Genomic DNA, 121,896 nt, shown 5'->3' on the forward strand with positions numbered 1-121,896 from the left:
AACGTGGAGAGGGGGTGTAACAGCGGACAGTCATGTTTCAACGAGGTTACCATGGTGATTTCAAACAAACTTTCGAAATTTTGCTCGGCAGTTTTTCCTGCTAATTTTTCTTTCACAGAACTTGCCGAATTCTTTGATTGCTTGCAAACTACATTGATGGTTTCAAAATGTAAAAACCGGTTATCTAGTTTCTATACGCATTACTTTCCGCTGGCTAATGCAGTTGGTGACTTTTGTTTCGGAGAGTGTACGCATTCATTTCTATTGATCACAATTGTAACTGTTTCAGTATTTTTTAAATGTCAATTTAATTTCATTCGGTTAATAATTTCTTTTTCCTCTTGTTAAATTAGCCCGTCACTTAATGTACTTCAATTTAATGTCCAACCATTTTTTTAAATGTAAACCTTGAAAATTCCAGTACAATTGTATGATTTACTAATATTTCACTTTGAGAGTTTCTTTACTTTGTTCGCTTCGGCGAAAAAAATTTAAAACTACTCATTTATACCATGTAAGTCTTACAGAAGCATTGCATGCATATTTTTGTGTTTGATTTTACATCATATTATCTTCAATTAAACCTAATAAAACAGCCATAATTTATTGTAGTAATCATCCACTTAAATCATGGGTTTAATTGAGAAATAAATAATTAAAAATTGTCTACTTTTAACTGATTATGCTCGCCGACAAAAACCAATGTACTTGATATTATTCAATAGTCAGTGTTTTCCTTGTTTTTATCAATATAATTCAATGATGCGCCAACATCTAATTTAAAAATTTGTATTTATGCATGTATAACAAGGGAGAAAAAAATAATTTTTTAAAATCCATTTTCTAAATCTGCTCGGCGGAAAAATTGTATTTTTTTTATTTTTCTGTTAATGTTTTAGGTCTTGTTATTTCCAATAAAGTATATGTATAATGTGTGCATCTATGTATAACTTTCAAAATCTGCCTATTTTATTTGTTTGAGTGAGAAATAAGAATTCTAAAGTACACATTATATTTTATAATTTACGGAAACGTTTTCTAATTGTTTAATTTGTAGAAATGGTAAATTTCATTGTATTTTACTTTTTCTGATGAATAAATTTTTTTATGGATCTCTTTGAAATAAATTTCAAAAGTTCGTATTTTTATTTTGCACATTATAGCCTCAACCAATGTAGATTTTTCTTAAGGGTTTTCTATGAATGTAATTAATGTAGTGTGAATGTACGAAAGTTTGGAACATGACATTGTATATGTTAGTACGAATCAGAGTATGTAATTTATAGTGATGATAGTGTGGCTATGTATGAATTAGAATGTATGGTTAATTGTGAATCACTGCATTTAAATGATTGATATGATATTTCATATTTTTGTGTATGTAATCTAGGGCGATGTGTTCTATTAATTAGTGTGAATGAGATTACATTAAATGTGAAAGAGTGTACGTAGGTTAGTGTGATCAGAGTATATATATTTTTAGTGTGAATACGAGCACGAAATTTAGTGCGATGATACTGTATTTATTATGAATTATAGTGTATATTAATTAGTGTATATTAAAGTGTGAATGCAATTTGGAAGATGATGTTATGTATTTATTGGTTTGAATGAGTGTACTTAATTTAGTGTGATGTGAACAAGTTGTATAGGTTGGTTGAGGGCATATTGTATTTAAGTTATAGGAGTTATATTTTTGTGTGTCTGAGAGTATATAATTAAGTCTGAACGAGAGTATTTAATTTAGTGCCATGAGTGCTTGTTAGTACGAAAGAAACGCCATAATTAAGTGTGAATGAGTTTGCATGAGATAGTGACTGTTTTTGTGTGAATTATGGCATTTGTGATTTAGTGTTAACGAGGAAGTTGTATATATATGTATATATATGTCATGAGGGCTTTTCCACTCAGGCGGATGACATAAATGTATGTCTTCGGGAGTACGTTTTTCCGCTGGTCACTAGGGTGCTCCGAGCGCGCCTAGCGTTACTTTTTCACCCTCCCGCAGTTCAGGATTGACCTTACACCATTGCGGAAGTGTCCGTTTCTAGTTCTACGTGTTCCTTCATTTTTAGTGTTTTTTTGTTTACTTTACTGCTGTTTTTGGAACAATTTGGCAGGTTGAGATTTTTCTTTTCATTTCCTTCGTCTCTTTTTCATCATTCTTATCGTAAATATCATAATCATGTCTTACATATGGATTATTCTTTTAAATTTGTTTTTTTACCTTTATTTTTAATTTATTCATATTTTATGTGCTATCACAAAAATTATGATTAGATTGAACTTTTTTATTGAAGATATTTATCCCCGTTTCATACTCACTACATTATAAAAAAATGATCTTAGTGCGGTGCTTCAGTTTATGATGTTATATTTGAATTTCTTTTGCTAGGAACATTTTTTTATTAATGCAAATTACGTTTATCCTGGGTGATTTTTTTTGGGTCTTTTTCCTACTTTTACTGCATATTTTCTCATTCGTTTCCATAGGTCAATTACCAATCCTCTATTCATTTCTATTTTATTTCATTTTCTGAGTTATTCATACGTGTTGGGTTAGTTGCAGATTTTCTTCCTTTTCATAAAAAAATAACATATTTATGGCATATGCAACACTGCATTACATTATCTACAGTATTGGTCTGTATTTTTTTACTTGTTTATTTGTCTCCTTAGCTTTGTAAACGAAATTGCGGAAAAACATAGACTCAGAGGTGTTTTAAGCATTACGGCATTTAACCATTATTTATTCCCATGAAATAGTATTTTTATCTTATTTTTTAATTTATTCATATCTTATGTACAACCACAAAAATTATTATCAGACTTAGTTTTTGTTAATAACGTGTATTCCCGTCTCAAAACTTACTATTTTATTCAAAAATGTTTCCATGCGGTCCAAAAGGTCGTATTTTATACTTTATTAATAATTTTAAAATAATTATTGCAAATTACGTTTTTTTTACATAATTTGGGTTTTTTTCCTAATTTTACGGCATATTTTCTCAGTCATTGCTCCGCATCAATTACTTGTCCTCTGATCATTATGGTGTTTTCATTTTGTAGGTCATTAATACATTCTAGTGTTACGTACAGATACAGTCTTAATTTTCATAAAAACTAAGGTATTAATCACATATGCAACACTCCATTACACAAATTGTACTATTTTGCTTGATCATTTTTAAGGCTCAAGGTTGGAGTCCCTCCCTACCACCGGCACTCCCAGAGATTATTTCAACTTGCAAATGATATTTTCTTTGAAATAATCCTCTCATAGACGGAGAAAAATGCTGTAAGCATTTTCCTCCAAAATCCTTCACCAATGGCCTTCACTAAGGGCATAATGGATTGGAAGCTGTTAGACAGGGAGAACTGGAAACTTGGCTGGGCCTTCTTCTCCACATGGGCGCAATTAGGGTTAACACGATTTTTAACGATTGGAGGTCAGAATTAGTGTGAGTACCGATATTCGGGAGAAAATGTGCCGTGATAGGTTTTTAGGAATGATGCAGGCTCTTCATTTCTCCGCTAACCGTGAAGGCATCCGAAGGACAGTGACTGCAATTTGCCCAGAATGTGAAAGTCAACCAGGGCTATAAGGCCTTGCTTTCAAATATATCATTAACATTTGTGAGAATTTTTATTGAAATTTTTCAATTTTGCAATAACTCTGGGGTAACATAGATTTAAAAAAATGTTTACCCCATAAATTTATATTTTTCTTGCCGTTCATTGTGTGTTCTACTTTTGTGACTTGAAAAAATTAAATCTACGGCCGTTGAAACAAAAAAAATACACGTAAAGACTAATTCCAAGATATTTCCGCCATTAACCTAAGGAATCAATGGTAGAAGAAGTATTATAAACGGAAATATGAAAAGTTCACTCCTTCATACAAGGAAAATTGCATGTGTGTAATGCGGGTTGCGTGAATTGTCAATTACTGGTGACGGGTGGCATACATGTATGTCATTAGGGTTTTTTTTACTAATTGCTTGAAATAGAAACGAAAAAAATTGCAAATTCTGTTGTATTACTTCCAAGACCACCGTTATGAAGCAAAATCACCCATCCGTCACTGGAGGTTTCGGTGAAAATATCATCCGCATTGAATGTGTTAATGAGGTAAGGGAAAGAAACTAAGGTTATTACTCAAAATCTTGGAAATCGTCCTATGATGCAGGTGATCTGAAATTAGTCTACCATCGCAAAACTTGCAAAAAATTAATAATTTTGACTTGACTTATGGTTTATTTTACCTGACCCAGATGAGATCACAATCCGGACCCCTGCTACACGGATATTTTCAATAGAATTAGTCACTTAAATCAGTTATTAGCACATATCAGCTTCAGTATTTAGCACGCAGGCCAATTTCAGTTCACTGTGTAGCTGATGGATTCGAGCCATAAGGACGTCCAATTGAATTACTCAATCCTCCGTCCAACAATAGGGTAGTTTCCTTCATCAAAGAAAACGAAATAAAGGCATTGATTGCGATTCGTTACCCACCATTAGTGCATTCATTATATATAAATCATTTGGTTTTAGAAATCCCAGTTTAAACGAATGGCAATGGTAAATTTTAACCTCATTTGAAAAAGGCCAGATTGGCGCCCTTGCGATGCCACTCCACGTAACGTCACAGGGACCTAGTTTCTATACGAGTAGATAGGAGTTTTACATGGTCTGAGATTACAAATGCATGCATGAGGCACAGAGCTCAGGGAAACGTCTTACTAATCACCTATTAAAACTGCCTAAGGTCGGAAAGTTTCCTTCGTTTGATAAGATATTAATAAACCTTATTTAAGCCAAGCGCTACATGGTAGCTGGGTACTCTGCTACCTGCTAGCATCCTGCTTCGTATCAGCGCTCGAAGTCTCGCCCCAAGGTCACCTCACTTGCGGCAGCGGGAACCAGAATGACGTCTCACGGGCTTTTCCCAGCATTCATACTTTGCCGTCGCGTTTTCGCGCGCTTGAAATTTTACACTTTTCATTTAATCGCGAAAAATAGATATCGTCGTTTCAAAATCTAAAAGCGTGAAATGCGTGCTCCAGGAGTAATAATCTTTCGATTTGGGCAATAAAAAAATAATGGGAAATAATTGCATCAGTATCATTAGGCAACCACGATTGTGGTATGTGTAATAGATTTTTTACATTCAAAATATTATTATTATTAATTAAGTAAATAAATAAATAGGCGTAAAATATGCCTCTGGTTAAAAATGGTTAATAGCAGCCGTATACAATGGAATTAAAACCAAAAGGTAATAAAAATATACTTGGGAACATGTGCTCAGCGATGGTGGGTTTTTGAGGGGATAAAAACTCCCTTATAGAGATCACAGAAATTTTTAAATTTAATCGATTTCACTTAATTTCATAAATATTATTTATTCAACTTTTAATGAAAGTTACAAAGAGGAATAATTATTTACCGAATTTAAAAAAACGATAAAATTTGTAAACATAATCGAATTTTTCTTGACTATAGTTTTCGCGGCTCATGGGGACTAAAGAGAGACAAACGCCGCCTGTGAATGTCACGTTATGTCACGGAAATAGGGTGGTTCCCTATTATTTTTTTATTGCCCAAATCGAAAGATTATTACTCCTAGAGTACGCACTTAGATTTTTAATTTACGATATCTTTTTTTCAATCAAATGAATCAATCAATCGCAATCAAATGAAAAGTGAAAATTTTCAGGCGCACGAAAACGCGACGGCAAAGTATGAATGCTGGGAAAATCCCGTGTGACGTATTTCTGGTTCCGGCTTCCGCCGCATGAGGTCACTTGAGTGCGAGGTTGTGATCACCGCTACGATGTACGTTGCTAGCAGGTAGCATAGTACCCCGATAGCATGGGTATCGCTTGGCTTAAATAAGAATTGTTAATACCCTATTAAACGAAGGAAACTTTCCGAACTTAGGTAATTTTAATGGGTGATTATTATACAGATGCTTTCCTGAGATCTGTACCTCGTGCATGCATTGGTAATCTCAGGCGATGTAAAACTCCTATCTACTCGCATATAAACTAGGTCCCTGTGACGTCACATGGACTGGCATCGCATGGGCGCCAATATAGCCGTTTTCAAATGAGGCTAAAATTGACCAATGCCATTCGTCTAAACCGGGATTTCTAAAACCAAATAATTTGTATATTATGAACACGCTAATGATGGATAACGAATCGCAACCAATACCTTTCGTTTTCCTTGATGAAGGAAACTGCCCTACTCAAAACCCTAAAGGGATTCATTGTACCAAATTAAGCATTAACAAATATCACGAGAAAAATATCCATATTTTACTGAGCCAAGGCAGAAAGAAACAAGAAATGCCAATGATAAGAAATCTCCCAAAACAATGTTTTAACCCTTTTTTCCATCGTTGAGCACGTAAATATTAAAATATTCAAGGCCCATAAAATGGTGAGATCCATATACTAAACACCCTTTTTACCTGGCCGGTACTCTAGCACTATTATCGATTATTTTCTATTGATAGCCACTCTTTGAAACAGCATTAAAATATAATAAGACAAAATTCGCCGTGTACACAGTTCCCTGTCTAGCTTCCTCCATCATTTTAATTGCCTACCTCATCACTTCGAAGTCGTCTTTTTTCATTTTCCTAAGGAAAATACTTACTTTTAAAACAAATTAATCCACTTTCGTATAGCTTCTTTGCCTTAAACGAAAATTCTCATGTTATATTCACGAATCTCGATAAAAACTTTTCAAATATACTCCACGAAACACGGGTCTTACGAGAGACAACGTGTTTCCACGGAAAGATATGGTAAAAACAGGGATTGTGCGATGGTGTAGAATATTCTCATTTCATCAATTAACGTTACATTAAGTATGAGTTAGAAATTACCAAAATCGAGGAAAAGGAACGTTAAATAATCAAATTTTGCCATTCGAATGACAGCCCAGACAAGACGACCGTTGGCGCCGGTTGGGAATAAACAATTGACTAAAAAATTAGCAAAGCAGAATTTTTTCAACTTGGATATTTCGAAGTTCGGATTTTTACCTCGTTTTATTGGCGTTTATGCTAGTCGCCCGGTTAAACATTATCGATTATTACGCCGCCAATATGGCACCAAAGTTTATACATTTAGTATTTTTGGGTATGTTAAAATAATTTTAACGCCGAAACTAAATTTATATTTATTTATACTAAAATTGTTTGAATTTCCCCTCTTAAATTACTGTTACAGCTTTTTGCTTTTATTAAAAAAAAAACTTGCGGAACAGTGAGGACATCTTCATTTCGTGAACTGGTGGAGGGCAATTTGGAAGCTGCTTCCTAGCAAAATCGGTTATGTATTCCTTCCTCAATTGGTAAAGCAACGTGGTTTCATGTTGACAAGTCGCATTAAAAGATTTTACGTTCAGTCTCGCCCTTTATTCAGATGAATGATCTCGTCCTCGTGCTAATTTGCGTGTGGAAAATTTCACGCCATGGAGTGAGTGTTTACTCCATCCGCTAATGCGTATTTTAACAAGCATCCCTCCGTGGAATCCGTGATACGTTGATAATCATGGAAACCTCTGGCTCTGGATATTTACCATTTAACGTTGGAGAGACTGATGTCTGCAGGCTCTGCATGAACACTTGTAAATATTACCTAAACCTTTTCGTCTCGAATGAAGATTTCAGCATGACCATCGGCGAGGCTGTGGAGGATTTGTTCGATATAAGAGTAAGCGGTGTACAGCAGTGAATTTGTGAATCAATGGTTTCAACGCGGATTAAAAATGAGTTGAATTGAAAAAAGTACTTAGAGAGTTAAAATACCAGAGTCATCTTTACGTCCTGGATTAAAGTCTTTTTGTATTGTAGTTGATGAATAGAATTAAAGAACCCCTGATAATAATAAACTCCACCATGGTGGGTAAAGGAAGGGTAGTGGCCTTCATGGTGGGTAGTTACCCTTGCACAACCCACACCCTACCCACCGTTAAGGGTAAGCAAATGGTAGAAAAATCCTTCGTGTACCCTTCCTTGGAACTCCTTCCCTTACCATCCGTGTGCCCTTCCTCTACCCACCATTAAGGGTAAGGAAAGGGTAGAAAAATCCTTCGTGTACCCTTCCTTGGAACTCCTTCCCTTACCATCCGTCTACCCTTCCTCTACCCACCATTAAGGGTAGGGGAAGGAGAGAAAAATCCTTCGTGTACCCTTCCTTGGAACTCCTTCCCTTACCATCCATCTACCCTTCCTCTACCCACCATTAAGGGTAAAGGAAGGGTAGAAAAATCCTTCGTCTACCCTTCCTTGGGACTTAGCATTTATAACTGAGGAAAACATATCCTGGAAGTGTCTCCTCAGCTACTTTCACCTGCTAAAGAGTATTGAGTTCTGTACAAGAACGTAAGCAGTATTTGAATGCAAAGATAGACGGGCTACACAACTAATCTTTAAAATTTCCTTAAGGAAAACAATAATATACATATTCAGTGGCGTAGCCAGGGGTGGGTTCCGGGGGGTTCGGACCCTCCGCCCCCCCGAAATATAAAAACACAATCATTTTCCTTCATAAAAGAAATCAAAATATTGAAAAATAATGAATTTAAAAAATATTTCTTTGACTATTGAAGTTTTTTCGATTATGAAAAGTGTTTGAATAATTTGAATCCCAATACTTACTATCCTGTTTTTCAAAACTTTCCCCACCTGGTTTTGGACCCCCCCCCCCAAACGAAATTCCTGTCTACGCCACTGTACACAATAGTTTCTATAATTGTGTGAAAAAAGCTCATTTAGAAGTTCTTTCATTCACGTTTTAGGATGTAATCTACTTGTGTGGCTGACAATGAGACATTGCGAGAGTGATGTTTGGTATTTGAATGCCGATCTTATTTTCTGAAACGAAGTAGGTGTGGTAGAAGAAAGTCACAGCTTTCTTCCACATAGGCCCAGGTGCAAATCTCATCTTAAGATTTTGTAGTATAAGTTCTGTTGAGAAGCTATTCCTCTAAAGTACCCCGATAGCTGAGGTTGTTAAATCACTAGTTCATGGTCTTCCAATATGTAGGTCCTGGGTTGAAGACCATATGAAGGCTAGTTTTTTCTCTCCCCTATAACTTTAGAAATCACTGTTGCAACTCATCCCCATTCGTTTAATTTAGTTTATTAGCGATTTTTAAAAATTTTATGTTTATTTATGGATATTTAGTTTTTATATTAGTCCTACCCTTCCTGTACCCTTCCCGTACACTCCAGGAAGGAGAGGGCGTACCCACCAATGCTCTAAAATACCCTTCGTGTACCCTTGCTGAAGGGTATAGGAAGGGTACACCTATCCTTCCCTTACCATCAATGGAGGGTAGACCTCTCCTCAATGGAGGAGTTTATTTTTATCAGGGGAACGTTAAGTTCCATATAATAAGCGAGAAATTCATGGAATATTCACTCTTAACCAGTGCAGGCGGGTCCAAGATTGTGACAAGTAAGGGGGCTAGGTGGGGGGAATTGGGAGTAAACCTTCCCCGACAACTGAATAAAATTACCATTTTCTTTAACTCTAAATATAATGGTGTATTAAAAAAACTCTAGATATAATGGTAATAAATGTAATATGGTTATAAATAGAGGCTCTCTGGATCCGCCACTGCTCTTAATTGACTAGAAAACCTACTGTCATCCGCGGCCCGTGAAGTAATTCAAGACCTTACTCCTACTACTCCGACGATTGTTGAAATGACTCTTCGATTCTTACATGATTCTTCAATTCTTAAATGATTCTTCGGTTCTTAAATGATTCTTCGATTCTCAAACGAATCTGCGATTCTTAAATGATTCTTCGATTCTAAATGATTCTTCGATTCTAAATGATTCTTCGATTCTAAATGATTCTTCTATTCTTCATGAACCACACGAACGGAATGAACCACACGGATCGACTTGACTCATAATGAACCGTTTGAACGAGGAGCGTATTTCGATTTATTCGGTTCATGCCAACGAACCGTTCAAAATGAACGGTTCATTCATGAACGACACAGCTCTAGCCTACAGCCATCGCCACTAAAGTTTTGTATACATTCGTTTAGGTACTGTATTTTTGACTTTGTGAATTTAGCTTTGATGTAAAATCTTATTTTACAAGCAAATTTACGTTGACGTACGCCATGGAAGAGGAAAATTATCCCTTTTTCGCAGTGGAGACTGGCAAAAAGGGATTTGAGGAAGATTCCTTTGTCAGCATTGACCCATCTACTGTTTACTGACCATTTAAATGTAAGTAAACGGAAATATTTTCTCTATTTGATGGTAAACCACCAAACTTTTGTGTATCTAGCCTTTCAGGTCTAATTTATTTCTCAGTGTAATTAACATTTTGTATGATCTTTGCGTGATAAAAATACAATCCATTCAGACCGATTAAGTTTAAATATCAGTTCTCGCCGTAGAATCCATTTTTTAGCTGTTCTTAATGGCATTAAAGTATTATTCTCTATCTCAATGAACTCGTATATGAAGGGTTTTTCTTACAAATGAATAACTATTGAGAATATGTCGAAGAATTATAGTTATTAATGAGCAGTTCAGGACATAGCCATCAATTAACTCTCTCCAATCATTATCATTTAGGTATTGATTTGTGTCTTTAGTAAAATATTCACTAATGCCTTACAGTTGGAAAAGGATGCAGAAAAATACATGTACTGGAAAATGACGTGAGGCCCTTCGAAGATAAAAACAACAGTATGAATGCCAGGATCAGAACATTCCAGTCTCTCCAGACCAGAAGATAATTCGAATCTATTGATAGACATTCTTCCTGAAGGCATTTTTACACTGTACATTAACTCGTAGGAGTCATTGTCTAAATGTATAAATGCATCAATTTACACGAAAATGCACCATGTTATAGGCACCCAACTTGTGTGAATGCATGAGCAGAAATATGATCTCTTCTAATTTGGTTCTTGCATTCGTACACGTTCTCTTCTGGTCCATTCACGCAAACAGACATTCACTTGTAAGGGTTAATGTACTTTGTAAATAGGCCTTAATACAAGTGAGGTTCCCACTTCTGTAGAAAAGGAGGTACAAACTTGAATTAAGTATGGGAGCAAACATGAGCAAAAAAGTGGCTTTTCTTGAACAATTGCAACTTCTCCAATCAAAGTGGAAAATAAGTCTTTTGCTTCGCTCACCCCTGGTAATAATATTGAATGTGACGTTTGTGACGGTACCTCAAGTGAAAACTTGCATGTATCATTTTGAGAGAGTGCCTGCAGTTATTCCTCAGATTATTCAGAGCATTAGGAAAGAGAAATGTCTGAAATCATTTTCAAACGCGTAATATTGTGCATTGATAGAAATTCTACTCTGTGTTGGAGTATTCCATGTTTACGTTACGTTATTATTTTCTTATTATCCGATCATATTATTCTATCTACTCGACATGTAATGATATGCATAAAATTAAATGATTCCCTGCCGGTTCTGGCCCACTAATTTTGACAGTCATTATGCCCCTATTAGTCTTATTTTAAGGTCTGTGTTGCCTCTCATGTAAAAAAGCTTGAGAGATTGAATGTTAAGGGAAATAAACTGCCAAGGAAGTACCCAGATAACACGGATTTGTATTACATCTGTATTACATCATTGTTACACAAAAAATACGTGACCAAATACATATAAATAAGATGGAATACGATCGTATTACATCAGTATATTTCACGTAAAAGTGGTTCAAAAGTCCCTATGGATGTATGTATACATGCGTATTACAAATTGGAAATCTGAATACCCATACATGAAATATACATATGTATAAGATGGAATACAATCGTATTACGTCTGTATATTTCACGTAAAAGTGGCTCAAAAGTCCTTCAGGATGTATGTATACGTGCGTATTACAAATTGGAAATCTGAATACCCTTACATGTAATATACATATGTAAAAGCAGGCCCTCGTATATGAATTATACATATTGATTTTCTGACCCACATCCACTTAATATCAATATGGATCAAATGGATGAATAAATATAAGGAAACCAGAACATACAGATAATAAAACATTTATTCAAAGAGAAAAATAAAATAATTCACACAAAGAACAAGTGTGACCATGAATATTGCTAACAAGCATTAAGGGCCAGCAAACAGGAGGTGAAACTTAATTTTAAAAAATGGCACAAAGATAAATCAAGTACAAACAATGGTTTGAGTGGGAAAATAGAAAAAAATGTTAACACGGAACAAACGTTGTAACCCATTGCACAAGATGAAACCTGAATTCAGGAAACCAGCTCTGCACCATCAGCCACTTCCTGAAAGGAGAAAAGAAGAAGTCAAGTTTAAAAGTCATGCAAAAATATATATCTTTTTGTAAGATCTGAATAGGAGCTCAAGGCGTTTCAATTTTATTTTTTTCAATTCATATAGGCAGTCACTATTCTGTGAAGTCTGTAATTTTAGTACTAATTCTGTATTCTGAATGCAAATGAAAGTTTGGCTTCTCTGCTAGATTCCAGACATAAGTTTTAAACATTTTCATTTACCAATTATGTCGAGGTCCCAGCTAGCACAGATTTGACCTTGTCATTTGAGAAATCAGATATTTTGGGGATATGCTTTCATTTTACAAAATTAATAGCCTTTCTCTTAAGAAGAATGAGAAATATGAGAAAATATCATATGACTACTTTTAAATAATTTAACTAGGAAAAAGTGTATCCATTGGTATGCTTATTTAGTACATGATACTAATATATTAGTACCATGATTTAGTAGCGGATGATTCACACAGAAAAAAGATAAACTAGTGATATCAAATTTTCAAACAATAAATTTCATATAACCGATAATTTCAGGCTTAACTTTAAGAAACCTCTCCATTATGGATGAAAATAATTTTTCCCTAAAACCTTACCTCGGTATTAACAATTCCACCTGGTCTTCTGGCTTTGCTTCGTCGTTTTTTTCCGCAATCCATTCTCCTCTTGTCCAGGCCAAGCTATTTACATCGTCGCCTGCTGGATATGCGCGAAAGAGCATGAAAAGAAAATTATAATTAATTAATTTGGCCCGTACGCACCTTTTTCTTACATATAATGACAAACGTTCGCATGAAAGTTACGTATTTATCTTGTGTTAATAATAATGACGACATGCACCTTGATTGACTGCATTTCAAGATGAAAGAAATATTACATTTTGCTTTCAGAGGACCGATATTACACGACCAATACTTCTTGTTCGTTAAATAATTAGAAGTAGTGGGCAAAACGGTTCGGAACTTCGGGGAATCTATTAGTGACAAGGCTACGCTGATAAGTCTACGGTAAAAGATGTTATGACTAAAGCATAGCATAACTAGGAATGCAAGAACTACAATACCGTAGGCTGTGGTAATAAACAGCGATAAAACAACTCACACGTGAACGAAAAAATTGTAACCCATTGCGCCCATATCCAACACATTGCGCCTATAGTTGTATCCAAATATACTCAAATAACATAATTAATGTAGTGTATGTAGGCATACAATATAATTGCGACGTAATTTTGCCAAATTACTAATAAATAGAGGGCTTTAATCGTGTAGTAGCACATCTTTAGTCAAAATATTGAAGAATACGCGTACGAAAATACTCTTGTGAAAAACTGGAGAACTACTTGCATGGTTTACAGTGATATCAATCATTTCACCCACAATAAAAGATAAATCATGCCTTACCTTAATTATCCAGTGACAGGAAACTGTTGGAGTTGGCTCGCACGAATCGCAATAACGTGCGGGATTGAAGCAGATTTCCAGCTTTTTTGTGCAATGTACACATTATTTATGCAATTTGTACTCAATTGTGTGCGGGAAATCCTGTGTACATTGTGTACAAATCATATGCAAAATTTTAATTGGGGCCATCACATCCGCATGATAGTTAAAATTTAAATTAGCTGTAAAGATAACTCCCTAGTCTAGAATTTTGGTGGTTCTCTCAAGGTATCCATTGTTTATGTTGCAATTAAATGTAATTGGACTTTAAAATGATGATATGTGACTGGTACACATTTCTTTAAATTAATTCTCATAGAAGTAGGTACTTGAACACCGGCAAAATAGATTATTTCAACTGCTCTGTAAACATAAACAGTCATCTAAATATTTAATCCTGCAATATAATTTTTAATCATCAGCATTTAATAGACCCGTATTTGGTTTTTTCTTCTGCTTAACATCATTAATAAATAAATGTAATAACAATCCAGGCGGGACACTTGAGGAACACCAGATGTCACATTCATTACACTAGAGAGGAAGGATTTAATCTTGACCACCTGGGTTCTACTATTAAGACAGTTAATAATAATTTTAAAAGATTACCATCAATGCCATAGCATGTGCCATGTGGTGTTGTTGTAAATAAGTGTGTAATATTTAGTTAAATATAATTGTTTTATCATTACAGCAAACTGTATCTGGTTTTCATTTCCTTTGTAGACCCTGTAAGACCTGAATCTCACTGATTTATTCTTTATTAAATTTATTCACTGCAAGAGTTCATAAACACACCGGCAAGTGTTCCCATAGCGTTCAAGAACTATGCAAAACACATTAGCATGTTACATTATGTTCATGAACACTCTCGATAGCCTAGACAGGGTGTTCTCAAATGTACGTAAATGCTCCAAAATGATGAAGATGGTAACTCACAGGGCGTTCATGAACGTTTGGAAACATTGACAAACAGTCGCAAACATAGCTAAATGCTCGGTGAAACGCTCTGTAGAGTGTTTGAGAACACTCCAAGGCATTCACATTTCCGCTCGATAACGCACTGGGATAGTGTTCTTTGAGTGTTCTTCGCTGTTCATGATCACCTCCATGGTGCATTCTTAAACAATCCGAAAACGCTCTCATTATTGCCCTGGTCGATAAACGACATCAATGGTTACTAAGCAGACACCCATGAAACTTTTGAATGAAGAATCCTTCCACCTTGTTAAAGTTGTCTAACATGTGAAGGAATCTATTTGGTGTAAATTCTTGCAACAATATGCAACAAATGGTATTAATATCCGGAAGGGGACGTCCTATGGATATCGGATTTTGGGACTTATTGATATCCGACGGATGTCCGAGGGATATCGCCGGATTTTCATCGGATATCCATGGCCCATCCGCAACGTCCACATTGGATATCCGTCGTACATCCGTTGGATGTCCATGTGTTGTTAGGGATAGTTTCGTGGTGCTAAATTCGTTTATGTAACCTGTTCACTGTTTTCTATTTGTACCCTGTACCGTGAAACGGACTATGAACCGGCCCTTACCTGTTGAGTGCCTGTTCACTGTTGTCTGTTCGTTCCCAGTCCGCTGAAACCACAGAGTATATACTCTTTGGTCGAAACATACAACCAACCGTCCCCTGCCTGTAATTGGCAAAGAATTCGATAATCTTTCCTTTCTGATGCAGCTTCATTGATATTTGCCAGAAATGGATCGCCAAGGTGAAGAACCCCCGAGGCAGGTTGCTGAGGAGCCAAGGGAGGTGGAGGAGGCCCCCCAGGTGGAAATGGCGGAGGGAGAAGAGGACCAACCAGGGGCTGGGCCACAACCAGTCCAGCTGCCTCAACTTTTGGTTAGCAAGCTGGTGTCGTAATCAAGGTTTATAAAAATTGTGTAAAGAAAATAATTTTTGGTGAACTTTATTTGAATCAGACTGTAGTGATTTACATATTGTGACGGTACGACTAGCACCGTCGTTTTTTTCAATGATTTCATCGCGATAGGTTCCAGGTGTGAGCCATCGCTCATTTAAATTTAGCGGGCACAGCACTGTTAGAGCGGCGTCCCCATCAAGTACAAGGGTTTTTCGAATGTCATTTTTTTTGTTATGTCACGTGAACGCCGCTATATAACGGGTGTTCACGAGGAGACGGGAGGACATTTGTGTTTGGAAGTGCGCGGAAGCAGAGAGACCTTCCGAGCCGAGATAAGGCCAGCGCACAAGAGAACGAGAGTCAACGGGAGATAAGGAGTCAGTCGGAGTTCACGACTCAACGTGGGAACCACCCGCTGTGCTTCGAAGCCGCAGGCGGAGAGTAGCCTGTTGGGCTCAACCAGCCGAGACGGTGATTCGACAGAGAACCACACCATTGACGCGGTAAAATACTCAGACCCATCTCCCCGGATAGTGCATTATCCACTCTCCCTGCTCGATCCAACATAATTCCTCAAGAAGAGACCCCGAGTGCTGTTCACTCGAAATTAGTGATTTGTGGAACGATATCACGCAACCCTTTGCCAAGCTTTTTCAACATTCAAAGAGAAAAGTTGTATCACTAATCTCCCGTCCACGAGGTTTGCATATTCAAAGCGATAGTGCTGGACATTTCGCAGAACTGGACGAGGAGCCTGTACATTCTTTGGCATTTGTAAATTCATCATTCATCCATTCATCCTATTATTTTTTGTATTAGAATTAAGTAATTTTGGTGGGGTAGTGTTCTTCGTCTTTTGATTCATTTATTTTTCATTTATGTTTCATCACAAAAGCAAATCATTCATCCCTCATTAGAACTAGGAAAGGGTATTTCTCTGATTTTTGTTTTTTTTGTACGGTCAATTTTTGCAAATAAATGTGTAAACCCGATCATTTTGTAAGAGGTCGTTTCTATCTTGTGCTGTGCTCTGCACTGAGGTCAATCCATCCCCAGTATTTAGATACCTTTATCGCGAACGCGCGCCGCAGAACTTCCACGATATTATTGTGTAGACCCGTGATCTATCACAATTGGCGCACCAACGTGCGGGGCCGCTCGAATAGTTCGTACTGGCATGGAAAATTCCTTTCAGTTGAAAGTGACCTTCAGTCAGCACCACTTTTTTGAGATTGAATTTAATGACCAATGGTCGCAATTGACGTCCATGAACGCGCGGTCATATTTCGTATGAATACGCGATTCATTTTGTCAAAAGGGTTACGTCGAATCAAAATTTTCAGATTCCGTATCATTGGGTTTTGCAAGTTTAATTTAAATAATGGCAGACAAGGAGGATCAGATGGCAGCGTTTAGACAATATCGGGAGAAAAAGGATGACGAGGTCGATACGGACGACCAGAGCGTTCATTCAGATACCGATGGGTCGGCGCTCGGACTAGCGGGTATGGTGTTAGAGACCCCCGAAAGGAAGGAGGTTGGATCTTTATCCGTGCAACCCGGCGAACCCGGTAGTCTCAATGTCAGTCAAACTGAGTCCCGTGAAGACCCGCTTAATACCCTCCTTTCCTTAATGCATTCAATGCGACAGGAGATAAAAGAGAGTAAGGAACTCATGAGTCAGGAAATAAAAGGTAGTAATGATACCATGCGACAGGAGATAAAAGAGATAAAAGGTAGTAATGATACAATGCGTCAGGAAATAAAAAGTAGTAATGATACTATGCGACAGGAAATACGTGAGAGTAAGGAAAGTAATCAAGCCATGTTTCTTGAAATCAAAGCTGAGATGAATAGGTGGAACGAAGGTTTTTCGCAGGAGATTTCCCAAGTAAAAAGGAAAATTAATGAGGTAGAAACACGGTGTGCAGACGGTGTAAAAACGATAGGAAGGGCCGTTCGCGAAGAATGTAGAGGAATGGTAAGTGCGGAGATTGGCGATGTAAAGGTTCGTACCAGTGCGTTGGAACAGGCTTACGATGCAGTGATCGCGACGCAGAAGGAAGTGAAAGTACACTGCGACGTTAGAATCAACTCCCTTGAGTCTGAAGTGACCGCTTTAAAAGATAGGGGCACGACCACGCAATCAGCGGCCGTATCAACCCACTCTCTCACAAAACCCACCTTTTCTGCCCTTAGCAACGAGCACCCTATTGCCTTCCTAAAGGAAGTTAATAATTATTTTTCCATAGTCTCTGTGCCAGAGGCGTTGCAACCACAAGTGTTTTTTCAAATGTTGAGCGGTGATGCCAAGATATGGAGTAACTCGCTATGGCCAGTTCCGTCAACACTTGCGGAATTTAAGGAAAAATTTTTGGCTAACTTTTGGGATACTGACACCCAGTATAATTTCCGCATGCAAATCATTACAGACAGGTATGTGAGGGGAAAGTCGAACACGATGAAACAGTTTGCGATTGAAAAAGTAGCGCAAGCGCGATTGTGTTCCCCACCGATGAGTGAAGAAGAAATTATTCAAGTCCTAATTAGACAGTTTTCCATTCAGATTCAGAATATGTTAAAGTCAATTGATCATTTAACGGTTGAACGACTGATTGTATTACTAGGATTGTATGACCAGTCTTATCAGACAGGCACGCTGGCTACTCAAAATTCGTTCCATCCAGGTGCATTGCAAGGTTCCGAAAATACGAGGCCGCGAGCAGCTGATAAGGGTTATCGTATAAATTCCGTCACGTTTGAGCGAGGACGCAAGGTTGGGAAGGAGCGACACAAGGAGAAATCCCCCAGTCCGCCTCCTCCCAGCGCACCTCGAGTAGAAGGTCAAGACTTCGCGTTAAACTCGCGTCGGCTGTGTGACTCACCTCCAGTCCCCAGCCGAGACAGATGGAAAGAAGGTTGGTCCTAATGCTTACTTGTTGTCAAGGGAGGATGGATCCGAATTAGGCATTTATAATGCATTTTCCTTGGTTCCTTATAGGGGATAAGGAATCACTAAAGTAATTTGTTTCTTGATTTTTTTTTTCGTGCATAAGCTCGAACTCATTTTTCATTTTTCTTGCATTCATCTTTCACCCAGCAAGAAAAAGGAAAAATTCGTTCGTGCTGGGGGGCGATGTGACGGTACGACTAGCACCGTCGTTTTTTTCAATGATTTCATCGCGATAGGTTCCAGGTGTGAGCCATCGCTCATTTAAATTTAGCGGGCACAGCACTGTTAGAGCGGCGTCCCCATCAAGTACAAGGGTTTTTCGAATGTCATTTTTTTTGTTATGTCACGTGAACGCCGCTATATAACGGGTGTTCACGAGGAGACGGGAGGACATTTGTGTTTGGAAGTGCGCGGAAGCAGAGAGACCTTCCGAGCCGAGATAAGGCCAGCGCACAAGAGAACGAGAGTCAACGGGAGATAAGGAGTCAGTCGGAGTTCACGACTCAACGTGGGAACCACCCGCTGTGCTTCGAAGCCGCAGGCGGAGAGTAGCCTGTTGGGCTCAACCAGCCGAGACGGTGATTCGACAGAGAACCACACCATTGACGCGGTAAAATACTCAGACCCATCTCCCCGGATAGTGCATTATCCACTCTCCCTGCTCGATCCAACATAATTCCTCAAGAAGAGACCCCGAGTGCTGTTCACTCGAAATTAGTGATTTGTGGAACGATATCACGCAACCCTTTGCCAAGCTTTTTCAACATTCAAAGAGAAAAGTTGTATCACTAATCTCCCGTCCACGAGGTTTGCATATTCAAAGCGATAGTGCTGGACATTTCGCAGAACTGGACGAGGAGCCTGTACATTCTTTGGCATTTGTAAATTCATCATTCATCCATTCATCCTATTATTTTTTGTATTAGAATTAAGTAATTTTGGTGGGGTAGTGTTCTTCGTCTTTTGATTCATTTATTTTTCATTTATGTTTCATCACAAAAGCAAATCATTCATCCCTCATTAGAACTAGGAAAGGGTATTTCTCTGATTTTTGTTTTTTTTGTACGGTCAATTTTTGCAAATAAATGTGTAAACCCGATCATTTTGTAAGAGGTCGTTTCTATCTTGTGCTGTGCTCTGCACTGAGGTCAATCCATCCCCAGTATTTAGATACCTTTATCGCGAACGCGCGCCGCAGAACTTCCACGATATTATTGTGTAGACCCGTGATCTATCACAATATCTTACCATTACCCTATTGTAAGTATGAAAAAATTGAAGTATTGAAAAATATTCAACTGTAGGGTTCTATTGAAATTTTGCCCTTTTGTATTGGCAATTTTGCATTGCAATTGAATGCTTCAGTTGAATAATCTTCAATTGCCATAATTGAAATAGTTTTCAATTGAAATTTATATTTAAACTGAATCTTTTTTGCAACTTTATCGATTGAAATTATATATTCATTTAACTTGGTAAATTTTTAAAGCAGGATATACTTATAATCTCAATTTCATGAATTCCATCTTCTTAAGAAATAATTTATGTAAACGTATAATTCACAGTTAAAATCTCATTTGATGGTTACTAGAAAAACTTGACTTGTGCTTTTCCATATCTTTCATTAAGTGTATTTAATGTTGAATCGTTTTCAATTCAATGTTGAATAGCAAATGTTTTGCCATGATTAACAGAAACCACTTTGCCAGAACCACTTGCACTAGTTCTAACAATCTTGACTAGTCATTGAAAAGGAAAAGTTTTGCCATAATTAGCAGACAACTACTATACCAACAAATATTTCACTTCTCTTTATCAAAGAAAAACAGCTTTTACACTTTTAGCCCAAAGGTAAAAATTTTGACTTTGCCATGGTCCGAGAAAATTTTTTCTTCATTTTGGCTTAGAAGTGTAACATTTGATCAAAAATGATCGAAACAGGTCTATATGCAAAAAAATATTTTTTATTTAAGATTTTGTTTGGTGTCATCTATAGATGACGCTCGGATCTGGTGGAGGGAAAAGGCTGCGGTGCTTGCAGTATTTTTACGTAAATAGCTCGCGGCAATTTTTTTAAGTCCTTTCTTCTAACTGGTTTACATTGTTTAACTCGAGGGATGATTTACTAGGTTAGATGTCATAAATTTTCGGTTTTAGTATTGCACTTTTTTATTTTTAATACTTATCTATTATGCCTTTTTTATGCGTATTATGATTCATTTCAATGTTCTCTGCTGAGATAAAGCAGCTATAGTTTCACATTACTCCCTATCCAAAAACATGCATTGTGTCGTAGTGTTTTTTTGATAAATAATAGATATTCGTTCCACCCCCAGGGAACTCTCTGTGTGCGTATCAAGTTAGGGTGGACTCGGATGAGCGGTTGCTGACTTGTGGTGCCTCTGATAGTACCTTTTACGTGCAAATGTTCATTTGGAAATGAAAAAGAATTTGGTTAGTTATGAACAAGTGTCCCATTTTTACAGTGTCCATTCATTCTGAAGAGATGACCCAATCAAAATGCCTCCCGATACGCGCTTGAGAGCTTGGCTATGTAAGTAAGCCATCGAAAATGACTCTCTTTCTTGTGGAAAAAGGTTGGTGAAATAACCTCAAAAGACTCGGACCCTAGGACGAACGAAATCACAGGCACCATCGGGAGAGGGTGGGAGCATATTGTTTGCAAAGGGAAAGCAAGGCCATCAAACCCCAACTCCTATTCTTCCCAGGAAGGGGCGGGCACTTCCTCTTCCATTTAGGGATGAATGCCTGATGAAGTGTACCGCGGTAAACTAAAATAGACGAATAATATTGAAATTCCCCCTTTCTAAAAGAGGACAGAAATGCTTCCATTGCTTCATGATATAGTTACTCAACGTTATTGCGTATATCGAAAAAGTCTATTGCTCTGTGCGAGTGTAGCAAGGGAAAAAAATTAGCCAAACATTTTACAGAATATTCAATCTCTATTTGCTTATGTTATAACACAACTATGTACCTATATAGAATAATTACTTACAATAGGTATGTTACATAATTCATTACATTATGATTTATTAATTCAATCACATGGAATAATGATTTAGAATATGAATATATCAAATTATTAAATACTCGAAATTCTAATATGACATGATGTGCAATATTCATCAACAGTGGATTCTTAATTATTTTCCATGTTAAAATAATTTACAGTGAAACCCCGATCTATTGTTCCCGCATTGATTGTTTTCCCGCATTCATTGTTCGCTGCTCCTGGTCCCAAATTAAGTTCCATAAAGACAATGTAATTTTTTCCCGCATCTATCGTTCCACTAAAAAGGAGACATCGCCAAAGTGATGTTCGGGATCTGGATGTGGATGTTATTTTCTAAAACGATATAGGTAAGATAGAAAAAGTGTCACAGCTTTCTTCCACATAGGCCCGGGTTCAAGAGATATTCGCATGTAAAGATTTTGCGCAGCAAGACGTCCCTTGAGTAAGCGCTCCCTCGTAACTGCGGCCGTGGCGGTGCGGTCTAGGGCGTTAATCCCCAAACTTGTAGTTGGTATCCTGGGTTCGGCAATGTCGAAGTGTCGGCCATATTTTTTCTCTCTTGTAATTTTTGAAATCACTGTTACATTTTATACCCATTCGTTTTATTTAGTTACTTCGCGATTTTTTAAAATTTAATATCAATTTATGGATTTTAAGCGAAACTCTGAATTGTGCCTTACCATGCGAATTAGAGGACGTATATAATTACTTAAACGTGAATTTCCGTGTAATGTGCTCATCGTGTGCACCGATGCACACCTCTGCCTCGCATCACTTAACCGATTGCACATCTATTCATGAATCGTTCCCCGGTTATTGATGCGTGTGCCTCCACTTTCAATGTCTTTTTTCCATTTCTGAAGCACTGGTATTTTTTGGCTTCAACGTTTTTTATTCAAAATATCATTTCCACTAGGCATTCCCTCCATTATATTTTCTTCGCAGCCCACCCACTGTCTTCCCAACAAATCTCGATCTTTACAACAGAATGTCCTTCCACTCACCATGCCTCCCTTATGACCTGCCTTCTAGCGTCCTTCAAAGACTTCCGTCCCAACAACTGACCCTCTGACCCCAAAAGCTGACCCTCGATAATCCCTGAATAAGGCGCCGAGGCCCAATTGTGTGAAAACGGGCGCGAAAGGTAAACAAAGAAGACCTCGAAAACGACTTAAGTAGGCTGCTGGAAAGCAGGATCATTGTACTGGATGGTACACTTACTCAAGGGACGTCTTGCTGCGCAAAATCCACACCCAGATCCCGAACATCACTTTGGCGATGTCTCCTTGTTAGTGGAACGATAGATGCGGGAAAAAATTACATTGTCTTTATGGAACTTAATTTGGGACCAGGAGCAGCGAACAATGAATGCGGGAAAACAATCAATGCGGGAACAATAGATCCAGATCCAGAAGCGCATCCAGATCCCAAACATCACTTTGGCGATGTCTCCTTGTAAGTATCGTTTTCCCGCATTGATCGTTTGAAGATCGCAGTCCTGTCGTATAATTTTCGCACACCCATTGTTTGACGAAAATGAGACGAAGTGTTTTCAACATGTAATTTGTGGCTAATAACGACAGACAAACAGTTTGAATCTTCCCAAGGAGATCATTTGAAATTGAAATTCAATCAATGTTGAAATGCATTTCCCAAGGTCCGCTATCTCCCTCCATTCAGTACTCGCCTCCCCACTCTTAAGCTTCCCTCTTCTCCGAAATAAAAAAAGGTCCCAGCTCGCGAAGGAATCGATTTACCAAGACCTTAGCTTCGAAAGAAATATCAAGTTACACGCAAACAATAGAATCGTGTTTCTCGCCTCTCCGATTCTCGCCCCCTGAATTTTTTCAGCCTACCTGCTTCAAAGTTCCCAGTTTCTGGAGGTCAACTGCTGCATGAATCACCTATTAGCCCAAAAGGTGTCTAACAATGAATTTCGGAAATTGGTATTATACTTTTATTAGAATTAATTATTAGTAATGTACACGTAATTCGAAAAAGAATGATACCAAACACGACGTATTTCTAACGTTATTTTAGCATTTTAAGCAAGGAAATAGTTGGAATAATACGATGGTGACTTCTGGCAAATCTCGATATCCTCGCAGCTGATTGTGAGCTTCTTGGCAGTTGATGCGGCATTTTTTTCGAAATCAGGGCATCAGATTACAATTTACGAGTTATGCTACAAGTTTCACTTGTCAGAGTTGCTAACGAAGCGATGTCTTCTCAGGATATTTTGTTTCTCCCTACTAGCAATCCGAATTCATCTGATCATCTGGCGCCACGCTGAATTAGAAAAGAATGGGTAATTTGCCTTATCTTTAGGACAAATAATTTCATGGCGAAGTCATATGGTCATGCCTCACCCTCTGCTGTAAGCTCTTCTTATGCAGTACGCGATAGCATTATTGCCGAACTTCACCTCGTACGAGTGGTTCCGTACTTTCCAGGGTGAGTTGACTTAAAACCAGCGAGTGTTTTACGTGTGGGTACAATAAAGTCCGGTTTCATTTATATTAGTTTTATTTTATTCGTCTTTGGACCATGGCTCTTCCGAGGAAACAAGTGAGAACTTAAAAACGTGGACTGAAAATAATTGAAGACGAAGAAAAGAATCCGGGCTAGAAGCGCGTGAATATTGCAGAGTGCCTCGGGTTGTCCGCTAGCACATGACGGCAGGGGTGGGGGTAGAGCAAGATACCTGGTGAAAATAAAAGTGGGATGAGGCTGAGGAAGTGGGATTAAGGGCGTGCCGCTGACGATTAACGCAACATTGCTTCAATCATATTAAAAATTTAACCGCTACAAAGGAACATTTCAAATAATAAACTATTTTTGACCTTTTTGATCCATCTCATAACCAATCACTGCATCGGCAAAAGCGGTTGTTTGAGGCATAACACGCACATTTCTCACGTAAATACGTGTACTTGAAATGGTATTTGATGGATAAGAATTTTTTCATCAGACAAATGTATAATAGCAGTGAAAATGCCGAGTGGAGTGCAAACATTTTTCAGCAAGGCGGCGTGTCCTTTAGGATATTTGAAAGAGTTACAAGTCGATTCACCAATATGAACTAAGTGTTTCGATTAAGTAATAATATTCCTGTAAGAAGCTAAAATCTTGTTTGAATCCATTAATGAATATCATAATTCGCAAAAATCCATCGTTTCCTGGGACATAGGCAACCCATCCAAACATTCCCGCATCGATCGTTTTCCCGCATTCATCGTTTTTTTTCATCCATCCCCCTGAAAAACGATAGATCGAGGTTCCAATGTTAATGTTGTAGAATTTAAATTACAAAATATTCAAAATATATGTACAATGTTTTTACAACATTGTTCAATTTTACGATGACAGTGGAGAGGGATCACCAGTGATGATCTTGGAAGCAAGCATCCAAGTAGGGTCCAGTTTCTTCAGGGCAATCAGGGCAGAATGTGATGACAAGGGTCTTCTTCCCAATCTTTGAGCATGGTCTGCACCGTTTTTGACCCTTCTCTTGTTTCTCTTTTCGTAATTCTTCCAAAAATGCGAATTTATTGATAATTGGGATGAGCCGCGTGATACATGCAAATTTCTTCATTTCTTTGTCCTTTGGTGAGGGCATCTATTATAGGCTACCTAAATGCATTCAAGCTCAGTTTTTGTGAGCCAGACTTCTGGTACAGGAGACAGAAATTCAAATATCACATGAATCTCTTATCTCATGAACCATTCTATAGTATTATCATAATGGGGATAATATGTCATTAGTTGATCGACATGGCCCCCATGCATCTATTTTGTTATGAGATAGATTTCTCTCCATTTTGCAAAATAAGAAATTTGTGGCAAATGTAAATCCTAGTGTTCCTATTTGGATTGAATATACTCGGCATTATTAATTATATAAAGTACATTGTATACTTCAGTCAAAAAATATCACGTATACATACTGGAGATGCATCATAATTCTTCATCTTCAGCAGAGAGATTGGTGTGACAGTTGGAGTGCTTGATTCTAAAATTAAAATGGCTTGAATTTTTATTGCACAATTTAAGAGTAAATTTTTGTTTAGTTTTCAATTAATATAAAATCATAGAGTTTACATTACTAAGGAGGCCCCACTAGGTGGCGGCAGCAGTCATAATTTGAACACGGGTCCCGCGCATTAATTCAAACTCCAACTTTTGCCACTTGTGGCGCGACCGACACTACCATCCCCTTCATTTGGCTTGTTGTCAGTGGCGGCTTATGAGTGATCGGCTGTTATCATCCTCTGTGAGCCGAGAATTTCACCGATTTTGGTGTTTTTTTAGTATTTCTCCACCAGTAAGATATTTACGAAATATCATGGGTAAATCTCGGTGTTTTGTGCCCGGATGCAGCTCCGGCTACGATTGGGAGCTGAGGGAAAATAAGCGGTTGGGGATACAGGACCATAGCAAGAATTTTTATCATACAGACTGTCCCAAGGGTCGTGCGTCATTTTTGACCTGTAATTTTAGTAGCTTTGCATGGAGCAATATTCATGAAAATTGTCACACTTATGGGGAAAGGTCCTAAGTTTTGTTGAGTGTAAGCAAAATTTTACAATTTTGACCTTTTGACCTCACAAAGTAGGTCCAAACCAAAAATTTGAATTTGCCTTATGGGGTTTCAATGTTAAAAAAAAATCGAGATAGACAAAAGTGTGAATTTCATTGACCAATATGTCAATTCTTAGGTTTTCGGACACGAGAAAACCGAAAATAACACTTTTATTTACGAATATGGAACCGTTGACCCAGTAAGGTCACCGTCAAGGTCATAAGGGTGGCAAAAGGAATAGCATTCCAACAAAGGTGTCGATCCATGGGTTTTGTAGGTTGCCCAAGTCATTGGTATTGTCCAAATACCCGTATTATTCACTAATTGACCTCCGAGGGTCACCACGGGGGTCAAAGGTCATAGAGTTAAAAGTCGGGCAATCATAAAAACCAAGGGGTCAAACCATAGGTTTTGAAGGGTGCCAAAGTCGGTTAGGCTGTTCGTAGAAGTAATAAAAAATTTTAGTAGAATGGAATCCAAAATAAGGCACTGTCTCCGCATCAGTAGATAGCTTATGTGAGAAAACACCTAACCACAAATCTTTGGTTGAGTTGGTCAAAGAATGAATGTACTGCATAAACTCTGGATCGAAAAGCCCCTGGTGATCATTTTTGTTGCCTTCAAAATGAAGGTGCAGCAATGTGATGTACGTAGTTTGCATTGCCTGAAGGTTCCAGTCTATCTCGTCTTGTTTGAGTGTGCTCATGATATGCTTGTTTCTTCTGAAATTGTCAAGTGTCGCGTTAGGTCAGTTTCTTTTTGAAACCTCCTGGGTGTCATACAATTACTGAAAGCTATCGAGATATCGTGGGGCTCAGAAGGTCACTCACTTAGCAATTGGCCTCTAGAAACTAGGAGAATTGAAGGTGCTGGAATGAAAAAGGTCAGTCGGTGAGATGGGATAAGGATGAACCACATTTCCATAGTTCCCATGTTACTTGATATTTTCCTTCGAAGATAATGATTCATGGTTTGTGTGGTCTATGAAAGGAAAAAAAACCTTGTAGGTATGAGCTGATGGAGGCCGAGGGTGATTATGTGAAATTGTCGCCATGGTTATTACCTAGCGGCGCTGAGATTCCCCTGATTGTTGTTCAATCTCTTGAAAAGATTCACTCTATGTGCCTGTCATATTTTGCCTTAAAACTTTCTATGGATGAAATTCCATTGCAATATTCGAATGAGAGCTTTTAAAGGAACTTGTTCATGAGTAGGACAAGCATTGCAGCACAACAGTGCATGCAAAGAGAGGATTGGAACTCTTTCTACTTCCCAGTAAGCATCATAAGGTTAAGACTACAACTGAATACCTACTTATCTCAGAGTGCCACGCATATCGCGTTAATTTAGCTAAAAAATGCTGCTTAAATTTTTTGCATTGAAAGTAGAAATTTTGATGATATCTGGTGATTTTTCCGGGTATTCTTCCGCGTTTATCCATTTTGTAGGACAATATTTCGCCAACGTTCCAGTTGGCTTCCTCAGGTCCACTGAAGTGTCGATGCAGAAAGTTGTTCATCTTATATACACCCTGTGTGCCGCCTTTTTTTGTGGAGGTGTGCCCTGATTGGTCTGGATCTTTGAAGACCCTTTTCCACGCGCTGGCGAGATTGTAGCCGTCTTCATGGTTGAAGTTCTTTGTTGTTTTGGCGATTTCAATTGCCTCCCTGATTATTCTCGGGTAGTAGCGGCCTTCTTTGTTCAAAAGAGAGGCGTTGTCAAAGTCAATATTGTGTGTCGGTCAACTCCATTGGTCTTCCGCCACCGCTGACTGGGTGAAATGTCTATTTTTTACTGCCCTTCTGTGCTCTTGGACTCGGCATTTCAGTGCTCGTGATGTTTGGCCAATGTAGGACTCACCGCAGCTGCATTTAATTTGATATACTCCTCCACAGATGTCTTTAGGGTGGTGGTCTTTCGTGTTGACGTGGATATTCGACATCTTGGTGACGCATTTGAATCTGGTCATGATGTTGTGTTTCTGGAGGGCTCTCGCGATCTTTTTCGTGGTACCGGCGACGTAAGGTAGGATAGCGTGTGCTCTCGCCTTTTCTGTAGTAGGGCTCTCTTCATTGGTTCTTTTCGGGGCCATCCGCGACTGCTTACGTTCCATTTTGTGGAAAATCTTCAAGATGTTTTCTCGCCGGAAGCGGTCCATCTGGAAAGTTTCAATTTTTTTGTATATATATACCTGTATTGTTTGCCCTATAATTATGTATATGTTGGGCGAACATTAAACATAATAAATAAATAAATGTCGTTTTTATTTTTCGATGGAGGCAGCGTCTGAGAGGGAGCATGCTCGGTGGAATAATGTTTTAATTACTCCGAATTTCTGTTGTGGATGGTGATGGGAGTCTGCATGGAGATATCGGTCTGTGTGGGTCTTTTTTACGAAAAACGGAGTATCCCAAAGTCCCATCTCCTTTCCTCTCGACCAGTACGTCTAGAAAAGGTAAGCGGTTGTCCGTTTCCATCTCCATGGTAAATGTTATGGCAGCATTTTGTACGTTCAGGTGGTGCAAGAACTTCTGGAGTTCATCTTTTCCGTGGGGCCATATCACAAATGTGTCGACCACATACCTCACAAACAGTTTTGGCTTTTTGTTGAAGGACTGCAAGGCTTTGCGTTCAAAATCTTCCATGAAAAGATTGGCGATTACCGGGGAGAGTAAGGACCCCATTGCAGCACCATTTGTTTGCCTGTAAAATTCTCCGTTCCACGTGAAGTAGGAGTTTCTCAGGCAAGATTCCACCATCTTTGGGATGTCTTCTGGGAGGCCGTCACTTGTGAATATCTTGATAATCTCTACGGCTTTACCAATTGGGATGTTTGTGAAGAGAGATACTACATCGAAACTCACTAAAATATCGTCCTTGCTTATTTTGGCCTTTTTTATAATCTCAATGAAGTGAGCGGAGTTCTTCACATGCGTAGACGTCTGACCGGAGAACGGTAAGAGTTGCTGGGCCAAGTATTTTGCGAGTTTATGAGAAGGAGAGTCTATTGCACTCACAATGAACAACTTTCTGCATCGACACTTCAGTGGACCTGAGGAAGCCAACTGGAATGTTGGCGAAATATTGTCCTACAAAATGGATAAACGCGGAAGAATACCCGGAAAAATCACCATATATCATCATAATCTCCACAGAAGCCTACTTGGAAACTTAAGAAATTTTGATAACTGTCGAAAGTCCAGGTATACGTCTGCAACACCATGCGATAGAATTAAAAAAAAAAGCAGCAAAAATTTTTTTTCTTTAGCTCCAACGCTCTAAATGAGGGTGGATACAGTATATACAGCATAGTACAGTATAAACAAATGCTAAGTCCATCCATTTTCTCTACTTACTAGGTGAGAGATAACCTCTTTTGTTGTTCAGAAATATTTAATGAAAATATCATCATGACATGCAAAAGTATTATACGCAGTTTCCCTTATCCTCCTCCTTTCCAGATGAAATTGATGTCTTTCTTTTAATAACTAGCCAATGCGCGTTGAATCCATATGTGCTCCTGTGCAATATTCATATGTTTCTCGAAACAATCACTATATAATCGATGACACCTCGTAAATTTTTAGAAATCCTTAGGCATGCAGTGTTATTTTGTATGGCCTGTATTATGACAGCCTCCTAGCCAGGTCATAATATTATGGCCCTTAGGCCTTAGCTACCACATGATTAATGGTATAACCCTGCTGGAACTGTTGAAGTTCATCCTTTTCTAACTACTAATTGACTGATATCAATTTAGGTGCATTCAAACCAACAAATAAAACATGGCATTGCCACGTGTGATTTTCATGTCTACTTCAGTCGCATCCAATTTAAATATGGAATTGGGGATGTTGAAAAATGTTTTTTTATCTTCTCAAAGATATTGATTTGAATTATAAAGTACATAAAATGTGAAGAAGTTATTAAGAAGTTAAGTAAAGGTGACACATCTATGTGTATAAAAGTTGCGACCTTGAGAGTGGTGTTTTGAAGGCTACTCTGGTTTCCCACCTGGTAATTGTTGACATTACTGCCAATGTTTCAGGAACCCAGTCAGCTCCCATCTTCAGGGCTGAGTCCAGGTCTGTGCCGTTGTCTGGTATTTATATCCAGTCTTGGTCCTCCTGGAGACTACTGATCAAGATGAGAGGAAATTCTGATAGAGATCAACAAAGGCATACATCAAGATCTGGCTTGAAGATAACAACTTCTATTGCGACCCAGGTTATGCACTAAGCAGTGCCTGAAAGTCGATGCTAAACGGGATCCAATTGGCCGGTGAAGGAAACACTGGCCAATCAGTAGAGACTGAGGGAGGAGGAAAAATACTAGGTATAAATCTCGGACAACTGCGCTGAGTTGACATCAACCCTGAGGATGGGAGCCATCTCATTTCCCAAAATGTCGGCAGCAACATCGGCAATTACCCAGTGGCATACATACGTAGCCTTCCAAGAAGCTGTGCCCGGGTAAAATGTGAGAGAATACTTAGGAGTGGTAACTTCCCATCAAAATGATTGGAATCCAATCCTTGGTCCATCTATTTTGAAATGCATGGATAATAAATGCATGCTTGGTAAGACTAACATTTATTATCCTTTATTCCTATGATGGGTTAGCCTGAGGAATATATCCATGTTAGCCATGGGAGATATGGGCGGCTGGGGTGATTTTAGATTCATTCCAATTCCGGGTGCTCAGCCAGTTGTTCAACCACAATATCAGGAGGAAATTGGAGCAGGCGACGTTCCTGTAGTGGACGTGGGACATGTAAGTAGTCACATTCTTACCAATAATACAACTCCTGTTTATCATATATCCTCAGTTCGGGCTTGAAGTGAGAACATTTCTTGAGCTGTTCTCAGTATTTTTTGGTTACCAATGTGAAGTTTCTCTGGTGGTTCTATTTTAAGGTATACATTTCTATCAGTGAGGGGTAAGAGACAAATGGGACTCAGGAGTGGAGGACTTCCCACAATAGCAGCGCCAGCTAGGGAAGGAGCTGCTGCAATATTCACGCTTGAAATTGATAAAATGTCATGCCCCAGGCTGAATGCCCTGGTGAGGTTATTATACAACTTACAACTTGATGTTTGTTTTATTGCTAAGGAGAGGGGTGTACTATCATTTTCAATAATATGTAGACACTAGCTCCTCCAATTTTACTGGTGGTTCATGGTCAGTGAATGGACACATGAGGCAAGCTGCATCCTTTGACTGAGACAATGAGCCATTATTATCCTCTTGATCAATCTTAAATGACTAAAGATTCGTGGCCTTTCCTAGATCTCAAATTTTCAAATGAATAGCTACATGGCATTTGAACTCAGTAGCCTTATACTTAACATCAACAACCAATAAGTCATCAAGATATAACCCCACTAAAATTTCTGAATTTGTGTAGACACATGGATCACTCTTGCAGTATCTGAAACCTAGCTTGCACAGAATTTATCCATAGGGTAAAGGAGGGTAAGAGTACGCGCCTAGTGGATTTCGGGTTATATCGTAGCATTTATAAAAGATACAAACCTCAAATTTTAAATCAATGTTATTTATTAAGTGCAAAACTAATTATACAAGGTTTGGTTGTACTTCATAAACATCCAAGCAAATGAGAATTTTTTTAGAAAAAAATGTCATTTGCGTACTCTTGGCCTACTTGGAGGTAAAGAGTACGCACATGGGTGGCTAAGAAGAAACACTAGCAGAGGTCGCAAGCAAAAGACCCACTGCCTTCATAAACAGTGCAGTTCCCGTGCCACCACTCCTTACACATGCCGAACTGTATCCAGTCCACATCTGCACATGTTTCTCCACATCCTGGGCAGGTAAAACTTTCATCATCTTCAATGGGAAGTGTTTGAGCTGCACTTGTGCTCAGTTGGGTGAGATTTTGGTTTTATAAACTCGCCTGTGTATTTTAAGTTTTTTTTATTTTGCTGCTTGTTTCTACCGTTTTCTTTAGTTTTCCTTTTAAGATCTCTCTCCGCCATCCTCTTTGCTTTTGCCATCTCCATTTCCTTTTTCTCCTTTTCTCTCTCTTGCAACATATTTTTGAATGGGGAAGAGGTTATTACTTCGGACTTCTGTGATGGTTTTTTGCCCTTTTACTGGCCTGTTACAATTTAGGGTAAAGGTAGAATCGATGTTACAACTACTTTGGGTTTTACGATTGGCCTATCTGAGTTTTTTGTTTTTATAGCTGTCAAGTTTATCCGTGGCGACTCAACATTTTTGTTAACATCCGTCATTAAGCTTACAGATCTTTGAAGATCTTCTTTTGATTTCTGTGCTGCTGCTAAATCAGTCAATTGGTCCGGGTGTGGAGTTGGAACTTCATTTTAATGCTCCTTCGATTGAAGTGGAAAAAAATCCGGCTGGTCTACTCATAAATTATTACTGTGAGGCTAAGAGTACGCAGGACGGCTAAGAGTACGCACTCCTCCTTGTGATGATTTACGGAATTGCCACTTGGTGCCAGCACAATGTAGAAACTTAGCTCGGACTTTTATCATGTGTAGCTAATATTGTGTACTTTTCTTAAATACTAAGCAAAACTATTAGAAAATATGTTATGCTTATCAAAACTCTTACGTTTGAAGTTATAAATTTTACATAGAAAAGTACTAAAAGTATGTTTTACCTCATAAAATCCAGGCAAATTGAGGAAAGTCGATGACATTGTGGCTTGATCTCCATGTGTGGTAGACGAACTAAAACGCCAAAACTGTCATGACAAGCATGCAAGCTTGCGGCAAGCTTGAATCAAACCTCCTAGTTACGCTTTTTCAAACTTGCAGCAAACTTGTCGCAACAAACCTGCGGCAAACTTGTCGCAACAAACCTGCGGCAAACTTGTCGCATCAAACCTGCAGCAAACTTGTCATGACAAGCCTGCAAGCTTGCGGCAAGCTTGAATCAAACCTCCTAGTTACGCTTTTTCAAACTTGCAGCAAACTTGTCGCAACAAACCTGCGGCAAACTTGTCGCATCAAATCTGCTGCAAACTTGTCACATCACACCTGCTGAAAACGTGTAGTGTCACACCTGCTACATACTAGGAAAACTAGTTCCACACCTACCATTTCTGTAGTGACACTTTCTGAGGAAAAACTGGCTTAAAATTTCTGCTAAATAAAATGCTCTCCTAAATAATGATCAATTTACAACAACAAAATTGAAAATTTTCCACTCTATCAATTGTTAGTCATTTCACATGCACATAATTTGGCTGCTAAATTTATTTAATAAAATGGGCAACAAATAAATGCTGAAGAGTTTATTTTTCTCATTAATTATGTACATGTTGAGGCAGCGGTGGATATACCGAAGATAGATATCTAGTCATCGATAGTTAATCATTATTAATGAAGTGAGTGAAATACAAACAAACTGAATAGGAAACATCAAAGACAGAAACACTTTAAAAAATTTATGACCCCCTAGGCCACACATGGTAATAACTAAAATACAGAAATCTTCAAAAGGTAAAAACATATTGCTCGAATTTTATCAAAACATTCACAAGTATGCTGATTGGCTTTGAGGATGTAAAATTAAAACTTCATTCTTTTGAATTCTTGTTCGTGACGCTAAAAGCCACTGTTTCCGGGAATTCAAAAACTTATTCAGCGGTTGATTTGTTGCATGAAACAGCATACTTCCAATCCCTTTTTGCCAGTATTCACTACGAAGCACGGATTATTTTCTTCTTCCATAGCATACTTCAACGTAAATTTGCTTGTAAGCACAGCTATGCACAATCACAAAATAACAGTAACCGTTAGGTCACGTGGTACAAAAGACGGCCGCCGGGCGTTTTGGCGCGAGTTCAAAATACGATTTTTAATCCAAAATATTAAAATAAGTTCGTAATATAATGGGAAATTTTTTTTACTTGAGTTTTTTATGAATATGAAGATCAAATAACATTATATTGTTATATTACTATAATTCTCATTAAGTAAATATTATTAAAACCTTACAACCAAGCTTCCAGTTTTATCGTTATAATGGAAGTAATTGTTTTTAGCATAGATTTCAAATGGACCCTTTCGCATACATTTTTGTATGTACACTGTATTCACTTGTGTACATTTTATACCGTGTACACACTGTATAAAGTACTATATAGGCTCTAAAAATATATATATATAATGTGTACATTGTTCACATCCCGTATACAAATTGTGTAAAAAAAATATTTCGCCATATCACCTGAAAGGCACCCTCAAGGCGCCTTTTGGAGGCAGTTTCTTAAGTGGGATATTAATCCAAGAAAATGTTTTTGTAAATCTAAGCAATTCTCATCCCTGCTTGAGATGATCTCATGATGAGTTTTCTGACCAGAAAATATTTCCACCTTGACATGGCAATGGAAAATCAATATGGGTAGCTTGACATAGGCGAGGAAAAGTCAAGCTTGACGTAAGCTTACATGCTATGTGGGTAGTAGCAGGTTTGATATGGCAAGTTTGCTGCAGGTGTGATATGGCAAGTTTGCTGCAAGTTTGATATGGCAAGTTTGCTGCAGGTGTGATATGGCAAGTTTGATATGGCAAGTTTGCAGCAAGTTTGATATGGCAAGTCTGCAGCAGGAATGATATGACAAATCTGCTATGGGTGCAATATGGCATGTATTCTGCAGGTGTAATGTACTATTCCACGGCTTGTATGTGTTCACATAACTTGTAAGCTTTATTCAAGCTTGTACATAACTTTTTGAAAGCTATATGTACATAGCTTTCAAGCCAGAATAGGTTTGTCACAGCAAGTTTGCTGCAAACTTGCCACGACAAGGTTTGTCGTGACAAGCCAATGACAAGCCTATGACAAGTTTGCTGCAAGCTTGCATGCTATCTGGGCTTACTTATGCAAACATTTATTGTGCAAATATCTTTTTAGAGTGTAGGCATGATTTAAAAGACGTTTTTTCTCTGAAAAATAAATTTCTACATGCTTTTAAATTCCCACCTTTTGTGCGGGTTGTGCTAACATTTAGGAAAAATGCGGGTTGGAAATGTGTTGCCGGCAGTTGACGAATTTTCACACCTGTCTAAAAACAATTCTTGTGTCTTGTGTCACCAAGGCCCTTTGGTTGCTCAACCAAATGACAGGCAAATGCCACTTTGAATACCAATTCATTACTCAAAGAGTTTGTGAATGATAAATCATAACTGGCTTTAATGTGAAGTCTCTTGAGGCCTTAGCATCAAGCAGCAACACGAAATGGTTTTTAAATGCCTTGAAAATTAACCCAGGTTCTCCTTCCCTGAAAAAGAATCAACAAGGTTGCATTCTCTTCCAAAATAATTCCGCCTCATCAATATTAAAAACTAGTTGAGGGGCCACTCTCAATCACAGATTGGAGTTCATCAGAAAATGTTGCGGTGACTATGCTATCAGTACTTGCAGATTCACCTGATATTGTAGCACTAAAACGCCGGCTCAAAGTTTAAAATTCTGGAACCAACCGTAGCTTCCTCTAAATGTCTTCGAGCAATCACCACTCTCATCTTCTTTTATAGATTCAGATAAAGCCACAGCTTTTGCAAAAGTAACTGCCTGTGGTATAGAAACATCATTCAACCGTTTATTATAAATCCAGGTAATTAGAAGTCTCGGTTTTTTCCAGCAATGAACTTTCCGTACATGTTGACTGCTTGGCTGAAGTTAGTGCGGCTGATGTCACTCAATGTCTTTATTCAGAATAATATTGCCTTGCCGTGAACTTATAATTACGTGCAATATCGCTTTGACACTCCTATTTTCAAAGCAAGGGATCAACTTTTATTCTGCGTTTGTACTATTTCTTGGTGGCTCCTTTGGAAGTGGTCGACCCCCGAACGAGGGGAGTCGTATTGCCCTGTGGGTTCTTGCCTTTGGGTGCCAGAAGCAGTGACTCGTATGCAAACGTTTATCTCACGGTGGAAGCCTGGTTTAGCGATTATGGCATTTTACAAGAATCGAGATTTTGTGAGTGATAGTCTTTGTACCGCCAAATAGCCTGTTTTACATGTAAAATAAATTGGATTTAGCGAGGTGAAAAAGTTCCATCCACAGTGTACGCAGAGTATTACGACAGATATTTCTCGAAGACCAATGCACCTCTGAGTAAGTATGAACTATTGCGTTTTGAATTATGTTTATGAAACTAAAAATACAATATGTGTGTCAGATCTACAACACCTAAAGCCAGTTGCGTCCAAGCATTTATGTGATATAGGGCCTTAACCCGTCAGCGCCCAAAGTTTTTTTTAATCGTACATCGCTCATTTTTATAAAATGTGATACATATGACTAATGAAGAATGCTCCTAAATTTTTATCCTGAAATATTATGTAGAACAAGAGTAACACGCCGGTGCCATATGGCACCGCTGGGCGTTAGTGGGGTCTCTTCGCTGCTGAAGGCATTTCGGAAAGAATCATATGCCTTCAAATATGGCTAAACCTCTTTTTAATTTACTTGTTGTACATTAGATTATGAATCGTAAGTAGCAAAACATTCAACATAAAGACCAACGTTACATTTCTTACATTCGTTTTTGTTTGAGTCACGCAATAATCCCCAGCACATTTCCTCCTACTCCCCTTTTGAGTGGAAATACCAAGATGGTTTATGCCATCGTATCATATAATATTTGTTGATGATGTGAGCGAGTTTCGTACTTTACTAAGTAAACTTGAACAATAAGCCTCCATACCTCTAGTAACGATATGTCCACTCCTCCAAATCCAAGGGTTGTGCTCACAGACTCTCAAAAGCCACGTAAAAATTGGCCACTATCATTTCTCACAGCGTACGTCCACTCTGAAGCGATTTATTCCTCGACCTCTGAGGCCAGTACCACTCATTTTCTCATTGTACTCCTCAAATTGTATTGGTCTCGTCACAGAAATGAAATTTTTAGCCCCACTCGAGTACTTTACTACGCTAGTCACAGGATGCACACCATAGCGTGGTGATGCATCCATTACAACCCCATTGTTTATTATTACAACCCCATTGTTTATTATTATATACCTTCTTCGTCTGCTCCATCAGGAGAATCAGTCCTTGAAAAAAAAACAATGAAAGCGTCTTTCCTTCTCCTTGTGATATTCAGATAGTGACATAATTTTACATGAACTAGAAATATGCTACCAACCTGTGAAAAGGCTGTCGAAAAAATATTGTACAGCAGGTGCCGTGCATTTTCTAGAGATTGCCCAACATTGATAACATCGGCGCTGTTGATTTTTAGCACTGCTTCTCGTATTTCCATTATACTTTTTTCCCCCGGTAGGCCTCTGAGTCAATTAGATATCCAGCTGCACCGTTCAAGAACCACACCTTGTAGCTCCACCGGATAGGCTTGCCTCATATAAATTCCTTACATCCATGGGATCTGTACTATCTCACCATACTCCCATACTTCCCAAGAAAACTTTTTTTATCTCTTAAAAGAATTATTAGGTGAACAGCAATTACAGAACATCGCGTAATTATTGCCACGACTAAGTACCGTATAAGCGCGTGTAAGAGGTGCACCTTTTTTCCCAGGCATTGCAGCCGAAAATAGGGGTGCGCCTCTTACACAAACTTCTTATCTTCCCCCTGCCCTTCCTCGGTCGCAAGTCCAAGGGGAACTGAGTGGCCTTGGTTTTCAGCGTGAGTCGGTCATCTGAAACCCTGGGTCAAAATCAAGCGGCAGGCAGGAGAGTTTCTCCCTTAGTGACGTATTTTTGAAATGCTCCTGCTTGAATTTCTTGCGAGCATCGCGCCGTCACGTCGGTACCCCTGAGGTGAACATTGAAAAGGTCGCGCGGGGTGATTCGCTCCGGAGCGCGCGCTAAATTTACTGCCACGATTGGGCATCCCGCGGCAGTTATACTGCATATAGTAATCGCTTATCAAACGTATAGAAACGCGTAGTTTTGAAGGACATACCTGGTTAATAGTCAACATCTGTCTTGCCGAGCAATTTCCATTACGCTGAGCACCTGATTTTTTGCAACTGAAAATTATAACGGTAACAAAACCTGCGGTTTAAAAAATTCGAACGAGTGTGTACATTGTTGGACTAAATGGTGGATAGAAGAAATCGGAAATGCTTATAAGTGAAGAGCGCTGAAGGAGAGGTCGAGGGGAAGGAGCGCGCTCCCTCCCCTCCGTATTTCAAGCTACGAGGCTATGAGCGAAGGAGCAAGGGAAAAACACGTCCGATCTTGCATGTGACGTCGTTGCCTTTAAAGCGAAGGGGCGAAGGCACAGCAATATGATATACGCAGTTTGCGTTGCCTGAAGTTTCCAGTCCGTCTCGTCTTGTTTGAATGCGCTTATGCTACGCTTGTTTCTTCCGAAATGGTGCTGTTTGGACTATGTTGAATATTAGTAGCCTTGTTTTAGCTATAAATCTTTGTGTCAATCGATTAGAGCTCAAAAAACTTAAATGCTGTCAGATATACGTCGCGTTAGGTCTAATTCTCTTTAGAACCTCGTGCGTGTCATACAATTGCTGAAAGATATCGAGATATCTTCGAGCTCAGAAGGTGACTCACTTAGCATTTGACCTCCAGAATCTCGAAGAATTGAACCTGGTAGGCCGAAAAAGGTCAGTTGGTGAGATGGGGTAGGGATGAAACACGTTTCCATCGTTCCCCTGTAACTTGATGTTTTCCTATTTTCCTGTGGAGTCTCGGAAAGGAAAAAAACGGCCGAGGCATTGGCTGATGGAGGGCCGCGTGTAGTTCCGTTAAGCCCCTTGCACACACACCGATTTTGGACGGCCGGTAAAATATCGGCCGATATTTTACCGGCGAAGCGATGCTTGCACAAACGCCTATTTTTACCGGTCAAACGATAAGTTACTATGTTTTTGAGCCGGCGCCGGCGATCCACAGTGATAATGGCCGGCAGCTATCCGGCATTTTGCCGGTGCCGCCGCGTGGTCGGTACGTGTGCAAGCTCCAATGCTCTCCCAGTGTTCACTATTGGAATGTGGACGGCCGATATTTTACCGGCCGTCCAAAATCGGTGTGTGCGCGAGGGGCCTTAAATGTACGACGAGGTTATTATCCTACGGCGCTGAGATTGCCCCGATTGTTGTCCAATCTCTTGGGAAGGTTCATGCTATGTGGCTGTCGCGTTTTGCCTTAAAATTTTCCACGGCTGCAATTCTATTGCAATACTCCTTAGAGAGCTTTTAAACAAAATTGTTCGTGAGTAGGACAAGCAACGTAGAGCGATGGCGTATGCGAAGAGAGGATCGGAACTCTTTCTACTCCCTCTTATGCCGCTATTACCGCCGCAGTTAATAAAATTTTCTCTTTCAAATAGAACTGAAAGAGGAAATTTCGATAACTGTCGAAATTCCAGGCATACGTCTGCAACACCGCACGATAGGATAAAAAAATGCCGCAAAATTTTTTTTCTTTATAGCTTCGATCCTCAAAATAGGGGTACGCCTCTTACACGTGTGCGCCTCTTACACACGCTTATACGGTAGTTTACCACCTGTTGATCAAAAAATAGTTGAAAATTATTCACAGAATTTTATCCGGGAGTCCTGAATAGTCAGCGCTAGAGAATAATGACTCTGTGCCATCGATACATTGTTTTTTTTTCTGACATTTGAGTACAGAAATTTCATTCAATTTTCTTAAAAATGCAGTTAGATACATTCCATTTATTTTCTCTAACTGTTTTTTTTTCATTTTCACATTACGTGACATTCTGGCGACAGGTTCACTCTAATTATCCGTGATTGGTGAGAAATAACGGCCACTTGCTCATCAAATTCTTCATCTTCATTTTCTCTTGCTTTTAAAAACAGTATTTCTGCTTTTGCTCTGAGCTGACGACCGATTTGTCAGCCAAGCCACCGTCTTCATAACCTGATTCCTCGCCTCCGGCGGCTTGGCAAATATTTGGTGGACATTATCAAGACATAATTAACTTCTTCTTCCTCCATGAAGCCAAAAACCCCAGTAGTTGAAGCATTTTTTAATTAAGCATTTTAAACTTCATCCGCATCCTTCTCACACAAACTGAATGTATCGTTCTATGCATGAAGAAAACAATTCAGCGATACAGTGAGGCACAAAAAAGGGCGTAAGTGTAAGGAATAAATGATACTAACAAGGGGAGACCACGAAAGTTGCTCCGCCTTTTTCAATGCCGTATTTTTTATGGCCTTCGGAATGGTGAACACATCCCTGAACTAGTAGTGGTTCCGTTGAATGGGCCTTAGTTTGGCTGTAATTAATTAATTTTCATGCGGTACTTTTCACAAGCCGCGTATAGTTTCATGATATCGCACCCTTCCTCAGTAGGGTCAGGTGGGGTAGTGGTTAGCGTTCACAGCTACCACCCTGGGGACCAGAGTTCAAGGCTTCGTGATGGCTTTATATTTTCTTGTCTCTAATGTGATCACACGGCGTCATCTTTTTCATTAATTTTAATTGCGACAAGCATAGACAAGACTATTTTTTTATCACCATAATGACGTTTAGGTATTTAAGCAGTGTCACTTTCAACGCGGGGAAGTGAAGGCTCCACTTTCTACTCAAAAACATAACGAAAGATTAATGGGGGGCTAAAGCAGTGGCTTTTTTTGGAAGAAATGACATTTGTTGGTGCATATCTTGTTATTATATTGGAAGGGCTACGGAGGATTTTGGGAAGCGGCGAGCACAAGACACATTTGGTGTAATTGTTGCTTTTAACCCTCTAGCGGGCGCGACTGTTATTTCTTCACAACCGGGCGAATGGCGTACTTTTACAATGTTATGTGCATATATGATAATACACGATTTTTGTTAAAATTAATCTTTATTTGTAGAAACTAGTAAAATCTTGTACATTTATAGGTGATACAGATATAAAGGTACAGAGGTGGTATACGGCCGGTCGCCCGGCGTAATTTATACGCCACGTGTGACGGGTTCCTCTTGCTGATCTAAAAAAAATTAGCTACAATACCTCGAACTTTGAAAACTCGCAATATAGACAGTCAAAGTACATTGTAGGAATACACGAGACCATTCTAGCCCAGAATGTACGTATGATGTTGAAATCCTTGGCTTTCAAAGATTGACGTATTTTATACGCCACCACGTCCGGTCCAGGGTCATAAACTTTAATTTCATCCTATTTATTAATGGAAATTATATTTCGGAATGGTTCTTTTAGCACATAGGTACTTTGTAAGTAAACTCCCTTTGGAGTAAAGTGAATTACAAGTGTTCGAGAGATATGGCATTTTATATTCGTTTTGTGTTCTTATTAATTATGTCTGTACGCATGTTGTTGGTCGCCGCGAGCCTATAATGCCATGTGCTCTTGCAAGAGTGGTTTCCATTTTTAATGTGGAAGTTGATCAGTATAAGCAATGAAGAAATTAACAATTTGGCGCACACCAACCCTTGCTAGTGTAGTCGTCGTATCTCCGTGTTTGAAATGACACTGCTTAAATACCTAAACGTCATTATGGTGATAAAAAATAGTCTTGTCTATGCTTGTCGCAATTAAAATTAATGAAAAAGTTGACGCCGTGTGATCACAATGGAGACAAGAAAATATAAAGCCATCACGAAGCCTTGAACTCTGGTCCCCCGGGTGGTAGCTGTAAACGCTAACCACAACCCCACCTGACCCTTCTGAGGAAGGGTGCGATATCATAAAACTATACGAGGCTTGTGAAAAGTACCGCATGAAAATTAATTAATTACAGCCAAACTAAGGCCCATTCAACGGAACCACTACTAGTTCAGGGATGTGTTCACCATTCCGAAGGCCATAAAAAATACGGCATTGAAAAAGGCGGAGCAACTTTCGTGGTCTCCCCTTGTAAGTTAATATTCGAATTATTTCGAAAGGTTCCCAGACGGCACAGGAAGTTTTCGTACCTGAATACGAGGGTGGACCATCAAGATACAAAACTCGCGCTTAGGAAGTTACTAAAAAGTTTTTGTCTCTTTATTTCCTTTAATGACGAAAAAAGATGCGAGAGGACTGGCAAATTCATATGCATCGATAAAATTGCATCTCATCGATAAAACTGTATTCGGTCTGGGACTATTTTCTTTCGCGGGTGGTGCCATCGTGCCATATCCTCCTAGAAAGATCACATGCCTTCACAAGCTGGCACCAGCCGTTGGAGATCGCTTCGTTTACGTCACGTCTCACCACATTTCAGGGATTTTTGTGGTTAAGTTTGTGAAAAATAGAGTGTCTGGTAATGGTGAAGTTTCCCTTATTCTTTAATTTCATTCACTGGGCTTCGGAAACGTGTTTGTGAGATATTTTTGTTAAAAATGCCTTTCGTGTGTGTATTGTCGGGATGTAATGGAAACTCCGGGACATGGTTCAAGTTTTTAGCTTTCCAAAAGATCCTGAGTTGAAGAAGAAGTGCATTTGGGCGATAAGAAGAAAACATTTCACCCCTACGAAAAACTGTGAGGTATGTACTCTTTCTCGCTGTAATTATTTGGATGTAATTTTAAGTTAGAAGTGGCTTCGGGATGTTGATGCATCAACATCCCGAACTATTCAGTACTGAAGTACTATAGTACTATTCAGTACTAAAAATGGTGATTCAAAATATTGTAGCAGCAATTCTTTTGAAAATTCTTGCATTTTAGTTGTCTTTTTTGTATTAATTCATTCGGTAAACGTGTGGTTAAAGGAGAAACTAGGAATAAGCTGCCAAGTTAATAGGATCGAATATTGCTTCTTAGCTTGCCCTATGGTGTATTACACGTCGGCTTTCATCATTTCAAATTATCTTATGCTATAGTTTAACACAATAAAAATATCAGGCATACAAATATTTACGAGCCTAGTAATTTGATTTCTCATGCAGAAATACCAAAAATTGGAAATGATTTGACCTAATAAGTTACATGGTATTTTATTATTTAATAATTTTAGGTGTGTGAGCTTCACATCGCACCTTGTGATATCAGAAAATAATCTGTGGCCTTGGACGAGAAGACGAGGAGAAAATTCTTGCTGAATTGAAGGTGCCCAGATTGGAGGAAGGTACCATTGCTTCACTGTTACCTGTCGCCAAGAAGACAGACATTGTGGCAGAAGTGACATATTTGTGGATGTGGATTTGATGCACAAAGGTTAAGAAAACACTTAGCTGTTTCACAAAATAATGTGGATTTGTGGATAATGTGGATGTGGATTTGATTTGTGCAAGTTGATGCTGTGATAGTGGACGTTCATCGGAGAAAGTATTGAAGATAGTTTTTATGTATCGATTAGTCCTCTTTTAAATAATTTTCTATTCGAAAGAGAATAAGAGTAATTGTTTCGCTAAATTAGATGTGGGATAGAAGAGAAAAATGGAAATATTATTGTGGTTGACAATAGAAATTACTTAATATATGTATTGTATTTCTGTGGGTTTTTTCTTTCCTGCCTCTTTAAAATTTCTTGTGGTGGTGACTTCATGCAAAGTAAGTATAAAATCGGAGGTGTGATCTAAGAGTGTGTGATTTGGCAGGACTTTCATATTTTTAATAGGTTGATACATTTACTGCAGTGACCTAGAGACTTTTACTCATCCCAAATAATTTTTCAAATACTTTAGCGCCTGATATGGGTAAGTTTTAGTAGCTGAGACTGAACTATACGTTAATTTTTGCTTGCATTTTGATGAATTCGATCATACTAATAGCAGATGTGTCAGCAATCCTGTTTCATCGGCAATTTTTATTTAAAAATTTTATTTCGTCAGGCTTTAGGGTAAGCTTTTTAATGCTCGTGGGCTATGTGATGTCTTATTTAGTGTCAAAATTAATAAGAATTTACTCTTATTAACATCTCAAGGTTTCCAAGTAAGTACGAGCCACTTAAGAATGCTGGATGCTGGGGATGCGTGAATTAGCCTTGAGAATCTCATTTTTCGCAGTTATTTAAGTGGCCGAAAAAGTTTTGTAAGTTCTCAATAGGTAAATAATACTGTATCATGAATTCTAAATACCATGATATATTATTATTTACCTGTTGAGAACTTACAATTCATAATGATTCGTACTAAGGTTCTCGCTACGGTCGGTAGCTATCGATTGTGTTGCGTTCGATACATTTTTCGATCGTGCGAGTTACGATATATCTAATTTTCGACCTAATCGATTGAGATTAGCCTGAGTGCTGTGTTCCTGCGCGCTTCGTATCCTATCGTACGTGCTTCGTAGCGGACATTCACATGCTGCGTACGCGCTTCGTCAACAGGCCGCGAATGGAAATTATCCATTGACGAAAAGCGACGAAGCGGCACAGTATCCCCGTAGTCAATGGGTACTATGTACATACGAATTAGATACGGAGGGTTCTGTGCCGTCTGGGTTAGGACAGGAATAGAAGTTGGTTGAAGTTAAAATAGTGCACTCTGCATGACTATAATTACGTTATATCAATCTGAGGAGATCTGCAGTTTTATGAAAAAATTGGGGCTCATAGATGATGTTTACTGTATATTTATGAATATACCCTGAGAGCACACGAAATATTGTAGACGTATAAATTTGGGATATTTCTAGTCTACAGGTAACTTAACCGATGGAAGTTACCAGTGGACCATAAATATACGCGATGTACTACTACCACAATTGGGATATTTCAAGTCTACAGGTAACTTAACCGATGTAAGGCTGTAGACCAAAAATATACGCGTGATGAAAAGTAAAAAAAACATTAGTTATTTCACATAAATATCATGTCATGTATATTCATCATGACAGGTAGATTCCATAAAGTTACGCCTGAAAAAGCTAATAAAAAAAATACGCGATGTAAAATACACGAAAAATTGAAGGCGTATACATTTGGGATATTTCTGGTCTACAAGTAACTTAACCGATGGAAGGCTGTAGACCAAAAATATACGCGAAGTACTACGACGGCAATTGGGATATTTCAAGTCCTCAGGTAACTTAACCGATGTAAGGCTGTAGACCAAAAATATACGCATGATGACTTTACAACGCATTTATATAACGTGCATTTTTTTCGGTTGGAATCAGAAAAATATACGGATAATGGGTAAATGAGGCGATAATTATTCGCTCAGATGCATATTTAACATACGCTACCCACGCCAACCTTTTCTGTCGAACGAAAATTATCAATCACATTATAATATAGAAATATTTACTATACATCAGATTAGTGATGGGTCGATCGTGAACGATTCGATCAAAAAGATTGAATCACTAGGTGAATCAAATGACTCATGATTCATTTCGTTAAACAAGTCGATCATCAATCATCAATCACTCCGACTTCCGGTTTCATATCAATCATCTCGGTTTCCGGTTTGTTTCAAAATTTGGAACGATCGATGCTTGATCTCTTTTCCTCAGGGCAGAAATAGTTGTGAGAAAATTAAATACTATGTTATGAAGAACTGAATACTTGTGTATATAATCTTTTTCTTAAATGTTTTCCAGCAGTTATCAGTATTAATAACACCAATACACGTAAAAGGAAAATATTAAGATGAATCCTGTAGGAGAACGTTAAGAAGTAGAAGTTAAAGCTGGTTACATTTTATTGTGCCGTTCATAAAATTATCCTGCAGATCAGATTCATGCATAGTGTGTGGTGTATTTTGTGTTATATTTTGATCAACTATAGTTAGAAATTATTTTATAAGTGTTAAGAAACTGTGGCAGTTTTGCCTTCCCAAATATTTTCATGACACTACTTCCTTCATTTTTGCAATCTAATTTATTTATCTAGGAATTCACAATCAAAATAGTATATGAAATGATAATATGGATAGCAATCAGCGTTACCAATGCTCTTCGCAGATGAGGCAATATTTATTCGATTATTCAAAGTGATTTATTACATCCATTGATTGAGTCTTTTCGATCTTGATACATTTTGAGTCTTTTCGATCATGACTCCTTTGAGTCTTTTCGATCTTGATTCCTTTGAGTCTTTTCGATCTTGATTCATTTGAGTCTTTTCGATCATAGTGATTGAATCAATTGATTGAATCACTTATGTGACTCGAGTCAAAATGATTGAATCACTAAAATGATCGACTTTGCCCATCACTACATCAGATGCGCTTGCGTCCTATTCGCCATTCATTTTTTTTCGTCGCGCATAATTTGAACAGCACGTTATCGCAAGCAATAACGACGTTAAATGATGAACGGTTTCAATTTTTGGACAACGTTATCGTGAAACAACGTTAAACGAGGACACACAGTAACCTTGTTAGTTTGTTAAGGATAGCTAATTATTAATGAATTCATTCTGTTCTTATAATAGCAATTTAATTGAAAAAGTCCTGTGCTTCTGAGAGGAAAGGCATTGACATCATTTGGTAAGTCTTAATAAAATGACCTTCCTAAAATCACGTTGCCTTAGAAATTTACGTGTAATGTTACATTTTTCATCTTTAATTTAGATATATATATTTTTTTCAGATTGCGGAAAGGAAGTGGAGGATTGATGCAGAAGATGTCTGGTAACAAAAAAAATAAATTTGATAAACTTTAATTACTTTGAATCGTATTACCACGTGGAAAGTTAAGTGTATATTTTAAGATTTTTTTTGATGAAGTGATAATTTTTGTGATATCAAGAATTTTTATGTTATGCAATTGTAAATATTTCTGTTGTGTAACATTTCAGCTCAAGTGTGAGGAACGTTAGAGCTTTGAATTTTATTTTCTCTAGATACCTTATATAGACGAAATTATAGAAGATTTTCTGAAATATGCCTAATAAAAGTTATAAACCAGTCGCAGGGTGTACAATAGGACGGATCGGAAAAATCGATTTTTATCAAATCCATCTGGCCCAATGAAAAAAAGTTGTGGGACCGATCAAAAAAGGGCTGAAAATTTTGAGACATCTAGGTGAACCCCTGACCCTCGCTCAAATGCGATTTAGGGGGGGAGGGTCAAAATTCTAAAAATATAATATTTATGGTCATTCCCTATAGATTTTGCCGAGTTACTGCACTTTCAGGACGAAAATTTCGTGCATTTTGACGTATCTGCCACCATTTAGCCACAAATTGCCTAATTTTAGTCCGCGTCCGCGAAGAAAATATTCCAACGCCCACGCAGCATCGCGGATACAAGAACGGCAGGCGGATTCCGTCCCCTCCCTGCTCGCTTCTTCCCCTCCCACGCCTCCAATACAGCAAAATTCATCCCGCGTGTGCTGCTAGGAGGGCGTTCATCTTTGATAATATAAATCGGAAGATGGTGGAAGGTAAAAAAGGATGCGTAGTGAGACGACTTGTCTCTTCTTTGGCGCCTCGTCGGCGTTAAACAAATCGATGTTATCAGCTTTTAGAGAAGTGATGAAATATTTTTAGATCCGAGAATGCAGGAAAGTAGCCTACGGTCTATGAAGAAGCCACTGGAGTGGCTATAAAGGTGTGCGAACTTTGGATATGTGCTTCTATTCCGGTATTGTCCGACAGCTGCGACTAAATGGATTTTGGTTGAAGGCCGCTCGCGTCCTCCCCGCTCGCCTCTTCCAAGCCCAAAATGCACCAAAATTCACAGCAAGTGCGTCTTTCTTCTTTAGTCTAACTAATATTTGATGTTTCAGCATCGTCTGTGGAGGAACAATCACGAAAGAATTACTCAATTATCTGCTTTCCAGTCTGTATTTCTTATGTCATTGTATTCCTAGTCTTTCGCTGCTGTAAACAAAGTTTTGGAGAATTCTTTCACGAATCTCTCGTCCATATGTATAATAAAAGGAATATTTAACTTCAAATTTGAACGTTCATCAATAGATTTTTGAATTTCCACAGCGCTAAGGTCAGATATAACCGGAGGTACCGTAGTCTCTCTCCAATATATCATCAGCGGGTAGTGCTTTACGTCGATATTCTAATCCAGCAATGAAAAAAATCTCGGATTGGTCGCCAAACGCATCCTTGCAACAACGCAAATTGAGTCCCTAGATTGCCCTCCCAATGTTTGTGTCTCAAATCTAAGTCAACTTAGTGCAATTAGCAAATATACCACTGCAAGGATGAAATATTATTTTATGCTTTCCCGGCGAAAGATATGGATAAACTCTTCTCGGGATACAAAACATTTACCCCTCAGGAGGAGTTCCGATTCGGAGCTTGAAACTTTGGCCATTGCGGAAAAATTAACACGGTGGGAATCCCGAGAAGAGTTCACCCACGCTGCAAGGGATATTGGAATTATGCATGTAGCAGAGGGATGATGCCTCCTTTTTGGGCGGTATTCACTTGGTACCATCGCATTCAAATCCTTTTAAATTTTATCTACTTTTCACTCGAAAAGGATTCGAGAATCGCAGATTTTAAAACTTTAGGTAATCCTCCGACGGGGGAGGCAAACCCCCAAAATTGGAACGCTCACCTCCAAGCTTGGAGAATAGGAGATGAGGGGATATGTTCCGAACACTGCCAGCTGAGCGGATTCGTATTGTTGGGCTACTAGATGAGCAGATTTGATTCGGTGGGCGACTGCTGAGCGTTTTTGCAGTGGAGGTATCGATATAACCGGAGATACCGTGGTTTCTCCCCAATTTATCAGCAGTGAGTCGTCCTCCGCAGGGGCGCAGCTAGGAATTAAGGCTTTAGGTGCAACTAATGCCGGGGTGTGTGGGGGTATGAAATACCCACCAGGATAAGCGGTAGGTACGAGATTAATAAATTGCGGAATTTTTAAGATAAATGGTACAAAATGGTGAGTGTTTCTGAGGGATATTTTATTAATCCTTACACTATTCCATTAGTGATATTAATCCAATTAAGTAAAATGCATTAAACTTATTTCTTTGAGCTCTGGGAAGGGGGGTTTATCCCCCATACCCCCCCCTCCTTCACTGCCCTCTGCATTGAAATTAAAATGCGGCTATTAAAAAAATCTCGGGTTGGTTGGCACTGGCGTTTTCTTGCGTGCCCCTAACATTTTTCCACCCATCTCGTCCCACTTTCTCGCGCTCATCAGCTATTATAACAAGCAGTGCATTGTCAGGGTGACCGATGACAATCTCTTTTTTGTTTTAACACTATCTAACACCCTTTCTTCCTACGTAAATAATTACGCTTCACTACCTTGGATGTGTCTAATTGTAAGATTTTTGCGACAGCTAACATTGTGCCGACGATCATTGCTACGGCTCGGAGTGACACGCCAGTTCTTGCATATACTTCTTTATATATGCAAGAACCCATATTATATATCACATCTTTTATAACAGTTGGCAATGTCAAATGCATTTTCCCCGCAGAAGGTATAGGTTGATTTTAGTCCCTATATATTCATTTGCTGAGGATCATTCAGATACAAATCGGCTGATTCCTCTTGTTTCATTTTTTCAGATGTTGATGAAGAAAATTCTTGATACTTTTCCCCCTGAAAGACTTGACGATGTTGTCTAAACGCTCTCCGATGATCCCCTTACTAGTTCTTCCCTCAATGGGGAAGTTGCATGAAATTTTTTTCATCGAAATATAGATGATTCTTATAGCAATTTTCACCAGGAATCCATTTTCACCTATGGAACTACTCGTAGTACATTTATTTTATCATTAAATTCATTTAAAACAGTGAAATCCGTCTGAAAACGCGAAGTTAGCGCTGATTGTTGGTGACGTCATTTCCCCCTAGGGCGTTTTCGTTTTGCATGCACGGCCGCAGAAGCTACAATGAAGCACTCGTTGAGTAGGTGAATATTTCGTTTTTTTTATCCGTGTTTCCTCTCATGCATTTTATGACATTATTTAGTCACGTCAAGTATATTTTATCCATTTGCCGTATTCATAGAATAAGAATATGTCGAATATATGCGAAATGGAAGACGGTTTCGTGAAAGGCTGTATGCGATAATCTCCCAAATGTGGATTCCATAATGATGGTATTACGTTTTAAAAGAAACCCGGACTTTTTTGGCAGCTGAATTTAGAGAAGTGAAGGCTTCGCGGTAAGTTTTTCTAGTTTATTATGTCATTACTGGACCAGCTTTTACGAATACAGAAGTATCTACTTGGCCTCCGGTGAAAATTTCTGCATAAAATATTGATGCATCTAGTTAGTGCAAATATAGTTTTCATGGTACGAGTTATGATTTTTGCTTCCAGTATGATATCAGCTTTTTGATTCAGTATGTTGTGAAATACTTTCTGTGCACAGATATAAGGTAATTTTTCCACACACATTAAGCACATCATATTATGTACAGTTTTAAGGTGTGTTCTGTGTGCATAATGTCTCAGGGGGGGGGGGCAAAAGCAAGGCCGTATCCAGGATTTTATTCTGGGGGGGCACAGGGATACCTCGTAATACAAAACGAGCGCAATGATAATGGGACCGTATTAAAATGTTGCATATTTTTTAAGTATCTTGGCTAGTGTCCCCCCCCCCCCCCTAGATCCGCCTATGTACTGTCTGAAGTGTGTACACTTATACAGGTTTTGACAGGTTATGTGCTTTTGGAGCCGCTTTCATAATGGCTGTTTTAAGCGTAAGCTAATACAGCTTTTAATGTTAGCTATTCAACTTCCATTAGATGCCTACAAAATAATTATAAGCTATTTAGCAAACTTATGGCAAAATGAAATCATTTATGTTAAATAGTATTAGGTGCGCAACTAATCTCTCGATGTTTTTTAAATTAAAAATACAACTTTATTAAAAAATAGTTTTAAATGAATCATTGAAAGTATTTTCCGTCGCTACCTCTAAAATTTCCCCATCATTGAGGCAAAGCCCGGACATCGTTATGATAGAAGTGTTTTTTTAAGCTATCCTCTAATCCTGCTTTTTTGCACCAAATGGTTCTCAACGCAGGATTAGAGGACAAGCAACTTATATTCTCTAACCTTTCTCATTACTCTCTCCATATGGATCCTAAAGCTTTCTATTTGCTCAGTTTAACTTCATCTTTAGGGCTCTTCACATTCTTAGAAACTCTTGGTGGTCTAATTAACTCTCAAATTTTACCATTGAATGAGTGAGGAGTTTGTTTGAACCCGCCATCTACCACTACCCCACAGCCTTTTGGATTTGCTCAAGATATCCAGTCCATGCGAATGACACTATCTATAGCCCGGCCACCATAACCCCTCGAAATGAAATTTTCTTAAGAAGAATGATATGATTTATTTTTTTGATTGAGTATAGATAGAAATATTTGAGCTATAAACAATTCATTAATTTTACAATAATGTTAACAATGATTCCTTTCGAAATAATTACGTTTCAAAAACATTATTTCTATTTTTTTCACTATCAGCAGTATAATGCACTATTTACTGTTAAAAACGGATTTAGAGTTTCCTTCACAATTCACTTTTTTTACTTTATACCTACCTATCACAGCGTAATAAACTAAGTGCAAATTGATATACTAATCGCAGTAAAAAAAGTGATCCATACCAGAGAAAATGCTTTATATGTCACTCACTGCAGTGAATACTGATCTACTTTTTTTGCTCCCATTCAGGTTAAACTTTGTCGAATTGGGTGGCTTGGCTTTTCAATTTCTATTTCTAAACATTCAATAATTGACACTATGTGCGAATAGCGAGCAGGAAAGGGAATTGGCATATTAAGCAACATCTTATTTTTACTAATATCCATAAAACTAGATTTTTCAAAAAACTACCCACCGGAATAATGGAAGCAGAGAAATATCGTGCCACTGTCGAGGGCGAGACATTGAGATCTTCTGAGCTAAAATATTAAAGGATTTGTTTAGTCTAATTTTCCTTAGCATAACTATAACTGGTAACCCGGTCTTTCCTGATAGCAAAATGACAATAAAGTAATTTTCACAGTCTACTCTTAAATACAATGCTGCCTTTTTTTTCCAAGAAAAATACAGTATACTTGGCCCTTTGGCTACATATCTACCTGTCTCATTCTATTCCAGAGCTGCTGCTGCTGCCACCAAATCACTTATCATACTTTTTCAGCAGTTGAAATGCAACTCTCACTAACTGCAATACCATCTAGCTTTTCCAGGCGGAAGAACTTCATAGGAGAAGTAGCAGCATTGGTGGAAACAGGTTTTTTTTTCTGAACACCAACAGTTTTTGATTCTGGTTTCAATTGGCAGGAGTTTTCCAGCCAATTGAAACTCGACTTTCCACCACTTCCTCAGGTTGTATTTCCTCCTGTGGCACTAAGTCAGTTGATTGGAGGAGGTAGTGATTATGCATCAGTGAGTTTCTTACAAATTGTTCACTCCTAAGTAGCAAGTATGGTTTCGAGGGAGTTCAGCTGGAATACTATGCATGTGAATCAATGGATTTCGGAGAGAGGGAGGGTAGCCTACTGTTTGTACCCTTTAAGTATTCTTACCATGATTAATCATTGATAAATTTTAAAAAATATTATAATTATAAGACATTAGATACTAGGAGGGCCGTTTTTTTCCAACCTACGATAGCTCAGCAAAAACAGCAAGCAAGCGACAGGGTAACTGCAAGTCATTTTGCAGCATAATTCTGTTGTAACTAGTTAAGTTAAAGTGATCTTCACAAACAAATCCCATCGTTTTCGTCGACAGATCGTTCTTCTTCTTCATCGCCTTCACCCACTTCTTTCTTCTCGCTTTATTATTCAGCGTAAGGAGGATTATTTTACTAGAATTTCGTGATGTATTTGAACACAAAGGCACAATGCAATACATATTTATAATTCGACATTATAAACAGCACTTCACGTAGGTAAACATACCATCTTCCTGGCGTAGGCATACCGCAACAATCTCCCAACTACACACCTCAGACACTAGCCACTCTGTTTTGGGAGAAATGACATCACACCTCTTGAACACACTACTTTCGCTCGCACCCCCCACTCCTCGACTTGGACTTTTAATATCTTGAAAACTACCCCTATTATTGAAATTTTCCCTGGTAGTTTTCTTTACTAGAGGTTTACTACATTTTGACAGAGTTTTAAAAAAAATGAGAAAATTCCCCATTGTAGTGTTTTTGTTGTGTTCAATCCAGCAGTCATCATCTTTTGTTTCGTTCGCTGATCTCTTACAACTGCTTCTTCATTCAGGGGAATTCTATGCTCCTCTTTGAACTTAAATGCATTAATATCACATAATTTCAAAGGTTCCTTCAAAAATTTATCAATTTTGTTTGTCAATGTGACTCTTTTGGCCTATTTGCATTATTCCGTAAGTTCTATCATTTCCTATGGCAACGAAAAATCCATTTATTGTCTGTAAAAAAAGCATGTCACCTGAGTTTGAGAAGCTCTATAATCTAAACAAAGCAATTAATTTCAATGCAGCAAAAAGCAAACAATGGAGAATTTATTTCTATGTTGGATCATTTACTTAAAAAAATTTCTGCCCCATAGTATTTCCTGTACTCAATTTTTTCTTAAAAAAGCACCAGTTTTTTGTGTGTAAAATCATGTTGCCAAACTTTGAGATTTGGTATTCCCACAGTTTTCGTTGCAATAACTTGGATTTTGATAAAAGAAAGCCAGATCTATTATGTATTAACATTTCGCAGAAAAAAGATGGTCTATACCACGAAAATTGATGGATTTGTTGTAAACAAATTGCATCAATTTTCATAAGTCAATGGAAAATTGATTGTTGTTAGGAATGATTTTCATTTTTTACAATAAGTCATTACAATATTTCCTCTTGAAATTCAGTGGAAATACTGTAATGACTTATTTAATTAATAAGTTTCCAATAATATACCACCATCAACTCGCAAACATAAAAAATAAAAAGCATAATCCAGTATAACATACTGTAAGTAATAATGCTTTTTCAAAGATGAAAAATACATATAAAATCGAAAGGATGGTTATAAAAAAAGTCATATTTAAGAGGTGCAAAAATATATTTACAACTAGGAAATTCAAAAACAAAAGTGGCTAAATTCCAAATTGATACATACAATCTCATTGCTATAGGACTTGAAACTTCATAAAAATATTTGTGTATTGCCAGTTTTGACACTAAATTAAATCCCTAAAACTATATATAAGGTGTCATAAATGTCCAAAATATTCCAATTGGAGCTCCAACAAATATCCATAATATGGACCCATATCGAAATACAAACACCTCAACCACAAACAAAAATGATATGGAATCCCTCTCTCAAAGGTAAAATGATAAAAATAAATTTCATTGAAATAACCAAAAAAAATATGACTGATGCTTTAATATTGACGGCGGTTATCAGAAACTAAAAAAATAACAATTGATCATTTGAATAAGCACAAAATATTTCATATAAATCTATATAAAGGATAATACAAATGGATGATTAATGATGGCAATACAAAATCAAAACCAGGCACATTGGACAAAATACCTTACTGGCAGGAGGATACCGCCCGTTCACCGATAAGCAGTCAAAAATACTGTCTTTTTTTCACATTATCAGGACATTACAGTGATTTGCATAAGCAGCTGTTCAGTATTTTAAAGATTAACCCTCCTAGTGCTATCATTCTTCGTGGGGTACTGGCGAGACATGTGGGGGGTATTTTCATCAAGTGTAGCAAATAGGAAAAAAAAAACAATGCAAAGATATTTTTTTACATATCCATAAGTGTTTTTTTATATTATTGAGGTTAAACTGGTTATTTTTGAAAAAATATTTTTACATTTACAGAAATAAAATATGTCAAACGTAATAAGTTATAGAAAATTCATTAATAAATTCAAATAATGTACAATGTAGGAGCCGATACATCAGCCTGCCGCACTTTTCGCCCAAGATGCAAAAGCCAATATATTTATCAGCCTGTCGCATTAAAAGGGTTAATAAAAAGTATTACAATTCACATTTACTTGGAATTTCCTGAAGGGCATCAAGATAATCTGCACAGAAGAAGTAAGTTTACTGCTTATTTTACAGACATGAAAATCTTCACCACGTTCATGTGAGTTGGCAATGTTTGCCCATGAGACAATCATCCAGCATGCTAATTAGTGCAGTACACTAGGCTTGTGCGAGTAGTATTTTTGATCTTGAGTCGAGTTGAAAACTACTCGCAAGTATCGAGTCGAGTCGAGTATGGTAATTTCTGGATCAGGAAATTCACCAACGCACGTTCCAACATAGGTATTCTCATTTATCCAATCCCCTTGTGAATTTCCTATTCTGAATGCTTAGCACGATGTAAAAAGGAAATGAAAATGAGGAATATTGATGGTGATTGTGCCAGAATTCGAAGATGAATGAAAATTAAAGTGTCTTACACAGTTCCATGAGCACAATAGAAATAAATTAACCTCTAGTATTTTCTCGAAAATTTGATTAATATACGTAACCAAACTGCTTGGAAGAGCCCTGAGTAAAGGCATTTGCACAACTGTAGTAAAGATTAAATTCGTAAATGAATCATGTATTAATTAATCCTTTCAAATTCTCATGCAGAAAAGCCATTTGTTCTAGGCAGCAGATTTTCACGTCTCCATTTTACGCCTGCAGAAAATTGCCTTTTGCTTCTCACTTGGCTGGACAAGTACTTTCTAGCAAAAATTGTAAGATTTAACAACCTTAGGAATTTTTATTTAAATTATATCAAAGATTTTTATGGATTATTGAATCTTCTTGGAATTTAAGTGGACGAAGCAAGTGAAATATAGAACATAACTTTAGTTTTGTAAAAGAAATTCTTAATTTCTCACGTCGTTTAATCAACATTAGCGACTCTTATTTCATGAGTTCAAGAGGGAAAACAAAGAGCAAAGGAATAAACTAAAGCTAATATTGGACACACCTAGAAATCAAAAAGGCTAAAAATGGCACCACTTGTGAAATCAAACACAGGAAAAAACTGGCATTGTCTGTTAAAACCTAAAAGTTACATATTTTGAAATTGAAATCATAACTATTATTGTGTATTATCTCGGTGTTTTAGTAAAGAAAATAGGTAAGGGTATAAAAATATCACCTAAGAAAGTATTAGCAATGCAGCGGTCCACCCCAATTACTTCGAATGCACTGCCGGGTCGGAAGATGAAAAGGTATTTGGCACCCACGTCGTCAACTAGTATAGTGGTCGACTGCTATGTATACGGCAAGCTGAAACTCCCAAGCCAAGGCTTTAGAATGGCTCATTAGTTTTAAAAACGATTTTTATTATTACATGAGTTTCATGATGGCATTTCCTGTAGGCAGATTACTAGACTTACTGACCTCGACAGCTCTGTAACCCAAATTACTCGATTCAACATTTGTAATGCTACTCAAAACACTCGAGTCAAATACCCACTACTCGACTCTTCTTGAATTTTTGAGTACTCGCACATCCCTACAGTATACTGTTAAATAAATGAGTGCTGCTTTTAACTGGTCCTGAATTTTTCATAACAGATACAATAATCATTTGTACTTGCAGATATATTTTGGCCATCAAAATCTATCAAAAACTAAATAAATTGAAATTCGATCACACTTTATAACTAATAAGAATTATAAATTTGGAGCAACCCAATTCAAGAACACCATACATGCTTCAAATCCCAAAAAGCAAGCTGCATTTGCAGGGAATGCTCGCAGCATAACAGGAGCGCATCCTTTGTACAATGCTCCAGGTCCCTCTTCCTTCATTAATTTGGAGAAAACATCACGAACACCAGAGTATGTTCCTTCAGGAGCTGTAAGAGAGAATAAAATATTATGATTTCAAATGTCACCCTGACAAGAAAGTACTGACCATTGAATCACATGAACATATTCTTTAATAAAAATAAAATAGCCACTCCTATATACATAGGGCCATACCACTCAGGCCTGAACTGAGGGCACCACTCTCAAAAGCTTCTCTAGAAGCCTCGATTTCACAATGGCCCCTAATTCTTCAGTGTTCATTTATAGACACCTCACCCCAAGAACTTAATCAGCAATACATTGGACTGCTGGATGGTCAGAAAATCACCCACCCTGAGAGTAAATACTCAAAACTTTTTAAGTGAAGAATGTAGCAGTGACATTTCAGAAACACGAGCACATTTTTATGCAGAAATTGCCTCAAATAACTAGCTTCCATTATCACATTAATAGCTTGTATTTTAGAATCTACAAACAGTTAATATCAGTACAACAAGGGAGGTGAGCCCTACGGCCTCAACAGTGAAACAGAAAAGTAGTATCCAATGACCTTAATGTTACTTCGTGTTCTTAATGGCCTTAGGGATTACCATGAGCTCTTCAGTGAGTGCCTTTTTGTAAGCCTTGATGCCATAACTTCAATTGGCCATGAGTAAGACATTAGCCGGTCATAACTTTTCTAAGTGATGAAAGAAGTCGTCTTTTTCTTGTGGTATTCTTAAGGCTAGAAAATTTCATTAACAATAAGGTGTTCTACATTAATTTTACATAAGCATCAGCTTTACTGAGAGTTTAGACCTACCCTTAGTTATTCTGCTGTTAAGCAAATTCAAGCACGGGAAAAAGCTGAAATCACAGAAAGAATTGAGAACCATCAAATTTAACAGCAGCTTATCAACTGAGCGATCACAGCTAAGCCTGAAATTTTAGCCTTTTATTCTCATAAATCACCTCACTCAGAAGGACGTCATCTTAAAATTTAGAATAATAGGAAACCAAAAGTTCATAAATTTCTGTTGTCAGTTTCAGTGCAATGCACTGGGAAATACAATGAAACTAGGGTTTTAGACTACTCATATAAACGAAGTGACTCTTTAATCATAAATTCCCGTTTTCACAATATGGGTTTGTCCCAGAAATTACTTAAGTACTTAGCAAGCTGAAATTCTTATTATATTGAAAGGAAAAAATCTGTCATGGCTGAAATGTGCATGCTATGAATTCTTGCAGCCTTTCCTTCAAAATTGATGGGTTTAAAACTTTACATTAAATAAATATAAAATGGTTTCCAATAAACAATCAAAACATGATAATTAATCTTTAAAAACAACAGAACAATAAATAGTTACGTCCACCACACTGTAATTTATACCTTGACTGTGATGCTCAGGTTACCTATTATGTTGTCACCCATGTTCTTTCACACTCACACATAGGCTCCAAATCAGTTATTAAAGAAAGCCATGAAATAGGTCTATTATTTATCGCCGGGAAATTTTGGGCAAAGCATAGGGATTCCTTCCGGGGTCATCTCAAAATTGTGTTTGTCTTAAATTCATGCAAATATGGAAATTTACAGTCTAGATTGAGAAAATTATTTTCTGATTATTCGTGGCTGCAAGATCGCTGATTCAGTAATGTGGGTTGCACGAATGATTCCAAATCACTATGTGACGTCGGAAACTATAGACGTCCGGCAACAAGCCACGTAGTCACATCTCGCACAAGTTGCCCAGGATGCAACTGCTGATCCCTGATCTCCGAGTGCGATGCCGCATCTTGATGCTTGAAAAAATGAGCACGTAACTCCCGTGAAGGTAACGGGTACGCGATCATGCCATCGCATAGCAGCAGCTAAGGAAACAAGGACTTACGGCAAATTCTATGACTCAAGCTGTCTATACTGCCACTTCCCCCACTGCCTTCACTTCTACTATTCCCTTCTCCTCCAGTATGCACTTGACTACTCATGGCGTACAAATGCCGGAGTACCACGAATAGGATAGTTTCCTTTATCAAAGAAGACAAAAGGCATTGACTGCGATTCGTTAGCTAACATAAGTGTATTCATAACATACAAATTATGTATTTAGTTTCAGAAATCCCAGTTAACACCAATCTTAAAGGTCAATTTTAACCTCATTTGAAAAATGCCAGATTGGCACCCATACGATGCCACTCCACGTGATGTCACAGGGGCCTAGATTCTATACAAGTAGATAGGTAGATAGGAGTTTTACATCGTCTGAGGTTACCAATGCATGCATGAGGCACAGAGCTCAGGGAAACATTTCTTAATAACCACCCATTAAAATTGACTATGGTCAGAAAGTTTCCTTCGTTTGATAGGGTATAAATAATCCTTATTTAAGCATAGCACTACCTGCTAGCAAGGTACTCTACGCTACTGCCATGTTTGGCAGCAAGCAGCCTGCATCGTAGTGGCGTTCATAGCCTCACACCCAGGAGACTTCACACAGTAGCAGCTAGACGTCACACGGACTTTTCCCAGCATTCATACTTAGCCATTGCATTTCTGCTCGCTTACAAATTTTCACTTTTCATTTAATTGTGAAAAATAGATATCGTCATTTAAAAACCTAAAAGCGTGAAATTTGTACTCCAGGGGTAATAATCTTTCGATTTAGGCAATAAAAAAATAATAGGAAACCACCCTATTCTTCGGTCCCATTAGGCATTATTCAACGGCATGCGAGGCCATGGCATTACTTCCGAATTTGCGAAATAAAATATACAATTAGAGGTTGTCGTGTCTGCAATTCCAGAGCAGAGGTCCAAGTCAACTTGATAAAATTCCTTGTCAGCAAGAAAATACAATATTTCCATTTTACCAATGGGATTCCAATTGGAAATAATAACTCCAGTGTAGCCCTGCATTAACATTCAGATATCCTGGTGCTTTTGCGTCCAATTTTATTTTTTCTAAAGATTGCAAAAAAGTCAAAGGAGCGTAAACTCGTGCACGGATAATCTGCAACATGGATAAACCGCAGCCGGATAATTGGGAGTCTGTTGTACATAAATTCAGTGCAATATTCAAATAAAATTTTTCACTATGCAGTAAAGCAAGCGTTTATTATTTGGAGGTATCTCATGGTCTCTTACCAGAATAATGAACCATGAGATTGTAGTGATCCGGAAATGGAAGATTTCCATTTCCAAAATATGCATAAATACGTTTTTGTGTGACATCTCAGAATAGCCAGCTATGTCAAACTATGCCTCGGGATTTGTACCTTTCACTTTTGAGAACGACTAAACCATCTCCTTTGTCGAAAACATCCTTGTTTCACCTCCCCTATACAATGGCACGGTGGAGACGCTATTGGCACTCACTCACTTGACTTAGTCATCACTCGAGACTGGTCACTCATCTTTCGTCAGCAGTCGGTCACAATGTAGCCATCAAAGTGTCTCACTATTCACCCGTGCCATCGCCAGCAGCTCCTCTCCTTCCCGAGACATAGGTAATACCTTAACTTTTGGCTATTCTAGATGTGCAAATTCGTTATTACTTTGTCTTTTCATTGAACTGATTTGGCAATTTTCGGTAAAACTTTTCCCGACACCAAGGGCAAGAACCCACACTTTAAAGCGTGTGACCCACGACACAACTTAGTTGGCAGGCTGCGTCGTTACAAGATATTCAACTTGTTTTATTGTTCCAGGGTTCCCACTCTACCTGAATAATGAAATTCACGGCTTTTTCCAGGTTTTCACGGTTATTTTTCAGGTTTTCACGGTCTCAATTTTGCTGTCCGTTAATAAGCCAACAATAAGAAAATCACTGGCCATATATCAACAGAAAATTAACGTACGCGACAAACGCCGTGAATGTTAACGTCTCAATGAAAAGTGATATCTGTTATGACGTGATCTAGCGTTTGCAAAATTCAGGGCCGACTAAGGACCAGCCCAACCGCGCTCTTGCCTGGACGCCGAATACCCTACCCCTTCTTCCGTCCGGACACCCGAGGTCCTTTTTTAATTCCTTGCCGAGAGATTGTTTTTTGTGCACGTTGTTATTGCTGCACAGTAACCGAATTTCCCCCACCCCAATCTTTCTTATTTAACGGAAAATATTTTATTTAAATTGTTTATAGAAAATAATAAATTGATTCTTTCTTATTTAACGGAAAATATTTTATGAAAATTGCTTATAGAACATAATAAACCGAAAAAAAAATTTCATACACCGTATTAGCACAAATCTAAGACGAACACGATTCTAAGACTACCCTCCTTTTTTGGAACTCCACTAGGGGAAAAATTTTTTTTCCTAATAACGATACGATTATAAAATGAATGCGGAAAAACGATCAATGCATTATTTTTTCTTTGGTCGCCTATATCCCAGGAAACGCAGGATTTTGGCGAGTAATTAAGATATTCATTAACGGTTTCAAACAATATTTTAAATAATAACAGGAATAGTAGTACTTTATCAAGACACATAGGTCATATTGTTGATTCGACCCATATCTTTTTCAAAATTCTGAAGGAAAACGCCACCTCACTAAAAAAATGTTTGCTCTCCACTCGGCATTTACACTGCTATTATGAATTTCAGTCTGATGTAAAAATTCTTATCCATCAAACACCATTTCCAGTACACGTATTCACGAGAGCAATGTGCATGTTGTGCCTAAAACAACCGCATTCGCCAGCGCAGTGACTGGTTGTGAGATGGATGACGAAGGCCAAAAATAGTCTATTACTTGAATTGTTCCTGTCTAATGAATATATTTTTAATATAATTGAGGTAGTGTGTAAAGCGTGAACAATGTTGCGTTAATCGTCAGTGGCACGCCCACCTGGATCTTCGCCTTCATATCTCTACTTGTTTCCTCCAGGTAGCTCACTCTACCCCCACCCCTACCGTCATGTGCTAGCGGACAACCCAAGGCGCTCTGCAATATTCACATGAATCTAGCTCGGATTCTTTTCTTCATGTTCAATTATTTTCAATCCATCTCTTAAAGTTGTCAATAGTTTCTTCGGATGGGCCATGGTCCGAAGACGAATAAAATTAAACTAGTGAAAATGAAACCTGACTTTATTAAACCCACATGGAAAACACTCGGTGGTTCGAAGTCCAGCCACCCTGGAAAGTAGGGAACCACTCGTATGAGGTGAAGTTCGGAACTGATGCTATCGCGTACGGGGGTACGCAGAGCATACTGCAGAGGGCGAAGCGTGACCATATGACTGTGCCATGAAATTTTTTACCCTAAAGATACCCATTCTTTTCTAACCATCGTAGCGCCAGATGAGCAGATGAATTCGGATTGTTAGTAGGGAGAAACAAATGTCCTGAGAAGATATCCCTTCGTCAGTTACTCTGACAAGTGAGACTTATAGTATAGCTCGTAAATTGATAACTGATAACAACCTGATATCATGTTTTTGGAACAAAATGCCGAATTAACTGCCGAGAAGCTCAGCTCCGAGGATATTGCGTTTCGCCACAAATCACCATCGTATTTTTCCATCTATTTCCTTGCTTAAAATACGTCGTGTTTGGTCTCTTTTTTTTAATTACGTGCAAATTACTAACGTTTCAATCTAATAAAAGCATAATAGCAATTGCTGAATATCATTGTTAGATACTTTTTGGGCTAATAGGTGACTCATGCAGCAGTTGACCCCCAGGAACTGGGAACTTTGAAGGAGTTAGGCTGAAAAAGGTCAGTGGGTGAGAAGAGGGGGGAGCGCGAAACACGTTTCTATTGTTCTCGTGTAACTTGATATTTTTTTCGAAGCTAAAGTCTTCCTAATACAATCCCTGCGCGAGCTGGGACCTTTTTTTTTATTTTGAAGAGGAGGAAAGCATCAGAAGGGGGGAGGCGAATGCCGAATGGAGGGGGATAACGGATCTTGGGAAATGCGCTAATGTTACTTTCCCACGGCACTGAGCTTCTCCCAGTGGTAGTTCCATCTCTTGGGGAAGATTCCAACTATGTGCTTGTTGTTATTAGCCATAAATGACACATTGTATTTATTTCGTCTCATTTTCGTCAAACGATGGATGCGGGAAAATTATGCATCAGAACCGCGATCTTCAAACGATCAATGCGAGAAACGATGCTTCGGGGAACGATAGATGCGGAAAAAAATTACATGGTCTATAAGAAACTTTATTTGGGACCAAAACAGCGAACGATCAACACGGGAACGATAGATCGAGGTTTCACCGTATAACTTTTCTTTTGAAAGCGGCAGTGTAATGACTTCTTTTCTCTGCTATCGTAATACTCTGAAACCAAAACTGAATCGATCTCTCTAATCAGGGGCAAATCATGTTCCCTTCATACCGTTGCTCTGGGAAAAATGGAACGACTTTGTAGCAGTTTATATCGCGACGGCATTGAGGCTTTAACGTTACAATCATAGGCGGATCTAGGGAGGGGCACGGGGGCACATACCCCCCAGACACTTAAAAAATATGCAAGATTTTGAATACGGTCACATTATCATTGCACTCGTTTTGTATCATTAAGTATCCTTGTGCCCCCCCACAGAACAAAATTCTGGATGCGGCTTTGCTTGTGCTCCCCCACTCCCCAGAAAGAAATCCTGGATCCGCCTCTGGTTAAAATTTAGGTAAATTGTAATCAATCACACAAAAATTTTGTAAGTTGATCAAGCTCTAACTTGAATGGAGCCGAACCCAGGGTAAAGCAGGCGATCTCGCGGACACGGCAGAAGTGCACCCGGCGATTGATTGGCACGCACGCTTCACCTGCTGCCTAAAATGGCAATAGTTTTTCACTTAAACACGTCGAGGAAAGTAAACAAGCTGATGAGAAGTGGTGTCATATTTCAGGAAGGGGGAGAGAAAAGGTCTGCGCTGGGGAAAGATGTTTTTTTTTCTTCAGGCAACATTCGTTCCCACGCTTTTCTGACCCATGCGACGATGCTCGCCACAATGAATAGAAGTGCGCTCGCTGCGAACGAAGTTGAAAATTTCTGGGAAGGTATTATTATCAAGATTGAGAGATTTTTAAGGTTTTAGGACGAAATTCACGGCTTTTTCCACGTTTTTTCACGGCAGACGAAATTCACGGCTAATTCACGGTTTTAAGGTTTTCACGGTTGAGTGGGAACCCTGTGTTCTTATTATGTCTTTGTTTTCTTTTATACTGTCAAGTTCTAGATAAAATATTGTTTCACTTTTTCAAACTTTCTAGTGTAGTTGTGACAAACACCTTTGTTATTTAATTTGGTTTTCCCTTGATTGACCCTCAATAGACCCTAGAGCATTCGCTAATTTATTTACCAAAGAAAAAACTGGAGGCTATGAAAATGGAGGAAATGTTCCCATTTATGTTAGCCAGCAATTTCCTGAGCCACTTAAATGCCAATTTTTCTAAAAAGGGCTCAGTTCCAATGATAAATGAATAACTTTACTTTTTATTTTTATAGCACAATTAAATGTTAAACACAAATAACAATTGATGTGAAATACTCTCATATCTATTCAGCTTGGAAATAATAATCAGGTAGATAATTACCTGTTTGCAGTCTGCTCTTCAGAACATCTGCAGGGATAGCCACCAACCAGTTGAAAATCCCTGCCATTCCACCTGCAAATATTGTTTGAAACAGACCCAAATTTCCTTTGTCTTGGTCTGCAGGAGTAAGTTTCACTTTTATGTATTCATAAGTCATGAAATACATTCCACTAGCAGGAACATCTGAAATAATATCAAATGAAAATATATCAGCAAAAATCCAAATCATAGTATCACAAATGAGATAGAACTGTGAACAACTGACGACTTATAACAAAGCAGGCCACAGTATTCCAGAAAAAAATTGCACAAACCCATGCCCAGGAATGGGAGAAAAGATATTTTCCAAAAGACATTCTATATAATACTCCAAACATAGAATTTAAAATACAATTTGAGGCTAGGAACTGATAAAAGACTCCTTAAAATATTCTAAGGTCATACCTGTCTTCAAAAAAGGAGACACTACTCTTCCCAACAGCTATAGGCCCATCACCATTATATCAGTGATCGCTAAAATAATAGAAACTATTGCCTATACACAAATTCTAGTACACTTTGAGAAACACAATCTCTTCACCCCTTCCCAGTTTGGATTTCGCCCGGGGAAATCCACTGAATTGGCAGTTGAGTCAGTGGTAAAAAATTTATCAAGGGCATTTGAAGACAAGCAATGTGTCTCACTCACACTTTGTGATTTAACCTCTGCCTTTGACTGCGTCAATCATGCTACCCTCCTGCAAAAACTCCAATACTACGGCTTTCATAACAGTGAGCTGAAATTCATGACCTCTTACCTCACTGATCGAAAGCAGATGGTACAAGTAAATTGTAACCAATCCGATTTTCTTCCAGTGAAACATGGAGTTCCTCAGGGGTCCGTCCTTGGTCCTCTCTTGTTCCTTATTCTAATCAATGACCTACCTTACAATCTTTCTATGGACTGCATGATATATGCAGATGACACCACTCTGGTGCAGAAATGCAATACTCCTAGCCAAGTCAGACTTCTTACAAAAAAGGCAATAGAAGAATCTCAACTCTGGTTTACAGCCAATAATCTCTTTCTGAACAATGGTAAGACACAACATCTTACATGCTGTCTTAAAAGTACTGAGCTAAACAATGATCCTGTCAGGCTTCTAGGCTTCAATATTGACGCTAAATTGACATGGAATTCACATGTTTTCCTAGTCAGCAAAAAACTCTCTAGGGTTTTGTACTTATTGAGGAAACTTAAAACCTGTATCAATGTAAAGTACATGAGATTAGCCTATTTTGCTTTTTTTCATAGTATTCTTGCCTATGGTGTACGACTCTGGGGACATGCAAAAGAAACCAAAGAAATTCTAAAACTGCAAAAAAAAGCAGTGAGGATTCTGAGTGGTGCTGGGCCCCGTGACCACTGCAGGCCAATTTTTAAAAACTTTCATATCCTCACCATCTACAGCCTCTTTGTGTTTCGCAGCATTATGCACATTAAAGATAACTTAGATACCTACCCCATTCGATCCACCATCCACTCTCATGACACTAGGGCTAAAAATAGCCTAAATACTAATTACTGTAGGCTGTTTAAGACCAACAACCAGTCTGACAATTTGGGAGTAAAATTATTTAATAAATTACCCAGCAAAGCCAGATCAGTGAGCATCACTAGACTGAAAAATGTGCTGGAAAAGTGGCTGTGCAATTATCCACTGTACTCAATTCATGAGTATTTTGAGCTGGACTTTTCTTCTCTTTTATTTTAAATGTAAATTTAAATGTAATCTTTGTAATGTATGTGTTTCTAATGTTTTAATCCAATGTACATGTTTTGTATGTTTCGTTGTATTGAATGTTTTCATAAATGTGTTGTATACAGCATCCGCGAGGGCCAATCCTCGCCGTGGATGAATAAAGATAAATAGTAAAAACTTTCTTGGAACTGCTTAGATAAATTTATAAAAAAATTGCAGAACCCCCACAACACGACTGATATGATTCAGTAGAGGAGAAATCTCTCTTCCACTTGTTTATATAAAATTCTGCATTGAGCTCAGCGGGAGGTGTTGAGTTGAGTGAGTGTTTCCCAAAATGCTGCGTTTGGCAAATGTTGGAACTCATTTAGGGGGGGTACGCTATGTACATTCCATGATGCTTCCGATGGAAGTGCTCCAGAGCACTGGTCCACAGACATTACATTCATTAAGAGCATTTCTTTTCAGTCCAGTCAAGAGCAAAGTCAAAATGGAAGAAATGAACGAGGGCAGGCTACTTGTGTGAGACGCGACTACTTGGCGTGGTGCCTGACAGTGTAGTTTTCGACGTTTTTTGTACCACTTTTCCATATCCGTGATCACACAGCCACGGATTTGTGGTTTTCAAAACCAGGACTTACATGGAGCATTTTTATTATTATAGTATTCTACCGATTAAGGTAGGTCTCCGTGGAGTACTCAAGAAGTGATCTGGGAGCCTCCCTTTCCTTCCAGCACTGCCTTCTTTAACTCAAAGGAAGGCCTACTCTCTTTCAATCTATCTAAAAATCCTATTCTTTTCCTTCCCCTCCCTCGTTTCCCTAACATTCTACCCTCTAACACCATTTTCAACATCCCCTCACCGCTAAGCACTAACTCCATCCATACCATCTGTCTCCTCCGTATCTCATCTAAAAGCTGCCTCTCCTCGCCAAACATATCCAGCACTTCGTCGTTCCGTTTCCTCTCCGTCCATTTCACCCTCTCCATTCTTCTCCATACCCACATCTCGAATGCCTCCAATCTTCTCTCGTCTTCTTTCCTCAGTGTCCACGTTTCCGCACCGTAGAGAGCTACACTCCAAATCAAACTCTTCACTAACCTTTCCTTTAAACTCTTACATAACGATCCTCTCAGAAGCTCCTTCCTGTTTATGAACGCCTCCTTCGCTAATGCAATTCTCTTCCTGATGTCCTTACTACTGTATCCGTTTTCCTCTAACGTACTGCCTAAATAGTTAAATTGCTCAACCTGCTCAAGTTTTTCACCACCCACCTTTATCTTAAGTCTCAAATTCCTCGCTCGTGATGCTTTACAAAACCGCATAACCTTAGTTTTCTTGTGATTAATCCTCATCCCACACTCCTCGCAACGTTCGTATAACGCATCCACTAGAGCCTGAAGCCCCCTCGCTGACTGGCTAATCAGCACCTGATCATCCGCGAATCTCACTGATTTGAACATCATTCCTCCCACTTTTATTCCAGCTTCTAACTCATCCCACGCTTCCCTTACCATCTCTTCAGCGTACACGTTAAAGAGCAGCGGCGATAGAGGACAGCCTTGCCTCACACCTCGGCCAATGCTTGCCCACCCAGATTCTCCGTCCGCTACCCTCACTTGCGCAGTCTGGGCCATATACAGATTACGAATCAGTCGTCTATCCCTCCAATCTACACCTATTCTCTTGAGAATATCCATTAACTTTACCCAGTTCACCCTATCAAACGCTTTTTCAAAATCCACAAAACACGCATATACGTCCTGGTCATATTCTAGGTTCCTCTCGACGAGGGACCTCATTATTGCTATTGCATCACGAGTTGACTTCCCTTTTCTGAAACCAAATTGATCTTCGCCCAAATACTCGTTTGCCCTCGCCTCCATTCGTCTGTTCAATATCCTCAGCACCACTTTCGCCGCATGCGATATTAGGCTGATAGTCCTATAATCTCGGCATTCTACAGCTTTCTTCTTTTTCGGAAGCGGAATTAAAACCGTCTTCACGAAATCTTCCGGCCAACATCCCTCCTCATAGATCCTGCGCACTAGTTCAAAAAACCTTTTCTTACCTTCCTTCCCTAGATTCTTCAGAAGCTCACACGGGATATTGTCCACGCCTACTGCTTTCCTAGCCTTCATATCACGAAGTACTCTCTCTATTTCCGAATCTAAAATCTCCGGTCCAAGATTATCATCCTCCACTGCACTTTCCTCCTCTAGAGTCAATCTCTCTGGTCTGTTCATTCCGTCATACAGGTCCTCCACATATTCCTTCCATCTACTCTGTACCTCTGCTCGCTCGGTTAGCATCCTCCCATCTTTAGCCTTAATTTTAGACATGGCTTGTCCTCTTTTGCCGCCCGATAGTGACTTAACTTTGGCGTACAACGCGCCTACTTCTCCATCCTTCTGGAACTTTTCCATTTCCTCACACTGTCTTTTCCACCAAGCCTCCCTTGCCCTCTTAGTTTCACGTCGTAATCGATTATTCAGTTCCCTATACATTCTTTTTCCCTGTTCTGTGTCCACGTTCTTCCACTTCCTCCTCTCCTCCATTTCCCTTATCATGTTCTCCGTTATCCACGGCTTCTTTATCCTTCTACTGTCAACGTAACCAATTGACTTCTCCGCCGCTTTCACTATTCCCGTTGTAATATTATCCCATCTTTCCTCAACAGTCTTAGTACTTTCAATCTCCCGTATACTAATGTCCACTAGTTCCTGATATTCTCTCCTCATACTCCCCTTCAGGGCTTCTACGTTCCATTACTTCACCTTCCTAACTTTCATAAGTCTTTTGAATCTTACGTTACATTTCATGAGCACTAGATTGTGGTCCGACTCCGCATCCGCTGCGGGGAAGGTGCGCGAGTTTTTCACACTATTCCTAAACCTCTGTCTTACCATAATGTAGTCTATTTGATATCTCCCCACATCCCCTGGACTTTTCCATGTGTACCTTCGCCCTTTATGATGATTGAACCACGTGTTTGTGATGAATAATTTGTTTCTCCTACAAAATTCTGCTGCTTTCTCTCCCCAGTCGTTTCGTATTCCTAGACCAAAATCTCCTATTTCGTGCCCATCCCTCCCTTCTCCGACTGAGGCATTCCCGTCCCCCATCACTACCAGATTTTTCTTACCCGGTGTGTCTCTAGTTATTTCCTCGAGCTGTTCATACACCTCATCTACTTCTTCCCTATGATTGCTAGTGGGCATGTAAACTTGGACCACCACAAGGTTGGTGGGCCGCGCCTCAATTTCTACCATCAGAATCCTATCGCTTACCTGATCTATACCTACCACACGCTTACCCATCTTCCCGTTTAATACTAAAGCTACCCCTTGCTGGCTCTCTTCCCCTCCACTATATATAACCCTATACCCATCACTCCAATAGTCCCCGCATTCCCTCCACCTTACCTCGCATAATCCTAAGATATCTATCCTCCCTTTATCCATTTCCCATTTGATATTTTCTAACTTCCCCGCCCTCATCATAGTCCTCACATTCCACGTCCCTACATTAATAGCCGACTTCTTCTTTTCCATCTTCTTGGTCTTTTCTTCTTTCTTCATTGCTGCTGCTGATGATAATGATGATGATGATAAGTCTCTGCAAGGATTTCGCATGTTGGCGACCCCGAGGACCTTGCCGACCTCGCTGCCGTGGCCGACACCCACCCTTTGCGGACGGGTCCCGGGCGATGAGATTCCGAGGCTCATTTGGTTGTACTCCATGTTTTCAGGGAAGAGATAGTTGGTAGGGTTTCCGACTTCCATTCCAACAGTGTTTTTCACGTGACACCATCACGTGGACTACCTTTCGTCTGACTCCTACCCTTCGACCTATCTGGCATGGGTGGCCCTACCGGGAATAATTTAGAATTAATCCCGCCAGTGCAGCTCTAGGGGTCATAGGAACGCGCAAGCCTTTCCACCGCGACAAGGTTGTAGCCCAAGGGAAAGGACATGGAGCATTAATAATACTAAATTCAACCATGTTATCGCCACTAAAAAGATCGCGAACTGGCAAAGAAAGCTCTTGATTAGTCCGGGAAGCACTCTTAAATAACAGAATAACTGCATAAATACTAATATATTTTTTGTTTTACATAAATTATGAGCATTACAAGACATTTAAGTGAAAGTTTGGGTTATCTGTGTTTTCCGATTATTCGTGCCGTCTCTCGCCATCATTAGCCCGGATAATTGGGAGTGTGCTGTATTATGGCTAACGACTATTATAAAACATTTATCCATTACTAGTGATGGGTCGGTTCGATTCCTCGATTCTCAGCCAAGAACCGGAATCGAAAATGAGTACTTGCCAAGATGAAAAATCGATTCCGATTCCAGTAGTACTTCAAACCACAAATTTAATTACGACCGCGTTTCCAACAGTCATTTGAATTTTCGCGCCGCGTAATCCTAATAACAAAATACATTATCTTCTAGGTATGGGAAAGTACTTGAAAGTTCGAGTCGAGTCGGTGGACTCGAGCGTTTCGAGTAGCATTACAAATGTCGAGTCGAGTAAGTTACGGTTGCAGAGCTTTCGAGGCTAGTAGGTCCAGCAATCTGCCGACAGGAAGCTCTATCATGAAACTCATGTAGTAATACAGTTTTTAAAGCCGATAAGTCTTTCTAATTCCTTGGCCTGGTAGTTTCAGCTTGCTGTATACTCTATAGTTGTCGAAGTGGGCGCCGAATACCTTTACGCCAGCCGCGGCGGCTGATCGTCTTCCGACCCGGCACACACCGGTCCGAAATCAGAAAAAGCTGGAATAAAGTCCAAAATCACCTTTTTGGGAATAGGGACTTGAAACTTAGCGTAAATACTCATAAATCATAACCAGATATAGATTTATATGCCATTTTAGATAAATACGACCCTTTAGTGATGATACAGTGGCCAATAAACATGACCAACTTTTCAAAACCACGCGCGATCTCGTAAATCCTCGACATTTTTTTAATTTATCCAGGTGGTGTTGCGTTGGTATGATTTTTATGGAATAAAAAACGCAATATTCCTTTCACCTGGTGCTTTACCTATACTTCCAATGACTTTTGAAGATTTTGGCTTTCATCTGTCTGTAAATTTACAACGCAAAATGGTCGACCCGTTTTTCACTTGAAATTTGACATAAAGTAGACATTATCTTTCGTTTACCAAAAAGTATATCTCGGAAATTTTGAACCACAATATAAAGAAGGGATTTCTAAAGAGTACTAAGTAGAAATCTTGGAAAAAAACGTTTGCGACGAAGGAAATAAGAGCGATTTTTCAATCGCGCGTCAAGGCTGAGCTACTCACCGCGGAACTCTGGGGCTCGGTAACTGAGACCGATTTTTCAAGTTTTTTTGAACTTCAGTCTTGAAAATCGTCATTTAAAGCATGGATAATCGTCTTCATTGACTTAAAACACTAAACTGAGGGTGTTAAAAAGGGTTATGTATAGATCGACTTGACCATTTAACGCATTACTCGAGTGAAAATACTAAGGGTTGGATATTTTTCGGAACCATGCCACGCATAAGAAATATGGCTCGAGTATTGAAGTAAAGTGAAGAGATTAAGTCGGCATGCTTAAGAGAGAGGAAAATAAACTGTTTCCTCGAAAGGCAACAACCGATACCCTTTTTCCCTTTCCAGCTTCGCCGAGGTGAGTCGCGCGGAAAGGGGAGTTTTCACACCACAAGGCATCTTGTCTTTTGTATTACTGCGTTCGTCCGATGTGATATTCATTTGTAGCGTTTAGTTTCTTTCTTGAACTTAAAAAAAAACAGAGTTTTTCAGGTTGATTAAAGGACGTGAAAAGTAAAGATTTTTGGCTCTACAAAACTAAAGATAAGTTCTTTAGTCCATTCGCTTAGTCACTTGAGTTCCATGAGGACTCAAGATCCATAAAGATCGATGATAAGTTTTTAATAAAAATTCCAGTCTCCGAAATCTTGCAATTTTGGTAGGAAAGTACTTGCCCAGTCACACAAGTGTGTAGCAAAAGGCAATTTTCTGCAGGAAGTAATACTGTAACATGGATACATCAAAACCTGCTGGCTGAGCATGAGCATGTTGGTTTTTCTGCTTGAGAATTTGAAAGGGCCAAATATTACATGATTCATCTACAGAGTATTTAATCTTTATTATAACTGTGGATACGACTATACTCAGGGCTCTCCCTTGTAGATATAAGTGATATTTTTCTTGGAGCCTATGGCGTCAGAATCGATGGAATCGGTATCGGTAGAATCGGAATCGAAATATCAGAATCGGGATCGGAATCTTTAAAATTTTGAAATCGAGCCATCAATATCCATTATAATTATTTTTATATCCTAATTTTTCCCACATTTTAATTTGTGACACGAGTTGATGTGTCGCGGGAAGTTCTTACAAGTTTCTCATCCTATATGCTCGAAATAATTTTTCTGTTGCCATGTGAACATGAAGGCAGAATCTCGAGACATTTGAATTTCTTTTGGGGGAAATAGGAGAATGTCTACGGAGAGATACTGCTTGCTAGATATTTTTTAAACACAGCTGCATTTATCCTATCTGTGTGCACCCTCTCCGCTACTTCCGAAGTCGCCTTTAAGGGAAAAAATCGTCCAGATTCAGCATCCAAAAACTGCAAAGTAAGTAATCTCTCCATTGCAAAAGTGCACTTTCTTCGAATTTCCTCCAACAAATGACTCGCTCCTGCTCGCTCCTTCCCTGACCCAAGTTTTCATTGGAGCGTCTGGAGCGAGGCGGAGTGAGTATATGACGTTTGCCGTGATGTCATAGCTTAACACTAGAATGACTGGGGTAAGCTGCATACCTATAATAACCACTAGCGGTCAATGGACCGTTCACCCTTTTCTTGCGCTCCTTCATTCATTTCCCCTCCTTATTTTTACCTGGCGAGTTTACAAGTGTTCTGATTATGTTTTACGGTTAGACGCTAGGAAAAAATTGAAATTTTCAAAAAAATATTAGTTACACTTCGTAAATTAAAAATTTGTCTCACTTGGATAGTTAAAAAATAATGTCTGATGTGTTTTAAAATCCAAGTAGCATTTCAAAACACATTATTTTCTGCAGTTTTCTTGGTTAAAAACATATAGCAGAAAAAAGAAATCAAGAGAGACAGCATTAAAATGAAGCAAATTTGGTTTCAAGGTATGTATTTCTTTACTCTCTTAGCACGTTTTCAAATTTTCTGATTATGTTCACGGCGTTCACACATGTATTTGGGAGACACACATCAGTGTTAAAATGAAATAATTTTCCTGGGGCATCAAAAAAGATTAATGGTGCACATGTAAATTTAAAAAAACGTGGGATTTTTCTGGGCCAGAAGCCCAAAATCGGCACTTCAAAAGACACCTAGTGGAATCCAGGTGAAACTGCCATCACCCTATGACAATGAATGTGGTGAAAACCCAAAAGATCAAGGAATTAAGAACGCTACGGTAGACTACGAGACAACAAGAGAGACAGCGCTTAGATAAAGTGACCAAAATTGTGGAATTGGATGCGTGTGTGAATCACAAGGAGATAGAAAAGAACGCTTTTGGAATGTGTTGTTATGTATTTCGTTTTACCGATCCTTTGAGTTTGTGGTCTTCAAGAGAACAAGCGTGATGGGATGATGAGACTGACAAAGGGAGAGCCGATCGACCCAGAAATATATATTCAAATACGTTCACTGAGCGCGTTGTAGAAAATATCTATGGAACGTGCAGGGCAGAGGAATATTGAAGGAAACCATCAGAAGAGGCGATGATCACAGGACAGCAAGACTGCATAAAAGCAAACAAGTTGACAGGGAGGTGGTTGGAAATATCCATGATCGTTTACATGACACTGGCAACAATCACCAGAAATGCCTCTGAGTGCAGATCGCATTAATTTCGGGGAAGAAAAAACAACTCACACCTTGTGCCTCAACCGGTGAAAATTTCAACTGCCATAATCAATGAAAATTGCTTATGCTTTGTCACATTTGACATAAATTTCATCATGGTTAAATAAAAAACACAGTACTATTCCACAACCTTATATTTTTGCAGTCTACTAGTTTCAACGTTACAACGTCATTATCAAGACTGAGAGAAGCATACAACATCCAGCCTTATTTATCCAACAATAGTGTGAGGGAAGAGGGAGGGGGGGGGGAACTAAATGAGGAGCAGCATTGAGCATTGTTGGTTGGGCATTGTTGGTTGGATAGGAGGTTCAAAACAAAAAGTATAAAAGCTTGGGGAGGTGGGGTGGGGGCAGGCAGATAAAAGTCAGGTGGTAACGAGGTTAATGAGAAGGGGAGGAGGAAGGATTGTCAAGGAAGAAGTCAGATTTTAAAACAGTAGATAAAAAGTTAGAACATTTGAATACAGTCATATCATTAAAAATTTCGATGTTACGTGCAAGAGTGCATTTGGTGATTTCTAAAATTTCTAAAATATCCAGTTTTACACTTTTGTCATGTACATGTAAAATTTTAATATTAAAATCACTGTTGTGGCCGGATTCGGACAGGTGTTTAGAAAAATGGGAAATGGAGTCTTTCAAACGAGCACTTCTTTTGTGTTCATCGACACGAGTTTTAAACTTGCGGCCCGTTTGACCAACGTACACACCGTTGCACTCGTCGCATGTCAGGGCATAGACACCACTTTTGTCTTCAGGATTCACTTTGTCCTTGGAGTTAAAAATCACTTTACCAAGGGAGGTCGGGGAGTAAAAACACACTCTGTATTTGTCTTTGGGTATGAGGTTGTGAACACTGTAAGACAGGGGGCCAAGGAAAGGTAATTTGCACCACCGTTTAGGTTCTGCTTTGGGGACCGGCAGCAAACTGGTTAGGGCGGGCGATACTCTTATTCGGGTTTTTTTAGCCAGTAATTTATGGATGAGGTCATCATGATAGCCGTTATTAGAACATATCGATTTAATAATATTAAGTTCCTGGTTGAAACTTGAATCAGTCATTGGTATACAAAGGAGTCTGTTAAGCATAGAGTTAATGCCTGCAATCTTGTGGGAGTAAGGATGGTTTGAGTCTGCGGGGATAAGTACATCCGTAAAGGTACTTTTCCGGTAGATTGAGAAGTCATGTTTGCCTTCTATGAGGGAAATCGTAAGATCTAGGAAGTGGATTGAGTCACCTCCGAGTTCAGTTGTAAAATTTATGGATCGGTGGAGGGAATTGAGTAGCCCAAGGAAGGAGGCCAGTTGTCTCTTGCTACCGGTCCATAAGCAAACAATATCATCCACGTATCTAAAGTAGTAGCACAAGTTTTTTAAAAGAGGGTGATGAGAGCTGAACAGTTTACTTTCAAGGTTATCCATAAAGATATCAGCTAGGATAGGCGAGAGGGGAGAGCCCATAGAGAGGCCGTGGTTTTGTCTATAAAATTGGTGATTGAATTGAAAATAATTTTGGTCCATGCACACTGATAATAGTTTTTTGAAGTCACTCACTAAGTCGTCATTGACGGATGATTTTCTGAGCAAATCTAGAGTTATATCTATGGCTTCTTTAGCAGGTACGGCATAAATTTCATCCTTCTACTCAACTGAGCACAAAAAAGTTTTCACCGAATTTGTTCAAAATATATAGTTTATATTGGAGGATCTAGGTGAATATCACCAGTTCTGGTGAATCGGATGACCACAGTGTGGACTGTACTACGGGAATAGGTGACTGCAGCATCTATGACGAGACAATGACCGGCATGCAAGTTGTAACACGTCGCCGAAAGGGTATTCCCCGGGCGCTCACGGGCAGCCCCGTATGCAACGCGGCGCACAGGAGAAGCGGTGGTGCGGCGGCGCCTGGCTTGGCTGTCAGCAGCTACGCACGAACGCAATAATGAATTTTAATTAAATGAATTTTCATCACTGTTCATAGAATGCTTAGTAGGCTTGGTAGCGACTCTATACGACGCAACATACCTTGGTTTTGCTTATGTCTCTCTCCTTCACATAAACTGTAAAATCATACGTAAAAACTATTTTAAATACATAGAGTCAAACTTGAGTGGTATTCATGTGTAGCAAAGTGCACTCTATGATATTTGACGAACTTGACACCAAGGATCGGCAAAGAGAGCTCAATTACGGTATCAAAAGACACAAAAACGGTCAATTTACCGCTCGCGGCCATGCTAGGTAAAAGCTGACATTTCTCGAATGACACGAATTTTTTTCCCCCAAAAAACTTCATTTTCACATATTTGTTCCAAAATATTAAAAGTCAAAAAATCTCAGCGTACCTCATCGGAACATAACGAAATGGTGCGCGAAAGAAAAACGCGAACGCCAGTTAACAGCCCCCAGTCATTCTAGTGTTAACCCGAAGCGAATTAAGGGCCGCTTGGGAGTTCGCTGGAGGCCCTCCGGAGCATTGGTAGCGTTCGTTGGACCGCACCATTAATAATAATAATAATAATTATATATTGACACACAACATTTACGGTTAATAGCATCATTACCAGTTACAAATAAGTTGATATCTCGTCGTAGTCATGCAGAAAAAGCACAAATGCAATATATAAAAACCTACATTAAGGATATACATTAAAAATATTACATAAATTGGAAAAATAAGTAGCCTTCATTCAAAAATTCATTCACACTATAATAGCTTTTTTTTCAATTTACATTGTCTTTATTTTAGTAAATGCATCTTTTGAAAGTACGCCGTCATTCGAATTGAGTTTTCCCAACATACAGTTGAGAATTTTTACTCCCATGTGATAGGGGGAGCTTTCAACAGCTTTCAATCGGTGCATTGATGTGTTAAATAGATGCTTCTTTCTTGTATAATGGTCATGCTCGATTTTAATTAGAAGGAATGGTTTGGTGCAATTATAGGAAAGGCTTTGGTGCACTAAAATATATTTCATTCAATTAATAGCGTAAAATCCGACAGCAGTGCTTCCGCCTCCCGCGACCTATACTTAAACTACCTCTACAACAAAATCGATGCTGACGACTTTTACGCTAAAATTTAACGTATTTTTCTGGGTGCAGGACGTCAATTTGCCGGCCATACGTCTAAACTTAAGCCTATGCATTTTAAAATAGACGTGAACACTTCTTAAAATTTAGACTTCTGAAATATAAAAACTTCAGACCCACTGATCAACGCATTGTGCTAGACAGTAGAGAAAACGCGGTGCATAACGGGCTTCAGAATATGATTTCCTCACGGAAAGTCTGTTTAACCGCGATTACGATTGGTGGGAATTCTGGACTAAATGAACTAAATAAGTTATGAGATCGTTAACTTATTTCATTGCTATGTAGGCTTCAAAATTCATATTAATGACAAAAATTTCTAGTGAAAGTATTTCAATTATAAAATACAGCGAATGCGAGTGCCAAACCAATTGATATTCCAATGCGAGCAATCATATTTTAATATTCTACTCCCATATAACATATCCTACCAAGAAAATTACATACTAATAACGTAGAGTAACCACTTCGTAAAATCTCAAACGGAAGGAAACAAATCACTTACTTATACTAAGATACGGATCCTAACGTATAATCTAGAGTATATAGTATATCCAGTCTGCATGATCTAAGTGACCTCTCCTAAGAAAATAAATGCACGACAACGAGAAGGAGAACACGGGGCCCAATGATGTGAAGTCAAGCACACCGCAACATTACAATAAAATAATAAATATCAAGTCTTTATTGTTACGGTGGAGCGCAACGTACGGACCGGAGCGGGAGTAGTGAGTCAAAAGAGCACATTTGGAAGACCAGAGAACGGTAAGGGAAATTGGCATCACATGCTACACTCTAATTCCTTGAAAATTTTAAATCACACAAGTTTTATTGTTAACCAGGAGATGCTATTTCAACCCTCTAGAGCTAGCTGACGCGATAAAATGCGAGACGCACACAGGCGATGTGATAAGAACAAAAATTCCTTCTTCCCACGCGCTGAAAGTACAACAAAAGACAACACGAAGCAGTGATCCGTCAACATAAAATTGACATGAAGTCCTTCATATCTTTCATTTCCTATTGTTATCTTCCCACTCGTACGCTCCATAAGTCTACGACGTTCCTTTTCAACGCTTGCCCAAGCAGAGAACAGAAATCGATAACCGAGACTCGTCTCTTCAGAACCAGCGATTATACGACAAAGACAAACTGGATTCATTTTTTGGGACACAAAGACGTCTTGTTCATAAATAGTTAACGTCTGAGCCGCGGCTAATGTTTGTACAGCCCAGGCAGGCCTTAAGTCCGGCTATCCAATTTCCTGCAAAAAAAATCTTAAACAACTTCTTTTTTACCTTAGGAAATTTAAGGAAAAAATACTTTAGGCAGAAATTGCGATAAAAACAGTTGACAGTTGGGGGTGGGTGGGCAAAGGTTCTCCCAAGACTCGACCGACACACGATATTGATTCTGCATGCACAGCATCCATCCCTGGCACAACACATTGCGCACCGGATCATTTAGAAGAAGAGGAACGACGTACAAGGTAGAGGTGTTGAGATTAATTAATGTGCCACTTTGGGCGAACTGCCTTTGGTTAAAAAACCTTATGTTTAAAATATAACTTTACCAAATGAAAAATTAGGATACGTCCATTCATTGCAAGTAATAAGCAAGAATTGAAATGCTAATACCAAATACCAAATGTAAAAAATGCTTTAAAATTGTTAACGTTGACGCGACTACATGACGAGAATCTTCCATCGAACGCTCGGGAAAAAATGAGAATTCTTGCCATCTGTGTGCAAAGTGTTAAAATTCGATCTCGTGAATACGGTAGCACAAAGTATAACAAGTAAAGAATTACACGCCCCGTTAATAAAAGCCAACCAAAACAGTCATAAGAAGTCCGACGGATCCGACTAAGGAGCATTATATTCACTTCCAAAACTACCCTTGCACGCGTTTAACATATTGCCGGACGGTACAACGATTTCTCAGGGAATTTGTTCCGCCAAGAGAAGGCAGAGGAAGAATGATCTATCAGAAAAAGAAGGGGATCAATTTTGTCGTTGACGAAGGATTTAGAGGAGTAAATAAGTAGCAGCTACTAATATTTGTCTCGGGTGCAACTTGGCGATACCATGCAGTGCAGGAGGCCAATGCGAAACAGACAACCTAAATTCCGAAAAAAAATCAGACCCCGCACCCAAATCATGGAACATGCCACTCGCTGATCATCCCCTAATATGACTTTCATTAAGGTTTCTTATAGATGACTCTTTGATTAAAATTGGAGCACCACCTCTCATGTTCAATTACCCTCTTCAGTGATATACAAAAAAATGAATCGGTCCATTGCAACATAAAATGTGGAAACTAAATTAAATCGAAACTTGAAACTTATGCGTGGTGGAAGGGCTCCATATTAAAAATACACCGGTTTCGGATGATACACCATTATCATGTACACAAAATATATAAATATTTTATAAATTATACATATTTTATATATAATATATATTTTCTGTACTTGATAAAGCTGTAACAGCCGACACCGGTCGGAATTATAGAAAAATATATTGTGAAAGTAACTAAGTGCCTGTTATTGATGACATTCGGAAACTACGTTCCGCAGCCAGAAAAATTAGTACAGCGTGGCTCCGAGGCGCGACACCTTTCCAGTATCTGTTTCACACGTCATAACATGCAATCTGACAGGAGATATCATCGAATCCTGGCTCATTTTTAAAATACACTAGTCCAAGCCGGTGGAAGCTATAATGATTCAAATTCCGATATAGCAAATTCCGATGCCATCAAATTCCGATATAGCAAAGCCTAGGCCTAAGAGGTTTTTTTCAAGCGGACAATATTTCGGCGTCCCCTCACCTCCGCCGGGATTTTGAACCAACCCCCGGCAACAGGGTTATTGACGGTTTTCTCTGAACTAGCGGAACGATCTCGCCGACATTCAACAATAAATGAAAACGATTGCGTTTCTGAAACAACTGATTTTTTAAATGTTTGATCTAACTGATAATTTTTATAACTAAACTTTGTTTAAAACATGTGCAGTTGGAGGTAGAATGTTTTCATCTCCTACATAATAACACCTTTTAAGAAATCTTTATCACGGAAAAATACCCTACACCTTAATCTCTTCTATATAATCCGTATTTTATTAGCTTATATACTTCGTGTAACCAGTATCCATCATGTGATACGGATTTTGGAGATCACTTGGCGTTCACTGTAGCTATTTTTTTTCTCATCCACTGCACCACTCCTATCCTCCTCCAAACCCTGAGCTGAGCGCTTGTAACCGATTCTTATCTTAATTTCAGGATCTCGGTTTCCAATATAAATTATACACAACATCTTGTTAGGCCAGCATCTATTAACTCCCGCACCGTCATACTTACGATATATTCAAGTGAACCACGGGTCTCCTCCCACATAAACCTTACGTTGGTTAGCGGTGATAATGTCTGGTTATCTTTCCTAGGTAGGTAACTGAGTATATATTCAAAATCCTAGTAAGTATCATTACTACGAAAGTTAATTGAAAGTTAGCTGTCGGCGAAAAGTAGCTTGTTTATTACCGAGATTAAATTGCAATAATTCTCATTAAACGGCCTGCATAAGAATATTACACCAATAAAACGGTGGTAGTATAATTCAAATTGAGGATACATTCATATATATCGGTATCATCACCTATTGCCATTAATTGGGAAACAATTTCTGAAGTGGCTGGGATTTATATGAATAAAAAGTGGAATGGGAAGGTGATTGTGAGTTGAGGTTGAAGATTGCGTCAATTAAATCCTTCACCTAACGTAAGTGAACGGGTGTGCCGGTGACAACACGAAAAGAACGCACTTGTAGGTAAAAGCATTTCTTCTCACCCGCTGCAATTCTTATATATAAGACCAAAACTTTCTTTCGTGAATGGGACGATTGACAAACCTCCTTTCTTAGCCCAAAGGAGGCCCTCCCTCAGTTGTTAGGGGATCTCATTTCATTCCCATGAGGTACTAGACTATCCTGAGAGGGATAGAGGAGTTTTAATCAATGCCGGCAAATATCAATCAATTTCCTTGGTGTTTGGTGTCAAGTTAAACAGATATGTACGATCAAATTCTCAATACTATTCGTTTCGTAGATTTTGGCCGATGAAATAAATTTATTCTATCATTATTTATTTCCATTCCACCGAAAACAGCACACATTGGCCTTTTACATCGGGGTGTGATGAACATTTCAACAATTGCATATGCACCATGCCAAACAAGCCTGTTTGGCAGGCGAGGAGTTTATCCCGCCGCCACCGAGGCTGGCATTCATCAACATTTTCCGAAATTCCACCAATCCGGCCCTTCGTGGGTGGGGCCCTCGGGAAAAAGGTCGCTAGGGGATTACAAGGGCCTTTAACCAGCGCTGCCTTTCCCGACAGAAAAAAGACTGGCCTCCTTGGAAAAATTTTCCGCCCACAGAGGAAGACTAGCCATCTCGCTACCGCAGCCGAAGGTTAAGGTGTCAAAGGTAAGTCTATCTTAATGAGACGTGAATGGGTCTGGAACAATTAGTCATAGCATAAAAAATACGGAATGTTGACAATTTCAAATTTTTCTAATACTTCAACTCTAGCACTCGTTACAAAAATGTAACATTTCAAATTACTAAAATGTTTAAAATCACATAAAACTTCTACGTACTTCGAATTTCCTCTACCGTTGAAATAAACAATCCTACATTTTTGACTGTCTTTAAACATATCAAGGGAGCAGTGTCACATGCATTCTAAATATACACAATGAGACACGAAGGTATCGTAAAATAATTAACTATTTCAATATTGCCCTTCCAAGGTTACACGTGGAAGGGACGCGGAAGGACGAGGGAAATGCTAAATCGATTGAAAAAGATCCTAGCAAGTGCAGCGGGGAGGGCGGTGGGGAGGACGCCATGATGTATCTCTCGCCCTCGGCGGAAGTAGCGTGGGAGACCGTAGAGCAGAGATAGTCCTATCGGGATCGCCTTCCTGTGGCCGCCACACTCGCTCGTTAACACAAATCCCCATGAGGAGCACCAGCCCAGCACGCGAGCCAGCCGGACTTCAAAGGGAAAGCAGCAGCCAGAGACTAGCCGGGATGAAGTGGCTCCGAGGGCACCTCATCCTCATCCTGTCCCTGCTCATCCTATCACCCTCGGTGAGTCACGGTCACTTCGGAAGGTGCTCGGGCGCACAGGACCCCAGTCCAATATGCGCGAGCTCTGCCTTTTTTTGTGGTTACCCAGCGGACACCAAGTCAGAGAGGAGCGCGCACCTACCTCTCAACAAGTTTCGGTGGACATGGGACTGACGCATAGCTTTCCTCCGCCCATGCCACTCTCAACTAGATCCATCATGGGGCAGCTATGATATGCAATGTGTCACGCAATACCATACTCGTGTCACGGCTAGATTAATTACTGCAAGTGACACGATTCCTTGAAAAAGAGTTTTCAACAGAATTCCGACTCCTAATAGGGTGTCATGCGGACTCAACTACAAAGTTGTGGGTTTTATTCCTGTCATTGTATGTGACATGAAACTGTGGGCCTCATGGCGCCTTTTTTCGTTCCAAGATAAACATTACGCGAGGGAAAATCGCGGACAAGCCAGCGGCAACCCTTTACGGAGTGATTCGCGAGGGCATTTTTAGAGCGAACATTCCATGGAGGAAAAGTCGTGTGTTGTACCTCTTAAACTACTAAGGCATCTTCCTCTCCTGCGGAGTTTAGTTGGCAGTGGAAGACAAGATGTTTTACGCTGCCAGAGATACAATGTCACAAGGAAGCATGTTTGTGCCCATAGCGCCAGAGTGCCGAACTCGGAAGACATGGGGTCCACCAAGTCCACACAAATTATTACCCTCAGTGGAATTTTCGCACGCTACGCTAAACGTCCCAAGTCCCCAAAACAGTCTCTCGTAGCGCATGGACATAAATATGCACAACACAACATGATTCAATACATGAACACACATAATTAGCAGATACACACAACAATGGATTGGCTCCCTTAACTTCACTATCAAACCCAGAATCAATTAAACACGTGATTTGAATTAATAAGGGCTCCAGTTTCAAAGCGACTAAAACGTTCAATCTAACACACCGTTACTATGCAATAAATAGCACCGTTTTCAGGTAAATTTCTTGAATTGACGATGAAGCTTATTCCGGCCAAAGAAATTTCATTAGTTTGAATTTGTCATCGTTAGCAGCCTGGTTGCTTATCTTGAAAAATTTCATGAATACATACAAGCAGTGGCAAATTTCTAAAATTTTAGGTATCGGAACGCATTCCAACACATTTAAACCACACGATTTTCAAATATTATCCCCTCCCCTTAAAGCTTCCGATTTTTTTAAAACTTGTAACAAAAAATGAATGAGGAATCATGTTTTACCATACATAAAAAAGATATGTTCCCTGATAGTTGCCGGAACACCGTTCCCGCCGAATTTAAGCACTGACCTCAAGACGATCTTGTCATTTAGACGCGTGGGTGCCTTCATTCTTTCACGCGATGTGGAATGGTAACGCTGTAATTTAATAGACAATCAATAGACCACTATAATTGCAGTACAATGGCTTCTCAGCCGCCGGGTTGGGTTGCTGCAGGCTGCATTAACTAACCCCAGGTCACATATTAGGACAATTACAATTTCCATCATAGTAGACACCTTAGTAGGGCATGTCCCGGTAATTTCACTATATTATTTCCAGTTTAAATATGAAAATACTTATGTCCCAAATACAATTCCGTCAAATTTCACGAATGACATTAGTATTAACTTTGTTAATCGCATCTAAATTCAGAGCACATAGTTTTCGAACTGGATTGATTAAATTATACATTAGAAATGTAGAAAGTATCAGCGGCTGACATGAAGCACAATTTCACCATCACGTCCATGGGCGATTCCGAAGAAATTGATCATATATGACAAGAAACAGAATGCTTGTTCCCTTGTGCCGACCATACTGAGATTTATAATGATGAGAGATAACATATTGTAGACGTAAATTCGATGGCTCTCGTGACCAGTATTTCGAGCACATTCAATGACTGACGTGCACCCCCCGGAACTTCACCGTGACGTTACAACCGCCGGCTAGCTGGCCGTGGAAGTATTCAGGGAACGGCCGGCTCCCGGTGCTCAGTGGCGTGCGCGTGGCAGAGGCGTTGCGAATGCCGCGGTGAGGGGTTTGGAAAAAATGTGTTGACAGCAATAGTCATAGAGGCCTCCGAAGGCATGAAAGGATAATAGGAACAAAATACGACATCAACATCACCCTACGCTAAACAAAATGCGCCAAGAGGACCACTGATCCCATTTGACTGAGTGTTGTGTTAAAGTACCCTCCAAACGGCACGCCTGTAAGAATCGGGATACTTGCAAAAAATCTGAGAATGAATAATTTCTCAAATGGTACGTGAGAAATTATTCATTCTCAGATTTTATCGTGGATAGTGCTCCAGTGCACATTAATGTAAGCCGAAGGAGAAAAAAGGCTACCATAAGCCAAACCTGCCATTTCCTTTTCTCTTAGCCATGGAGGGTCGTCTGTCCACAATCTTAAGAGTAGGATATGTATTGGGGAAATTTTGAAGGCCGTTTTCTTAGGAGATGATTATAAGGGCCAAGGCAGGGGATTGAGAATAATACGATTGAGCTGTGACTTGCAAAAAACCATGAAGAAGGGTATTGAAGTAAAAGAGCGAATTTCTTTTGAGCTTACAATCGGGATTCCCCTCACCCCTTCACGGGACTACCCAGTGTGCTATTTCCCTCGAACTAACCTGCTGAAATTTGAACTATTTCCATGGCTTCACTGTGAAATGATGAACAAATCAGCTTTTAACAGAAATTTATCACATAAAGGCAACATAATCAAGCATTCTTAATCATAATTATTATCAAATAAATTTACTGTAAGACATTCTTGTGATGATTATTCGCTCTTTACAATAATAAATTCATTAAATGATCCTCTAAAGACAATTTGCAAATTGACAGGTCAATCCACCTCAATTCAAGAAACATTTGTCCCTTAGGGTATTGATTCTGATGAAAATTTCTGTTCCCGTCTATTCACAGCTCAAAGTAAATACCCTGATACCATTTAGAACAAAATTGTGCTCATTACGCACATTTTTATTTTTTTGCATTTTTGCTAAAAAAATATTGACAGTGTTGATAGTTTATCAATGAAACTATAGGCCATAGTACAATGATCTGGAGCAATTAAGCCATCAATAGGGTTGCTGTATATGCCAAGGGTATGCATAATTAAAAATATCACTTAAAAAAGCCACTAAATTTTGTTTGGTGTCGTAATTTAGATATGTATTTCTAATTCATAAAGTAAAAGTTTGGGCCAACTCAGAGATGGAGTATTTGAGAAGAGTTACTTAAATATTTTTCAAACAAATAAATATAATAATGATAGAAAAGGAATTGAGACACATCCAGGTCAATCCACCTCAATTCAAGAAACATTTGTCCCTCAGGATATTAAATTAGATTTATAATAAAGATTTAGCTTTAAAATAAACCATGGATCATGGCTCTATCACAATTTTTTTGAGAAATAGAAATAAATATATGATTCAAGGCAGGTTTTTATAGAAAAAATTTGAAAATATTAAAAGCAAATATTTTCGGAAAAATGGCCTCGATATATTTATTTTGAGTTGAATATATACCCGCACAGAAATTTTCATCTTCAAAGTCTTACAACTTAATGGGGAAACGTTAGTTGAATTGAGGTGGAATGACCAATCCAATTATTAGAAGTTCTTGAGGCTAATATAAAAATCATTCTGGCAAATAATTCATTAAGCCTTATATTGAACATGGACACAATAAAATATTCAGCAAGAGCTTCAAATGAAAAAAGGAAGTACCTTTAAATACTCTCCCAATAAAATTCTACTCCTTGGAAACATGCATATGAAAAAATACATTATTAGTAACTGCAATGTACCGCATTACTGAAGTATTCTACCATATAAGGCAGGCTTGTAAGGAGTATTTACGAAAATTTCTGGCAATCTCCCCTCCCTTCATGGACTTCCCTCTTCAATTCGCAATAAGGCCTACTCCCTTTCATCCTTACTACTGTATCCGTTTTCCTCTAACATTCAGCCCAAATAGTTGAACTGCTTTATCTGCTCAAGTGATCACCTTGAGTCACACATTCCTAGCTTGTAATGCTTTGGACAACTGCATAACCTTGGTATTCCTGTGATTAATCCTCATGCCATAGTCCTTGCAGGGCTTGTCTAATACATCCACTAGAGCCTGCAGCCCCCTCTCTGACTGGCTAATCAAAGCCTGATCATCCGTGAACCTCACTGATTTAAACATCATTCCCCCTACTTTTACTGCAGCTTCCAATTCACCCACACCTCTCTTACAATCTCCTCAGCATACTCCTTAAAAAGCTACAGAGATAGTGGACAGCCTTGACTTGTTCCTCAGCCAATATACCTCAAATAACTTTGGTATTCACTAGTACTAGTTTTAGAAGCAAATAATACATGTACCATCAGGATACGTCAAGTCCTGAAAAAAGACATGACCTATCCTGATGGTACATAATGATACTCTTTTTAAATTAATTCTAGAGACAGTGGGTTCAATAGCAGTAATACAAGTCTACAGCATTGCAAATAATGACAGTATGCAGAAGCAGAGAACCAACATGTATCACAGTCCACTTCATTAGAAAAATTATTGTACGCAACCAGTTTAATGAAATTCTACAAAACTTCTCATTTATAAATATCTACATTTATCCAGGAAGGCAGAGATGAGAGCTGGAGTGTGGAATGTCCTCATGAATGTTCGTGTCACTTGAGTCACTTCAAAGATCTGCCGATGAGGAAATGGATGATGGAAGAATCAACTGGACAAAAAGGCCACTCCCAAGAGACACACGAGTACAACAATGAGGTACGATATAACATACATTTGAGGCCACCAGCTCTGTGGAAGTCAACCACTCCCGAATGTAATGAGTATCTAACTTTTAAGGACAATAATTTGCTCTAAAAGTCGCACTGCCTCCATAAGGGTAATTTTAAATAAAAATGTGATGCAAGTAATGTAAAAAGCATGGTTGGACGTATTAATGTGATCAAAGATTTAACCACAGATTGTTCAATCTCACAAATTCTATAGAAGTTAAAACATAGTTAAACCTCACAATTTAAATGAATTTTCATTCCCTGAAGTAAAGCATGCATGAGGCAATAAATAATGGAATCCTCCTTTTGATTCAAACATTTTAAGAGGGTAATATCACTGGTTATTAATGACAAACAAAACTGAAATTGCATGTCATTATTGTTGTAATAAAGCATTGAAAACACGTTATGCAAGAAGCAAAAGAATGGGAAAGGCGGACAATGAAATCCTGCCTGCGTGTTAATCTGACAATTGATATTTTTGCGAAGATGGAAGTATATCATAGCCTTCGCATTGGACCTTTCATTTAATTTGGTTACATGGACTTACACTATCATTATATGACTAAGACTTCTTGATGAGATTAATAAAAAAACAGTAGATTGAAGTACAAAACAAGCCAACTTATCTTTGTGAGCCCAAACCTTCAACTCTGTTAATTAATATTACTCATGGTTCAAATAACTAATGTGTATTGTTAATAATTAATGATAACTAATGAAATATAATTAAAGCCTACCAAATGAGTCACTTAGCAATGCAAAAACACTCATAAAAAGAGCATTCCCCCAGTGACAGCCTACAGAGTTAATTAGCAACATAAAAATTGACAGTAGCCTATCTTCACAGTTATTTCCACAGGAATATGGAATGCAAGCATAGGATTCATAAATTCTTTCTTCTTGGATGAAAGCTTGTAATAGGGATTCTGCTGTGGTGGTGGCTAGCGTTGGACTTGAAATCTGGAGGACCAGATTCAAATCATGTGCAAGGCAAAGGTTTTCCAGAGGTTGCTCAATCACTGCTGGAGCACTGATTGGTGTGGATGATTAGATGTGGATTGTGATGTGCAGTGAGTGATGAGTTTGTGCACAAATATTTTTATCATCCATTGTGAAAGAGATTGAATCCTTAAAAGAAGCATATTTTTCCATTTTTTGATCAGTCGCCTAATGCTCGAGCTGTTTACAGCAAAAAATAGACTCCTTCTTTCATATTAAGTTAATAATGTCATGAACTACAGTCAGCATCAAGTGGCTTGTTGTTGTTTACAATCTTCTGATCAATTCCTTCCCTAAATGAGTGAATGAACGAGCAAATGAATGGCACCTCTAATGATGTCACAAAATCATGAACGGCAGCAGCTACTTTTGGTTGAATGAATTGGTAGTGTGGTTGAACGAGGAAGATTCCCTTTACATTGTCACTCATTTTCCCATCCTTCAAATTCATTTACTGAATCATGATTTTGGGTCTAAGTGAATTCAAAGACAGCACTCCATTCATCACATTGGATGCTAAGCCATTGACATTTTTCCTAGTGAGCATGCAAGATTCCTCTCTGCCCTTCCACAAATAGCCTTCCATCATAAAAACCATATAGGTCAATAACCTCTTCCTAATACCAGCACTAAAATTTAACGTTGCATCCCAACTCTTCTTCATTTAGAGAGATGCTCCTCTATCATCCTCACGCTATCACATAGCATTTATTAACCTATATTTCAACCAGATGAAGGACAAGGATTTCCATCCAGTTTTCATTAGATGGTAAATGAATCCTTATGTATCCTTAGAGTAAAAAGCATACCTACAAGACAAGTAGACTACATGTGCGTAATTATCTGAAGTTCGTAAATTTGAATAAAATTGCCGTCTTCCACAGCACTTTATCTGAGGGTCAAAAGTGAAGTCAAAAAATCATAAGTTCCAGTAAAAGGATGATATGTAATGCAGTTTTATCAAAGTCTTAATTTTCCAAAAATAACGAGTAAATTAGGACATTATGGAATTGATGTTTTTAGACACGTTAAGCACATTTTGCTGTATCAAAGACCTCACTCACAATCAGTCGACACCACAGAGATTCTTATGATTTGTGCAATGAGACATAAAATTCCCAAGATGCCATGGGCAAGATTCCCAAACTTTCCCCTCGCCCACTTCAAATCCCCTGACTTTTCCCCGAATTTTCCTACCTATAGCAACCCTGCATGCATGTTAATAACGTTGAATGATCTTTCCTGTGCTTTGAAAACTGAAATTTCCCTATTTGCAATGTATTTATCTAAGTCAATCAATGTGTAATGATGAATAGCCTACAATTAAGAGAGAAACCACTTCTTATGACACTGCATCATCATATTTCTTCCCAAATACATACACAGAGCATTCCAGCATAGTGAAAAAGAATCCGAGGGATTTACAGCATTTTACTTTGATTGTAGGCACTTCACGCAGAGGACAATTTCCAAAATGGGCCCACTAATGAAGCCAATGACCTCATGAGAATGGCTATATGCGTATTGACAAAGGACACTCAAGCAAGTGACTTACTTGAGAAGCTGCCGACAGATCTAGAAGTAAGTATGCATTGGTGACTGTGATAAATTCCAATGTTGACCATTTCTCAAGTAATAGAACACAGCTCTTATGGATTGAGTGATGGTGGTTGTAGATAAGTTCAACAGATTCAGGCTTCAATTGGTGGAAATTAGACGTATTTAAATAAATAAAAGATAGTAGAACTTTTCCACAAAATTTTTTACTGCGTAAAACGCGTATCGGCTCACTGAGCCATCACCTGGTAGATATGAATGTAGAACCAAAATAGTCATTATTTCATTGCATCAACTCATGAATTGTCTATCTCTTCACAAAAGAATCCTTTTCATTAATTGTACTGATTGACACTAACTTAAATATGTATTCTATGTACTTAAACTGACAGCCTTTGAAGTACCAATTGAAAAGTTAAGTCATAACTACCATTAAAACAGTAAAAGCTATTCACAACTTTGTACAAACCACAACAGCTTTAACTGCAGCAATTTTACTCCAGAGTATGAGAAAATGCTTCCTTGTCATTTAAATGATTATGATATTTTCGACTGTAATTTTAAAAAACCTCAAAGACATGACTCCAATGGGCTCCTTCACTGTTAGTTTTATTTCACTTGCCAGAGTATATACTTGAAAAATAAAGACATCTATTTTTATATTTTCTTCATCTGTTACCCACTTCTCAGGCTTTGCATGGTGAAAACTCAAAAAGGCCTAAAATACAAAATCCTTATGCAGAAAAGTCTATGACATCACGAGCTCATGCCAGGTGAATCATCACTTCTCAGCTACCCCTCCCTTTCTTGCATTGGTCTCTTGCGGTTTGTTGTTGTTTTCCCTCTTCTGAGTGATTCCTCACTTAAATGAAAGGTTCTCCCAGAGCAAATAAATGAACCCTAACTCTAATGATGTCAAAAACTCAAGGCAAGTGGGTAGCAACTTTCATAATTTCTTATTTTAAACTTAAGGGAGAATGTCTGAATGAGGATTATTTTATTTCCGTCGTATCTTATTTCTCCCTTCCCTCAACCAAATTCTTTACACGCATTGCAATTTCAGGTCCAAGAGAACAACTGAATTTAGAGAGGGAAATATTTATCATTTACATAATAACAACACTTGTGACTACATCTTTGATGTCCTACCACTTAACTACAATGGTGCTAATGGTGCAAAATCCCCTTAATTTTAAATATGTCTTTGCATAAGTCACACATCCGTAACCTTTAGAGAGCTACACATATTCAAATGCTGCTGCGGCTCCCATATGGACCTTTGCATGCCATTTAAATGAGTAAACCGCCCCCGAACGGTTACAGATCAAATGTTACATAGGTAATTTTCTGATTGTAGGAGTCAGGTTAGGACAGCGGTTCCCAAACTGGGGGTCGCGACCCCCAGCGGGGTCGCGGGCCGTTAGGAAAGGGGTCGCGAGATGTATACAAATAATATGGTGAACTATGTACTTAAACTTAGACAACCATTTTTAAGGGGTCGCGGCTAAAACATATGGGCAAAAATGGGTCGTGGAAAGAAAAAGTTCGGGAAATGCTGGGTTAGGAGATGAAAATATCCTGCATAAAAATCAGCTCTACTGGCATCAATGGCTTCACTTATGAAATACATATCTATTTAAAGGCCACATAGCACAATACATTAATATGAAATCATAGGAGTTGAGGATGTATAATCCCATTATTCATTTTGATGAGCCAGAACAGAAAAGTACAAATGCATGGTCATTGGAATAAGTTCTATCATCTGTTCCCGCATTCATACAAGTTGACTGGTAACAGGATGAATCATTACACATCAAATTAAGAAAATTTTGTCCTTTATGGCCTCACATTTTGATCCAAACTTCTGTATTGGTGAGTATTCACCTCAAACGAAATACCCCAAGCTTGTTTTGTGAAAAATATTTTTTGTGCATTTTCATTTTTTTATTTTTATCAAAAAAATGCTTTGGATCATATATGTAATTCCTTCAATTTCTCTATCAAATTGTGACCTATTGATGTCAGTAAAACCCATCATGAAGTTTCATCTGTGAAAATGGCTTGGTGGTGTAACTGGTTAACACACCTGACCGGCAATTGGGAGATCCGGGTTTGAATCCTGGCTGGTCAAATATTTCTTCATGGAAAACTTTATCCTTTGGTGAATTTAATTTTATAATCTAGGCATCTCTAACTTGCTATTCCACAGTTAAATTTAGAGGTAACTCATAACAGGAATTTTTAAAGTATTAAACATTTACATCTCACTCCAGCATGGATGGCATCCTGGCTACCCTATTAGAAATACATACATGGAGTGGGTTAAGATTTGGACTAGACAACCAGGTAGTATGACATAATTTTGAAGTGTACTCATTGTATAATGGTTGAATAAGGAATTGACTTCTCGACTTTTTCCAACCACAGGAATCTAGCTTTAGCTAATTTTGGTAAAAACAAACCATATACAAGAAACAATTTGGCTTTACTATGCATTTATCATGCTTAGTTTAGCTTAAGTTTTTCTTACTTCTTCCCAAGGCAATGTAAGGATAAAAATTTTGTGCTTATATTTCATCTCTTTGCATGAATATAAAATGCATCTATAAACTATTTGAAAAAAGCAAAATAAGAACATTTTGATTTCCGTTTCCTAAAATGATGTAAGGTTTACGGATTCTGGCATTATTTTTTACTTTTAATCCTTCAGTTGTGGTAGCTAAATCACTAAGTCTTCCTCTCTGTGAAAGAAAATTTATCAAGGAGGCAAGAGCCTTTTTCTACCAGGACGAGCAGTGCAGGTAAAAGACCATTGCAATTCCCGCTCAACTCCTTTCCTGAGCGTCCCGAGAGAGCCCCCCCCCACAAAGGGTCAGATTAGGGAAAGGTCCAATAAACACTACCAAGGCTCAGGAGTGCTCGTAAGTGATCCATTATTCACTACCATTTGCAGTTCATTATCCATTTGGGTTCAGGCAGAGGTGACATCACAGGTAATGCAATCGTGCCAGTTCCCGCCTTACTCCCAGTAAAATCTTGGGTCCGCTACAGCAGCGGTTCCCAAACTTTTTCTTTCTGCGACCCATTTTAGCCCATACGTTTTAGCCGCGACCCCCTAAAAATGGTTGTCTAAGTTTAAGTACATAGTTCACTTTATTATTCGTATACATCTTGCGACCCCTTTCCGAACGGCCCGCGACCCCCCTGGGGGTCGCGACCCCCAGTTTGGGAACCGCTGCGCTACAGTGATGTTGATGTACAACATTCAAAATGTGAGCAAAGTGATAGGAGAGTAACTCAAGAAGTACTCCATTTTGATAATGCTTCCGTCATCATCCCCGATTATCGCAACTATGATGATACTCTGTAGGCATATGAACATATAATTTTCTAAAAAGAAATTCCTCATAAGTACTCATTTAGTTATATTAGAATTATTTTTCTTAAATGGCTTCCTAAGCTTAGATAATTAATGAACAATCAAAGAAAGAAGTGTCACGTAATGAAAATGACCTTGTTCTTTCCGCTTCAGTCTGCTGTCATTTTTAAAACGATCATTTGTTTTATAAAATTGCAATCACAACCAAACTTGCACCACTTGGTAAATGTGGCAAGTAAACAACTGATTAATTAGTATCGTTGGTGTACTGAGGCTGCGAACTCTAACTTTCCTTAGGCATTGCCATATGATGAGCTTTAATATGTTAAGTCTTAGGAATGAAAAAAAGAGGGAAGGGATTAAAATGATAAGATAATCAATATATTTCAAGATAAAAATCATAAATACGATAACGGATAAATTATAGAGAAAAATTAAGTACTTTTTACTCTGAGGTCACTCATGACGATGCTTAAATAATATCTCATCTTTGCATTAAAAAAATTTGAACTTACTCAACCATTACAGAATAAGTACAATTGACAATGACGTCATTCTACCTGGTTGCCTAATTGAATCTTCAGTTCAGCTCTCACTATACGCTCATCAGAATCATATTGTTAATGATGTAGATTACAAATACCAGTGGCATTTATTCTTCATCATAGAATGTATCAGTCATAATATTATGGTCAAGAGCAATTACGACAACCCTAGACTTCTAACACAGGCGTACTGTATCATGCAAGTAGTACTTAGAATGATATGCGGGTTGCCTATATGGTTATGTGTAGCTCTTTTTTCAATTTGTATGCATCAGAATATTTTTAATTTTGTTAAATAAGCTTTAAATTTTGTTTACATGAAATGGACATTTATAGTCATCATTAGACCTAACGAAAATTGCCTTAGTTATTATGGCATTGTCTCCGTAGGAGCTTGCTTCTAAAATCCACTTGATAGTTCAAAATATTTCAATCTTTGTAGCACAGTCAGTAGTGGTTTATATCATGTATATTATTTTCAGAAAATTTCAGACCTGAGACCCTGACCTCAGTTCACAGCATTTAATAGTTAAGAGAGAGTAAGAGGATAAGTGTCCCAGGGCTAGTTTTCTCCTAAGGGGATGTATGGCAGGTAGTTTCCAGAAGGGAAAAAAAATTTGCACTGGGGCTGAAGCCCCATGAACTTACATTCATATATTTTGAGGTGGATAAACATCCATGCAGAAGTTTTCATCAAATTATGAGACCATATGAGACAAATGTTAGTTGATTTGAGGTGGAAAGACCCATAAGCATTTTAGAGTTCATTCTTGGGTTCATACATTTACACATTAGCTAGTAAATGCTAATGAATCATATACCAGGCCTTAAGAGTAGAAAATGCTTGAGAGAGATTGCATGTACATGGCTGTGAATTAAACTATCACCATCATTCCTATGCTGTAATTCAATTTAAAAGAATAATATTCAACAGCTAAAAGATGGTATTTACTCAGGGAATTTGGGCATTGTCCTGTTCTTTTTCAAAATAATGAATATGAAAGCATGAAATTTATTTTTGATAGACAAATGGCTGATAGTATTTAACATAATGGAAAAGGTGTCCCAATAATGTTTGCGCCAGAACTACATATTGGTGTGTGAGAACATCAGTCACCTTTCTGATGGCATAGTAAGCCATTCAAGGCATTCAAACGCATGTGATCATCTTCCCTCTTCCATTGAACAATTCAGAGTAGGAATACTGGCAAAGCAAAAGCAAAATTCATGCTGGTTCACAGGATGGAGATATTTATGAAATTATTTCGTTAAATAACATATATATTTAGTGCCTTTAAAACATCCTAATGGGCTAGATGGCTGAAAATTCCTACCAATTTTTCTCGTAACACATTCACTGCAGCACCAATGAGGAGCGAAGTTCTTTTATGTTTACTTAGTTTATGCTAATTGTCATCAGGCAACTCCGTGATCAACACCTGCATGATGCCAATTGGCATCAACCACAATGAATGTGTCAATTTACTTTTTTCTTCAGACCCAGCACATTTCTTGGCAATTCCGCTAAGTTTGACAATACACTGAGAGCCAACTGAAGGCCTAGAGACCCAAGAATATTAAATATAAAATTTTGAAAGCATTAAATAAGCATTCTACTATGCACCGTTACACAGGCAACCAGCTAGAATGACGCTCGGGGGGGAAAAAAAGATGCCTGGATACTGACTCCTAATCATACATAGAGAAAAGGAAAATGATGAAGTGTTTGAATATTCCTCATCGTGAATTAGGCTTACACCGTCCGAAAATGAAACTGATTTTCTTGCACACCAAAAGTGGACACACAAACTGTATATGATACTTTTTTCCACAATATTAAATACTTAAAGCTATTTGTCTATTGAAAATAATTTTCATCATGCCTGTATGAGCATGATTTTGAAAAAGAACATTAGTATGTCCAAAATAGCTACCAGGGTAACATGGCACACTATGGCCCTCATTTTATGTACTTTTACCACCATTAATTCTTGCTTTTAGAGTCCCAGCATAATTTATACAGGATAAGTAGTACACAGAACTTCTAATCTACAGTCAAATGATCAAATATTTTTTTCTAAATAAAACATGAATTTATGCCACCTGATAATGTAATGTCTTATTTTTGTACAAATCAATGAATCTACTTTAACCTAATCGCCTTAAATATGCATCTCTCATGCTAGAGCAAATGTTTTCGAACACCTGAGCAACATGCATTGAAAGGAAGAAGATAGCGCTGAAAACTAACACACTCATTGCATTGCTGTAGGCTACAGACTTATTTGTGTTATTTTCAGGTGCTCACTCTGCTGCAATCACCAGACTCGGGGATTGTGACATTAGGAGAGAGCATATTTCACAATCAACTGGACCTCTTGGCACTGGAAATCCAAGGTTTCCAAGGGTATGGAGATGACCAAGTGAGTGGTCACCACGGCAACACCATTCCATCCCACTTTCCCTCTGACGGGAGCATGGGAGAGAGTCAGACAAAGGAGAGGATCACCTTACATATTGAGTCAATACAACAACTTCACTCCCTGCAGTACCTCAACCTTCAATACGTTCAAATAGAAGGAAATGGTTATCTTTTCCACGACGAGGGAGGACCTACTCCCAAGCAATCCATGAACTACAAATATGAAGTCCATGAAGACGACTTGGAAGTGGAGTCACCTGATTATGCATTCCACAATTCACACCAACTAGTGTTCTTAACTCCGGAACCCGAAGATGAAATTTTGCCTTATGGCCGTTACCGCAGAGAACAAGAGCAATTGAAGTCATCTATTTATATTGGCCTTCCAAACTTAATATTTCTAAGGCTCTATGCCTGTGGTTTGAAAGAGGTCAACTGGAAAATGTTTGATGGCTTACCACAACTGGAGTACCTCTCTCTCGAAGAAAATCACCTGCGGTTTATTCCAGAGTTCACCTTCTATGGAGCCCCAAACCTAAAGACACTTTCACTAGCATACAACAAACTTCTAAGCCTGCAATATACAAGTTTGGCAGGATTGCTGGAACTCAGAAAGTTAGACCTCTCCCACAATAACTTTTCGCACCTATCTGAGCTTTCTCTGCCTCCATTACCGCACTTGAAAACAGCTGATTTCAGGCATAATCCCATTGAAACTGTTTTTTCTAGCACTTTTGAAATAATGAATGCCACTGAGATACTATACTTGGGAGGAGATGACATTGGGATAGAAATCATTCAAAATTCATTCTCTGGCCTAAAATCCTTACTTAAACTATTCATTCATAATGTCAACATCGATATAATTGAAAGGGTAACTCTAACTGGAATGCCACTTCTCAGAGAACTTGAAATGAAGGGATCAATAAAAGCCATTGATTTTGATGCCTTTGCAGAAGTACCAAAATTGGAACAATTAACACTAAGTCACTGTCAGATAAAAACCATATCCATGGATGCATTTATAGGGGTTTTCCAACTGATTTACTTGGATTTATCATACAATGATCTGGAAAGTTTACCTCCTGGAATATTCGACCAACATTCATCCCTTAAGGAATTGCTTTTACAAAATAACAAATTTAAAGAATTACCTGAAAGAGTGTTCCAAAATATTCAGGCCAAAATGATACGCCTTGATGGAAACCCATGGCATTGTACTTGTGCCATGATGGGCTGGCGAGAAACATCTATAAACAAGGTGAAGGAACGAACAAATTCAATTTGCCAAAATCACTATGACAAAGGATTATCATGTAGACAGTCAGGGACAGCTTATATTTATGATAAAAGAGTAGCTCCACAATGTGAAACCCCAGTTAAGTACAAAAACTGGAGTGTGTTTCACGTTTTGAGGAAGGTATTACGGTGCAAAAAGTATACTTATAAAGCCAATGTCATCAAGCAATCTTACTCCAACTATATCTCTAAGCAAGGATTGCTAGGCATGAAAACAAGATTGGACGAAAGCAATAAGTTGGTGAAAAAAATAAAGCCACAAAATGAAATGCAGGCAGTAGCGACAATTACTGATTCAGTATCCTTAGTGGAACAACAGAATAATGAAACCGGAAGTGAAACAATATCGACATCATATCCAGAAGAAAAACAACCCAGCTCAACCAGCCTCCAAACAGTAACAACATCAAATAAGCCACTAAAATCACCAAATACAAGTCAATCACCTCAAACTTATGAAGACATAATTGTCCCTACAACAGAAGAGAATGGAACAAAAATCCCTGCAACTGAACACCCTCACTTTAATCCCTCCATATCAAATACTATGGCTCATTTCCCCACTCCATCAACAGCAAAAAAAAGTAAAATATATAAAAAAGAAAATGTCAGTCAAATAACAGCAGGCAGAGACAATGATCTGCAAAACGACCTACTCAGTTTCCTTCAACCAAATAGTGACAGAGTGGACAATGGCCCTCCATCTCTCAAGTTCCCTATAGACAGAGACACTTCAAAAAAACCAAGTGTTTTGAAAAAGCAAGGTGACATCTCCATCAATGACAGAGAATACATTTTATTTGACGGAAACAAAAAAATAAAAGTATCCAAAAAAGCTTATAAGTTAGAAATGGAAAGGCAAGCAAAAGAGAGACTAAGATCGAACTGAACCTGTAAATAAATTGTGAAATGAAATGAGTGAGACATTGAGAAAAATGTGGCTATTTGGTATTACCAAGCAGAAGAGTGAAGGTAAGGACTCATGAGTGTGATAGTGATTTTTACACTACTGAAATTAACCTAAACTTTTCTGAAGAAAATTCATTGCTATCTTAAGGTCATAGGTACTGGGATAAATTCATAAAATACAAAGAGAGGATTATAGACTCGCAGTTTAACATCATAACTTATGATTTCATAGTAAATTAACTAATTGTGATCAAGATTTCAACCTAAAATTTCACTTGCCTAAGTATCACAATGCATGAAGATAAAAAACCTGAGTTTGAAAGTTTTTGCCAATAATAAATATGCAGATATAGAACATTTTAACATTCATCTAAGACATTTGCAACATCGTGGAGGAAGATATATGATTCTATTGTCTGATGCCATAAATACTATCAGCTAGAATGGCTTGGACTGAATCGGGATAAAAGTATTACTGGATGTTGCGTAGGGAAGAACAACACATATCAGGTAAATGTTTTCTCACTTAAAGACTATGATGACACCAGAAAGAGTTTTCCAAAATTTAATCCATGCTCTCCCAAGTGTAACATGATTTTAAAGAACGCACATTTTCTGCATCATGCATTAATATGACTATAGGTCATTTCAAAATTTCTTGATGTAATGAAGAAAGCTACTTCAATGTAATTTAGAGAAACTTGTTTTTTGTAAAAACAGAATTAAATGATACCTTGCTTTTCTAACAATTTGAATTGTAATATTTTCATGGATGACTGTTAATTTGTATGTTAACTGTATGGATGTAGTGAGAGAGTATATTTTAAGTGACCTTTGCGACAATGGCACTGCCAAGTAATCAACGGTTAAATAGTGGGGAGGGGTTGGTTTGGTTCTTTGGTTCCACCAGTTCTTGAGCAAAGTCGGAATCAATTGAAAAAAGAATGGTGGGTCATTCCATGTCAACTCAACCAGGGTCCTACGCTAACCATCTCAAATTTTGATCATTTTTTCCCTGTTGTTAGTTTCAACCTTAGTTAAGAAAAATCCATAATATTAAAGATAGATTATAAGTATTTTCCATGATATGAGTGTTTGAAGTCAATGAGGCACATACAAAAATTCTGCCTACCAGTCAAATTATTCAAAACTACCATATTTGTGCCCTTGTAAAACCTCAACCAAATGAGCCAAGCTAATAAAACTTTTCGGGGCTATAAAATGCAGCCATAGTTTACCAAAATGCTATCAAAATGATTTTCAATTACAAATTTTTTTCCTGTAAATGTTCAAGAATTGTACTTTTGACAAATTTCAACAAAAAAGTGACATTTTCGAATATGTGTAAAATCGCATATATCACATGAAAGCCATAGCGATCACTGTAAACATGATAAAGACCACCAACTTTAAAATAGAGTGAGGTTTTGGGCAATTTTGAATTTATTTGTTGATATATCTTATGAAAATGACCATTCCGCTAATGTTTTTTGTTGAAAAATGCCACTTTTTCAACTTCTAATAACAAAAAAGGGACACCAATTAAGACTGAATTTTTTAATATAACTTGCACTATCCTTCTTCTTTCAGGAGAATTAAACCTGAAGTTGCTTCCATGATTGATAGTGCTTCTATGATTTATTTTAGTGATGATTGTAAAATGGCGGGCCACAGCACTTATGTTTCAGGGCTTAGCCCCAAAAGGTGTGTGACATTATTAAAAACTCTGGAACTGTCACTGTGGTGTATGAAAACAGATGGTACATTGGCTGTGTTGTTCAAACAGTTGAGGATGCTTACCATCAGGATTAGAGGTTGAGGTGTGTAATTATTCTTCAAATATTCAACCAGTTTTTGCCTGTATGCAAATATATAGTAATTCCATATATGTATGTATTTGCTAAAATGTTGCTAATTAAAAATAGATTGGCTGCTAAATTTAAAGAATGATAGGGGTTAACAGGAACCTCAATACTCAAATTCAACTCACCTTTTGGGAGAAGCCCTGAAACATAACTCCAGATTTAATTTTCCTGAAAGAGGAAGGATAATGCACGGTATATTAAAAAACTCAGTCACTTAATTGGTGTCCCTTTTTTGTTATTAGAAGTTGAAAAAGTGGCATTTTTCAACAAAACACATTAGCAGAAAGATCATTTTCATAAGATTTATCAACAAATTAATTCAAAATTGCCCAAAACCTCACTCTATTTCAAAGCTGGTGGTCTTTACCATGTTTACAGTGATCGCTATGGCTTTCATGTGATATATGCGATTTTATTTGTATTTGAAAATGTCACTTTTTTGTCAAAATTTGTCAAAAGTACAATTCTTGAACATTTACAGAAAAAAAATTTGTAATTGAAAATCATTTTGATAGCATTTTGGTAAACTATGGCTGCATTTTACAGCTTCTAAAAGTTTTACTAGCTTGGCTCATTTAGTTTAGATTTTACAGGGGCACAAATATGGTACTTTTGCATAATTCAAGGAGGAGAACAATGGCTTGAAATATATTTGGTGTATTATCTCACGCCCAAAAAGGTTTGTCAACAATTCATAAAGAATATACAGGTACCTGTATGCTAGGAAAAAGATAATTATAAAGATAAAATATAATTAAATAAATTCTCTGACATTCATAAAGTAGAAAACCTTCACAAACTAAAATGAATAACTAATCCATCATCCTATTATTTCATGCAAACACTAATTGTAGAAAAATAATTGTACCTTCAAGCGAGTCAGGTGTTTCCAAAATTTTCGTCATTTTCTCCAATGGACTTTTTTTATTCTTTCCCTGGCATTTTTTCATTTTTCAAGTCATTTGACATTCACAGAAAAAGCCATTGCCACCAAAATTATGCATTTCCTAATTAATTAAAATACTTTGCAATACAAAAGGATAAAAAGAAGACCAGTTAAGGTAGGATAGGTGAGGGGTGCTTCAACGAACGGCGTATCTAAACGAACAAACGAAGAAGTTTTGCCCACTGGTCCTTCAACAAATAGTGAGGTATTCCCCAATCCTCCAACATCCACCAGCATGACTGCAGTTTTTAACATGCATTTCTTCCCAAGAAGAGCATCGTGATAGACATTCAAGAGTTTGGGTGGACCCCAATGCCTGTCGGTGGTCTGCAGCACAACGGCAGGAAGCAAAGTCGAATGTCGAAGTGTAATAATACGGCGTCCACAAAATCTGTAGTAATATAAACTTGCATGACTGCTCTTGAGGCAACAATATCATCAGCATCTCATTTCATGGAATTACTGCCAACTCCTTCGCTTACAAGAGCATTTTTAACTCATTATCTTCATTGAAACACAAAATCTGAGTGCAATTATGCAACGATTTTTCCTGGCTAAAAGCATAAATTACCACAGCAGTAGGTGAGACACATGCATGAGGTGTAAAAAAAGGGGAATTTTAGTTTTTTTTGGAAAAAATATTTATTTGTCTAAATTAATGTAGCTGCCTTCAAAATAGTCTCCGTGAGATATTATTCGCTTGTGCAAGCGATTCATCCAATCCTCGAAACTCGTCTCAAACTCGATCTTTGGGATAGCCTTTTGCTCTATCAGCGATTTCTTTTATTGTCATCTATGAATATAAAACGACTGCCCTTTAAGGTTCTCTTTATTTTAGGGAATACGAAAAAGTTACATGGAGCCATGCCCGGCAAATATGGAAGCTGGGGCATCGTTACAGTATTGTTTTTGGTCAAAAATTCATGAACAAGGAAAGAGGTAAGCAGCAAATATCACAGCTCATAAAAACATGTCTCTCCTTTGTAGCAGTAACAGGTAAAGTAAAAAAGGAAAGAAGCTGAAAATTTTATCAGTAAAAAAGTAAAAAGTCAATCGTAATGGAGGGGACCAAAATTTGGGCAATCTGATGTTTGGAGGTTCACTATAGAGAGGTTTTAGTGATAGGCACCATTTTTTCTTATCCTTCGGAAATGAAAGGCACTGCCGTCTTTTAAACCATAGAATTTATGTGTTTAAACAAACATGCATGCATTAGAGAACATATATTTATTATTAAATAATAACAGAAACCGAGCACTACTGCATGATTTTTATCGTGATTCGAGAGAAAACAATGTGGGCTCTCTTCATTCAACAGTCACTTAATATTATTAGGATAGTTGGATACCTTTTTTCTGATTTACAGTTAGGTATGCTCTCATATGGAACAAAATGGCTTTAACCAATGGTTAACGTGAAAATTACAGCATACATATTTAAGGTGTCCAAGAAAAAATAAGCATGAAACATTTATCACTGAAAATGTCATTCCATGTACATAATCGTGGCTGCATTAATGGTCTCTAGTTGTCTCGGTACAATTTGCGGAGGTAGTTAGGCCGTCTCGGGTGTGCCTATGATAAGTGGAGGTTTTACGAGGTAAAGAGGTTCACTGTATAGAGGTTTGCCTATAAATTTACATGTAAATCTGATGGGACCGTAGGGGCTGTATGAACATGTCTCTCCTTAGTAGCAGTAACAGGCAAAGTAAAAAAGGAATAAAGCTGAAAATTTTATCAGTAAAACCTCTTTACATCGTAAAAGAGGGGACCAAAATTTGGGCAACCTGAAGTATGGAGGTTTACGATGTAAAGAGGTTCACTACATAGAGGTTTTACTGTACTTCAGGGGGATACAAACTAACAAAATATTTAAAAAATTGAGTCAGATTCTCCAAACTCATGAGAAATTTAGTTTCCATTGTTTTCTGCTCACACCTCATATACCTTCATCAGACATTCGGCAGAGTTCACCGAGACCACACACCAGAAGAAAATAGGAGCAAGAAAGCAAGAATTTTATATACTTGTATGTAAAGACAAAAATTTTAGTAAAATACCCTTGAAACACCCTTTGAAATGATTATAGAATTATAGCTTCTAAAAATCATTTGAACGAGGGACCATGTCAATGTCTATGGACATTCTTCTGTCAGCTGTTCATGTTTAATGCAGTGTGACGAATATCTAAGGCAGCACAATCTGCAATGCTTTTCTGAAATTTCCCAGTTGAAAATACATACCGTATATCTCCAAATATAGTCCCCCCTTTTTTTCAAAAAATGGCCGAGGAAAAGTAAGGGGGGGGGGACTATAATCGAGTGTAATCCAATTTAGCATACTAAAGGTGACCATCAAGTTATAAATAACAGCATAATGGCTAATTTTCTCATAGTCTTTCTATTTGAGTATATTTATGAGGATTATAATCGAAGATATGAGTAAATACTGCCACGTTTTACCGGAAATTAAGACAATTTTTGCCACAAATGTTGTAAAGATACGAAGATACGATTCTTCCGATTAAAATAGCATATCGAATACGCGTTTTCACGGAATCCATCGGGTAGCCGTTAATTTTTCTTGGAAAAGTATTGTTAGAATAATTCAATCGACACTGATCACTTAATGACGCAAAACAATAAATAATTAAAATCAAAACTAAACACACACTAATCGAACACTAGAATTGAATCAATAGTATACTAATACGTCGCTCATTTAATAGTAACACGATTGAAATCATTGCGAAAAATAAACAGATAAAGTACACCTTTCGTGACAATTTCGCATTTCATTGCGGCCGTAGCTACTATATGTCCATGTGCCCGTGCGGTTCGTGTTTACAACCACTGCCTTTACCGCCTTCACAGAACAAGAATGCGCAATAGTTATGCATTTGTTTCTGAAAAGGTGCAATAATCAATGGCTTTAAACCAGAAGCACCGGCATTACTGCATTTGATCGAAATCCAGCGACTCAGCATCGAAAAAGCGTTCAATTTATGGAGGAATATCTTCAATTCGCCAGGGTAAGTAGGATCGATAAATTACGTCACATAATATTTCGCAATTATTTCCGTGATATTTTCTTTATTAAAAATAATTTTACGTTCAACAGTGAGGTGATGGATCAAGTAGAAAGATGAGGATCAATCCTGCGGCAGATTAGAAGCCATCAAAGACGGAGTTTCGATGCCAATTTAAAAATAGCCGTTGCAGAATGCACCGTAAATCATAGTATTCATATAATGGCTGAAAAATTTGGCGTGGAAAGAAAGTCTTTGGAAAGATTGCAAAGCGCTAATACATCGCGGAAGTCATTTCGGGGGTCTCAATGCGGCAGATTCATTAATTAGAGGAAAATATCGTCGAATTTGTGCGCAAATGCAGAGCAGAAACTCTTTGTATAACTTATGCAATGATTCGCAACGAGGCATTGAAAATTGATAACATATTTTTTCAGTGTTTATGTTTGGTGGAAAAAGTTTATTTCTTAATGTTATTACTTTGATATTTGTAAGTCCTGTAGTTTAATTATTTTGCTTAGCAGGCATTAGATGGCAATATTTTTATAATATTTATAATTTATTTAACACAATTTTATTTAGATTTCCTAAATTCTTCTAGTCACTTGGATTTGACATGACTTGTGATGGGTGTGTTACACTGGGTCTAAGGAAGTTTCAGGGCCAGGTGCAATACTCTTTATGGGCTTTATGTTAAAGCTTATATATTTACATTGTCTGTAGTCATTTGGAAATCAAAAATATTAATAATTTGTGAGTGTTTAAAAAAATACAATAGCCTTGGATAGTTGAAAAATTTTCTCATTACTTCATTACATCTGGTTAAGGAACTATAAATTACTGATACATGCAATGGATAACAACATATTTTAGGAATAGTTATTTTGTTGTGATGGAAAATGTGTGAACAGATTTGTTCTTATTATTCACAGAAAAAATAGTTTTTATTGACTCTAGAATCTTAACTTGCTAACCACAGAAAAACTGCCTTCCTTTGCATTTTAAAAATTTTCCCAAAACTGGGGTCTCAAAATTAGGGGGGGGGACTATATTCAGAGGGGGACTATATTCGGAGATATACGGTATGTAATTTAGAGCATTTATTCTGATGGAAAATTGATGAAAGCACAAGACACAAGCACATATGTGTAATCTAGAGATGTTTGGGCTGTACGCTTGTATGAATAATAGACATACTGCCAGTGTTTCCACTGGGAAATTTCCCTAGCCTCTTACAAGGAAAGACATGAAGTGGAGATAGGACAATGAGAGGTGACGGACCAATCACCTGACCATGACTGTGCTTTTCAAGTACACGGCACCCCATTCATATAGAGTATGGCCATGTTCCATACTAAATTACATTGCTTCTGGAAAATGGTAGCTTGGACATAAAAATTGAGTTAATTATGATACCTAAGAGATCAAACCAAGAATAAATAAGGCCAAGAGACAAAGTAATAGCTGGCCTCAGTGGCAGTGAGGTGAAGTCCTCATCTGACAAAATGGAGGTCGTAGGTTTGAGTCTCCCCTGGACAGGTAACCTCTACTAAAGGCATGGTTGTTTGTGATTGAATATCATTAGTTATTGATAACCATGATGCAAAGGCAGTTACATGAATTTTTAGGGATACTAAGTGATAAAAACAAAATAAAATAATTCTTGGTTTAACCTATAGAAATGATACTTTTTTATCAATTTGAAAAAAAATTACTATTGTATTTAGTGCTCTAGACCAACCTTGAAAATCTTACATGAACAACTTGATTTTTCATCAAATCAAAGCTACTCCCCATACCATACACACTGAGAGGCTGAAATCAAAAATTTAAGAACAATTATAAAATAATCCACATCCTAGAGTTGCTGTTGTAACAAATAATCCTGGATACCCAAGGAAACTATGCCAGTTATTTTTTACCATTATGCTCCCTGAACAGCATAAATGTACACTTCCATATTCCTTTAACACACCAAAGAATTTATAACACTTTTTTCCAAAAAAATCAACAGACAAAAAAACACCACCTTCGAACAGCTTTTTAGGAAAACAGCTACTCCCCTTTCATGTTAGAGATAGAAAATAGATAAACTCAGACAGCAGCTTAAAGTGATACGCTTACCAGTTGTATTAAAGGTCATACATAACATTTTAGCAGCAGTGCTGGAACTGCAATTTACCACAGGATATATAGGAGCGATTCGACAAGTTTTGCTAACCAAATAACAGTTAAAGCTGATATTAAGGTAGGTAAGAAAATCTTTTCATGATGTTAAACACATATTTATTTAATGTACTACATGAATTAATCCAATAAATGACCAAAATATTACTACATATCATTCAAAAAACTATGTAGGAAAGGGCTGACTGAAAAATGGCTCCAGCAGGTATCTACAGGGCCATGGGAGATAAATAGTTAGAGAGTACATACCTCTTAGCAACGTTGCAACTGTCCCCTTGTATATGCTTCTAATTCCACCTTCTCTATATAATTGCTTGATGCAGTCAATAGGGCCAGCATACTTTACAGGTGCCCCCTCACCTTGCTGAATCTATAAAGCATATAAATAAGTAATCTGAATCTCAAATTAGAACTACACCACTCTCCCGATTATCGGGCCAAATGATGAGGAGAGGTGGCAAAAATAATTGGAAAACATGGATAACCCAAATAAACCCTTAATTATCTTGCAATGCTCATAAATTATGTAAATCAAACAATGTAATATTATTCATGCACTTATTCTGTTATTTAAGAATGCTTCCCAGACTCATTGAGAGCTTTCTTCGCCTTACTGCGATCTTTTTAGCTGTGAAAACGTGATTGTACTTGTATGCCTACTGCTCCCTATAAGACCTGGTTTCAAAAAGCACGCATCCTTGGCTGTGTGATCACGGATACAGAAAAGAGGTTGCATGAATGCTTCAAAAACACTTCGCGACTTTGAAAACTACACTGTCAGGCATCAAACCATGTAGTCGCATCTCGCACGACTTGCCCGGGTTGCAAATGCCGAAGGACGCAAATCCATGATCACAGAGCGCGGTCACACACTGCGAGTAGGGGATCCCATTCATGTAAATAATTCCGTTTTACGAAAGGGGATTCCAATAGAAATAATAATTGGGGTATAGCCATGCATGAAGATACAGTAATTCTGGTGATGCTGTGTCCAATTTTACTTATTATATATCTATCGCTGAAAACACTGAAAAAGAGTGAAAATAATGCACGGAAACTTCGCAACACAGATAAGCCGCAGCCGGAGTCTGTTGTATATTCATTATACTTCAATTAAGAGGTAATTGGTTTTCCATTATAATTTTTTGCAAGTTTTGATCAAATCAATATTGAGCTGATAGAAGTACCTCACTAATTCAGAAGAATGAAGCAAAATTTTACATACATGTGACAAAAGCATTAACAGTAAAATCACCATATAATAATCCTCCTAACTTTAAGTAGCCCATCGTTTTCTGCCCCAGCCACTGGAACTCCCAATGAAAAATTAATGCAACATGTAACAGAACAATAATTATCCTTAAAATCTCCATAGATCTGTACCTTGGATACCAGAAATTGTGATGGCTCTTTGTGATCTCCACAAAGAGCCGTCACACCCCAGCTAGTTGCCTCCTGGGCAACTTATGAGCAACTGTCTAGTCAGGACAAAAAACTAAACATGATGGTTCTAAGACAAGAATGGCCATTTTCGTTAATACTACAGCCCATGTGTACACTTGAAAATGTCGACTATGAGAAACTAAATAAGTGGCAAGAAGAAATATGGATAATGCTGACTGAAATGATAAAAACAAAATAATGGTTTTCTGAAAGTTCAACCATTGGAGTGAGAAAGGCCTTATCCTATCACCACCTTTCCCACTGGAATTTTTCTATTAACTTCATATATACTTTTAAAATCACCAGTTCAGTTTTTAATAAGCCACCCTCTCATAGTCTACCTTTTGTTTTGCTTATAAACTTAGCTAAATCCCCAACAATTTGCCTAAATAAACCAATTATGTTTACTTCCACCATTCAAGCCTTATGGATAATAGATTTCATAAGCCACTTTATTCCATTTGAACAGATTGAAGTCAAGTGAAAGGATGATAATAATGGAAGAGGCCTTCATAAAGCCGAATTTTCCACTAGTTCAATTAATTCAAAATTAATTTAGCCCCAAATTTAAAATGGAACCAAATAAATCAACAATTTTTCAGCAGCATACAGATTTACCTGAAGTAAACATTTGATTCTCTCCCCTGGTGCCATAATTGCTGTTGTAAATATTCCTGAGAAAGCTCCAGCGACAAAGAGCTGTGATAAGGTGAGCTGCTCATCAGGTGACTTCTGTTGAATTTTTTTTCCAACACCAAAACCAAAGAAACTGATAGCAAAGATTGGAGCCACACCAGAGATAGGTGCAGACATACCTGCAAGACACGCACAATTACATTAGATTATTAGATAAAATAAAAATTTCATTTAAAAACACACAATTATTTGCCAGTCATTATCATTTAATAATTCAGACTGATGGATTATTCTAGGAATATTACCCTGTTGCTATAACCAACAAAGCAAGAAATAAAAAATATTTAACTTTTATAATAATCATAAAAGTCCTAAATGTAATTGCTTCAGCAAGAGTCAAAGACTGGCAATTAGCAGACATTCAGCAGACTTTCACAGAGTCACTTCTAACTGCTTTTTATCAGCAACGATTCCACAGGGGAAAGAAACATTAATTGGACCAAGACCCCAAATTTTGAGCCATGTGTGTACCTATTCCCTATAAATGACCAAAACACAACACAGCAAAAGATGCCAATGGAGTACATTTGGTTTAAGTACCCATCGTAAAAATCAAAGGATCTTAGCTCAATGCCAAAGTAAAGGGAGTACTTTATCTAAATATGTATTAACATAGCATACAACCAAAAATACAGAAAATTTTTCTTATTGATTACTTTAAAATGGTATGTAGATGGCAGCAAGCACTGCATGGTTTGGGGTTTCCATCCGTTTTGCAGTAGGAATTAATATGACACCACATGCAACAAAAAATGTGGATCACACTGATCAATTCTCCCCAACACTGACAAAAGACCCAGGCCATTTTATGAAAAATTCTTGGTGATAAATGTTCAAATCAAAGCATATTTGACTCTGAAACAAGAATGCCTTCTTACGTTTATTAACCATACTTAATGGTCTCAAGCAGTTCCCAATAGTATTTTTCATTGTTTTCAAATGGAATTCATTTTATGAGATGGAGATGAGGCTCTAAAATTAGGGATGGGTCGAATAGTAAATTTCTCGAATTCGAATATCGAATTCGAATATTAAATCATTGCTCGAATATTCGAATACCTCGAATTTCGAATACCTCGAATACTAAACGATGAATGTGAAAATGCTTGACTAGGTCGCCTATGCAGCAGGAAACCCAAGATTTTGGCGAGTACATAATTGTGATTGCCTTTAAAGGATTCAAACAGGAATTTAGCTGATTAATGGAATATTTTAATTTTATGTAAACAATAGGGTAGTTTCCTTCATTAAAGAAAACGAAAGGTATTGATTGTGATTCGTTACCCACCGTCGTGTTTGGTCTTATTCTTTTTTAAATTACGCGCACATTACTAATATTTCAATCCAATAAAGGTGTAATAACAATTGCCGAAAGTCATTGTTAGACACCTTTCGGGCTAGTAGATGACTCATGCAGCAGTTGACCTCGAGAAAGGGGGAAATTCGAAGCAGGTAGGTAGAAAAAGGTCAGTGGGTGAGAAAAGGGGGTGGGTGCGAGACACGTTTTTATTTTTCTCGCGTAACTTGATATTTTTTGAAGCTAAAGTTTTTGTAATACAATCCCTGCGCGAGCTGGGATCTTTCGTTTGATTTCGGAGAAGAGGAAATCTTCAAGAGTGGGTGAGGCGAATGCTGAATGGAGGGGGATAGCAGATCGTGGGAAATGCGCCAATGTCACTATCCCACGGCACTGAGTTCCTCCCTATGGTAGTTTCATCTCCTGGGGAAGATTCAAAATAAGTGCCTGTCATTATTAGCCACAAAGGACACACGGCAAACACCTCCTCTCATTTTATCAAAAGATGGATGCGGGAAAATGGTCAGTGGGGAGAAAGAGGGAAGGGTGAAACACGATTCTATTATTTTCCGGTAACTTGATATTTTTTTCAAAGCTGAGGTCTTCGTAATACGATCCCTGCACGAGCCGGGACCTTTTTTTTGTTTTCGGGGAAGAGGAAATCGTCTGAGGGGGTGGGGCGAACGCTGAATGGATGGGGATAGCGGATCGTGGGAAATGCGCCAATGTTGCTATCCCACGGAACTGAGGTTCTCCTGATAGGGGACACCTGGGATTTTCGGATTTTTTTCATCCGATCAATTTCAGTTCCCCACGTCGAACTCTTTTCACCGCTCGAACCCGTGAATTTGATGTATTTCGTCAGCTTGGCTAAAACGGCGCTGCATGCACTAGAGGACTAGAGTTCTCATTTTTCCGAGTCAACTACCAACGACGTGCGAGCGACAGTGTATGACGCGAAATTCAAAGTATTCGAGGTATTCGAGACGGTACCTTTAGCATAACTATTCGAGATCTCGAATATCGAATACTTTCTATTATTCGAGGTATTCGAGTATTCGCGGATACTATTCGCACATCTCTATCTAAAATACATTGAAATAAGAGCGTATCATTTCTCAGGCAAAGGCAACACTCAAGAGAGAGAGACAGAGAACTTTTCGGGTTACTCACCCCGTGAACATTATAAAGCAATGATTTGCAACCCAACCAAAGGGGCACTACTCAAAATGGAGTCGTTAAGGATTTTCTTTAGCATCACATACTCAAACAGTAAACCAGCAAAGAATAGTCTCCACACACCTTCACTTTTTGTTTGCATTTTAAGTTCGAAAGAATAGTGAGCTTCCAACCATCTTCATATTAATGCCATCTAATGGACTTCAAAAAAGTCTTCCAAACCTGTATGCTAAAGCAATGAAATATGTGCGTGAAGCCTCAAATACTCAGTTTCTCAATTGCCCACAAATACTTCATCGACTATATACATGAAAGTAATAATTTTGATCTCGGGTGCCAGTGGTAGTTAACGAACAATAATAATTGCATGACGGTTGCAATAAAGAGGACCCTTGATATTACATGATTAAATAGCCACTCCCCGTGTAATTTTGCACTGAATACAATTGTAACATCTATATTTTCATGAAGGCTATTTCATGATTGAAGAAGTTATGGAAGCATATATGCCAAAGCTACAACATCCAGTAAACAAGTTAAACATGCAAAAAAATCACTCCTAGTGTAATGCATTGCCTAAGCTTGAAGGTGCTTATTTTCATGCTATACTAGCTCATGACCAAGAGCAATTTAATAGTCTTACAAAGCATATAGAAATAAAAAAATCAGGACCAAATACTCAATACAAAAATGTGCATTGATTTAACCCTGAAAGTATTTAAATATTTTTTTACCTCCTGAATAATACCATTATAGACGTCTTCCAGAGCTGCAACAGGGGGTATAATCCAGCGAAGCATTCTATGGCATGGTTAATGCCAAATCATGTTCTTTGCAGTAATACACCACAGCCTGATGCATGCAACACCCTAATTATCCAGGGAAAAATTTAGTGCTGTCAGCAATAAACTGAGATTTTCAAATAGGACATGCAATTCTTAGCCACTGCCTTCTCTCTCCCATTAACTTTTAAATAATGCACATGCTTGCAACTGTGTAATGAACAGGGCCTAAAGGGAATTCTTCTCTGTACAAATAAATTAATTTTGAAGGTGATCTCTTGTCCTGTGTACCATGAATAGTTAACCTTCCCACCAACATGATCATCACATAATTCATCACTGCCTGTACTTTATACAGTAGTCTCCCGTTAATACGAACAAGGTTATTACGAAGTTCTTGCTATTACGAAGCAAATCGTTGGTCCCGACGAAAAGGCCTATCCAAGCTATAGTAAAAGAAACGTTATTACGAAATTACGAACCTCAGCCCCGGTCCCAGCAGTTACAAAATGAACTTTATAACAAAGTTCCACAAATAAGCGACGGCATTTAGGTGGATATACATTATGCTAAGTTTTAATAATTGTGCCACGTTTAAGTTCTCCTCCTGTACTGTGCCCAAGGGCGTCAATTATAGTTATTTCTTACGTATACATGCAACATCATATAATAAGCATCATTCCAGTGGAATCATGGTTACCCACTCATAACCACCCGTAAATTGGACTTACAGTTAGTCCTCTTCCTGTGCACATTCAATATACGAACTTTCAGAGATACAAGCATTCAAAAATTTCAAATTTCGAATTTGGTGCCTTTCGATTTGGCTGATGCTATGCGGCGTGGCGTAGAGGAACTCGCACTTAGGGCACAATCTGAACAAAGTATCATTGAATTCGGTGTGAATTTAGGAACTTTTCAGTGTTTCGCCCGCTCTTCCTCACTGCGGAGAGCGATTTTTTTCGGCTCTGGATGAGTCGCACGATGACGCTAGATCAGTGCATCACAATCGTGAGTTAGCACACAATTGTGATGCACTATTGCATTCCGCAGGATAACAATACTCCTCGATTCTTTGCATACAGTCCAGCCAGCAAGAGTTGTCCGATGACAGCACAAAAGGAGGGGCGAAAAACCCTGCGCCAGTTTGCAGCCAATTGCTGTCCCCCAAACGCACCACACACCCTCGCCTAGTCATACAACATTGTCAAATGCATATGGAGCACAGAAATAAGCCTGATCCACCAAAACAAGCCCTTTCTTCGAATCACCAAAACCAGTGATTCTTCCTTTGGGCCCTTCACTCTCGTCGTCCCTTCGCGCTCCTTTCTTCATGGACCTCTTTTGTCTACAAGTGACATAGGCATTTCCCTTTCTTACCTGACAACCTTGCCCCCTACCCCAACCTAGACCATTTTGCCTGTCAACAGACAACTCTCAGAGGCCCGACTGTAGGCTCATCAACTTACGAGCAAGGTCTCGGAATACATCTAGTTCGTATATCGAGGAGTTACTGTATTTGGGAAGATATCAACCCTCGATTGCGTCATGCCACATTCTTCTATTGAGAAACTGAAACTAGTTTTCCTTTTTTTATATATCTGCACATAATTTAATCCTGTCCGTTAAATAGTTTTTTTTTTACCATTCTTAAAAGAAATGTGCATATGAACTTCGTTCTTACAAACCTCCGGTTTTTCGGTCCTGTGAACTTTGTAATAACGAGAGCTTACTGTAGTATATACTTTATAGCATAGTAGAAGAGTTTATAAGTCATGCCTTCATCTAAGGCAAAATTTTAAAGCACCTATGAACTTCTTTAATCCTATAGCCACTTCTCTACTCCAAGGTCTTTTTTCCAATAAGCATACCTACCAATAATATGAAAATTGAAGACTAATAATACTCCAAAAAACAATGTAATGACCAAAAATTCTCTTGAGAATGTAAATTTAAAATGCAACTTAAACTGGTGTTACATTAATATTTAATGGCCAACTATGTGTACACATATTATTTAAATATTTTTCTAACAACAGATGTTACCAAATGGAAAAATGTGCTGTAATATTTGAATATTATCCCTGAGAGAGGATAGGGAGGCGTGACCATCCCAATGCACGTGGAATTTTTTTGACGACATCATCCTAATTCGTAGTAACTCTTGAGTCAGTTCAAAATATATTCTGCATTCTGTGATGTTACTTAAATTGTTACATTAATTGACAACTTATTCGCATGCTTCACTGTCACAGTTCCTATAACCTCAACAATAAACTGCTCAACACGCCGGTGCGGCGACATCATGGATAAGCTGGGCGGCTGCGAGCAAACGCAAAATTGTAATGCGGTGTTGCATTTTGCAGGATAACCACGCTTTTCCATGCCATGGATATATTTATCAACTTACGAACAAGTTCTCGGATCATATCTTTCTCAATTATGTCATTAACATTTCTCACCATTTGCGCGTTAGCCAGCAACTCTAAAAAGAAAAAAAAATTGGACACCATGTCGAAGAATTTTTGTATATGTACATGATTCAATCGTAAGACCACTTTCACACGAAAAGATTTTCTGCCAGCTGCCGTTCACGGCATGGCACACGGCGTTGCAGAGAGTCGTCTCATCTGAAAGCCGCCTGAATTTCCAGTGAATGGCAGCCGGCGAAAAGCCGTTTCGTCTGAAAGCGGTCTCGATGTAGCATTGAGTGTACTTCACGCTGTGGACGGCCCATCGCCGGGTGGGATTGAAATGGGCGCCTTGCCGTCAACAGCGCAATTCGACTAGTTTGAATACATCCACAGAGACCAATGGTAAGTTGAAAGAACGGCGCTGTGCCGTTGATGGTGGCAGACAAAAAGTCGGCTGGTTCGAAAGTGGCTGCAGCTACGGAAATGTTACAATGTCGGGCGAGAGCGAAAAAAAGACGAACCCATGCGCACGTTAGCCAGCAACTCTAAAAAGAAAAAAAAGTGGACGCCATGTAATCGGAAAGTAGTATATGTGTTTTTAAATCTTTTTTTTTTACTTTTTGGCCTTGAATACACTACCATTTCGGCTTTGGGCGCCAAATTCAAATCCTTGCGACCATTCCCAGCCGGTTCCTAAGTCTTCATTCTCGTACAGGCTGAGGTAAATTGCTTAACTATTGCTCTATAAATATGAGTAATAAATCAAACGTGATCATCATATCATGAACTCTAGTCCATTATGGGCCATGAGTTAATATTCCAACAAGACGTCAGAGTTTCATCACAGTTTTAATATAGCGAGCAACAATATCTTCATTTAATAAAACAATTCTTACAGGGGGTTTTTTGGTCTAAATAATCCAATTGTATTTCAACCCACATGATACATCAGTACAATTTATTCCCCAGAACTAACCTTCCACAGCTTCATGACTTAACAAATAGACACGCATCAAAACCATAAACACGAGAAGCATCAAAAACTTAACCTTTGTTCAATATTGTGAAGCATACAAGTTCACTTTCTGCAACCACCATCGGATTCCTACCAGTGAAAGCAGTTACTGTGACCACTTTCAGAGAAGCATTGCTTTACTCTTTCCTAAGAAACTTAATGATAACAATGCTATATTTAGAGTGGAATGAAGACCAAAATCTTATTCACTAAATCAAAGGTGTAAATTTCAACAAAGCATGTCAATCTTTGATGCCAAATGGTAAGAAAGAACAGCATACATCAAGGCAGTGCTTTCAGAAAGGCTTCAAGCTGATTTGTATACATGAAACTAGGCCATGCAGAATTTCCTGGGTTTAGTCCTAGAACCAGCAAAGAAGACTATCAACTAAGGACTTAAAATTGATTTTAGATTTCTTTGTATAGCTCACACAACTAACTACAAGTTATTAATACCTTGCTGACTCATTTTTTCATAATGTGAAAGTCTTTAAACATGATTTACAAAGTCATTAATTTCAAAACATGATTTATTTACCCTTAAAAATGCAGAAATTTTTAACCCACTGTAATTTTAGAGTGAAACTAGTTGTGAGAAACTACAATACTGTAGCAAGTCCTTGAAAATGTAAAAATCAGGAATTAAGTAAAGGAGCATGAAATTCAAATATCTAATTATTCTTATGGGTGCAGTCAGGTTAATTGAAGAATTATATGACAGCTAATATTATATTGATACACGGGCACCTTGTGCACCTATTTTTTCCTCTCTTTTTGTGAATTATTATACTATGCATTATTATACTCTATGTTCATCATATGTTACATGTATTTATGCCACTTCTTGAAACTGGGCACCTGCCCACAATAAAGAATTATTAATATTAACTGACATCATTCACATCCCAAACCGAGTGTTGACAAATGCTGCTTATCCAGATCTTATTCCTGTAACAAACAAAACCTCATTCTGGGAACATTTTTTCCCAAATGGATAACTTTTAAAGCTGTTTTACACGGGGCATGTCCTTGCACAATCTGACGCGTGTACGAAGGCGCAGTCAAAATTGTTTCGTGTAAAGCGGTGAATTGCTAGAACGCATGCGAGAATGCATGGATGTGAGACGGCAAAATAGCCCCTGCTCTAATTTCGTTCATGCATTCGCGCAATTCCACGCCATTTTAGAAATTAATGCAGCACTAACCTGTGCAATTCCGTGCCCCGTGTAAAACGGCCTTTAGATTCTTCATACCCAGAGATACAAGGGCCAAGAGTCTGATTCAGTGTTTTGAGCATACATTCGTAGCGAATCAAAAGGAATTGATGCTATACTTAGTTTGGGATCTCAGCCACAATCCCCTTCACTAACCAAATGGACAACACAGCACAACCACCTTTTGATAACGAGCGGCAAGGAAGATACTAAAATCCCTACATAGAACCTTGAACTTTCCACAAAAGAACATGAAAGCAGTGGTACAGCTGCACTATGTAGGCCTTCATTAACACTAATATATATACGATCTCATTTCATGGTATGGTATTTAGAGGGGGCGACCGACAGCTGAGGTCATTTGTGCCATGAAGGAAGGGTAGAGAGAAACCCGGCGTCAGCATTCCTGATCTTAACGAAAGGCACCAAGGGGACCATGGCTTAGCATCCCATCCAACTGACTGAGTGCTGTGCTTGAAATATCCTCCACACAACATTCCAGCAGGGATCGGGCAGTCTCCGAAAATTCTCTACCTCCGCCGGGATTTGAACCCAAGCCCACAGGGTGGGAAGCCAACACTCTAGCCACCACACCAACCCAATCCCCTCTCTATTGACCAACTAGGGTGACTATTATTCGACAAGCAACCTCTACATAATGATTATTGTGTTGAGCATGACAAGATATCTCATCATGCCCAAATTAAATGCCCATTTTTTCACCATGAGATATCTAGTCACCTTAAAGTGGTGAATGGTAACTACTTTATACATTGAACTGGAAATGGTTACGAAGGTCTTAGATGTGTCAGAAAAGGAGGACAAGCCCTGGACACATTAAGGGTCATAAACAGCTCCAAAACTCCCATCAAGAAAATAGAGGATAAAATAAATTGATGATGATGAGGACAATTCCCGGGGGAAATGTGTCCAGGGCATAACTTTAAATGCTCATTGAAACCTAAATTTAACTGACTACAAAGTAGTACTGAAAACAACAAAACTTCCACAGATTTGTATGACTTCTTTCATCTCTGGCACAGTTAATAAAGATAAGAAAATCTGAGGCTTGAAAGCTGATGCTTACTTCAGTTATGCCCCTATCACAAATCACCACAAAGATACTGACAGTTCAATCCAACAAAGTGAACTTAACGTCTCTCTCATGTATGCTTGTCAGTCTTACCTTATCAACTGAATGTATGCAGTGGCAGAAGTATATTAAGACCTCAGATTAGCAACAAATCCGAATGAAACCAGTTCATACATCGATCAACTCAAAGGCAAGAATGATTCTAAACCGAGATATGTGGTAGAAAAACAGACGTTAAATTCACCTTTATAGAGTCCTCTAATGCCTTCCTTCTGCACAGTCTTTTTGGCACAGTCCCAAGTACCAGTATATAGTGGTGGATTTCCAGGCGTAGGTTTAGGCATCGTTTGTAGGCGAACCTGGAAATATATCACCAAATACTAATAGCAATACCAATAGTATGCCAGCAGGTAAATAGTTTACGTGAAGCCTCAAACTCTACCTGACAGGAAATGCTTGAACCATTACTTCACAATTTCAAAATTAACTTAGATCATACACATCTGCAAAAATCCTCGCCCTAAATTGGAATTTTCCATAGCTTCCTCATCATATATAATAATAAACCCAAGCCAAAGAAGATGAAATTGTTAACCTAGTATAATTATGAAGTCCAAAGCCAAAATTCCGAAGTCGCTCCATTATGACACAGCAGTTTTAGCATAAATTCGGAGTCAACATCAAATCGTGTTATAAGATTTTTAAAAATATGAAAACATTATGACACACCTTTATAGTGTCTAGAGGATGGCCAGCAGCGACGGTGCATACGCCACCGAAACCGCCAGACAAAAAATATTTAACCGGACTAGTAGATTCTTGAGACATTTTGTAGAATTGTTATCTTCGAGGACTAATAACGGGTGGTAAGGCTCCACCAGAAAGCTTTGCTGGCCCAATACGAGTATGACGGATCAGAGGGGAAGTTAAATAAATCGAAGCATTGCGAAACAGTGGCTACTAATAATAAATTTGCTCTGTGTAAACGGTCATCTACTCGCTCCTGTGCACGGTATTGCACCGCCAACGAAGAGAAGAAGGCTATACGGCTAGATCAACATCTAATGCGGAAAGCCTTACGGCCTCGTAACCTGTCGGAGAGTCACTTTTTTCCCCTCTGATCTCCAGCCAACCAGCATCCGATTCGTACGTACAAGCAGCCAAATTAGAATAAATAGAAATAGAGAAAGATAATTGCTCCCCCGACCCCCCGTGGCACGCGACGTTCGTTTCGCGACTGTTTAAATTTCAATTCCCAACCTCTACAAGTAGATGGCGTTGCTGGTACAGAAAACCGCCTAATTCAAATTCACGACCATGGTCCTTATATACTTATATATAAGGGCCATGTTCACGACTTTATGATGGAAGAAAGTATTTTTCAAAACTGAATCCACTAAAGATGACACATTTCTAATATAAAGATTGAAGGTCCCTTTCATTTTTAAGAATATTTCTTTGCATATTTACTTATCTGATAACACTTGCGACAGTTTCTCACAAAACCTCATTAGTATACATAGCTATGAAATTACCGCAGAATATATATATATGCTCGGAGCGCATGGCGTTCGCTATATATATATATATCGTTCGCTATATATATATATCCGCTTACATAGTGACGCCTGAAACGGGAGTGCGAGGTAAAGGAAGGCCGTTTTTTTCTTTAGATGTGTGTTCGTATGAATGTGTGAGTGAGTGTAAGAGGGTTTTTGAGTGTGTGTTATGAATCATTGAGTCCCCATTTGATGTTTCCCTATTTTCCTCCCCACAATGATGTGTAATGCTCTCCCCTTCCCCTCCTAAAGTGTGCAAATCGAACGATTAAGACGAAGAAGAACGTGGTTTCCCCCCCCCCCCCGTGTCCTTGGTGAAGTGACCGTCCAGCCCCAAGTGCATCATCCTTTTTTTTCCCTGACCCCTCCTCCCTGGTGTTCCCTCCCCTCAGTGGCTATATAACGTGGTGCACCGGAGGAAAATAGCGGCTATTCGGCGTCCTACATCCACTCCTACGATCCTCAGATATTAAGGTTACCGATCGTCTAAAGATTCTAAGGGCAGTCATTGTCCCTAAAATCCTTTACGCATCCCCAGTTTGGTCCGGCTCCATCTCCAATGCAGACATCGAGCAGTTGGAAATCGGCATTCGAAAAATACTACGCCTCATAAACAAGACTCCAAGATGGGTCCCCAAGGAGATCGTATACGAGATCGCCAATGAACCAACAGTACGAAGAAGGCTGACAGAATCGGCGAGAAAATTCTTCGAAAAGGCAGAAGAAAGCGGGAACCCAACCATCAAATCCTACGCTACCGACGTCCCCATGTGGTGGGACACCTACAAAAGGCCAATCGCCTCCACGGGTCTGGCCGAGCACCAGCCTCATTAAGATCCCTAGATCACCAGCGTGGGAAGTCATGCAAGAGACGCAACAACAGCTGTGAGCCCGAAAGGGGCGGAAAGCTGACCTGGATCCTAAGAGACCAGGAAATCATCAACTGCAGTAAAGAGCGGCTATTTTTTTGGCGGTTCCAAGTAAATGAAAAAACGCTCCTAAGAGTAGGCGGAGTGTGGGGAGGCAGAGAAGACAAAGTTGGTGGAGAGATCCCGAGAGAGAGAGAGAGAGAGAGGGTGCCTAAGGCGAGTAGGAGTTGTACGGTAGACTCGTGGTGCCGATGAAAGGATCTCCCAACTGTCGCATAGAGGCCATCTCCCACTCGTGAACCTGCCGGAGAGGACGCAGAGCAGCCTACGCCGCGGAACGGAATCGCCACGATCAGCAGATCGAGAGCCCCGAAAATTCAACAAACTGTAAGAGAAAAAGCCACGAAATCCCAATCCCCCCCCTCAAGAAACAAGAAAATTCCCACTTCACCAAGTCAAGGAGAGAATTCATTAAAAACGTTTATAAAATTCCCCCCGCACAAATAGAGAAGAGGACAGTACTTCCCCCTATTACCGTGTGAACTTCAGTGCAATATCTATTTCGTTGTTTCATATTTCCATTCCCCCCCGTTTCTTTTTGTTTTTTTTATTTGTCCCCTTTTCTTGTGGTTTTTGTATGGGTTATGAATGTGAAATCGTGTAGCGTGATTCTTTTTTTTTTTTGGGTTTAGGATAAGGACTGAAATTTTTCTGTTGTGCTGTAAATTTAAAAAAAATACTTTAGAAACAACAACCCAAGATTACAGGTTTAGGAGGTCAGGTTGAGGTCAGGGCGGGGTTACAGGTAGGGTAACCGCTCTGAGATACTCCTTATGCGTTATCCCTCAAAATAAGGCCTCAGGTTATAAAAATTATAAACTCCGATATCCTTTCCTTCGGAATTCGTTGAATGACACGCATTTGGACCAGACATCCTTGAAATTTGGAACGGGCCAGTAAATAAATGGAAAAACTTCCGGAAAAGTTTGAGCTCCTTACTAGATTCACGCGGCGTTCGCAATAGCACTTTTTGTCATAACGAAAAAGCGCGCGTTTTTCCTTTCTGGTTACGGACACGCGTCCTAGCGGCACGCCTCAAACGGCGAGATGCAAATTCCAGCAATAATTCAGGGGTATAGGAATCTTCCACATCCTGGAGATTAATACCATCGGGGAACTCAATTACAGGTTTATGGCCAAAGTGCAGTTCTTGGGGGGTAAGAAACGTTGACTCATGAGTGCACAAATTGGTCCATTTATTAATCCAGGGGATTAACTCGGGCCAGGTATTGTGTTGCCTGTTACAATAAACTCGAAAGAGCCTGGATAATTCGCGCATTACGCGCTCGCTGGGGTTGGATTGCCTTTCTCTGAACACAGGTTTGGTTACCGGGACAGGAGTCACGGCTTCTTTAAGAGAGACGGGTCGCTCGGAACCTAGTTCGGCGATGCGCCCATTCAACCTGGCCACTTCACCTTCAACACGTGGTATCACCCCTTTTAACCCCGCGATCTCGTGTTCCACGTTAGCTGTTACTCCCTCGCGAACATTGGAAATTTCCTCGCGAACATCGGAAATTTCCTTACGGCATACATTTACCTCAGCGGTTTTCGCTCGGGACATTGTTTCAAGTTGTAACTCAAAGTTATTCTGAACTTTTTTAGTTTCGTGGTGTATCTCAGCACGGACATTTGCTATGTCGGAGCTAAAGGCTTCCAATTTGGCATTAATACAACTAATGCTCTCTTGTTGGGACGCCATGAGGCTAGAGAAATTATTTGTGGTCTCGCGTTGGAACGCAGTCATTTGAGATTGAACGTGGTTCAAATCGTCAGACATTTTAGATTGAACTTGGTCCATTTTATCAGACATTTTCCGGATGGCATTCAAAATGTCGAGTATATCCGGGGAAGTGGCGGGTGGAGATGATTCTATCGCAAGCGAGGTGACGGTGGGTGCCTCGTCTTTTACTTCAGTCGTATCCGCCACGGAGCCTGTCTCCCCCTGTACGGATAACATTTCGAAATGGCTTGCCAAAGATTTGAACGGGGTCTGCTCACTGTTTTCCGAGTCGTCGTCCGACTGCACTTCGGTCGTCGCTTCACGGTATTTCGTGAA

At 38.5% G+C, this 121,896-nt stretch overlaps 3 protein-coding genes across 3 annotated transcripts; 2 read left to right on the forward strand and 1 right to left on the reverse strand.

Moving 5' to 3' along the window:
- The first annotated feature begins 16,752 nt into the window (after positions 1-16,752).
- LOC124171668 lies at positions 16,753-18,760 on the forward strand. The gene is made up of 2 exons (XM_046550900.1): positions 16,753-17,355; positions 17,398-18,760. Exons 1-2 carry the CDS (start codon positions 17,043-17,045, stop codon positions 18,588-18,590), a joined length of 1,506 nt encoding a protein of 501 aa, XP_046406856.1. The 5' UTR covers positions 16,753-17,042; the 3' UTR covers positions 18,591-18,760.
- A 35,298-nt stretch (positions 18,761-54,058) lies between these two features.
- On the reverse strand, positions 54,059-118,575 carry LOC124171652 (mitochondrial carnitine/acylcarnitine carrier protein-like). Its single transcript, XM_046550875.1, has 6 exons — positions 118,079-118,575; positions 117,594-117,708; positions 108,278-108,474; positions 106,466-106,586; positions 64,343-64,525; positions 54,059-56,854 (listed from the first exon to the last, which is right to left on the reverse strand). The coding sequence occupies exons 1-6, from the start codon at positions 118,175-118,177 to the stop codon at positions 56,670-56,672; spliced, it is 900 nt and encodes a 299-aa protein (XP_046406831.1). The 5' UTR covers positions 118,178-118,575; the 3' UTR covers positions 54,059-56,669.
- LOC124171651 lies at positions 82,091-98,946 on the forward strand. Its single transcript, XM_046550873.1, has 4 exons — positions 82,091-82,260; positions 86,909-87,061; positions 89,524-89,658; positions 95,862-98,946. The coding sequence occupies exons 1-4, from the start codon at positions 82,129-82,131 to the stop codon at positions 98,169-98,171; spliced, it is 2,730 nt and encodes a 909-aa protein (XP_046406829.1). The 5' UTR covers positions 82,091-82,128; the 3' UTR covers positions 98,172-98,946.
- Positions 118,576-121,896: the final 3,321 nt, after the last annotated feature.

This window comes from Ischnura elegans, chromosome X, assembly GCF_921293095.1.
Source record: "Ischnura elegans chromosome X, ioIscEleg1.1, whole genome shotgun sequence".
Taxonomy (NCBI): Eukaryota; Metazoa; Arthropoda; class Insecta; order Odonata; family Coenagrionidae; genus Ischnura; species Ischnura elegans.

Bases quoted from the DNA above. Each gene is read 5' to 3' on its own strand.
- LOC124171652 (XM_046550875.1), bottom strand. From the start codon at position 118,177: ATGTCTCAAGAATCTACTAGTCCGGTTAAATATTTTTTGTCTGGCGGT. The intron at 108,475-117,593 runs GTGAATTTAACG...CGTGTCTTGCAG, and splicing joins CATTAGAGGACTCTATAAAG to GTATGTCTGCACCTATCTCT. The intron at 56,855-64,342 runs GTAATTATCTAC...TCTCTCTTACAG, and splicing joins GAAGAGCAGACTGCAAACAG to CTCCTGAAGGAACATACTCT.
- LOC124171651 (XM_046550873.1), top strand. From the start codon at position 82,129: ATGAGGAGCACCAGCCCAGCACGCGAGCCAGCCGGACTTCAAAGGGAA. The intron at 87,062-89,523 runs GTACGATATAAC...CTTTGATTGTAG, and splicing joins CACACGAGTACAACAATGAG to GCACTTCACGCAGAGGACAA. The intron at 89,659-95,861 runs GTAAGTATGCAT...TGTTATTTTCAG, and splicing joins AGCTGCCGACAGATCTAGAA to GTGCTCACTCTGCTGCAATC.
- LOC124171668 (XM_046550900.1), top strand. From the start codon at position 17,043: ATGGCAGACAAGGAGGATCAGATGGCAGCGTTTAGACAATATCGGGAG. The intron at 17,356-17,397 runs GTAGTAATGATA...AAGAGATAAAAG, and splicing joins CATGAGTCAGGAAATAAAAG to GTAGTAATGATACAATGCGT.